The following is a 144179-nucleotide window of genomic DNA, read 5'->3' as shown; positions in this document are numbered from 1 at the left end:
GCCATAAAAGTGCTGAGAGATGAGCCGAGTGGGTGATCCGCTTTTTAATAGAGAGATATAGATTGTAAAAAATGTTAAACTTTTATTGTGAACACATTAAAAAATTAAAAATGAGGATAAAAAATGAAAGATTAAAAATATATATAAAAGTATATAAAAATATGTAAAATATATATATAGAAGTACTCGATGGGAGGGACATATCGAGTATGCAAATTCCAGATAAATCCATAGAGGGTATAAAACCATACTATCTAAATGGGACTGAGCGCCCAACATCATGGCCTCAAGTTCCATTGGTGGAGGAGAGGAGTTAGGTAATATGTGTGGAGGAGGAGCCATAATGTTTGAATTGGAGGAGAAGAAATTACAGACTTATTATTGTGTTGGAGCAACTATTGCGGAGGGATAAAAAATCAGCATAAAATTAAAAAATAAATAAAAAGAAGAGAAAAAAACGGTGTATACGCATGAGTTCTGGTGCATCAACATACCTTAGACTGTGAAACCAATAAAAAAACCCAAATCTAAAAATTGTGGTGAAGATATAAGAATATAAAAATGCATGGGGTCACATGTCTAAGACTGCATAAAACTGCATAAAATGCATAAAAATGCATAAATTGCATGGGAACCATGTCCCTTCTAGAACTTTTAAAATTGTAAGATCACAAAAATCAGGAGGATCATAAAAGAAGTGCTGGATATTAGATGTTCTTAAAAGTACTAAAAAACATAAAAGGCCATGGTGTTAAAAGTCAGTGATAAAACAGTTTAGATCGATGTCTATATTAAGGCCTTCAGGCTGAAGTGATTGCAATAAATATATCCACTTTGTCTCATTGCGGGATACATTGATTTTCTTGTTGCTGCCCCTCCAGTCATTCTTGATTTTGTCAATTGCATAAAAGGTCATGACTGAGGGGTCTTTTGCATGGGCTATCTTAAAGTGACGTGACAAGCTATGTTTGTCGAAGCCCTTCTTTATATTTTTCACATGTTCCCTTATCCTTACAAACAATGGACGGGTGGTTCGACCCACATACTGCAATTTACACGGACATTCCACCACGTATGTCACATGCGTGCTAGTGCATGTGATGGTTTCATTAATTTTGTATTGCCTTCCTGTTGATGTGGACTGGAAAACGGTTTTCCTTCTTTCTTGCGCTCTGTTTGTTCTGCATGGTAAACATTTCCTACACCGAAAAAAGCCTTTTAGATTTGTTGGAAGTTGCACTTGTTTGGGGGGATAGCCATGAACTCCAACTATTTTTGGCACAAAGGAAAATACTATACATAAGTTAAAGGCGTGGCTATGGGGGCAAAATATGCACCGAGCGTGGCGAACATTTTCATGCAGAAATGGGAAGAAGAACAAATCTACAGTATACCAAGGCCTAATATTGGATACTACCGGAGGTACATAGATGACATTGTACTTATCTGGAAAGGGGATATGGAGTCTCTACAGAATTTTTTCAATGAAATTAACAACAATGCCTATGGTATTACCTTCTCGGGAAGTTGGCATGCACAAAAAATCGCATTTCTTGATATTGAGGTATTCAAACAGGATGGAATGTTGGCAAGCAAGACCTTTTTCAAAACGACAGACAGAAATGGATACATACCAAAAACAAGCTGTCACCATCCAAAATGGCTTGGCAACATTCCAAAGGGCCAACTAATGCGAATAAGAAGGAACTGTAGCAACCCCGAGGATTTCAACATACAAGCAGACATGCTTATTGAAAGATTTATGGAAAAGGGGTACAAGAAAAAAGAACTGCTTAACATAAAGAAAAAAGTAATGAGCATGAAGAGAGAGGAAATGATACAAGAGAATGGTCCAAAAAGAGACAAATATAAGAACATGGAATTTGCTTTTTTTACAGGATACAACAGGCAACATAAGGCACTAGAGAAGATAATAAAAAAGCACTGGCCTATTTTGAAAGCAGACAAGACATTGAAGAAAATATTACCAAATCAGCCAAACTTCATATACAGAAGAGCACCCACACTCAGAAACAGACTGGTGCATAATGTGATAGACCCCCCCAAACAAGTGCAACTTCCAACAAATCTAAAAGGCTTTTTTCGGTGTAGGAAATGTTTACCATGCAGAACAAACAGAGCGCAAGAAAGAAGGAAAACCGTTTTCCAGTCCACATCAACAGGAAGGCAATACAAAATGAATGAAACCATCACATGCACTAGCACGCATGTGACATACGTGGTGGAATGTCCGTGTAAATTGCAGTATGTGGGTCGAACCACCCGTCCATTGTTTGTAAGGATAAGGGAACATGTGAAAAATATAAAGAAGGGCTTCGACAAACATAGCTTGTCATGTCACTTTAAGATAGCCCATGCAAAAGACCCCTCAGTCATGACCTTTTATGCAATTGACAAAATCAAGAATGACTGGAGGGGCAGCAACAAGAAAATCAATGTATCCCGCAATGAGACAAAGTGGATATATTTATTGCAATCACTTCAGCCTGAAGGCCTTAATATAGACATCGATCTAAACTGTTTTATCACTGACTTTTAACACCATGGCCTTTTATGTTTTTTAGTACTTTTAAGAACATCTAATATCCAGCACTTCTTTTATGATCCTCCTGATTTTTGTGATCTTACAATTTTAAAAGTTCTAGAAGGGACATGGTTCCCATGCAATTTATGCATTTTTATGCATTTTATGCAGTTTTATGCAGTCTTAGACATGTGACCCCATGCATTTTTATATTCTTATATCTTCACCACAATTTTTAGATTTGGGTTTTTTTATGGGTTTCACAGTCTAAGGTATGTTGATGCACCAGAACTCATGCATATACACCGGTTTTTTCTCTTCTTTTTATTTATTTTTTAATTTTATGCTGATTTTTTATCCCTCCGCAATAGTTGCTCCAACACAATAATAAGTCTGTAATTTCTTCTCCTCCAATTCAAACATTATGGCTCCTCCTCCACACATATTACCTAACTCCTCTCCTCCACCAATGGAACTTGAGGCCATGATGTTGGGCGCTCAGTCCCATTTAGATAGTATGGTTTTATACCCTCTATGGATTTATCTGGAATTTGCATACTCGATATGTCCCTCCCATCGAGTACTTCTATATATATATTTTACATATTTTTATATACTTTTATATATATTTTTAATCTTTCATTTTTTATCCTCATTTTTAATTTTTTAATGTGTTCACAATAAAAGTTTAACATTTTTTACAATCTATATCTCTCTATTAAAAAGCGGATCACCCACTCGGCTCATCTCTCAGCACTTTTATGGCACGTTTTTTCACTAATTACTGTCACTTTATGTTTATGAGATGTATGCATTAATATGTGGGGACCGCTGTATAAGGAAGTTCACGTGATGTAAACAAATAACCTGGTATCCGGTATTTGCGGACCATTATATCCAAAGATACCAAGATGGCCGCCGGTATGACTCGCGTGAGGGTACCAAGATGGCGGAGGTACACATAATGGTCGCTAGGATACGCAGGCCTATATAAGCTCCGGGAGTACGTGGCCTAGTACCGCCCCAGATGACGTCGCAGTGACGAAACGCGTAGAGCGGCAAAGCAGCGTCAACATCACTTCCGGTTAGGTGGCTCCGGCCGGTGGAACGCGGAAGTACCGCGCGGCCGAACACTGGAGACACACCAAACAAGCTGACGGTGAACTTCCTAACAGTGAGTCGATGCTAATTTCTTCCCTCAATTATGTACTATACTACGCAATGGAAGCTCTCTTGGTCTTTTGTATACTGACTCCCTAGATGCAAGCGCAACTGTATGCACGGAACAACCAGCTCTCACAGGCATCAGGAGAAGGGAGACACAGTATATTAGAGTGAGAAGGGAGAGGATTTTTGGTAAGTGCTTTACCCACGGTATTAGCACTTCTCACTCCTAACACGCGCAACAGGCGTTTTTACTTTCTCACTTTACACTGCATAGTGTTCTGTAATATTCACCACGGATGTCAGTTTCCTCTTTCAAAGGAGGCCACAATAAAGTATCTATTTGATCACCTATTGCACTTAGCACTTTTTTGCACTGGTCACTATATGATTGTTTACATCCGATGAGTGATACATACACGGTACAATCCAATTGATACACGATTACTACCGTTTTATAATTTTAATTTAATTTTAAATCTGCACTATATTGCACATTTAATATTTGCACAACACCTGTTCACCAACAAGCACTGTGCACTTTCATTTTTTTGGATCATATACAACGAAGTAATTCGCTGTGCAAGGTGGTAGCGCCCCATACCAACACCTCCCAAAAAAAACCCCACACTACACCACTGTGCCTCCCTTAAGTTTGGCCCGGGGGCGTGTTTCTAACTGTATGGGGGTTGGGCTTGTGAAATGAGCATAGAGACCTGTGATCCTATATAGAAGGATCACAGGCGCCCTGTGATCATTTCAGAGAGAAGAACGGTCAGCTGTGTTTACAACAGCTGCCTGTCCTTCTCTCTCAGCGGGGTGGGATCGCGGGTACCCGGCGGCAATCGCGGGTGCCCGGCGGCAATCACGGCCGCCAGCCTCAAAGGATCGGCATCTCTGCTGCCTAGTGGGAGCAGGAGCATGCCGCCGCCGGTGCACGCTCGCCCGCCAGCACCACGCGTGCGACCAACGTAGGGCTACGTCAGTTCGCGCAGGAGAGCCAGCCTGCCGCAGTAAATGTGCAACACTGTCAAACTCATTATTTTAAAATAATTTCCATGATGTAAAGCACTTTGTGAGGTTTTCACTGTATGAGTGCTCTGTTATAATGTGATTTTCTATCCACATAGATATTCCATTTAATGTTGGTATGCAGCTGCCTGTATGAAGTAGAACTAACAGACACTGAGGACTCAATTCTAGAGTCTTAGGGGCTTATCTTTAGGGTCTTCTGTAAATTTCTTCTCATATAATTGTGCTGGGTATTAATGCTTGTAAAGTGATGACAGCTAAATAATGTAGCATAGGAAAATATCTGTAACTTTTTCTGTTCCTAACACATTTTTTAGGACTTTGGAAGGATTGCCTTTCTTCTTGCTTGATGTGGCACATTCTTTCTGATACACAACACCCTCTTCAGGTCAATGAGTTGCATTAAAGAGAAAGCAGTGCATTTTACACGAGCATTTATTTTCAGTTACATTTTGTTAATTAATTAAACAAGGAGATTTCTAGATTAGCCGCCAGAGGGAGCTCACAATAGAAGGAGTGCTAAAGAACTAAAGAATCCTATACTTTACAACCAAGGAAGCTGCCATCTTAGCCTCTGTTTGATCCGTAGTTGCCATGGTGTTGCACATGCGATCAGTTATGACACCAGCCATTTGATGGCTTGACAGTTCGGTTGGAAGCACAAGCAATTGTGACAACTAAAATTCACAGCATGCCTTAAAGGTAACTGTTTTGGGGAACAGTTAAAGTCGTTGTAAAGTTAAAGTAAAAAAAAAAAAAAAAACATGGTATACTTAACTGCTCTGTGCAATGGTTTTTGCACAGAACAGCGCTGTTGCTCTTCTTCTGGGGGTCCCCAGTTGGCGCTCATGGCTCCTCCCCCCCCTGCTTAGGGCCCCCATAGCATGCTGCTTGCTATGGGGTCACTCATGCAGGCTTGCTCCCGAGCCACGCCCCACCCTCTGCTCCCCCCTCACTAGCTGTGACTGATAGCAACAGGAGTCAGTAGCTCCTGCTGCTGCCTCTGAGCCAGTGAGGAGAGAGAGAGCAGCAATGGTGCTGTCCTGTACAGAGCTGGATCGACATTGGGCTCAGGTAATGCATGCATTAAGGTAAAAAAACCTTCCGCCCTAATCAATGGATTAAGGTCTACTTTATTTGGAAGGGTAATTGAACACTATGAGGATCACTTTTAGGGGATACACTTGTGCTTTTGTTTTCTACTGAGAACAGTGCAAAGCTTCTGAATAGAACACCTTTCTACTGAGGTGGTTCACATTACATGCAGCAAGAGAGCCAAGCCCAACTCTACTTATTGGTAAAGCTGTTGATAGGACCTATTGAACCCTAAGGCCTCATTCAAATGGCCAGTCAAAGCCATACACTGCCAAGAAGTGGAAGACAGTTTCCTACCAGGTTTGCTCATCTATCCCTAATCACAGATAATGCCTTGGATGTCCCCTTACATGTGAACAGCCGCTGTGTCTACTAGCCTGTCATTGATTTAAAGTTGTTCTTCCATATATATATATGTACTATTAATTACTTTGAAAGTACAACTAAAATCTTCTATATGACAATCTAAACATGTACCAAATCCAGTTACTATGCAATGCACAAGCATCATATAATAAGCAAAAACTCCTTTACGTTCCCTGACTAAACGGAATCCTCTTTCATTTGTGTCTCACATGCTCCCACTACCAGACACTGCAGCTCGCAGTGGGAGGATTTCAGTAGCAGAGGCAGTGCTATCAAAACAGAAAGTAGCGGGCAGCACTAGGTGTGGCAAGGTACTGATTGATAACCTACGGGCTTGTAAATCAGCTGTGACAATGCTAATAGCCATGCCCCCGGTAACTCCTCCCATAATAGAGTAAGCAGGCACAGCCTACATTAGGGCAGACTGGCAACTTTCAGCCCAGGGGGCAAGTACAAACCAGACGCCCATGACGCAGCGACTCGGCCCCCCTCCCACTCTGACCAGCAGGGGGAGGTTGGGAGAGCTGGGACAGCTCGGTTGGGGCTGGCCGGGGCAGAAGAGTCTCCAGTGGGGCATGGAACCGGCCTCTGCTCAGACACAGTTTATACCATCCATGCTGGGGGGGGGGGGGGGCTGCGCTTTGTCCTTGTCTTCAACCCGCACTCAGTAGGTCAGCGGCAGGGACTTTTTACTTCTCTTCACCAGGAATCCTTTAGGAATGTCTGTGGCAGAAGCGGTGCAGCCTTTTTATGGGGCTTTAGAGTGGCCCAGGGGGCAATCGCCCCCCTGCCCCAGTCCTCCCCTGAGCCTACATAAGGGTGACAACTCTGCTCTGAATTCAGAAGCAGAGCAGCATCATTGCCACACCATCACAGAAAGCTGCAATAAATGAACTTCACCGTCAAGATCAATAGGTATCAGTTAGCCTTTGCAGATGGACTAAGAGAAAACTGTAAGTGTAGACTGCCTTTCTTAATAACAACTGTTGAGATAAGATATTATATCAGTCATACTTGGAGTGCATTGTTTCAGTGAGTTGGCCAAGCCATAGGCATGCATCGTGAGAAGTAGCAGAACACAGAACATGCACATAATGAGAATATGGCCCCCCAATATACCTATATAATTAGAAATGATATAAAGGAACCGTTTTGAATTTACATACATACTGTAGATTATATTATTGTTATTACATTAACATCTTTAACACATATATCTAAAAAAATCTTTTTACAAGACTATAAAACTCCCTTTAATGTAGCCACTTTAGGCCCCAGACCAAGCAAGACCTCAAATATGAAATAATTTTGTCTCTGTCATCGGTTAGAGTTATTAGTTGTCATTGATTGGAGAATAAAAAGTTTTAGTTGATTTGTTGTGCTTTCCACTATGATGTACACCAGTGTAACCTTCCCTGTAGCGGGAATGGTCCAATAGGGAAAATAGGATTACCTGTGATGTAGACTTTATTTGCTTTGGCATCCATCTTTGAACATCACATTAACCGCCTACAATTCCTTCCAAAAAAGTGCAAAAAAGTAGAATTTTAAAACAGAGGTGTTAAAATGTGTATTTTTGGTCTGAAAAGTACTTAAAGTGGAGTTCCACCCATTTTTGGAACTTTAGATCTATGTAATCCCCTTTAAAATGGCTTTTACCAATGGAAACTTTTTTTTTTGCTAGTAAATACCTTAATTTCTGCTTTATTCCTCCTCTCCTCACTTCCGGGTCCGATCGGCAATGACGTCATTCGGCGATTCGCAGTGTCTGCTGGGATGTATTCTATTCCAGAAATCTTGCAGTAGCTGAGCTGTACTGAGCCGTGCCTGCCCCGCCTCCGCCCCGCCTCCTCTCATTGAGTTGTATTGTATGAATGTATTAAGGCCGTTCTCTGCCCCGCCTCCGCCCCGCCTCCTCTCATTGAGTTGTATTGTATGCAATGTATTAAGGCCTCCTCCGCCACGCCCCCCTCGAGGCGGGGCGGAGGCGGGGCAGAGAACGGCCTTAATACATTGCATACAATACAACTCAATGAGAGGAGGCGGGGAGGAGGCGGGGCAGAGAACGGCCTTAATACATTCATACAATACAACTCAAGGAGAGGAGGCGGGGCGGAGGCGGGGCAGAGAACGGCCTTAATACATTCATACAATACAACTCAATGAGAGGAGGCGGGGCGGAGGCGGGGCAGGCACGGCTCAATACAGCTCAGCTACTTCGAGATTTCTGGAATAGAATACATCCCAGCAGACACTGCGAATCGCCGAATGACGTCATCGCCGATCGGACCCGGAAGTGAGGAGAGGAGGAATAAAGCAGAAATTAAGGTATTTACTAGCAAAAAAAATTAAAAAAAGTTTCCATTGGTAAAAGCCGTTTTAAAGGGGATTACATAGATCTATGTATTCCAACCTATTAAAAATGGGTGGAACTCCGCTTTAAAACCCAAAACCTGATATAGTTCCAGAAACTAAAGAACCTGTAGAATATAGAAATGGCAGTTGGTATTGTAGGATATTTGCGCAACTCTTTTTCAAATCTTTATTTACACTAAAAAAGTACACTGTAGCTATTTTTAGTGCACATATGCACAATGTTGTTTATTCATTTTCACAAAATTTGAAAGACAAGCCTGTGTCGGGTATAGAAATAGCAAATGCGTAAGGCCTAAAATAGTGTGGGCCTGCAAAATCAGATCAATTTAGAGTTAGCCATATAAAAATGGCCCTAGAATTATTCAGCTCACGCCAGCGTGTATGGACCTACCCGGTATGTGTTATGCATTATTGTTGTTTATGTAGGCATGTGTGTCCTAAGGGAAAGCATAGTCCTATATGTGCATGGGGCATAGGTCTCTTCATTTTTTTGTTTTTTTTCTTTGTCTTTTTTTACATTTTTTCATTACTCTTGTTTTTTTGTTTTTTTTCTCTATCACAAGGGTGCCCTAAAGATGGCTTCACACTGCCCCACTGTGCTTTAACCAGAATTAAGTCAGAACTCCTAATCTGCATACTTGTTCCAGTTCAGAAATGCAGAAAATATTGAAACCATCAGAATAGCATGACAGCCAGGCAAGTAGTATTTTGCAGCTTAGAATAAAAAGATGTGGTATTTGGGTTATTTGAGCCTGGTCCCAGGCCATACCTAAGTAACAGTTCACTTGTTAAAAGCAGTATAATAAATATAAAAATACATGGAAATTATTTGTCATTGCACAATTCTCAAACACAGACCTCTTAGTGCCGCCTATTCTATTAATAAAAATTGTGTGTGATCTGGGGCTGAGCTCAGGGAACCCATAAAAAGTGTCAGTTTTTTTACACTTTGCTAAAAGCTAGTGTAAGAGTCAGCACACATGAGGGACCCTTGGCACGGGTGGTGAGCTTGCATATTTTGGCCAAAATACAAACTAATACCTCATGAGTTTTGTTTGTTTTGGTCTTTTGGGGAGCATTTTAAGGCTGAATTCCAAGCATATAGCTAAATACAGAAATTAAATGCATATCACAGAGCTGTTTTATCTCTCAAAGAATTTTTATTTTTTTTCATCCAATCCTGAGATTTAATAAGAAATATCGCACAGCGCTAAAAAAATATACTCAATAAAGATGTATATTGAATCAAATACAGTGAATATTGTGAATAAAATTATCAAAAAGTCCCAAGTGAAAAAACAGAATTAATAAGATTCCAGGGTGATTTGTGCGATCCACAGAGGACATCAGATCCCAACATCAACAGGAAAGAAAAATAATTGCGCTCACCGGAACAAATGGACCCAACTTTTCATATGACAAAAGGGTCAGATAGGCTCATACAATGTCCTGCGGATATTCAGGCTGCAATACCAGATGTTCAAGTTTGCAGTCAGAGGGTCAGACGAGATGAGTCTCCTCTCTCCCCAGATTACATGGAAAGGATAATCCCAGACAAAGCAAACATAGTGTAATTCCACTTTAAATAAATGTATTAAAAGTAAAAGGGTACACTTACAAACATTGAGCAGTGAGTGAAAGATAAATAGATCAAACAGTCTTTGGCATGGTCCTGGCTGCATAAGGCAAAGTGCTGACGCGTTTCATCAAAAATGATTTTATCAAAGGTAAATGCCAACTGAAGTGTAGAGCCATGAAGTTATTTATAAGGTAATAAATCAGATAAACTCGTATCCCACCTGAATTAGGCTGCCAGGCACTGCTATACCGGCTATACCAAGCCTCGTTCTTGCAAGGAGCCAGCGCCATAACGTCACTTCTGGGACAAACCGGAAGTTTCCGGAAATTACGTTGCCACGCTTGCTCTATGCGAGAACGAGGCTTGGACCACACGCCAGCGCCATTTTGGCTGGTATAGCAGTGCCTGGCAGCCTAATTCAGGTGGGATACTAGTTTATCATACTGTACTGATTAAACGATTGTCGTTCACTAGGCTATCGTGCGACAAAAGTTTTTATGTTTGTCCTTACGGAGTTTATTGGACGAAATGTCATGATCGGCTGTCGAAAGCTGTGTACTAACGATCAGATTGTCGTGCGATCAATTAGAAAGGGATTTTTTCCGTTCCATTATCTGATCCTGTGTACGAGGCATAAGACTGAACAGTGAAGGTGCAGGAGCAACAGATTGATGAAGTCATTCTGTACTCACTCTGTGTACGCTCCTATCAGCATGTTCATTAGCAACACATTTGCATACAGCATGCCTGATTGGCTCCCAGCCTGGCCCTTTCCTCTCCTATTCTCAGTACTGTTGTATTGTTGTGCTGTACAAGGAATTGCAAAAGGCTGATCCCAAGCTAAATTAAGATATTTACAATGGTTGAATGTATACAGTTTTCCCCTTTGTGTCTGACATAAATTACTATAATTTTTAGTTCTTGAAAAAATGCCTTATCTCTCCCTTTCCAAATGCGGCCTACTAAAAAGACCTACATGATGTGAAATGTGTCTCTTTGCATTTAATGATATATTAATAAATACAGAGCTGCATTCATTTCACAAGTTAATAGTGTGTCATATATAACTGCCTAGATTTTAGCTTAAAAGTTTGCACTTAGCATACTTCCCAGCTGTACTACTTCATGAAATGTATTGGTGATGCTAAAAGGCTTTGTTTGAGCATCATTCAACCAAAAATTAATTCCCCATTTGTATTTTAGCATGTTGCTCGGCAATGGCAGAATGTGTATTTTCTCAGCATGGGATACCTTTAAGCTGAACTTTAGGCAGATGAAAAGGACACAAAATAATGCAGCCCTGTAATCATTAATACATCATTAAAGCCACATTCCAGGAAAAAGCCAAAAAATACCATAGCAGTGGGGACTCCCTGCACTCCAGTGGTTAAATGCTCAATCCATCAAGAACTAAAAAAAATAAGCTGTAATACTTACATTTTTTCTCGCTCCCATAGGCTTCCACCACGCTATGCAACCAGTCCCCTGAGGTGCCATCTGTTTGCCACTCTGTCAGTTGCAGGCTTTCTGACGTCATCACGTACAATGCCTGTATTGTATGTGAGGCTGACAGAGGCCTACCCCCATTCCGGAGCATTAGAGAGAAGAGGAGAGGGTAGGTGGTTGGGGGGAATAAGGTAAGTATAAACAGCTCATTCCTATACCCCTAGACCTAATTTTCATTTAACACTTGCTGTGTATTTTTTTTTTTAATACCCTAGAGCAGGGATTCCCAAACTATGGCCCTCCGGTTCTTCAGGAACTACAATTCCCATCATGTATGTGAATGTCAGAGTTTTACAATGCCTCATGGGATGTGTAGTTCTGCAACAGCTGCAGAGCCGTAGTTTGGGAATCTCTGCCCTAGAGTTTGGCTTTAAATTTATTTTTTAAATGCAAGCAGTATAAGTACCTGAAGTTGACCTGGTATTAGTCTCTCATAGTCCCTGTACAGCAGAGCTTGAGTTTGAGAGGAAGAAGCAGAACAAGAGCCCACTCATGTTCATGTGCTCACCAGAAACTCGATGTTGGGAAGAGAAAACATAGAGACAGAGAAATAGGTAGCTAGTACTAATTAGTCACATTTAACTGCACTAAGAGCCATTTCACAGCAGAACATGGTGCGGAAAAGGCGTGTTCTATTTGCATTTTCTGCACCACTCTCAAAGCGCATTGCCTTTGTGATCTGCTGTGGGTACCAATGTATTTTAATGGCACTCCAAATGCAGATCACAAACACAGTGTGTTTGCATACATCACATTGCATTGTACCGCAATACCATGCGACTTGATGTGGTACCTTTTTGAAATGTAGCTCATGCACTACTTTTTCTGCATTCTGGTGTGATTTACAGAACATTCATTAGAATTGCATTGCACAGGAACGCTCAGGAATCGCACTGGAATGTTGACCACATTATGTGTGATTCAGATGTAAACCGGCTCTTATTCTGTTATTTGCTTATTTCTGATGAGTGTCAGAAAAATACCCCAGCTTTTATATCCACACAGGCAGCACAATCACCCTAATCTGATCACCAATGAATGTGTCAAAATAGATGTTGATTGGCCAAGAACAATCAACATTGACATAAATATAAGCTCATCACTATGCTGCTTCTCCTTTCACTGCCCAGTTACAAGCTTGGGGGGTGGGTCCAAGACAACGTGGGCTTGAAGGAAGCTGATTAACCACTTGCCGCCCGCCCTATAGCAGATTGACGGTGGCAAATTGGTTGTACTATCCTGACTAGCTGATCTGCGGCTCTCCTGACAGGGGGGGGTGGGTCTGTGCTGGTAAGCAGAGCATTGATTACCAGTGCAGACCCTTGGGGGGTTGCCACTAGAGCCGCCAGAGATTGCCCACCCATGGCCACCAGGGATGCCCATTCATGACCACCAGGGATGCCCACCCATGGCCACCAGGGATGGCAATCAGGGCTCAGGGACCCTTTCAGTGCCGTCCCCATCAGAGCTGCCAATGATTGCCATACAGTGCCCAGCATTGCAATCTATCAGTGTCGCCCATCAGTGCTTATTATTGCCCACCAGTGCCCATCAGTGCTGTCTATCAGTGCCCATTAGTGACACCTATCAGTGCCCATCAGTGCCGTCTCCCAGTGCCCATTAGTGCCGCATATCAGTGCCCACCAATTCTGCATATCAGTGCTACCTATCAGTGCCACATATCAGTGCCACATATTAGTGCTGCCTATCAGTGCCCATCAGTGCTGAATATTAGTGCCACCCCATCAGTGCCACCCCATCAGTGCCTGTCAGTGTGGCCTCATCAGTGCTCATCAGTGCAGGAAAAAACGTATCTATTTACAAAATTTTATAACATAAACAAAAAAACTTTTTTTTTTCTTCAAACTTGTATTTTTTTATTTGTGTAGCAAAAACGAAAAAACCTTACAGTGATTAAATAACACCAAAAGAAAGCTCTATTTGTGGGGGAAAAAATGACATAGATTTGGTTTAGGTACAGTGTTGCATGACCACGCAATTGTTATTCAAAATGCAACAGTGCTAAAAGCTGAAAATTGGCCTGGGCAGGAAGGGGGTGAAAGTGCCCGGTATTGAAGTGGTTAAATGATGCTCACCATCAGAATGAGGCTATCTAGTGGCAGAAAAAAAAGGGGAAAATCTCTGGATTGAAACAGAATATTGCAGCAGAAGCTGATTTTGTTGTTTTATTTTTAACTGGCTACTCACTTTTTGTTGTGTTATTTTAAGCTGGTGATCTACTTTAAAGAGGAAGTAAACTCCCCTGAACAACTTTACAGCATGCAAAACATTTTACAATCACTTACATGTAGGTGTCTTTAAAAGTAATACAAACTGTGCTGTTTAAGAGATATTACCGTTGTTTGTGTCCGTGACGTCACTCGCGCATGCGCGTTTTGTCCCTCATTTACGGCACACTCAGCAAGACGTCAGTCTGTGCAGCTATGTGCCGTGCCTCTGATTGCAAAGCTCCACGGCATTACAATCCCGCGAGATACCAGTGTTCTTGAAACACCCCATGTGACCAGCTACTGTACGTCACAGGGGGTGTGAACAGTAACATCCATGGTTAACAGAGGAAGGATATTTACATGTGTACTCCTATTGGTTTGTTGGGCTTTGTCGCCAAGGTAACAGTATACTAAAACGAGGCTTGGCTAGTTTTTACTGAGCATGCAAGGGATTCTGGCTGTGACAGAGAGGAAAGGGCGGAAGTACAGATAAGGCTTGAATCGGAAGGCAACCACAAACATGGCGCCGGCTTCAGCCAGAAAAGATAAAAAAGAAACCAAGCTGCACAATCAGTAAGAAAGATCCTGTAGGGCTAATTCATATCCTTGTGAGTTTTAGAAATGATATACATAGTGGCCATATGATTACTGGGAACATTTCTACAGAGTTTACTTCCTCTTTAAGCCATCATCATAGAACAAGTACACCTATCCTGCTTTAGGGTCTTTGGGAGTAAGGAGTCCAGTGATGGCGAACATTGGCACTCCAGATGTTTTGGAACTACATTTCCCATGATACTCATGCACTCTGCAGTGTAGTTGAGCATTGTGGGAAATGTAGTTCCAAAAAATCTGGGGTGCCAAGGTTCACCATCACTGGAGTAGCATAGTCTCTTCTACCCTATATCACAGGGAGCTATGATATGCTAAGGAGAGGAAGAGTCAATGCACAACATACAATGTTACTGGTCATGTCTGACTGCTGAAGGCAGGGAGACCCTACAGTCAAGAGTTTATTATCATCAGAAATCCAGCGATTTGGGTTGAGCTCTAGAAAACCGAATTTTAGAATAGTTTTTGTATATTATATTGGTGCCAACATCCCTAATTAGAACAAGTAGTAATTATTTGGTTCCTCAGACCAGTGGGTGGGACTTTGAGGCAAAAAAATGAAACAAGAGTAATATGCGTTTTAACGTTTATCATAAAACAGGGTTTATCATAAAACAATATTTCGCATGTACAAGACATGAAATGTAAGGTGCTGGATGGGTGAGAGGCCCATCCGTGATGGTGCACGAAAGAAAGAGAAGAGTGACACTGTGATAATTGGTGACTTTTTAGAGACGCTAGATCCTGCCATCCATTGATGTTGGATGTTTGCAGGATGCGTTTCCATCCAACGCGTTTCGGCTGTGCCTTTTTCAAGGATTTTCACCGTATCTATATAAAGATATTTAGTCTTTATTAGTGTCAATTGAAGATTTTTGAGCAATTTTGTTAGTATAGTTTTAAAGTCTTAGCTTACATTGAATTTTTTGTGTGTAGTTACTCGATCGGTTGTGGAGGAGCCCCCTCTTGTTTCCCAAAGCAACCACAAGATCCCAAAGGGGGGAGAGGAGTGGCGGTAACGTTTGATTCTGAAAGGTCAAACAATTGTAAATGGCATATAGTGTAAGTAAGTGTACAGCCCTTTAGGTTTGCAAAGTTATACTCACAGGGTCCAAATATTGCTGGTTTTCCACAGGTGAGTGCCCTGGTTATATAGGCTGTCCCTGGAATTATATAGATATTTGGATTAACTATATATGTCCAGAGGGTTTATGGGATTGTATTGGGCCGCTCCTACTTGGGTAGTGAAATACCTGGTGAGCGTCAAATTTTGTCAGATGGTCTCTCTGTGAGAAAGAACACCTGCGAGGTTTCTTTGTTGTCAGCCGTTCTGTGTATCTAAAAGGACAGGTACAAATTATGACAGAACCGTGGGATTCCAAGTGCCTGAGATTTGGTGTAAGGTATTGTACAGGAATTTACCTTGTGATGTGAAAAAGTTTTTTTGAACTGCAGAACGTAAGTCTGTAGCGAGGTAATCTTTCTGTTGCGGGATGGTCTCTCCTGCGGAGGGCTACATCGTTGTAGCAACAGAAAAAATTATATATGTAAAGGAGTCCTGTATGGTGCAGGGCTGTGTGGAATCTCAGAAGGCTGTATGTGGTACCTGTTGTCCAGTAGAGGGAGTCCTATCCCAAAAAGATGATGAGGGTGGTCCGCCGTCCTCCAGGAGGTGCTTTCACTCCACGGTCTGGATGTGAATGGCACACTACTGGGATCCCCGGCGCCTTAAATGTAGGCCGCGCATGCGCAGTACGGCGCCGCGCGGTCCTCTCCGTCAGGGCGGAAGTGCTTCACTCGTATCCACCGCGCATGCGCCTGGGCTTCTGCGCGGTCAGTGACGAGGGAGTCTCTCTGCTGCCTGGCAACTAAGGACGCCGCCGACACGGAGGAGGAGGGGCAACCAGGATGCCGTAGGTGACAGCAGCTGGTGTTTGCCCCGAACGTTGCCCCGCCAATGGCGGGGCTTTCCGTGCCGGGGGTTGTAATCGGGTATTGAGAAGGAGCAAATCCACTGATCGAGTCTGCATTACATTAATAGTATATCAAAGAACAATAGCTTTGGCAATATATGTATATATGCGGTTTTAACTTTTCATTCTTGGAATAACAGATTTGGTACATACATTTAAAGGGGAGAATGAAATGAGATGTTTTTGAGAGGGGAAAGAAAGACATGGGGGATATGTGCAGAACTGGGGGTTGTATGAGTCTCAAATGTCAGTATTTTAGGTCGCTCCGCTGTGGCAGAGGGAGAGATAGAGGTTATATCGAGGTATTTTGAGTTAGTCTGTTTTGCCAGATACAAAACCATCAAGAAATGGTTTGAAACTCTCTGCTTCGTTGAGGCCGGGAGGTGTAGTCGCTCTCAGGCGACTAATCCACCTCAATTCTCTTTGTAAGAGAGTCTTGTTCCAGTCGCCCCCCCTCCCTGGTATGTGAATCCTGTCCAGGGCCATAAATTTTACAGGGGGCATTTTGGATTGGTGCTTGTCTCTCACGTGTCTGCCAAGTGGGAGATAGAAGTTACACATTTCCATGGATGCCAAATGTTGGCCAACTCTTTTACGGAACTCTTGCCTGGTTTTTCCTACATAATATGCACCGCAGTCACACTCCATCAAGTAAACTACTGCCTGCGTTTTACAGTTCACGAAGTGGGCCGGTGTGAATAATTCCCCATTGGGTAGCAGTGTGGTAGTGCTTTTAACGATAACTTTACATTGGGCACAGCCCCCGCATGGATATGTTCCCTTGTCCTTGCATGGGTCCTTTCTTGGTCCCTCTTTAAATTCACTGTGGACCAGTGATTGTTGGAAAGAACCAGCTTTCCTGAATGTAATTTTTGGTTTTGCTGGGAGAAGGTGTCTTAGACTTGGGTCTGCAGAGAGGATGTGCCACTTTTGCTGAATAATTTTTCTGATTGAGTCATGTTGATTAGTATATCGCATGATCAATCGATTGGTGTTTTCTTGTGGTTTTTCCATGGGTTTTTTGAACAGGATTTGGTGTCGTTCCATATTGTTGGCTCGGTTGAAGGCTTTCCTGAGACTTGTTTTTGAATAACCTCGAGTCAGTAATCGTGCTGTTAGTTTGTCGGACTCGCTTTTAAAGTCTTTTTGAATAGTACAGTTCCTCTTTAGTCGTAAGAACTGACTGTAGGGAATTGACTGTTTAAGCACTGTAGGATGAAAGCTGTCCGCATGCAGAACAGTGTTGCCTGCAGTCTCTTTTCTATAGAGTGTAGTGTTGATATTTCCCTTGGAGTCTTTAAAAATCCAGGTGTCCAGGAAGCTGATTTTAGTTAGGCTGTATTGCATGGTGAAGTGCATATTGAAGGAATTTATGTTCATGTGGTCCAGGCACTCTCGTAGAAGGTCCTCGGGTCCATCCCACAGGATGAGAATGTCATCAATATATCTCTGCCATAGGGTAATATGGCGAGAGTATATCGAGTTTTTTTCGTCGTTGAGAAAATCCTGCTCCCATACGCCCAGATATATATTAGCGTAGGATGGGGCACAGCTCGTGCCCATGGCCACGCCACAGATCTGCAGGAAATGTAGACCATCAAAACAGAAGTAGTTATGTTGTAGAATAAACTGTAACATGGAAAGAATGAAATCATTGAATTTTTCATCGTGGCGGCTATGTTGGCTGAGTACATGTTTGACTGCCAGTATTCCTTTTTCATGTGGTATGTTGCTATACAATGATTCAACATCAATCGTGACGAGGTAGGTTGTTTCAGATGCCGTCATGCCTTCCAGTATTTGAAGGAGATGAATGGTGTCCTTAGTATATGATGGAAGGTTAGTCACATGTGGGCGGAGGTGGGCATTGATGACTCTGCTTATATTCTCCGAGATGTTGCCATTCCCGGATATGATGGGTCTGCCTGGAGGGTTATTGACATTTTTGTGTATCTTTGGCAAAGAATAGAACGTTGGTGTTCTGGGGTACTTTATTCTGATGTATTCCCATAGTGTTTTGGAAATGGCCCCTTCGTTGAGTGCCCTATCGACTTTTTTATAGAAGGTTTCGTTGTACGACTTAATCATGAGGGGCGATATTTGTTTATAGCATTTACGATTTTCCAGGATGTTCATACACATCTCCTTATATTTAACATTGTCCATCAGGACAATGTTGCCGCCCTTATCGGCCGGTTTAATAGTAATCGTATCATAGCTTTTTAAATCTTCGAATGCCTTCCTTTGTTCCTTGGTTAGGTTATCCTTTGTTTTTTTGAAATTCAGCCCTTCAATCTCTCTGGTTGTTTCTTTCACAAACAGGGCGACTGATGGGTTTTGGCTCAAGGGGGGGAATTTCTGGGATTTTTTCTGGAAACGGGCTGTTTCATGGTTCCCCTCTCCTACGTCATTATCACCTTCTTCTGGTGTCGCAGTAGGATCTTCCCAGTCGTCGTCAAGTCCTCCTTCTTCTAGTAGGATGTTGAGATCCCTTATTGCGCGGAATTCCGCTGCTGTGAGGCCCGGATCTTTTGCCTCGGGTGGGGGTTTGTTGTACATTGCTTGGAATATGATTTTACGTGCGAATAGGTTCACGTCCTTGATGATTTCAAATTTGTCGGCATTGTTCTTTGGACAAAAGGAGAGACAAAAGGGACAGCCTATATAACCAGGGCACTCACCTGTGGAAAACCAGCAATATTTGGACCCTGTGAGTATAACTTTGCAAACCTAAAGGGCTGTACACTTACTTACACTATATGCCATTTACAATTGTTTGACCTTTCAGAATCAAACGTTACCGCCACTCCTCTCCCCCCTTTGGGATCTTGTGGTTGCTTTGGGAAACAAGAGGGGGCTCCTCCACAACCGATCGAGTAACTACACACAAAAAATTCAATGTAAGCTAAGACTTTAAAACTATACTAACAAAATTGCTCAAAAATCTTCAATTGACACTAATAAAGACTAAATATCTTTATATAGATACGGTGAAAATCCTTGAAAAAGGCACAGCCGAAACGCGTTGGATGGAAACGCATCCTGCAAACATCCAACATCAATGGATGGCAGGATCTAGCGTCTCTAAAAAGTCACCAATTATCACAGTGTCACTCTTCTCTTTCTTTCGTGCACCATCACGGATGGGCCTCTCACCTATCCAGCACCTTACATTTCATGTCTTGTACATGCGAAATATTGTTTTATGATAAACCCTGTTTTATGATAAACGTTAAAACGCATATTACTCTTGTTTCATTTTTTTGCCTCAAAGTCCCACCCACTGGTCTGAGGAACCAAATAATTACTACTTATTATCATCAGAAATGTTTACCCTTTTACTGAAATTAGCCAAGGGTTATGTCAGATTACAGCATAGATGAAAATTTTAATTAATGGAGTTCTTCTTTAAACAGGCAATCTTATCCACTTGGGCACACAAATGAAACGGTGAACACTTTAGTGGCCAATTAACACTAAACATACAGAAATAAACATTTGTCATCAAGGTATTTTTATTGGCATCTAGTAAAATATTATATATATATATATATATATATATATATATATATATATATATATATATATATATATATATATATATACACACTGAATAAAATTATAAACACAACACTTTTGCTTTTGCCCCCATTTTTCATGAGCTGAACTCAAAGATCTAAGACTTTTTCTATGTACACAAAAGGCCTATTTCTCTCAAATATTGTTCACAAATCTGTCTAAATCTGTGTTAGTGAGCACTTCTCCTTTGCCGAGATAATCCATCCACCTCACAGGCATGGCATATCAAGATGCTGATTGGACAGCATGATTATTGCACCGTTGTGCCTTAAACCCTGTACACACGATCAGATTATCGAACAATCTGTCGTCCGTTTTTTGTGGCATGCTAGTCTGATGTGGAAAGCGAAGAGGTTATTTTCATACTAATTTTCCTATACGACAGAATTCTACTTCAGGAGTGATGTCATGTGTTGGATTGCTTTGTATGTGTTCTTTCCTCTCTGAGCATGCCTAGTCTTGCTCTTAAAATTTTTTCCCGTCAAAATCTGTACTAATGAGATGAAAATCGGACTTTGTATTACGGACGACAAAAATTATATAGCCTGCACATCAGGATTTTGTCAGCCGAAAAGTCGGAGTTGGCCGTCGAAAGCACCATACTAACAATCTGAAAATCGGCAGATCGATCGTCGGATGAATTTTCCCTACAGATTTTCTTATCGTGTGTACGGACCTTTAGGCTGCCCACAGTAAGGCCACTCTAAAATGTGCAGTTTTATCAAACAGCACAATGCCACAGATATCGCAAGTTTTGAGGGAGCGTACAATTGGCATGCTGACTGCAGGAATGTCCACCAGAGCTGTTGTCCGTGAATTGAAAGCTCATTTCTCTACCATAGGCCGTCTCCAAAGGCGTTTCAGAGAATTTGGCAGTACTTTCAACTGGCCTCACAACTGCAGACCACGTGTAACCACAATAGCCCAGAACCTTCACATCCAGCATCTTCACCTCCAAGATAGTCTGAGACCAGCCACCCGGACAGCTGTTGCAACAATCGGTTTGCATAACCAAAGAATTTCTTCACAAACTGTCTGAAACCGTCTCAAGGAAGATCATCTGCATTCTCGTTGTCTCCATCGGGGTCTCAACCTGATTGCAGTTTGTTCTCGTAACCGACTTGAGTGGGCCAAGTCTGGCACTTTGGAGAGCTGTTCTCCTCATGGATAAATCCCAGCTTTTTTAGATCTTCGAGTTCAGCTCATGAAAAATGGGGGAAAAACAAGTGTTGCATTTATATTTTGGTCAGTATATATAATACAATAATAATGCAGTAAAACACATGTTATGTATGAATGTAGAACGTATGGGTGGGTCATTACTTTGGGAGAACGAATATTTTTTTAGCTAACAAGGTTTTTTTTTTTTCTTTATGAACAACTGTTGGAGATTTCGGTTGTTTCCAGAATATTTAAATACTGCTTTTTTTTTTTTTTTTTTTTTTTTTTTTTTTTAGTTTCGAGCTGTGCACTGGTTCAAAGCTGAAAAAAAAGTTTTGTTCCCATTAATACACCCAGAACATTTTCGTGGTTAAGCAGTCTGTGTCACAGGTTTATGAATCAGAATGTCAGCGTACATTTCGGCATCCCATAAGTATGAGCCACAGATTGCAATGAAAACATCTGCTTTAGAGTTTGAACTTTCATTTTTTTTTCGTTTTTCTTTTAGGCTACATACATTATATTTTATTTCTAGGAGAATCCTGCCTACTTTTAGATTTAATAATATATTGTGTGCAGTATGCTTGTATGAAGCCATTTGCTTTTTCAGCTGTGATCACTTTTAATGTAGATGTGAGGTCTGTCTTCTAACAAAAACTCTGATGCTTATGTAGCACGACCCCCTCGGGGGCTGCTGAGTATGTTCACTTCCTCCGCACTCCCTGGACCCTGAGGTAGCTCCGATCTGTTAGACACTATTGGTTCCGACATATTAATTCAAAGATACCAATGACACTTAAGTATCAGTATATTAGTTTACTGAATTCAAATAGGAGATAAACAAATATACTTTCAACACAACTGGAATAACAACAAGAGATATAATAAGGTTTTGAATCTCCAAGTCCCAAATACAAATATAGACTCAAGGCCCAAAATCTAGCAACAACAATATGACAGACAATGAATAGATACGATAATATCTAATTAAGCGTACATATGAATATAATATGTAACTTGCTTAAAAGACTTGTTAGAGTGACTATCAGACAAACTTGTCTACACTAACTGTTTGTAGAATAGATGGATCTAATCAACTCAGCTGAAAATGTATGTATGTATCTATATATATATATATATATATATATATATATATAAATAATATATGTGTATTTGATTAAAATGCCTTTTAACCTTTAATCTAGCAACTAAAAGAATGCACTCTAACACCTATAGGGAGCCCCCTTTCGCAGTGAATTACTGGAGTCTCTGTCCTAGCAAGGCCTTGCAATTCTTTGCCGGCAGCTGGAGCTCTGGTCATTTAAATAAATGACGTTTGTAATCCACAGGGAAGGGGGTATTAATAAATCCAGGTTCTGCTTGAAATATGATCAGTGTGTATCACTTTAAATATACTTGCGGTCTACGTTTCACCATGCACTGCAGAGTTTCAGGAGTGTCCAATGGCAACCGTCTCAGCTATTCAGGACTCTTTCCTTTTCTGTGCTGTGTCACAGATTCTCTCTCTGTCTTCACTCAGAACAGTTAGGCCTCTCTCGCCCAATTCTCTGTCACTTCTGTCCAGCAGGTCTCCGCACCGAGCTAGTTACCTCACCGCAACCTCAGGTGCCTCTCCGATGCGCTCTATTAGGTCAGGCCTCAGTCTCCGATCACTCCGCTCTCGGCAGCGGCTCTGCTCCCCGCTCTGACCCTCAACTCTCCACAAGGTCCCCGAAGCAAGAGAACGTGCATCCGATTTCGCCCCCTATTTATCTTCTCCCCCACAATCCTCCGCGGATCCCTCTGCTCCCTTGGAGTGTAGTCCAGTAAAGTCCATCCTGCACAGTCTTTATCCTTCCTCTAACTACATCTCCCATAATCCAACTCACCACTCTTGCAGAAGAACCCACACTGATCACCAGTCTTAAAGGAACAATACTTCAGCCTAAATTATACCGTATACCATTTCTTCACCTGGCTACACTTAAAGAGGACCACCCATGAACAGGGAAAGTCCCCATCCCCAAATACAAATGGTTTAAATTTTTATTTACCAAATACTAACATTGGACTGGTTTCCTGGAAGGCCTAAATAAGCTGGAGCAGTTTTTTGCATAACTTTTTTATTTATGAATGTGTTGTTTTCAAGCAATTTGGATTTGGGGAGTGGGGCTGTAAGTAAAGCAGGTCATCGGTTTTAATGCAATGCCAGCTTTAGGATGTATCTAAAGCCAAAACTATTTTTTTTTTTTTGATTTAGTGAATAGCTGTGAGGTGTTAGCAGCCTGTGTCCTCACAGGGGATAGTCATCTTATAGAGTGGAAGTCTTCTAGTGGTGATCTGTGGTGCAGTGACAACTGTAAAAGGGGATTTCCTTCAATTTAGAGAGCTTTACTTTCACTCCTGTTGTGCCTTTAGGACATGAAGTGAAGAAAATGGTGTAACCTCTCCCTAAATAATAAAACATGATATTAAATATAGGTACTGCTGCTCCTTTTTATATAATCAAGCTTTTTTTGATTTTTAAGAGGATAAAATATGAAACCTGGTTGACTACTGTAGGCAATGCATTTCTCACATTTCTTATGTTCTTGTTTTTTTATAAACAGGCCCCCTAAAGTACATGTGAACACAATCAGCAAGCAAAAACCTTATATAAGCTTTGGCATGTTAATGTAGTTTCAGTAGTTGTTTGTTTTTCAGGTTCCTGTTATAGGGTGACCACTATCTCCCAACTGTGCTCTTGTGTTGTCACATGTGCATCTGATGGAAACTGCAGGCAAGCGATGGTGCTGACACAGATTTCAAAGGCTTGGTCCACTGTCATCACTATCAGGAAATGCTTTGTTGACTAAATGTAACCCAGTTAGGGTTAAATCTACTTTAAAGGTAAACAATAGCAACAAAATCTGATTTTGACTTTTATTAGGGCCCATTTACACTATTCCGTTTTAATGCAGGTATTGCAATGGGCTAAAATGCATGTGTCCAGCTTCCCTATAAAGAAAAAATAGTATCTGTTCTCATCTCAGCGCTTCAGTGTAGTACATTTTGTGTAATGTGTTGGCCCAACTGAAGCCAGTGGGAGCACATCAAAGCGCAAATAACATGGAAATTGGAATTTCTAAGCCTTGGTTAAGGGCTGGTAAAAGAGAAGTGCAGGATTTAAAAATTGACATGCATACTTATCTATGTGGCTGTAGCTTCAATCTGATGTTGCAGCTGTCCCCCCACTGGCTCTTATACGGAGAACTGAGAGATCACATGACTGCTGATCGCTCAGTTCTCCGTCATCACTGAGCAGAGAGTGGTGACTGTCAGTCACTGAGTCACTGCTCTGCCCCTCCAGTGCTCACTGGAGAGCCAGGCTGTGGGAAGGTGGGAGACGCTGGGTCACAGGAGAGCAGAACTAAGTGCACTCCTGTGACCCACAGGAGAAATATGGCTAAAAGAATTTTGGTCCTACTTCTCCTTTAACCCTATCCACTCTAAATTGTAAATTCAAAAGTGCATTGAGAATGTGCTTCAAGGGGGGGCAAAACCCATTACAACACACAAAGGAAATGCCCCTTCATGATGCTGTAAATAAACACATCTTTTTGCAAATGCATAGATCTAAATTGATCCTTGTAGTTAAGTCTAAATATTTAAAGTGACTAAACTCTAGTTTCAGTTATTATGAATTTAAGTATGTATTCTTTGTACCCTCCATTGCTCACAGCCTCCTCCAAATTCTTTATTTATTCTGCTTGGATCTGACTTTCTGTTAGAAGGTGGCTGTGTTCGTTCTCCCTGGTCCCATTGTATGAAGGAACATAGCCACCCACTCTTTGCTCACTCTTGAGATGGACTAATGACCATGGGATTTGTAATGTGCAGCACAGAACGAGAAAAGGAAAGATTTGAGAGCTCACTGAGGACATTACAAGGAGGCAGAAAAACAGCGTAAAAAACTATTTCATGAAATATAGATTACAGGGCCATCAAATAGTGGAAGTGTATAAATAATTTTTTTGGATTAAGGTAGGGTGACTAGATGTACCCGGTTTCAGGAACAGTCCCTGATTGTAGGGGGCTGTCTCTGGGAAAGTGTCCCCTATTAAAAGAAATGTGTCACTGATTTCTTTCTAGTTTTAATAATGGTGTCCATGGCCTGGGCGGTTGCAGGGTCAATCGAGTGGGTCTTCTCCAGGGTTACTGATGATGTCAGATGGTGATATTATGTGGCCTACTCGATCCTTCCCCTCTCAGCTTGTGAAGTCATTTGTGCGAGAGGTAAAGACATGGATTATTTGCCACCCTGCTCTTCTTTGTGCTGATAAACTTCAGTGCACATTTGGGCCTGGAACCAGTAAGTCAACACTACACAAGGGTAAAGGGCCGAAACAGGGGGGTGGGTGGGAGTCCAGGAGGAGCAGCTGCCCCATGCACATAGTTTTCATGTGGTGGAAGGGGACAGAATGCCTTGTGCTCTCTGCTGGCAGCTGCCTCTAAATACAGCCTGGAACATGGCCTGTCACATAAGCGTATAAGTGATTGTCTATGCAGAGTGACGTTGGGGTAGTGAAGCTGCTCCATCTGATGTCACAGTCTCCTCCCCATCCTGCAAGTATATAGTGCCTTCTGCAGCTTTAAATGTGTTACCACTGGAGATGAGGATAGAGAACTCACCAGCTGATGGTGGAGTGCAGGGGGTCACCAGCAATGGCATGCAAAGGTCCAGTGAGTGCAATTGGTTGGGGGGATGGAATTTGTGCTGGAGGTGGCAAGGCGGTATAGTTATGGGGTGATTGATGGTTGACCTCTATACTCTCTATGTTACGCATTCTTGACCCAGAGCAAGTAGACTTAGGTGTTATTAAACCATAACCCCTTTAAGCCACTCCCAGTGTTCACACACTTTGGACACACTCGACACTTGGTGTAGTGTAATGTACTGCTATTATCCCTGACCCCCCCCCCCCCCATCCCTGCCCCACTTCCAATAAATGTAAGCATGGTCAGTAGGGTCTCCCCGGGTTTCCTTTTGAAAATCTAACCACCTTGGAATTAGTGTTAATTTTAACATGAATTTTCAATTTAGTTTTATTCATAGTCTTTTGACTAAAATGCCATTTTAGTTTTAGTTGTATTTTAGTCATCTGAATTGTTTTAGTTTTAGTCTTATTTTAGTCAACTAAAATCTTATAGATTTTGATAAATTGTAAAGCATTTGAGCATTTCTCTAGAATTGCCAAACTCATTATAAACTCCTGGAGTAAAAATCTAATGACATGTTATTATTTATGGTATTAAGGTTTGAACATACACTACAGACACAGATTGACTGATTAGACATTATTTGTAAAGGCACACACCTGTCTATATAAGGTCCCACAGTTAACAGTGCATGTCAGAGCACAAACCAAGCTATGAAGTCCTATTAATTGTCTGTAGACCTCCGAAACAGAATCGTTATGAGACACAGATCTGGGGAAGGGTACAGAAAAATGTCTGCAGCATTGAAGGTTCCAGTGAGCACAGTGGCCTCCATCATCCATAAATGAAAGAAGTTAGGAACCACCAGGACTTTTCCTAGAGCGGGCCGCCTAGCCAAACTGAGTGATCAGGGGAGAAGGGCCTTAGTCAGGGAGGTGATCGAGAACCCAATGGTCACTCTGACAGAGCTCCAGCGTTCCTCTGTGGAGAGAGGAAAACCTTCAAGAAGAACAACCATCTCTGCAGTACTCCACCAATCAGGCCTGTATCGTAGAGTGGCCAGACGGAAGCCACTCCTCAGTAGAAGGCACATGAAAAGCCCACCTGTAGTTTGCCAAGACTCTCAGACTTGAGAAACAAAATTCTCTGGTCTGATGACATAAATATGTAACACTTTGGCCTGAATGGCAAGCATCATGTCTGTAGGAAACCAGGCACCTCTCATCATCAGGCCAATATCATCCCTACAGTTAAGCATGGTGGTGGCAGCATCATGCTGTGGGTATATTTTTTAGCGGCAGGAACTGGAAGACTAGTCACGATTAAGAGAAACATAAATGCAGCAATGTACAGAGACATCCTTGATGAAAACCTGCTCCAGAGCGCTCTGGATCTTAGACTGGGGTGAAGGTTCAGCTTTCAACTCGACAAGGACCCTAAGCACACTGCCAAGATAACAAAGGAGTGGCTACTGGACAACTCTGTAAATGTCCTTGAGTGGCCCAGCCAAAGCCCAGACTTGAACCAGATTAAAAATTTCTGGAGAGATCTGAAAATGGCTGTGCACCGACGCTCCCCATCCAATCTGATGAAACTTCAGAGGTCCTGCAAAGACAAATGGAGGAAACTACCAAAACATATGTGTGCCAAGCTTAGAGCATCATACTCAAAAAGACTTGGAGGCTGTATTCGGTGCAAAAGGTGCTTCAACAAAGTATTGAGCAAAGGGGATTTGTTTTTCATTTTTTATGTTTAATAAATTTGCAAAGATTTCAAACAAACTTCTTTCACATTGTCATTATGGTGTATTGTTTAGAATTGTGAGGAAAATAATTAATTTATTCCATTTTGGAATAGGGCTGTAACATAACAAAATGTGGAAAAAATGAAGCATTGTGAATACTTTCTAGATGCACTGTATTACCAATATTAAATATTAAGAAAAAAAAAAAAGTAGTAGATGTTCCCTACTTATTCTTATGTGGTAGTGCAATACATGTTTTAAATTTAAAATGATATTAAAAGCGTTCTTTTTAAATAACACATTTTATACCTACCTGCTCTGTGCAGTGGTTCTGCACAGGGGAGCCCTGATCATCCTCTTCTCTGGTCCCTCGTTGGCACTCTTGGCCCCTTCCTCCTGCCGAGAGCCCCCATAGCAAGCAGCTTGCATTGGGGGCATCCAAGCTATTGCTCTTCGTGTCTATTCACACACAGAGCTGCAGCATGGCCCCGCCCCATCTCTCTCTCCTCATTGGCTCACTGGATGTAATTGACAGCAGCAGGAGCCAATGGCCAAATTAGGAGGGAAAGTCCCCAGAGAGCCAAGGCTTTGGTGCACATTGCTGGATGAAAATTGGGTTCAGGTAAGTACTAGGGGGGCTGCTCTACAGAGGAGGTTTTTTTTTTACCTTCATGCATTGAATGCATGAAGATAAAAAATCTTACGCCTTTACAACTACTTTAATGTGTTGTTATTATAGGCTGGGGTTGGAATTGTGTTGCCAATTTAGAAAAGGCCAGCAGAGGGCGCCAAAGAGATAGTGTGAATGAGTGTAATGTGTGGAACTGCAAAGGAAAGGGAAAGGATTGATGAAAGCCTGTGTCTCTCAGCCAATACAGCCTGCCGATAGAGTCAGGAACAGGGACTTTATTACCACACAGGTGGAGCTCCAAGGAAAGTTCAGGTGGGTAAACATCCCTGCCTTACATTTTCATTCCGTTTTCATTAGTTGAAAATTAGAATTGATTTTCGTCACAGTTTTTTCAATTGGCTTTTATCATTGAAAACATGCAGCTGCCTAAAATTATGACCAAAATATTTTTGTCGATGAAAAAAACACTGTTTAGAATAAGGATATCAGTAATGTCACTTTAACAATTGCTGGTGGTTACTAAGGGCTACTGCACTTTGCATATTAACTTTTGCCCTCTTGAAAGTGGTTGTAAACTCTCTATTCTAACTTCAGCTCATTTTATTCCAAATGACTAAAGCTACTGATTGCTGCCTGTGTAATTCTCCTCCATGCGCTTCCTGTCCCTCGATTCACGGCACACTTTGTGTGCCGTTTCCCCTTCAAGATCATGCAGTGGCCGAGAGATCCGCTCTCTGTGGCACAGCTGAGAGGACATGCGAGACTTGGCAGATGATCATTCCCAGCTTCCTTGTTCTCCCCTTGGTAAGCACACGATCGCGCATTCGCAAGGTTTCAGCAAGAGAACCCAAGGAAGGGCGGAAATTACGTCTGCAGGGGACTCACCAAACAATACCTAAGATGGCGCTGCCAATTCCTGGAAGAAGCATTAATTAAAAAAGATTAAAAAGTATGTAACAAGCGTTTTTACATCCTTTACACTGGGCAATGATTGTAATTACTGTAGCAAATACATTATATAGAATGAATAAGCGATTTAGAATTCAGAGTTTACTTCCTCTTTAAGAAGCCTGGCATTTGGTTATACCTGAAAGGCAAAGTGGCACATGCAGTAACCAATCAGAATTCATCTTTCCTGATTTCAAACTCAATAAACCAAAACATTAGTAGTCACACATCATCAGTGATCTCTACATTGCCTTGTTATAATATCCAGATAGGCCTTCATTGTTCTGGTGTATATACGCTCAGAAAGGGAGGTAGCCAAGAGCTGTAAGAAAAATATTGGAAGTTTACCTCATACCCCATGGAATTCCCGAACATATTTTGGAACCTGCTTTGCACTCTACACACACCTGGAAAAACAAAGATTTATGTGACCCCATGTTCTTGGGCTAAGGTAATGTAAAGAATATAAAATTCTGAACCAACCCAATGGTTTACATTGGAACAAATACATGTGATGCATTCCTCTTACAACGTATAAATGGCGTTTTTTAAAAGCAACATATATTTCTTTAAAGGCCAGTACCACAATCCTACTGCCGTCAGTCCAGAAAATACTGAACACGTATTAAACAAAAAAAACATAAAGGACTGCACGTCTTTCAACATTTTGTTAGCTTTGGAAAAATGTATCAGATGTGGGATTGCTTCTGTGAAGAAAATTAGGGGCAACACCATTTTTTAGTGTTCTCCCCCCTTTCACCCTCCTCTCCATCCCCTTTCCTCTAGAGACTGTCTCTTGGCTTCAGACTAAACATATAATCGGCTGAGTCATATATTTACTCAGAGCTATGGCAGCAGCAATGGGGAGATGCTTTCACTTAAGTGTGTAGTTTGAGGTGACCTGATGGCCGCGGCTCTGATCAGTTCTGAGCTCCGGGCTCCCTCTGCTGACTTTTGTAGTAATTTCACTAACCGATTATGCTTCCTGAACTGTTTAGGTTGGCTCTTATTTTAATCCCAAAATATGAAGTAAATGAGTATAAAGGGGTATATTTGTGTACCATTCAGTGTTGCCATAGCAACAAAAATTGGGAATAAAAGCGCTGTCCCATAGCAGAAGAAACACGGAATTACACATTGAAAATGAACAATGTCAATTTTTATTAGGGATCGACCGATTATCGGCAATGCCCATATATCGGGGGCCGAAATGTACTTTCCCAGATATATCAGAATCGGCCCCTGAGGTTACCGATATTTCGGGAAAGTGCTTGTACCGGAGTGATGCCTGCAGCTAGAGGCATCGTAGCCGACGGTCGGCGTCCATAGCCGACGGTCGGCTGTCTTGTAATGACAACAGATGCGGCTGAGAAGCCACTCGGCTGTCATTACAAGGAGCGAGATGGGACATCTCCCGCCGCTCGCCCGGGTCTCCCGTCCCACCAGGAGACCAGGGCATCCTACCTGCACGGCCACCAAAGAGAAGACCCAATCAAAGCCGAATTCGGCTCTGATCGGGTCTCTATGTAAAAAACCCGGAAGTGATGTCATGACATTGTTTGCGGGTTTTTGGCGGCAAATTAAAAAAAATGAGAGCATTCAAAACAGCCAAACTTGGCGTTTTGAATGCTTTTAAGTGCAGAGGAGGGGTTTGGGGTCTTTTAGACCCCCAGATCCCTCCACAACAGTACCTGTGAAAAATAAAAATAATTTTTTTTTTAAATGTCCAAAAATATCGGCCGATACCGATATCCGATGACCAAAATATCGGTATCGGCACTAAAAAAAACGATATCGGTCGATGACTAATTTTTATTATATATCCCACCAAGGGGAGCAAGCCACTGTTGTACACTGTGATGAACCAACAGCAATGCAGGAGCCAACTCTCCATGTAGTGGACTCCACTCCACTCCACCAAGAGTTGGCTCCTGCATTGCTTGTCCCACATGCTGCCTCTCTTACAGATACTGTCATCATTGCTGTTCGCTCATCATAGTGTACAACAGGGGCTTGTTGCTCCCCTTCCTGGGATCTATAATAAAAATTGACATTCTTCATTTTCAATCTGCAATTCCGTGTTTATTCTGCTATGTATGGGACAGTGCTTTTATTCCCAATTTTGGTTGCTATTTCACTGATCTGATTGCTACTGAGTTTGGGTCAGCAGCGTCCCACCAGCAGTTGATTATCATTCCTCTAGCAGGGACAGTACCTCAGCGCCTGGTCTTTTTTCTATTATGCTTTCAGTGTTGCCAACCTACCTGATTGAAATTTACTGACACGAGCCATGTTTTTGCTGAAAGTTACAAAATTACAGTTTTAAGTGCAAATTTCAGTATTTAGTCTACAAACAAGTACAATATGTAATTAGCAATGTGACTTAAAGCGGTAGTATACCGCTTTTTTCCACTTTTAACTACAGGTAAGCCTATAATAAGGCTTACCTGTAGGTACAATTAATATCTCTGGCACGGTTTAGGAGATATTTGCACTGCATGCAGCCGCTCACGCGAGTGGCGTATGCGCTCTGAAGGTCCGGCGGACCTTCAGCTTTCCTTGCCGGGAGCTTGCCGGAAAATGATTCCCGCGCGCAAGCACGGGAGTGACGTCATCGCGGCTCCGGCCAATCACAGCGCCGGAGCCGCCGAACCCGGAAGAGACGCCGAGGGATCATGTTAGCTCCCACAGCGGTGTCCAAGGGTCCATGTCGGGGCTTCGTTCTAAGGTAAGTAATTCATAATGAGCTAGTATGCGATGCATACTAGCTCACTATGCCTTTGTCTTGCAGGGTTTTTTTTTTTTTTTCTAGGTTTACAACCGCTTTAAGCTGGATACACACTATACAATTTTCTTTCCATTTTTTTTCCTTTACATTTAACAAAACCATATAATATGAGGTCAAATCTAAACACGTTTAATTTGTATGCAATCAGACAGGCCCCCGCACTACATAGTTGAAGGTAAATTTAAAGGAAATCGAACAACAAAAGTTGTATAGTGTTTATCCAGCTTAAAGGTAGATATTAACCACTTCAGCCCCGGAAGGTTTTACCCCCTTAATGACCAGGCCATTTTTTGGAATATGGTACTGTGTTACTTTAACTGACAATTGCGCGGGTATACGATGCTGTACCCAAATAAAATGTCTATGTCTTTTCTTCCCACAAATAGAGCTTTCTTTTGCTGGTATTTGATCACATCTGCGGTTTTTATTTTTTGCCCTATAAACAATATCATAAGACCGACAGTTTTTAAAAAAAAAAACATATTTTTTACTTCATGCTATAAACCATATCCAATAAAAAATGTAAAAAATCAAATTTCTTCATCAATTTAAGCCAATATGTATTCTGCTATATATTTTTGGTAAAAAAAATCCCAATAGGTGTATATTGATTGGTTTGCACAAAAGTTATAGCATCTACAAACTATGGGATAGATTTATGGAATTTTCTTTTTTTTCTACTAGTAATGGCAGTGATCAGCGATTTTTAATGGGACTGCAACATTGCGGCGGACAAATCTGACAATAAGTGACACTTTTTAGGGACCAGTGACAACAATACAGTGATCGGTGTTAAAAAAAAGCACTGTCACTGTATAAATGACACTGGCAGAAAAAGGGTTAGCATCAGGGGTAAAGAAAGGGTTAGGTGTGTTCCTAGGGAGTGCTTTCTAACTGTGGGGGGGGGGAATGAATGCACTAGAGGAAAACAGAGATCCTTTTTCTGCTTAGCAGAACGATCGGCGGGTCTCAGCAGACATCACATCTAACATACCGCTGATTGGCTCCTGCTGTGTCCAATCACAGTGGGAGCGGGCTGCCAGTGGCATGCATGCGCGCCTTAGACTTGACGAGCTAACGTACAGGTATGTTGGTTTGCGCAGGAGGGCCGCCCTGCCGCAGTATATCTGCCAGGGGTGGTCCTCAAGTGGTTAAGGCAAAAAAACATATTTCCTATTTTTTTTTCGATATAGTAAGTAGCTCAGGGAAAGGACTCAGAAGGGCAATAAATGAGAATGGGCGGCACACACACATGAAATGGACTCTCACAGTCATCAGTGTGCAGCAGCACAGATGATGGTGACACCTTACCGACATGGCACATCCCCTCCTGAGTCACAGTGACAGCCTCTCTCCACGCCAGGTGATCCCCTCAGTCCCAACAGCAGTGACCGTCCTGCTCCCGGCCTCCCCGCATGCGAGGCTCCAGCCGCTCCCCTCGGCTCCCTTGATCCATGATATCACACAACATGCTCAGGTACCGCCTCCGCTAGGCCTGCCCCCCCACCAGCGATGCCCGAAACACACTGTAGCAGGAACTCGGATGGTCTGGGCCTGCTCTGGACTGAAACAGCACATGCGTAGCCGAGCGTCACAGCCATATTTTTTAGTGGCAAATTATTCCCGTCACTGGCATTTACTGGCAGGAAAAAAGTGCCCATTTTTTACTGACTGCCAGTAAAAATACTGACGGTTGGCAACACTGGTACCACTGCATGATACTTTGCTATTGTAAGGTATTTGGTAAACAGTAATTCCAGGGAGATTCTAAAGACCCAAATGAATGCAGTTCTGTATTCATTATTACATGTATTATTTGCAATTTTTGTATTTTAAATGCAAGCAGTGTTCTGGGATTTTACTTTGTAGAGCCTCCTGCAGTCTCTGTGTCACAGAGCTCAGAATGAGATAGAGAAAAAAAAAAAGTAAAGGGAGGGCAGAGATCACCACTGTCTAAGGAACAATTAAAATTAAACCACAGGGATAAGAAAAAAAAGGTAATACATTCACATAGGAATGATTAAAAATTGTTTATTTGCAGAAAATCTGTAGGATGTCCAGCAGGTGGCAGTCTCTCCAGTGGGCACAAAAAAAAAAAAGAGAGAGCACCACTCTTAGTGTAACATTTTTAAAAACTTTTTAGAAAATAGGAAACAATATTGCACTCAAATGTTATTAGATCGGGGCTGGAAGCGCAAAGGCTCCAAAAAAAATTGGGTGGGATGAAGTCTGTGTCTGGGCTTTGCTAATTGCCTATGTGAGTGCACAGGTGGTCTGGATAATTTTAAACCTGGTCTGAGCATAGTTCAAGGCAGTTGCTGCCATTTGGATTCAGACTCCTGTCAGGAGACCTGGTTGTTTCTGTCAGAGCCTGCATGCCTGGTGAGGGGGAATTTTTGCCTGAAGGTCTAAACCGCTAGTAACAAAAGTGAGTACACCTCTAAGTGAAAATGTCCGAATTGGGCCCAAAGTTTCAATAATGTGTGTGGCCACCATTATTTTCCAGCACAGCCTTATTCTTCTTGGGCATGGAGTTCACCAGAGCTTCACAGGTTGCCACTGTTCTCCTCCACCTTCCGTTTGAGGATGCCCCACAGATGCTCAATAGGGTTTAGGTCTGGAGACATGCTTGGCCAGTTCACCACCTTTACCCTCAGCTTCTTTAGCAAGGCAGTGGTCGTCTTTGAGTTGTGTTTGGGGTCATTATCATGTTGGAATACTACCCTGCGTCCCAGTCTCTGAAAGGAGGGGATCATGCTCTGCTTCAGTAAGTCACAGTACATGTTGGCATTCATGGTTCCCTCAATGAACTGTGGCTCCCCAGTGTCGGCAGCACTCATGCAGGCCCAGACCATGACACTCCCACCACCATGCTTGACTGAAGGAAAGACACACTTGTCTTTGTAATCCTCACCTGGTTGCGGCCACACACGCTTGACACCATCTGAACCAAATAAGTTTATCTTGGTGTCATCAGACCACAGGACATGGTTCCAGTAATCCATGTCCTTAATCTGCTTGTCTTCAGCAAACTGTTTGCGGGCTTTCTTGTGCATCATCTTTAGAAGAGGCTTCTTTCTGGGACGACAGCCATGCAGATCAATTTGATGTAGTGTGCACTGACAGGCTGACCCCCCAATCCCTTCAACCTCTGCAGCAATGCTGGCAGTACTCATACCTCTATTTCCCAAAGACAACCTCTGGATATAAGGGTGAGCACATGAACTCAACTTCTTTGGTCGACCATGGCGAGGCCTGTTCTGAGTGGAACCTGTCCTGTTAAACCGCTGTATGGTCTTGACTACCGTTCTGCAGCTCAGTTTCAGGGTCTTGGCATCCTTCTTATAGCCTAGACCATCTTTATGTAGAGCAACAATTCTTTTTTTTCAGATCCTCAGAGAGTTCTTTGCCATGGGGTGCCATGTTGAACTTCCAGTGACCAGTATGAGAGAGTGAGAGCGATAACACCAAATTTAACACACCTGAGACCTTGTAACCCTAACGAGTCACATGACACCGGGGAGGGAAAATGGCTAATTGGGCCCAATTTGGACATTTTCACTTAGGGATGTACTCACTTTTGTTGCCAGTGGTTTAGACATTAATGGCTGTGTGTTGAGTTATTTTAAGGGGACAGCAAATTTACACTGTTATACAAGCTGTACACTCACTACTTTACATTGTAGCAAAGTGTCATTTCTTCAGTGTTGTCACATGAAAAATTTGAATAAAATATTTACAAAAACATGAGGGGTGTACTGATTTTTGTGAGATACTGTATGTATATCCACATGTACATAGATGCAAAGATAGGTGAAAAACCTTATTTATCTTTACGCACACATGTGTAGGAGTTCCCACATATGTGTAAAGCAACACAGGAATGTTTCTTATTTTCTAAAAAGTTTTAATAAATGCTACACTGAATGTGGATCTCTCTCTCTCTCTCTCTCTCTGTCTCCTTTTTGTTTTTTATTCTGTGGCCACCTGCTGGACATCCTACAGAATATCTGAAGATATGCTGTTTTTAATCATTCCTATGTGAGTGCATTACCTTTTTTATCTCTATGTGGTTTAAAATATACTTGGACAGTGGTCCTCCCTCTCCTTTACTTTTTCTTTTTGTCTTTACATGGTGGCAGGTGGGAAGTACCCCAGTCCTGCCTCGACTGAAGACACTGTCAAAGTGTTTTTCCTATTTATCCCTTATGGACATTCCTTGTATGGACCTGTCATCTTACACCCTAAAGTGGTTCTAACGGCTGAAGGTTTTTTACCCTAATGCACTCTCTGCATTTAGGTATAAAAACCTTCCGTGTACAGCTCCAAATTCCCCCCACCCCCTCAAACTTACAAGAGCTCAATCTTGATCCATTGCTGTGCCCAAGAGCAGTGTCTATCTCTGCTCCATCTCTCCTCACAGGTTCAGAGACAGAAGGGGGAGCCATTGGCTCCTGCTATTGTCAATCGCATCCAGGGAGCAGAGAGCGGGAGGTGGGGTTTGTACTACTTGGTATCAAGTATTTGTTGCTCCCATATTAAGTGGCTTGGTATAGGGGCATCTGGCAGGGAGAAGAGCCAGGAGTGCTCATGGGGGCACCAGAAGAGGAAGATCAGGACTACTCTGTGCAATAGTTTTGCAGGTAAGTATAACATATATATTAAAAAAAAAAAAAAAAAGAATTGAACCTTTACAATCACATTTAGGCCTTTCTATTCATATGTACTTTCACCATCCACATAAAGGGTGCGGTATTAATTTTGCTCCTTTTGCAAATATACTATCAAATATATATCCATTTTGTGGGATTGTATTTGTATTTTGCTTTTATGGGATAGAAGGAAGCACAACAAAGTGTCATTCCTTTGTGTTGTGGTGCAAGGAGCATGCTGATAGGAAGAGAGAGCAGAGTAATAGATAAAGGATCTCATTAGTTTTGTTGCTTAATCATTCACTGCCCAGTGATGGACTGGGGAAAGGGCAAGACTTGTACATGTTACCAACTGTTCCAAAGAAAATGTAGGTCTTGTATCCTGCCAAAGAGGGCTTACTTTGGAATCTGGCAGAGCTTTGTAAATCTCAGAACTTAATGAACAGAAATACAAATCATCTCTGGTACTTTGCTGAGTAAATTATATTTTAACACAATTTTATAAAACCACATTCAGTTGAAATTTCTAGATTAGGGATGAGCTCCTGGTTTGGTCTGAACCTTTTTTCTTTTGAGCATTAGTCCAAATGCTGAGCTTTGGACTGGGCCAAGATTGTGGGCAACTTTGGGACAAGGTGCTTTTCCAAGGGTGTCCCCCTGGCAAGGTACCCTTCCCGCCATATTGAGGGAATGTGGAGTTAGGGAGCAAAATGAGAGCTGGAGGGACAACTAAAGTCCATAAGAGTCTGATTTTTCCTATTATATGATTAGATCCCCAGTGTACAGTCTTTATCTACAAAGTATGGGCTGTTTTGGGGGGCGGGGGGTTATCTTCCATCAGTCAAACACATAATAAATAAAAAGATTCCCATGTACCAGCAAGGGTGGTTGGAAATGTGTGCACAATAATGCTATCTCCATATACTAGGTGGTGCCCCTAAACATTTTTAATAAATAGATACTAGAAGAGGAGATCAGTTTTAGCAAAATATTACAGGAAGGAACAATGGCGATTAGATTACCTTTTACAACCTACCTGACCAGTTTTTCCATAGTTGTGGGTGGAACTTGGCAAGACAGGTCTATGGGTAGAGATGTATAGAACTGTTCGCCGGCGAACAGTTCCCGGCGAACTTAGCATGTTCGCGTTCGCCGCTGCCGGCGAACATATGCGATGTTCGGTCCGCCCCCCATAAGACATCATTGAGGCAAACTTTGACCCTGAACTTTACAGTCAGCAGACACATTTCCAGCCAATCAGCGTACCTCCCTCCCACACCCTCCCACCTCCTATAAATAAGCAAGGGCAGCATCCATCTTAGATCATTCTGAAGCAGTGTGTGTAGTGAGAATAGGGAGAGAGCTGCTGCTGCTGCTGCTGCTGTTAAGCTAGGGACAGTTAGTCAGTGTTCCTGGTCTTGCAGTGTTCTTGGTCCACTACTGCTGTAATATCAGCACCCCAAAAAGCCCTTCTAAGGGCTGGTATTTGTGTTTTTTTTTTTTTTTATATATATATATATATATATATACCTAGCGTCCCCAAAAGCCCTTTTAAGGGCTGGTAATTGAGTTGTTTCTTCATATATATATATATATCTATATCTATCTAGTGTCCCCAAAAGCCCTTTTAAGGGCTGGTAATTGAGGATTTTTTTATTTTTATATATATACATATATATATATATATAGTGTCCCCAAAAGCCCTTTCAAGGGCTGGTAAGGTAATAGATTTTTTTCTTTATATATATATATATATCTATTGTACACTGCAGTTGCCTGCCCGCTGTGTGTGAGAGGCCACAGACCTACCACAGACTGTACTGTGTGCACACCACACTCATTTCGGGTGGCACAGGCACAGTACCTGGCATTTTAAAAAATATTTTTTTTTTCTCTGTCATAATTGCAGTGAGTGCTGTGTCAGGTCCACAGAGTGCACTGTACCCACTGCAGTGCACTGCCCACCACTGATATATATACGTTGGCACAGCATCTTGTTGCAATAAATTGAAAAAAAAAATATTTTTTATTATTGCAGTTGCCTGGGCTGCCAGTGACTGTCAGGTCCACAGAGTGTACTGTGCCCACTGCAGTGCCACTGTGTGCCCACCCACCACTGATATATAAGGTGGCACAGCAGCTTGCAAAGTAAAAAAAAAATATATATTTTTTTAAATTGCAGTTGCCTGGGTGCCAGTGACTGCTGTCAGGTCCACAGAGAGTGTACTGTGCCACTGCCCACCCACCACTGATATATAAGGTGGCACAGCAGCTTGCAAAGTAAAAAAAATATATATATTTTTTTAAATTGCAGTTGCCTGGGTGCCAGTGACTGCTGTCAGGTCCACAGAGAGTGTACTGTGCCACTGCCCACCCACCCACCACTGATATATAAGGTGGCACAGCAGCTTGCAAAGTAAAAAATATATATATATTTTTTTAAATTGCAGTTGCCTGGGTGCCAGTGACTGCTGTCAGGTCCACAGAGAGTGTACTGTGCCACTGCCCACCCACCACTGATATATAAGGTGGCACAGCAGCTTGCAAAGTAAAAAAATATATATATATTTTTTAAATTGCAGTTGTCTGGGTGCCAGTGACTGCTGTCAGGTCCACAGAGAGTGTACTGTGCCACTGCCCACCCACCACTGATATATAAGGTGGCACAGCAGCTTGCAAAGTAAAAAAAAATATATATATTTTTTAAATTGCAGTTGCCTGGGTGCCAGTGACTGCTGTCAGGTCCACAGAGAGTGTACTGTGCCACTGCCCACCCACCACTGATATATAAGGTGGCACAGCAGCTTGCACTCATAGTACAACAGTAACAACACATTAAAAAAAAAATGACAGGCAGAGGCAGGCCACCCCGCAAGGGCCGTCGTGGTCGTGGTGCTGTGATTTCCTTAGGCTCTAGAATAATGCCCAGTGTTCAGAGGCCACCACAGCCCCTGAACTCAAAAAATTCTGAGGCCATAGTTGACTGGCTTACACAGGACACCCAATCGTCTACAGCTTCCGCTCGGAACCTTAATGCACCATCCTCCTCCAGCTCAGCTTCGGGCACCTCTCAATTTACCACTCGCCAGCCCGCCGGCACCACCACCAACACTAGCACCACAGCCGCTTCACTTGATCCGTCAGAGGAGTTATTTTCACATCAGTTTGAAGAAATAAGTGATGCGCAACTATTAGTGCCAGAGGATGTAGATAACGGGGATATGTCTCAGTCAGGCAGCATTATACACATGGACGTACATTGTGATGATGATGATGTTGTACCTGCTGCTGCTGCCTTTGCTGAGTTGTCAAGTGAAGCGGCTGATGATGACGATGTGTCTGTGGATGTCACCTGGGTGCCTGCTCGAAGAGCAGAAGAAGAGGGGGAAAGTTCAGATGGGGAGACAGAGAGGAGGAGGAGACGAGTTGGAAGCAGGGGGAGGAGGTCATCGCAAGGAGCTAGTGGCGCAGTCAGACAGCATGTAGATTCGGCACCCGGGGTCAGCCAGACAGCACGCCAATCAACGCAAGCTGTTGCCACCACCAGAATGCCGTCCTTGCAAAGCTCAGCAGTGTGGCATTTTTTTTGTGTGTCTGCCTCTGATATCAGCGATGCCATTTGTAACCTGTGCCAAAAGAAACTGAGTCGTGGGAAGTCCAACACCCACCTAGGTACAACTGCTTTGCGAAGGCACATGATCTCACATCACAAACGCCTATGGGATCAACACATGAGTAAAAGCAGCACACAAACTGAAAGCCACCATCCTCCTCCTGGTCCAGCATCTTCAGCCACTGCTGTCCTCCATGCCCCCTATCAACAACCCGCCCCTCCGCCTCTCACCTTCAGCAGTTCCTGCTCGTCACCTGCCCACAGTCAGGTGTCTGTGAAGGAAATGTTTGAGCGCAAAAAGCCAATCTCGCAGAGTCACCCCCTTGCCCGGCGTCTGACAGCTGGCTTGTCGGAACTCTTAGCCCGCCAGCTTTTACCATACAAGCTGGTGGAGTCTGAGGCCTTCAAAAAATTTGTCGCTATTGGGACACCGCAGTGGAAGGTACCCGGCCGAAATTATTTTTCACAAAAGGCAATCCCCAACCTGTACTCTATTGTGGAAAAAGAAATCATGTCACGTCTGGCACACAGTGTTGGGGCAAGGGTCCATCTGACCACTGATAGCTGGTCTGCAAAGCACGGTCAGGGCAGGTATATAACGTACACTGCGCATTGGGTAAACCTGCTGGCGGCTGCCAAGCATGGAATGCGTGGCTCTGCTGCAGAGGAGTTGGTGACACCGCCACGACTTGCAGGCAGGCCTGCTGCCACCTCCTCTACTCCTCCTACTCCATCCTCTTTGCTAACCTCCTCGGCTGAGTCCTCTTCTTCTGTTGCGTCTTGCTCCACACCAACTGCACCCCCCCAGCTCCCCAGGGGCTATTCCACATGCCGGATACGACAGTGTCACGCTGTCTTAGGGTTGACTTGCCTGAAAGCAGAGAGTCACACCGGACCAGCACTACTGTCCGCCCTGAATGCACAGGTGGATCAGTGGCTGACCCCGCACCAACTGGAGATCGGCAAAGTGGTGTGTGACAACGGGAGCAATTTGTTGGCGGCATTGAATTTGGGCAAGTTGACACATGTGCCGTGCATGGCACATGTGTTGAATCTGATTGTGCAACGTTTTGTGCAGAAGTACCCAGGCTTACAGGACGTCCTCAAGCAGGCCAGGAAGGTGTGTGGCCATTTCAGGCGTTCCTACACGGCCATGGCGCACTTTGCAGATATTCAGCGGCGAAACAACATGCCAGTGAGGCGCTTGATTTGCGACAGCCCGACACGTTGGAATTCAACACTGCTAATGTTCGACCGCCTGCTCCAACAAGAAAAAGCGGTCAACGAGTATTTGTATGACCGGGGTGCTAGGACAGCCTCTGCGGAGCTGGGTACTTTTTTGCCACGCTACTGGACGCTCATGCGCAATGCCTGTAGGCTCATGCGTCCTTTTGAGGAGGTGACAAACCTAGTGAGTCGCACTGAAGGCACCATCAGCGACATCATCCCATATGTTTTTTTCCTGGAGCGTGCCCTGCGAAGAGTGCTGGATCAGGCCGTAGATGAGCGTGAAGAGGAAGAGGAAGAGTTGTGGTCACCATCACCACCACCAGAAACAGCCTTACCATCGATTGCTGGACCTGCGGCAACACTGGAAGAGGAGTGTGAGGAAGAGGAGTCAGAGGAGGAATGTGGCTTTGAGGAGGAGGAACACCAACCACAGCAGGCATCCCAGGGTGCTCGTTGTCACCTATCTGGTACCCGTGGTGTTGTACGTGGCTGGGGGGAAGAACACACCTTCAATGACATCAGTGAGGACGAGGAATTGGACATGAGTAGCTCGGCATCCAACCTTGTCCAAATGGGGTCTTTCATGCTGTCATGCCTGTTGAGAGACCCTCGTATAAAAAGGCTGAAGGAGAACGACCTGTACTGGGTGGCCACGCTACTAGACCCCCGGTATAAGCAGAAAGTCTGTGACATGTTACCCAATTACCGGCAGTCGCAAAGGATGCAGCAGCTACAAAATAAGTTAAAAACTATGCTCTACACAGCGTATAAGGGTGATGTCACAGCACAACGGGAATCCAACAGGGGAAGAGGTGAAAGTAATCCTCCTCCTACCACCACAACCACGCCGGCAAGGACAGGACGCTTTACAGACGTCTTGTTGATGGAGGACATGCGGAGCTTTTTTAGTCCTATGCATCGCCACAGCCCTTCGGGGTCCACCCTCAGAGAACGACTCGACCGACAGGTAGCAGACTACCTTGCCTTAACTGCAGATATCGACACTCTGAGGAGCGATGAACCCCTTGACTACTGGGTGTGCAGGCTTGACCTGTGGCCTGAGCTATCCCAGTTTGCCATTGAACTTCTGGCCTGCCCCGCTTCAAGTGTGCTGTCAGAAAGGACCTTCAGCGCAGCAGGAGGTATTGTCACTGAGAAGAGAAGTCGCCTAGGTCAAAAAAGTCTTGATTACCTCACGTTTATTAAGATGAATGAGGCATGGATCCCGAAGGGACTGACAGTGGGGGATGCATTTGACTAAAAAAGGCCTGGTGATGACTGAGATGCCTTGGCCTAAAAATGGTCCACACGCTGCTGTATATAATCATTCTCTGCATGCCGGATGACTTACGTGACGTCTCCGCCACCAACTACGGTTCAAGCAGCAATGTTTTAGTGCACTTTCTGCCTTAAAACCTCAATTTTTCAGGCCGCTGCTACAGCAGCGGCTGCAACAATACCTACTTTTTCATGCATGTGTACATGCCTAATTTTTCTGGCCTCTGGTGCTACACTGTGGCTGCAAAAAAACAAAAAACAAAAAAAAAGGCACATACATGTGTCAATTCCCCTTCGTGATCGTTACCTTGTCGTGGTGAAGGGGCTTGCGTATCCAGACTTGTATAAAGTACTCGAAATTTCTACTTGAGTAAAAGTACAAGTGCTCGATCAAAAAATTACTTGAGTAGAAGTGGAAGTGCTCGCAGAAAAAGTTACTTAAGTAGAAGTACTAAAGTATTCAACATTTTTTTTACTTAAGTATTGCAAGTAGTTTTTTCAAAAAATTTGCTACTTAAGTACTAAAAGTAAAAAGTACCAGTAGTTTTGAAAAAAAAATTCTACTCAAGTACTGAAAGTAGAAGTACAAGTACTGTGTTATGTAGTTATTAAAGAAATAAGTCAAAAGTTTGAACATCATATTGTTTTTATTATTTCAAATGATTTATTCAAATGATTAACCTGTGTTTGTTAGTATTTTCTTGATGCACTTTAAGCGCTGTAGCACCATTTATTTGTTTGTTTCATATTTTCTTTTTATTGGAAAGATTTGGTATAGCAGCTTTTATTATACACAGCCTTTATTTTCGTATGCGCTGATTTATAAATGACATTATACACATTTTTTTGAGCTTTATGCAACCTGCCATCTACTGTTCTGGCAGTGGTAATTTTTTTAAAAGTAACTAGTAACTATGCAGCACAAAAAAAAAGTACTTGAGTAGAAGTATCGAAATCATCGAAAAAATGTAGTGAAGTAAAAGTAGAAGTAGGAGAAAAAAATTCTACTCTAGGAAAGTACAGATACCGCATTTCGGTACTTAAGTACAGTACTTAAGTAGTTCTACTTCGTTACTATACATCTCTGTGCGTATCACAATGAAGCGATCACCTCTAGGATTGTGTTGGCACACCCCAGATGATAAGGTCGTTGCTTCATTGTGTACAGACCAAAAGCGATCCGCAGGATAATTTTTCATAAAAAAAAACATTCATTTTCTTTCATTCTTTCTGCGGAGCTGGGTATTTTTTGGCCGCGTTACTGAATGCTCATGAACAATGGCTGTAGGCTCATGCGTCCTTTTGCGGAGATGACAACCCTGGTGGTCAGTCGAACCCAAGGCAACATCATCGACCTCATCCCATATGCGTTTTTTCTGGAGCGTGCCCTGCGAAGAGTACTGGATCAGGCTGTAGATGAGCATGAAGAGGAAGAGTTGTGGTCCTCATCACCACCAGAAGCAGCCTTGTCGTTGTCAATTGCTGGACCTGTGGCAACGCAGAGAGAGGAGTCTGAAGAAGAGAAGTCAGAGGAGGAAGGTGGCTTTGAGGAGGTGGAATACCAGCCACAGCAGGCGTCCCAGGGGGCTTGTTCTCACCTTTCGGGGACCCTTGGTGTTGTATGTGGCTGGGTGGAGGAAGAGACCTTCAATGATGTCAGTGAGGACAAGGAACGGGACATGGCTAGCTTGGTATCCAACCTTGTGCAAATTGGGAGTTTGCGGTTGTGCAAATGGACTGACTGACTGTTAAACGGGGAGTTTGGTCTGTCAGAGTTTGGTCTGTCACTGTGAAGCGGGCAACGGGCGTAACCCTTACACTACTTGACCGATAAAACATCATACCTGATCGTATTCACACACTGGATGTTTTAGTGCTGGTTTACACTGCCGCTACCACTAAAGTAGCGTCGCTTCCAGTGCGACTTTGGCGCGACTTAGCGCGACTTTGGCGCGACCTCATCGCGAGGTGACTTTTTATTTGGCCAATCACAATATCATGTTTTGTTACCGTCACCTAATTTCCTTTTCCTGTTTTTTGTTTTACATATTTCCCCATGTGTGCAGTGTTGTCTGTGTCATAGCTCAACTGATAGGCATGTTTGCCTTGGCATATCATATTTCAGCTTGCCAGAAAGAAAAAAAGACAGCTGGAAAGACACTGCATTAGTTTTCTACTAAAAATCATAAGAAAAATGCTGTTTTTTTTGGGTTGTGGACATACTACAGAGCTGAAACTTGACAGGTACACTTTTTAGACCCCCCAGACACTAAATACAAAAAATGACATGCCTGCCTAAAAAAATGCCCGATAAATGCCTGCAAGAGAAAAAGACAGCCGCAGAGAAGCCGTATTCCTGAAAATATAAGAAAAATGCTGTTTTTTAGGGGTTCTGGACATGCTACAGATCTGAAACTTGACAGGTACACTTTTGTGACCCCCCAGACACTAAATACAAAAAATGACATGCCTGCCTAAAAAAATGCCCGATAAATGCCTGCAAGAGAAAAAGACAGCCGCAGAGAAGCCGTATTCCTGAAAATATAAGAAAAATGCTGTTTTTTAGGGGTTCTGGACATGCTACAGATCTGAAACTTGACAGGTACACTTTTGTGACCCCCCCAGACACTAAATACAAAAAATGACATGCCTGCCTAAAAAAATGCCCGATAAATGCCTGCAAGAGAAAAAGACAGCCGCAGAGAAGCCGTATTCCTGAAAATATAAGAAAAATGCTGTTTTTTAGGGGTTCTGGACATGCTACAGAGCTGAAACTTGACAGGTACACTTTTGTGACCCCCCAGACACTAAATACAAAAAATGACATGCCTGCCTAAAAAAATGCCCGATAAATGCCTGCAAGAGAAAAAGCCAGCCGCAGAGAAGCCGTATTCCTGAAAATATAAGAAAAATGCTGTTTTTTAGGGGTTCTGGACATGCTACAGAGCTGAAACTTGACAGGTACACTTTTTAGACCCCCCAGACACTAAATACAAAAAATGACATGCCTGCCTAAAAAAATGCCCGATAAATGCCTGCAAGAGAAAAAGCCAGCCGCAGAGAAGCCGTATTCCTGAAAATATAAGAAAAATGCTGTTTTTTAGGGGTTCTGGACATGCTACAGAGCTGAAACTTGACAGGTACACTTTTGTGACCCCCCAGACACTAAATACAAAAAATGACATGCCTGCCTAAAAAAATGCCCGATAAATGCCTGCAAGAGAAAAAGACAGCCGCAGAGAAGCCGTATTCCTGAAAATATAAGAAAAATGCTGTTTTTTAGGGGTTCTGGACATGCTACAAAGCTGAAACTTGACAGGTACACTTTTGTGACCCCCCAGACACTAAATACAAAAAATGACATGCCTGCCTAAAAAAATGCCCGATAAATGCCTGCAAGAGAAAAAGCCAGCCGCAGAGAAGCCGTATTCCTGAAAATATAAGAAAAATGCTGTTTTTTAGGGGTTCTGGACATGCTACAGAGCTGAAACTTGACAGGTACACTTTTTAGACCCCCCAGACACTAAATACAAAAAATGACATGCCTGCCTAAAAAAATGCCCGATAAATGCCTGCAAGAGAAAAAGCCAGCCGCAGAGAAGCCGTATTCCTGAAAATATAAGAAAAATGCTGTTTTTTAGGGGTTCTGGACATGCTACAGAGCTGAAACTTGACAGGTACACTTTTGTGACCCCCCAGACACTAAATACAAAAAATGACATGCCTGCCTAAAAAAATGCCCGATAAATGCCTGCAAGAGAAAAAGCCAGCCGCAGAGAAGCCGTATTCCTGAAAATATAAGAAAAATGCTGTTTTTTAGGGGTTCTGGACATGCTACAGAGCTGAAACTTGACAGGTACACTTTTTAGACCCCCCAGACACTAAATACAAAAAATGACATGCCTGCCTAAAAAAATGCCCGATAAATGCCTGCAAGAGAAAAAGCCAGCCGCAGAGAAGCCGTATTCCTGAAAATATAAGAAAAATGCTGTTTTTTAGGGGTTCTGGACATGCTACAGAGCTGAAACTTGACAGGTACACTTTTTAGACCCCCCAGACACTAAATACAAAAAATGACATGCCTGCCTAAAAAAATGCCCGATAAATGCCTGCAAGAGAAAAAGACAGCCGCAGAGAAGCCGTATTCCTGAAAATATAAGAAAAATGCTGTTTTTTAGGGGTTCTGGACATGCTACAGAGCTGAAACTTGACAGGTACACTTTTTAGACCCCCCCAGACACTAAATACAAAAAATGACATGCCTGCCTAAAAAAATGCCCGCTAAATGCCTGCAAGAGAAAAAGCCAGCCGCAGAGAAGCCATATTCCTGAAAATATAAGAAAAATGCTGTTTTTTAGGGGTTCTGGACATGCTACAGAGCTGAAACTTCACAGGTACACTTTTTAGACCCCCCCAGATGCTAAATCCAAAGAAATTTTTTATTTTTATTTTTTTTTAATTTTTCCAATAATTGGCTCTCTATCAAAAAATTATAATTTTTAAGAACTTTTTTTTGCGTGATCCCTCTCCGGCATGCCACAGTCCAGGTGTTAGTCCCCTTGAAACAACTTTTCCATCACTATTGTGGCCAGAAAGAGTCCCTGTGTGTTTTAAAATTCGCCTGCCTATTGAAGTCTATGGCGGTTCGCCCGGTTCGCCGGTTCGCGAACATTTGCCGATGTTCGCGTTCGCCGTTCGCGAACCGCGAATTTTAGGTTCGCGACATCACTATCTATGGGTAGCTTAAAGGATATGACCTACACATGGCAAGTCAACTTATACAACTGTGGGTCCAGTGGCCATCCATAGAATATAATAGGCAACCTTCAGAGCAGAAACATACTGTGAATACTCACTGTCCCTGGGGGAGAGAAACAACCATTATCCAATTCAGGAGTTTATTATTTACATTGAACTTTTTGATAAGGAGATGAAGGGTGGGATTTGGGATTTGGTTAAACTGCACCTATCTTCTAAAATGTAGGCACAGATGCTATTTTTCTCTAGTGACTGTTTAAAAATCTAACCCTATGTTTTATCTCTTATTCTTTACAGTCGAAGACCTCATCCATCGCCCACACGTCCGGCTATCATTCGCCCAACAGACGCAGCCATGATAGAATAAGACAGACTGACCATCACTACTCGGCATAGGAATATCCAATGTTCCTCATGGCTATCTTCAAACTCTGATTTTATTATTATCATAGATGCTTGTATGGACATCTTAGAATTGAAACACTGCTACAACATTTGTTACTTGTCTTTGCTGGGCTGTCAGAATTCTCTATATTGTCAAAAGTATCAGGACACCTGCCTTTACATGCACATGAAATTTAATAGCGTCTTATTCCATAGGGTTCAATATTGAGTTGGCCCACCCTTTGCAGCTATAACAGCTTCAACTCTTCTAGGAAGGCTGTCCACACGGTTTAGGAGTGTGACTATGGGAATGTTTGACCATTCTTCTAGAAGTGCATTTGTGAGGTCAGACACTACTGTTCGACGAGAAGGCCTGGCTCGCAGTCTCCCCTCTAGTTCATCCCAAAGGTGTTCTATTGGGCTGAGGTCAAGCCAGGTCCTCCACCCCAAACTTGCTAATCCACACCATATTGCTGAAATCATTTGGTGGAGGGAGGATTATGGTGTGGGGTCGTTTTTTAGTGGTTGGCCCCTTAGTTATAAGATAGGGCCAGGGACTATTCATAGGATTCAGATATATTGGGCAGACTAGATGGGCCAAATGGTTCTTATCTGCCGACACATTCTATGTTTCTATGTTTCTAGTTCCAGTGAAGGGAACTCTTAAGGCGTCGGCATTCCAAGACATTTTGAAAATTGTCATGCTCCCAACTTTGTGGAATCCTACCTATTCCAATATGACTGCACACCAGTGCACAAAGCAAGTTCCATAAAGACATGGATGAGGGAGTTTGGGGTGGAGGAACTTGAATGGCCTGCACAGAGTCCTGACCTCAACCCGATTGAACACCTTTGGGATGAATTAGAGCGCAGACTGAGAGCCAGACCTTCTCATGCAAAATCAGTGCCTGACCTCACAAATGCACTTCTGGAAGAATGGTCAAACATTCCCATAGACACACTCCTAAACCTTGTGGACAGCCTTCCGAGAAGAGTTGAATCTGTTGTGGACAATATAGTGTACTGTATATTAAACATATTTCCTTATGCTGTCTTCTGTGTTAACATGTTATGCCTATTGCAGATTTTTTATTTATCTGATATTGTAAAACCACTTAAACCACTGAACACCTTAAAGCTGAACTCCAGGCAAACTGCTAAATACACAAATAAACTGCAGATATGGAAGCTGTTTTGCCTGCCAATAGATTTGTATTTTTCACAGTCCTGTTCTGACATTTCTACAGCCCTGCCAGGCAGCACAGCCAGCCAGGTGACCTAACTACTCTCTGCTGCTGGTAAGAAACATAGTAAATCTTCTCCCTGCCCCCAGCCTGTGTTTGGTCAGCTAAACGCCAGTAAAGACAGATAAAGACAGTAAAGACAGATAAGGTCATCTCTCTGTTCTTTCCTCCTATAAGCATGCTCTTTGTTAGCAAATGCAGCACCCAAAACTGGCATCAAGTACTGCTGAAGAGGGGATTAGAAGAGACTAAAATCAAGTCTAATTGACATATGTATGCTAGTTGCATTTACAATTCATTTACTGTGGGTTTTTTTTTTTTGTTTTTTGATTTTTAGTAAGTACATTAACAAGTACATTTTATTCATTGGTGTTTTTCTCTGCCTAGAATTCAGCTTTATTGCTACTGGATTTGAAAAATTTATTTTCTGTCTGCAATGCATGCCTATAGTGTCTATGTACAGATTCACGTTTTATGTACTGTAGTTTACAGTGTGTTTTTTAATGAAAAGTAGCTTCAGATGTAGTAACAAATTATAAATGCTCATATATAAAAAAAATGAAACCACTTTGACCACTTTGTTTTAAAGGGATTTTCTACTTTAAACCAATAATGACATGAACAGAGGGTTAACCACCACCACTGTCAGTCTTCAAGGATTGTTCAGCTCTTTAAACCTTTGGTGACCAGAGGCCATTCATGCCTGGATGCCCAGGCCAAATTTAAGAGCATCAGCAAGCCCTGGTGTCTTTAACCACTTGAACACCAGAAGGTTTTACCCACTTCATGACCAGTTGTTTGTTTTTCTATTTGGCATCGTGCCATTTTAACTGGTAATTGCGCAGTCATGCAACATTGTACCCAAACTAAATTGATATAATTTTTTCACACAATTTTTTTGGTGGTATTTGATTACCATTGGGTTTTTTTATTTTTTATTACGTAAACAAAGGGTCCTCAGTAGAAGTCCACGTGACGAAATGCGTCAGAACGCATGTACGTTGCTGCCTTGGAGACCGTGGGGGTTACTAGCTCGCGTTCCAGAACTTGCCGCAGCCGCGGTCTGTCACATCCCGTTTCAGCGCGAGGAGGTGATTCAGCTCGCGGACGGCGAGCAGCGGTATACCCGGTCCCAATTTGTTTTGAGCCAGTATAATTTCTTGCAGATGTAAGCAGATTGATTGAGGGGGGTTCGGGGAGATGTATATGTGACAAAATAAAGTTAAGCAATATTACACTATCCTCTGTCCCCATTTGTCTGCTTGCATTTATTGCTGCTACACGGTTCTTGACCCTGGCTTTGGAGGAAGCTGATGAGGTGTCCTGGCTTGTAAACCATTGAGATTGGCTGGATATCCGGGGACAAGGGCTCATGCAGCCGATGCATACAGGCTCATAGTGGATTGAAATTTGGTGAGTGTGCATTGCTAAGGGGAGCACAGAAGGTGTAGTGAAGGCTATTGAGCATCTGTTTGAGGAACACTGGTGACTTTTAGCTAGAGAGACTGCGTTTCCATACTATCACCGTTTATACATTTGACATTCTGGACAGTTGTTCATAATATTTGGACAGTATATTATTATATGGACTAATGTTATGCAATCTTACAGTTTGATTTAAGCGCTGCTGAATGTGATTTATGCTTTTAAATTGCGACTACGAAAATTGCACTTTGCATGTTTTACATTTATTTACGTAAACAAAAAAAAAACCAAAAATGTTTTTTTAAAAAAAAGCATATCTAATTTTAATAAAATGTATTTCTTCATAAATTTAGGAAAAAATGTATTCTGCTACATGTCTTTGGTTAAAAAAAAATCCCAGTATGTGTATAATAATTGGTTTGTGTGAAAGTGATAGTGTCTACAAACTATGGAATATATACTGGAATTGTTTTTTTTTTTTTTAATAGTAATGGCGGTGATCAGCAACTTATAGTGGGACTGTGCACGGCGGGCAATCTGACACTAACTAATGCTGGCTGGGACGTAAACTGACTACCTGACACTGACATCACCAGTGACACAAATACAGTGATCAGCATAATACTATACACTGTCACTGTACTAATGACACTGGCTGGGAAGGGGTTAACATCTTGAGGAAATTAGGGGTTAAGTGTTCGCCTAACAAGTGTTAATGTGAGTAATATGTGCTGCATTTTACTAAATATCTGTTTGTTCCTTCTTCCTGCCTAGAGGGGGGAAGAGACAAACAGGTTGTTCCCTCTGTACAGAGTGGTGGCTGTCACCGTGGTCACATGATCGGTAGCCAGTCCCATCGCCCCCTTGATCACTAGTAGAGACCGAGAGCTGTCTTAGAGAACTCTGTCACTGTGCTGAATACAGTAAGTTGCTAATAAAGTGGATCTTCACCCTCCCCCTATTTTTTTCACCTTTGCTTACCAGGTTGCGGGTTTTGCACAGTTTAAATACTCTCCCACTCAGCGCATTTAGCATTGTACAGCTGAGATCCTCTTCTGCCACCAATGAGGTCCCATGCTACCATGTTTTTTGTGATGTCATAGGGAGGTTGAGGGCTCTTCCTATGATGTGCCACTAGGCATGCCCCCCCCCCCATCCTTTTCTGAATGAAAGGCTATGTCTTCTGGGATATGTGATGTGCATATCCCAAGAGGAACAGAGAGAACAATGAGGAGTGAGTGACATGCTTGGGGGGGGGGGGGGGAGGCCAAAATCTAAAAAAAAAAAGGTAAACTCCATCCAAATGGCCATCCACAACTTGGCCCCCAGCTATGTCACTGACCTAGTCTCAAAATACCAACTAAACCGTTCTCTTTTCTTTATTCCTCCAAAGACCTCCTGCTCTCTAGTTCCCTTGTCATCTCCTCCCATGCTCACCTCCAGGACTTCTCCCAAGCATCTCCCATCCTTTGGAATTCCCTACCCCAATCTGTCCGACTATCTCCTTCCGTATTCACTCTTAGGCGATCCCAGAAAATGTTTCTCTTTAGAGAAGCCAATCCTGCCTCCAGCTAACAACTGCACTTCTATTTTCTCCAACAGCCCATCCCCCACTGTCATTACCTTTTGTATTGCTTGACCCTCCCTTTTAGATTGTAAGCTGTAGCGAACAGGACCTTCTGATTCCCTCTGATTCCTCCTGTATTGAATTGTATGGTAACTATTGGTTCTCAGTAATCAGTAGGAACCCCAGCTGTCACTGTCACAAAATGTTAGGGGCTGGCACTCAAAGGGCAAGACTTTTAACAAGGTATCACTGCTTTAGGACATTGTGCTGGGGAATAATAATAAACAGATTGCAGGCGGGAAGGGGTTAATAGACAGCCACAGACTTTGTTTCAAACAGTTTAGATAAGTGACTCAGAACATTGTGTGAGTAATTATCCATGTAAATACATAAAAAAAGATAAAGAAAATATGATGGAAGCCTGGTATCAAAAAATATATTTTATATGATAAGATAACTAAACATTTTTTTTTAATTGATGCTTTCATACAAAAAATGGAATATTAGTCAAATCCATACTTTTAAATAACCAGTTGGATGTATAACAATATGTTCTTTGTTTTTTTTTTTATCTGCTTCTAACATCTAGAATAAAAATTAGAGGTTTTCCTTGCATACATTTTTAAACTTACCGTAAATGAAGCCACACTGCTGTACCCAGTGCCCAACAAGATCATCAAGTGCCCAGGGCAAAGATGCCAAATTGCAGCCCCCTTCATTATGTGAGAGCTTATGAAGGGGGGGGGGGGGAGAGGGGGGGGAGAGAGGGGGGGAGAGAGGGGGGGGAGAGGGCACAGCCTGTACCTCCTCTCGGCTCTCTACTGCTCTCCTTTTTGTAAATATTTTATTATATCTTTTCATGTAACAACACTGAAGAAATGACACTTTGCTACAATGTAAAGTAGCGAGTGTACAGTTTGTATAATAGTGTGAATTTGCTGTCCACACAGCCATTAATGTGGAAACTGCTGGCAACAAAAGTGAGTACACCCCTAAGTAAAAATGTCTGGGGACATGCTTGGCCAGACCCATCACCTTTACCCTCAGCTTCTTTAGCAAGGCAATGGTCGTCTTGGAGGTGTGTTTGGGGTCGTTATTATGTTTGAATACTGCCCTGTGGCCCAGTCTCCGAAGGGAGGGGATCATGCTCTGCTTCAGTATGTCACAGTACATGTTGGTAATCATTGTTTCCCTCAATAAACTGTAGCTCCCCAGTTCCGGCAGCACTCATGCAGCCCCAGATCATGACGCTCCCACCAACTTTCTTGACTGTAGGTAAGACACACTTGTCTTTGTACTCCACACCTGGTTGCGGCCACACACGCTTGACACCATCTGAACCAAATAAGTTTATCTTGGTCTCATCAGACCACAGGACATGGTTCCAGTAATCCATGTCCTTAGTCTGCTTGTCTTTAGCAAACTGTTTGTGGGCTTTCTTGTGCATCATCTTTAGAAGAGGCTTCCTTCTGGGATGAGAGCCATGCAGACCAATTTGATCCAGTGTGCGGCGTATGGTCTAAGCACTGATAGGCTGACCCCCCACCCCATTCAACCTCTGCAGCAATACTGGCAACACTCATATGTCTATTTCCCAAAGACAACCTCTGGATATGACGCTGAGCACGTGCACTCAACTTCTTTGGTCGACCATGGGGAGGCCTGTTCTGAGTGGATCCTGGCCTGTTAAACGGCTGTATGGTCTTGGCCCCTGTTCTACAGCTCTGTTTCAGGGTGTTGGCAATCTTCCTTTAGCCTAGGTCATCTTTAAGTAGAGCAACAGTTCTTTTTTTTTTTCAGATCCTCGGAGAGTTCTTTGCCATGAGGTGCCATGTTTAGCTTTCAGTGACCATTATGAAATAGTCAGAGCGATAACACCAAAGTTACCACACCTGCTCCCCATTCCCACCTGAGACCCTGTAACACTAACGAGTCACATTACACGGAGGAGGGAAAATGCCTAATTGGGCCCAATTTGGACATTTTCACTTAGCGGTGTACTCGCTTTTGTTGCCAACGGTTTAGACATTAATGGCTGTGTGTTGAGTTATTTTGAGGGGGACAGCAAATTTACACTGTTATACAAGCTGTACACTCACTACTTTACATTGTAGCAAAGTGTCATTTCTTCAGTGTTGTCACATGAAAATATGTAATAAAATATTTACAAAAATGTGAGGGGTGGACTCACTTTTGTGAGATACTGTATCTGTGTATCTTGCTAATGTAAATTGAATAATACATGGCTGGAAGTGTAAGTGAGTGACTATACAGTATGTTATGTGCTTAAGGTTAAGGGGTTAAGGATGGGAGTAGCTTAAGGGTCACCTGGTCATTTAGGAGATAGAGGGGTTAACTTTAAAGAGTTATAGGCTAAAGGTGTTTTACCTTTCTCCAGCCTACTGTCAAGATGGAGGAACATCTGTTTATCTCCATGGACATTTGCCAGCAAACATATTCCCAACACTTGGGTCGGAAATGGGGGTTCCATGGGTTACAAGATAGAGTCTCACTATCTTTTCCAAAAATGTTTTTTTTTTATCTCAAATCTCCCTATTTATACCAAAATGTTATGGACATTTCTCAGGACATTCAACTGTTATGATTTTAGATCCATACCAGAAGAGTTTTAAAGGCTTGCTTTCCTACCTGTTCACAAAAACGGTGAAACTCAGCCCATTCTGTTCCCCGAGGCCATAAACTGGTCTGCACAGACTCAAAAGTCCAGATGGAAATGATTTACTTAGCTGTGGCCTCTCCGCTTAATTAAATCAAGTTGCTGCAAGGAATTCTCAACAGCCATCTCCTGCTATGGTATGTTGAACCATTCTGTCCCTGCCTAGGAGACCAAGGCCAAGGCAAAAAACAGGTCGAGCAGTGAAGCTGCTGTTGAGTAAAGTAATCTTGATAAAGATATCAGCATCTTGTCCATTTATGTCCTCAAAAAAATGTAACATGCATGACAGGAAACAGTCACCTTATTCTGGTAATTGACCAGTAGGCCTTCCAAGGATGGACTGGTCCATTTCCTAGTATGGTCCTCAGCAAAGGGATACAAATACACCACACACCTGGTAACACTAACAAGCAAAAGACAGTTTGGATCTCTTAATACCTTGGCGAGTAACGTAAGGATGAATCAGAAAAACCGTAACTGATTGCTTGGGCGTTTGAGATCTTAGTGAAACTGCCTTTCTCAAAGAGAGAGCAGAAAAATCAGCTAGCATAAGTCAAAGACAGCTTGGATGAAACTTGCCATAGTCTCCTTTAAACTAGTAGATACAGCTCCCCCAAAGACTGTTCAATAATAAAAGTAATCTGAAAGTCCAAACATAACTTATGAAATGAGAAGAATCCAACAAAGAATGCTGAATAACAGGCAGTTAGAAAGACAGTTCGGGAGACCACAGAACAGGGTACTCAGCTGATAGGTGTAAACACTCACTAAGGTTCCAAGCAGTTACGAGAAGCTAACAGCATTATGCAAAGAGCGATCTGTGCAGCAGAGAAACACACGTAGTGGCTCATAACCAGGGGAGCATGCCAGAGGTGATTCTAGGGTTGACACTTGTTGACTGAGGAAAAACTGAGGGAATGTAGGCTTTGTGGCTTGCCGTGGCAAAAAGTGCCCCGTAAAACTATCCAGTGGCAGGACAAGGTTTTGAACCAGACAGCAGCTTATAAAACTAGACTGCCCAGTTGTCAACCCTGGAAGAGTCCTACCAACTTCCTGTAAGGGTCCTAGTATCCAGGAGGAACAACGGAGCATGAAGGAATGGAAAAATGATCTTACCAAGATGGTGGCCGGAGAACATGCTGCAATTTGGCCTAGAGCTGCTGGACAGAAAAAAAGGGGCCTTAAAGTTTCACTAAACTAATTTTTTTACATCATTTGTTCTAAATAATCAAGTATACCTCTCTGTTTTTTTTTTTTTTCTCTTACCATTGTCTTCAAGCCTCTTTTTGTCCTGTGCATGCTCCCTATCCTCCACTCATGCACCTCATTGCTATTATTGCAAAACGAGCAATGCTGTTATTTCTGTTCACATGCTTTGCTCTATGTGCACTACTGTAACTTACCGAGTGATGGAGTCTGCAGCGCAGAGGTAGGCCTCTCTTACAGCTCTGGCTCAAGAGCCCTGGTAAGGCAACAGGGAATGCCAGAGCACAGAGTGGCACGAGTGCCTGTAAAGTCCTTTGCCAGCAGGTGCTGATGTGTGTTCGGGTGTGCGGAGATGACTGGCAAGATGTCCAGAGATGGAGGAAGGCACGGGTCAGCTGATGCAGGTGGGAGTAAGAGAGCCAAGCAAGGTCAGACAGTCCAGTTCAGCATCGTTCAGGCAGATCAAGGTACAGACAGCAGAATGGTCAGGAATAACATGACCACGGGCAGAGGCTCTTAGGCTTATGCGCCTGCGTGAATGTAAACGTCTTTCCTGACAACTGCAATTCCCATACAGCTAAATGTGTCTGCACGTGGATGTGTAGTCCCCATGGAGGTTAGCAGGAAAGGATTGCTACGTTTACCTACACAGGGGGGCATGGAGAACTAGCATAGCCACCTTAGAACAGGAGGTTTGAGAATAGTAAAAAAAAAAAAAAACTTGCTGTCAGAAAACTAATATTCATATAGCTAATGCTCATGCACACATTTGTACAGCCAATGTTCAAGCACAGCACACAGATGGACTCTGGCCAGTAACTGTTGTGCAATGACACATTGGTGCATCTGTGTACACCAGAGTGTATTGGCGTGCATGTCCGCATGCATTGGTGCACAGCTGCACGTGCCCAATCCCGAGAATGGCACCAAGCTGCCTATTTAAAGGAGGCCCTGATGTGTACTAATCTTTGCATGTTCCTTAGTTTCCCATGACCTGTGTTCCTGGATCCCTGCTCTTGTTGTCTGACCCCCCGTTGCTGACCTGGCATGCTCCTGACCTTGCTTTCTTCCTGGTATCAACCGGCTTGACTATGTTTACTCGGCTCCTCAAATATGACCTCAGCTTGGCTACTCACTACTTAACTTCACCAGAAGTTATATTGCACATGGTGACCAGTCAAACAATGGTCCAGTATCTTCTGCTGTGTCATTCAGTTGAATTTACTATCTGTCCTATTCTATAAATTGCGTCCTGTAAATAGCAACAGAGATGTTCATCGCAAGATGCAGGTATGACTGATGCGTTGCCTTAGATCACCAGCATGCAACTGTCCTGGTTGGCATGAGCCAACCAGCATCTGGATTCATGGTCTGCCATGCAGTGCCGTATGTTGGCCTAGGCCAACAAGGCCCAGGCCTAGGGCGGCAATTTGCAGGGGGGCAGCAAAAAGCCACCCCCCCTCCACCTGAGACTATATTGGCCACTGGTTGCTAGAACTGCCTCTCTCACCCCCTCTCTCTCCCCCCTCTCTCACTCTCCCACCGCTCCTCTCCCTCTCTCTCTGTCACCTCCCTCTCTCACCCCCTCTCTCTCTCGCTCTCACCCCCCTCTCTCATCCTCCTCTTTCACCTCCTCTCTCTCATCCCCCCTCTCTCTCTCTCTCATCCCCCCTCTCTCTCGCTCTCTCACTAATCCCCCCTCTCTCTCACCCCCCTCTCTCTCTCATCCACCCTCTCATCCCCCCTCTCTCTCTCATACCCCCTCTCTCTCTCACCTCCCTCTCTCTCTCTCACCCCCTCTCTCTCTCTCTCTTTCTCATCCCCCTCTCTCTCTCACCCCCCTCTCTCTTTCTCACCCCCCCTCTCTCTCTCATCCCCTCTCTCTCATCCCCCCCTCTCTCTCTCATCCCCTCTCTCTCATCCCCCCCCTCTCTCTCTCTCTCATCCCCCCTCTCTCACCCCCCCTCGCTCTCTCTCATCCTCTCTCTCGCTCGAATCCTCTCACTCTCTCACCCCCCTCTCTCTCTCTGATTCCCCCTCTCTCTCTCTTATCCCTCTCTCTCTCTCATCCCCCTCTCTCTCTCTCACCCCCTCCCTCACCCACCCACCCCCCCTCTCTCTCTCTCATCCCCCTCTCTCTCCCTCCCTCACCCACCCCCTCTCTCTCTCCCACCCCTATCACCCCCCTCTCGTCAGATCTCAGGGGTTCATGCTGGGACTTGTAGTCCTTCAATTTTGGAGGGAGTCACATCCATTAAAAAAGGAGTGGGGAAAGTGTACATGGGGGGGGGGGGGCAATTTTAGTCTTGCCTAGGGCAGCACAAAACCAAAATACACCACTGCTGCCATGCGCTCTCTTTTTATGAATAGGTACTTCTTGCTTCCACTAAAGTGCCTGGAACTTGTAATGACATGTAAGTACAGTGTGATAAGGTATGTTTGACTTACCGTATTCACATAACTGCTCCCAGTCTAATTTCTGGGGTGCAAAGAATTATGTTCTTGGAAACATAAATTGCACAAAATCATACCTGTGGCATTAATTATAGGGCTACCCATTTTTTTTAGAGATCAGAATAAAGGGAAAGCGATAGTGTGCATTGTGGTGTATGGAGCTGTACACAGTATTAAAATTCATTATTTTTACTTATAAAATTAAAATGAAAAAATAAAATAGAAATGCAAGTATTTTGTGCTGAGACTTGCTGTCCCACTAACAGCAGTGAAAAGTACAGTGCCCCAAAAAAGTATTCATACCCCTTGAAATTTTCCACATTTTGTCATGTTACAACCAAAAATGTAAATGTATTTTATTGGGATTTTATGTGAAAACCAACACAAAGTGGCACATAATTGTGAAGTGGAAGGAAAATGATAAATAATTTTTAACATTTTTTACAAATAAATATGTGAAAAGTGTGGCATGCATTTGTATTCAGCCCCCCCCAGTCAATACTTTTTAGAACAGCTTTTCGCTGCAATTACAGCTTAAAGTATTTTTGGGAATGTCTCTACCAGCTTTGCACATCTAGAGAGTGACATTTTTGCCCATTCCCTTTTGCAAAATAGCTCAAGCTCTGACCAATTGGATGGAGAGCGTCTGTGAATTCAGCCCCCTTTACTCTGATACTCCTAACTACCCCTAACTAAAATCTAGTGGAACCTGTTGCCTTCAGAAGTCACCTAGTTAGTAAATAGTGTCCACCTGTGTGTAATTTAATCTCAGTATAAATACAGTTGTTCTGTGAAGCCCTCAGAGGTGTGTTAGACAATATTAGTGAACAAAGAAAGCAAGGAACACACCAGACAGGTCAGAGATAAAGTTGTGGAAACATTTTAGGCAGGGTTAGGTTATAAAAAAATATCCCAAGCTTTGAACATCTCACTGTTCAATCCATCATCCAAAAATAGAAAGAGTATGGCACAACTGCAAACCTATCAAGACATTGCCGTCCACCTAAACTGACAGGCCAGGCAAGGAGAGCATTAATCAGAGAAGCAGCTAAGAGGCCCATGGTAACTCTGGAGGAGCTGCAGAGATCCAAAGCTCAGGTGGGAGAATCTGTCCACAGGACAACTATTAGTCGTGCAATCCACAAATCTGGCCTTTATGGAAGAGTGAGAAGAAGAAAGCTATACGAAGTCCCATTTGCAGATTTGCAAGCCATGTGGGGGACACAGCAAACATGTGAAAGAAGGTGCTGGTCAGATGAGACCAAAATTGAACTTTTTGGCCTAAAAGCAAAATGCTATGTGTGGCGGAAAACACTGCACATCTCACTGAATGCACCATCCCCACCATGAAACGTGGTGGCAGCATCATGCTGTGGGGATGCTTTTCTTCAGCAGGGATAAGGAAGCTGGTCAGAGTTGATGGGAAGAGGGATGGAGCCAAATACAGGGCAATCTTAGTAGAAAACCTTTTACAGTCTACAAAAGACTTGAGACTAGACTGGGGCGGAGGTTCACCTTCCCGTAGGGTAACAACCCTAAACATACAGCCAGAGCTACAATGGAATGGTTTAGATCAAAGCATATTCATGTGTTAGAATGGCGCAGTCAAAGTCCAGACCTAAATCCAATTGAGAATCTGGGACAAGACTTAAAAATTGCTGTTCACAGACGCTCTCCATCCAATCGGACAGAGCTTGAGCTATTTTGCAAAAGGGAATGGGCAAAAATGTCACTCTCTAGATGTGCAAAGCTGGCAGAGACATCCCCAAAAAGACTTGCAGCTGGAATTGCAGTGAAAGGTGGTTCTAAAAAGTATTGACTAAAGCCCTGTACACACGTACTGATTGTCGGCCGTAAATATTCGATTTACCGATAGCCGATTGTAGGCTTGTTAGTATGATGCTTCCGACAGCCGACAGCGCACTTTCGGCCGAACAGAATCTGTCGTGTAGGCATTAAAATTTTTGTTGCCCAACACCAGAACGGCCGATTGTTCGCCAGTCAGTACAGAATTTGGCCGACAGACAGCAGATTTGCAAGACTGGGCATGCTCAGAAAAGAAAAAACACACGCAAAGTTAACCATCACATGACATCACTTCTGCAGTCGGCTGCTGTTGGCCGACAAAATTCGTGTGCAGTCTTTTGCAGTTTTCAACAGACACGACAGCCCTGGACAAAAGACGGCCGATCGTTCGGCCGACGATCGGTACGCGTGTACGGGGTTTTAGGGGGCTGAATACAAATGCACGCCACACTTTTCACATATTTTTTGTAAAAAAATGTTAAAAACAATTTATCATTTTCCTTCAACTTCACAAATATGTGCCACTTTGTGTTGGTTTTTCACATAAAATCCCAATAAAATACATTTACGTTTTTGGTTGTAACATGACAAAATGTGGAAAATTTTAAGGGGTATGAATACTTTTTCAAGGCACTGTATATTGTCCTGGAACCTGTAGATCTACAGAAATGGGTTAATGTACTGTAAGTATAGTGTGCTGGGACTTTAAGTTCTTCAGACAGGAGAATGGAAATTTAGTGTGCTGAGACTTGTAGTTCCACAGAGATGGGAGAATGAAAGTATAGAGTGCTGGAACTTGTAGTTCTACAGCAAGAGGAGGATAAAAGTATAGCTTGAACCAATGTAATTATGCAATTGTCATACTTGATGGGTTGCTGGGTAAGCTGCCAATTACTGTAGTACTCAGCTCTACTACATTGATAGCTGCGATTTTCCAGATCTTGTAGCAAGCAGCATTCCCTCTGCACACTGACCAGAGGGTCACTCACTCTGCACTGCCACCATCCATAGAATACCTTAGATTTTATTTTTAACCACTTGACCTCCAGAAGATTTACCCCCCTTCATGACCAGGTCATTTTTTGTAATATGGCACTGCATTATTTTAACTAAAAATTGCACAGTCTGCGACGCTGTACCCAAATAAAATTGATATCCTTTTTTTCCCCACAAATAGAGCTTTCTTTTGGTGGTATTTGATCACCTCTGCGGTTTTTATTTTTTGTCCTATAAACAAAAAAAGACCGACAGAGTTGGAAAAAAAAATATATTTTTTACTTTCTGCTATAAAACATATCCAATAAAAAAAATGTTTCTTCATCAGTTTACGCCAATATGTATTCTGCTACATATTTTTGGTAAACAAATCCCAATAAGCGTATATTGATTGGTTTGCGCAAAAGTTAGTGTCTACAAACTATGGGATATTTTCATTTATTTATTTTATTTTTTTTAATAGTAATGGTTGGGATCAGCAACTTATAGTTGGACTGCAATATTGCAGCGGACAGTCAGGACACGAACTGACAATTCTGGCACTTTTTGGGGACCAGTGACACTAATACAGTGATTACTGCTAAAAATGTGCACGGTTACTGTACTGGCACTGGCTGGGAAAGGGTTAACATCAGGGGTGATCAAAGGGTTAAATGTGTGCCTTGCTGGTGTTTTACTAAACTGTGGGAGGTGCTTTTACTAGGGGAAGGCATAGATCTGTGTCCCTGCTTTGCAGGAACACAGGATCAATGCCTTCCCTACTGAAAGAACAACAATCTGCCTTGTTTACATAGGCAGACCACCATTCTGCCTGTGTAACGAACAATTAGCAGGTGCCGGCGGGCATCGAGTCCATGGTAGCCGCTGATCAGCTCCCGTTGTGAATAATCACAGAGGGGAGCAGGCCGCTGGTGGCGCGCCTGCGTGCCCCCAACCTGGAAGTGCTGGATCACGTGCTAGGTATGTAATCTAGCGCAGCAGAGCTGGCTTGCCACCGTATATCTAAGTGATACGGTCAACAAGCGCCTAAAACAAGGCATTCTCTGTATGGACAAGGAGAAGGGGAGGGGTGGTGATGTCACTATCTCCACCTCAGCCCATCAAAGAATATCTTGTATTCATTCAAAAAAATGACATCACATTCTGTGAATGGTGGCAGTACGGAGTGAGTGACCCCTTGTGGTCAATGTGCAGAGGGGAGACTGACTGTACAGGTCCCAGAAGATTGTGGCAATCACTGTAGTAGCACATGGCTTTGGACTGAACCCAAGCTCATCCCTAGAACTGACTACAACAGTAGTCAGCTTCCCCAACAGCCCATCACGTATGAGATATGCACATTTACATTGCTCCAACATAAGCATGCAATAAAGATCATACCTGGAGTTCAGCTTTAAATAGCAAATAATCAAGAGCATAATAAAAATGAAAGCATAGGAAAACTGTGTGTGAAAAGCGTAGATAACATCGTGGGAAGTTTCCCTCAGTATATATAGATATCACTGTGTTCCTAACCTGTCATTAACCTTGCTCCATTAGTTACTGTTTGTTGATGTGTGATATACAATCAGGAAGGACTTGCCCCAAGTACTACCGTATATTTCTTCCAATATCAGAGAATTCATCACCTAGGAGAAGTGTGTCGACCAAACACCAGCTGATCTCAGTTTTATTCCTAATCTTTCTCATGGAGGAGAACGTTGGCACTGCAAATACCAGAAAGGTAAGGAGAGCCAAGGGTTGGATGAGTTATAGACTAACAGAGCTGTCACTGGGCAAGGCGTGTCTATTCCTATGGTGACTATGTTTATTCTGAAGTTCTGCCAGACTTATTTTCTGACCATACCTATTATAATACAGTATGAAGGATTCTATATACAGGGGCTTTGGGATGATTTTGTACGCACAACCAGATTTTCCTTAGAAGTTTTACAGCTGATAATGAGATCAATGCTCTGCGCATGCTGGGAGAATGCTCCATAGGCAGTGACGTGGAAGCACAGCACAAAGGATACTTCTTCCAATCTGACCAAGGCTTTAGAGCTCTGAGATGTTGTACCATCATGTCCCCCAATCATGTCATAGGCTGACTGCATACCTATCCCAAAATGTATGTTGGGTGATCATTGCACTGTAAGGATACTTTTAAAGAGTGGTTGCATTGTTTTGTTCTAGCAATACAACTTTGAACATTGTTAGCAATAGGTTAGGTCATGCACTCTGTGGGTCACAACCCCAAGAGGAGACATAGGGGACATTTTGGGGGTCACTTATCTTTACCAATGCCAAATAAAAAAAGTTCAACATTGAGAAGAGTTTTCAGGGATCGCCTGAAGGCAGCGAGAGTAGGAGATAGCCGGACAGTTGGAATTAGAGAGTTCCAGAGGATGGGAGAGGCTCTGGAGAAATCCTGGAGATGAGCATGGGAGGAGGAGACAAAGGAGCTTGAGAGTAGGAGGTCTTAAGAGGAGCGGAGAGGATGGTTTGAGAGATATTTGGAGACAAGATTGGTGATGTAGCTCGGAGCAGATTTGTGAATGGCTTTGTATGTTGTGGTTAGTATTTTGAATTTATTGTTGGGTGATCGGGAGCTAGTGATGGAATTGGCAGGGGGGTTGGCAGACACTGAGCAGTTGGTAAGGTGGATAAGCCTGGCAGCAGCATTCATGATAGACTGAAGATGGGATAGTCTATGGAGAGTTAGGCCTATGAGAAGGGAGTTGTAATAGTCGAGGCGAGAGATAACAAGGGAGTGAATGTGTAGCTTGGTGGTTTCGCTTGTTAAAAAGGGGCAAATTTTAGAGATGTTACGAAGCTGAAGTCTACACGCTTTTGACAATGTTTGGATTTGGGGCTGAAAGAACAGGTCAGAGTCTAGGATTACACATAGTACTCTGGCTGGAGGGGAGGGATTGATGGTTGCATTACTGATTTTGATGGAAAGGTCGTGGAAGGGGGCATGGGTGGGAGGGAATATTACAAGCTCAGTTTTAGAGAAATTTACTTTAAGGAAGCGGTGTCACATCCATGCTGATATGTCAGTTAGTAATGTGTGAGGTGACTGAAGGAGGGAGGTGAGGAGTAGACAGATAGATTTGGGTGTCATCATTGTATAGATGATATTGAAAACCGTGGGCGGTTATCAAGCGACCAGGGGAGGAGGTGTAGATAGAGAAGAGAAGGGGTCCAAGAACAGAGCTCTGGGGGACCCACACAGAAAGAGGCAATGAAGAGGAGGAGACAGAGCTGTAGGTGACACTGAAAGAACGCTGTGATAGGTAGGAGGAGAACCAGGATAGAGCAGAATCTTGGAGGCCAAGGGAACTGAGTTTATTGAGAAGAAGAAGGTGGTCAACAGTATCAAAGGCCACAGAGAGGTCAAACAATAGGAGTATGGAGTAGTGGCCATTGGTTTTAGCAGTTAGTAAATCGTTAGTGAGTTAGTTAGTAAGGCAGTTTGTGTGGAGTGCTGCGAGCGAAAGCCAGACTGTAGGGTATCAAGAAGGTTATTTTTGCTGAGGAGCCAAGACTATGGCCGGCAAGCTGGTAAAAGTCATTAAATGACCGTCAACTCTTAAATGGATTGAACAACCATTACACGTCTATTACATCAGGAGACGACCCAGCTGACCCCACATGGAAAAGATGGAATAAACATGTTTAAAATATTTGTCTAATTGCTATAGCTTTCTATCAATGCCTCTCTTTTCCAATGTGTAACTGTGTATGCTCAACCTAGCTGCAGACAGCAGTCCTGCAAGAGAACTTTTGGATCATTTCTGCACTTGTAGGGGCACCTTATAGTGGAACACTAGACAGACTGCTAAATATAAAAGATAAATGTTTACTAGAAATGGAGGTCTGTACCTCGTACAAGCCATAATTTGCTTATGCTATGTGACAAGTACCACTTATAGTTTTACTTTCGTTTAAAAGCATCAGGGTGGTCATTATATACTGTAGCACCTCTACAATGCTGTTACCACCCACCCTTCAGCCCTGTGTAGGTGCTTTACTAAAAGGGCAAAAATTATTTAATTCTCTCTCAGACAACCATTCTGTCAGGGGCAAATTACATGTAAAGCCTTGACCTGGTTTGATCCATCAGTTTTAATAACTTTATGGCAGGTGCAGTTTGGAATTTCTCTTGCATTGCTAAGAATTTCAAAAGTTTGCATTAAGAGGAATATTTTTCTTTTACTGAATCCAAACCCCTGCCCATTATCGGAACAGACATAGCAATGTATGAAGGACAGTGTGCCCACGTTGACATGCTGTTAAAAATCTGTATGAAAGTCAGCACTGGGTGGCTGCGTCAATAGAGAGACTTATAAAAAGCACCTACTAAAATATTGGGACAGTACTTACATAAAAAGGAGGGTTTAGAACACCTGTAAGTAAAAAAGAAAACACAACCATACAATCCTATATACACAATCCTATACCCACAGTTATAGAAAAACCCCAGCAAAGCATAGTCCAATTTGCTACAGCAGGGCAAGAAATTCCTTCCTGATCCCCCAAGAGGCAATTGGATATTCCCCGGATCTACCTATAAATGTTAGTACCCAGTTATATTATGTACACCTAGGAAAGAATCCAGGCCTTTTTTTAAAGCAATCTACTGAGCTAGCCAGAACCACCTCTGGAGGGAGTCTATTCCACATTTTCACAGCTATTTTTGTGAAAAACCTTTCCATATTTGGAAACAAAATCTCTTTTCCTCTAGACGTAAAGAGTACCCCCTTGTCCTCTGTGTTGACCTTAAAGTGAACAACTCAACACCAAGTTTACTATATGGACCCCTTATGTATTTATACATGTTGATCATATTCCCCCTTAATCTCCTCTTCTCAAGAGAGAATAAATTCAGTTCCTCTAATCTTTCCTCATAGCTGAGCTCCTCCATGCCTCTTATCAGTTTGGTTGCCCTTCTCTGCACTTTCTCCAGTTCCCTGATATCCTTTTTGAGAACTGGTGCCCAAAACTGAACTGCATATTCCAGATGAAGTCTTACTAATGATTTGTACAGGGGCAAAATTATATCTCTCTCTGCAGTCCATGCCACTCTTAATACAAGATAGGACTTTCCTCGCTTTGGAAACAGCATCTTGGCATTGCATGCTATTATTAGGCTTATGTAAAGCATGCTTGTTATAATCACTGTGGAACCTAAGGGGTTAATCCTCTGCATTGTGTAAAAAGGTTGTTTGATCCTGTCTTCTCTGATCCTCCCCTTATTACAAAGTTTCCAAACCATCTCCGGATAGCACAGAGGCTTGGGGAACTGTGTATTGCTAGAGAGTTTTTTTTTCTTTTTCCCTTGGTAGTGCGTGTGATCAGCACAAGGCCAATCAGCACTGTCCAGACAGAGGGTCAGGGGTCCTGCATTCTCATAGAACAATCAGGGGACAATAAAAACTTCTCCCAAAAGCTTTAACCAGACACCGATAAGTCACAAATCTGCTATATACTGTCGATGAGAAAAGGTATTTAGCAGTTTATACTAAAAGGATTGCATTTCCATGTTCTGTGTACTGTGGGAGACCAGGTATAGTGAATGCAGGTTCCTGGGTTTAGTGACACTTTAATGTCCAGCCAAAACTTTTTTTTTTAAATTTTGGCTACAGTTGGAAAAGATTTTTTCTGCTACCCTGGGCTTCGTTAGAGAGATTTTCTCTCATTTAGTGTCCTTAACCACTTTACCACCGGAGGATTTTGCGGTCTTACGTCCAGGCCACTTTTTGCGATTCGGCACTGTGCAACTTTAACTGACAATTGTGCCGTCGTGTGACGCCGTACCCAAACAAAATTTACGTCCTTTTTTTCCCACAAACTGAGCTATCTTTTGGTGGTATTTGATCACCTGTGCAATTTTCATTTTATGCGATTTTAATTAAAAAAGTGACAATTTTGAAAAAATAACAATATTTTTCTACTTTGACAGTTAAAAAATATCCAATATATTCAATTTTTGTCATATATTTAGGCCAAAATGTATTTAGCTACATGTCTTTGACAAAAAAATTCTCAATGAGCGTATTTTTAATTTTTAACCGCTTGATGACCGGAAGGTTTTTACCCCATTCCTGACCAGGCCATATTTTGCGAATCGGCACTGCGTTACTTTAACGGACAATTGCGCGGTCGTGCAACGCTGTACCCAAATTTATGTCCTTTTTTTTCCCCACAAATAGAGCTTTCTTTTGGTGGTATTTGATCACCTGTGCAATTTTTACTTTTTGCGCTATAAACAAAAAAAGAGCGACAATTTTGAAAAAATAACAATATTTTTCACATTTTTTTATATGAAATTCCCCCCAAAAAAATGTAAAAATCAAAATTTTTATCATTTTAGGCCAATTTGTTTTCTGCTACATATTTTTGGTAAAAAAAAATCGCAATAAGCGTATTTTGATTGGTTTGCGCAAAAGTTATTGCGTTTACTAACTAAGGGAAAGATTTCTGTTGTTTTTGGTGTTTTTTTTTTTAACGAGTAATGGCGGCGATCTGCGAATTTTTTTTTGCAGGACTGCGACATTGCGGCGGACAGATGGAACCCTTGACTGACATTTTTGACACTTTTGGGGTTACCAGTGACATTTCTACAGTGATCAGTGCTATAAATATGCACTGTTACTGTAAAAATGACACTGGCAGGGAAGGGGTTAATTTTATTGGAGAGGGAGGGGTTAATGTATGCCTGGTGCTTACTGACATGTGTGGGGGGAGGTGACTGAGTAACACAGGGACAGATCTCAGGTTCAGCTATGCTGAACCCTGCAATCTGACCCTGCCTGTCACTTCGGAGATCCGCCCGCTCTGTTTACACAAGTGGGCGGATCTCCAGACTTGATTCCCCGACGATCGGGGAAGAGCAGCGGTGATCGCCTCTGCTCCTCCCCTGGCCCAACTCTCGCTGTGATTGAAAACAGCGGGAGCGAGCCTCCGGCGGCGCGCTCGCGCTGCCGAGAAGGGGGAGTGTCTGCCGACGTAGGTCTACGTCGTCAGACCTACAAGAGCCACTTTGCCGCAGTAGAGCTCTCAGCGGCAAAGTGGTTAAGAGGAATACTTTTCTTTTACTGAATCCAAACCCCTGCCCATTATTGGAACAGACATAGCAATGTATGAAGGACAGTGTGCCCACGTTGACATGCTGTTAAAATCTGTATGAAAGTCAGCACTGGGTGGCTGCTTCAATAAAGAGACATAAAAAGCACCTACTAAAATATTGGGACAGTACTTACAGGTGTTCTAAACCCTCATTTTTATGTAAGTAAAAAAGAAAACACAACCATACAATCCCATATACACAATCCTATACCCACAGTTTATCCAGAGGAAGGCGAAAACCCCAGCAAAGCATAATCCAATTTGCTACAGCAGGGCAAAAAATTCCTTCCTGATCCCCCAAGAGGCAATTGGATATTCCCCGGATCTACCTATAAATGTTAGTACCCAATTATTATATGTACACCTAGGAAAGAATCCAGGCCTTTTTTTAAAGCAATCTACTGAGCTGGCCAGAACCACCTCTGGAGGGAGTCTATTCCACATTTTCACAGCTTTTTTTGTGAAAAACCTTTCCATATTTGGAAACAAAATCTCTTTTCCTCTAGACTTAAAGAGTGCCCCCTTGTCCTCTGTGTTGACCTTAAAGTGAACAACTCAACACCAAGTTCACTATATGGACCCCTTATGTATTAATACATGTTGATCATATTCCCCATTAATCTCCTCTTCTCAAGAGAGAATACATTTAGTTCCTCAAATCTTTCCTCATAGCTGAGCTCCTCCATGCCTCTTATCAGTTTGGTTCCCCTTTTCTGCACTTTCTCCAGTTCCCTGATATCCTTTTTTAGAATTGGTGCCCAATACTGAACTGCATATTCCAGATGAGGTCTTACTAATGATTTGTACAGGGGCAAAATTATATCTCTCTCTCTGCAGTCCATGCCACTCTTAATACAAAATTAGGACTTTCCTCGCTTTGGAAACAGCAGCTTGGCATTGCATGCTATTATTAGGCTTATGAAAAGCATGCTTGTTATACTCACTGTGGAACCTAAGGGGTCAATCCTCTGCATTGTGTAAAAAGGTTGTTTGATCCTGTCTTCTCTGATCCTCCCCTTCTTGTTTCCAAACCATCTCCAGATAGTACAGAGGCTTGGGGAACAAGCTGTACATGCTCACTTTAGTGTGTATTGCTAGAGAGTTTTTTTTCTTTTTGCCTTGGTAGTGCATGTGATCAGCACAAGGCCAATCAGCACGGTCCAGATAGAGGGTCAGGGGTCCTGCATTCTCATAGAACAATCAGGGGAGAATAAAAACTTCTCCTACAAGCTTTAACCAGACACTGATAAAAGTCACAAGACTGCTATATACTGTCGATGAGAAAAGGTATTTAGCAGTTTATACTAAAAGGATTGCATTTCCATGTTCTGTGTACTGTGAGAGACCAGGTATAAAGAATGCAGGTTCCAGGGTTTAGTGACACTTTAATGTCCAGCCAAAACTTTATTTTTTAATTTTGGCTACAGTTGGAAAAGATTAGGACCCTTCTCAGGTTTTTTTCTGTTATCCTGGGCTTCGTTAGAGAGATTTTCTCTCATTTAGTGTCCCTGGGAAAACAGTTTCACCAGGCATGCAATAAGGAAAAACAAAAACAATTCCTGTCTGGTAAAACCATTGTCAATGAGGGAATAAAGCTGGCCATACACTAGTAAAATTTTGTTTAAAACATTTTTGTTTTTGAAACATTTGTTTAAATTTCTAATGGTTAGTGGGGTCCAGCCGACGATCATTTTTGACTGTAGTACTGAAAAAGCTTGAATTTTTTCTTGAACTATTTAATTCTAACTGTGAATGTGGTTTTTGTTTGGGTATAGTTGTACATCTTGTAATAAAAACCTGGTTAATACATCTAGGATTCAGTTTAAGTATTAGGGCTGATCAAAGGCTTTTGAACAAAATAAGTTGACAAAAGCCGCCTATAGATGGAGTGATTTTCTTTCCTGCTACGACAGTATTGATGGGGGAGGCTCTCCCCACTAGCAATAATCGCATGTAAAATCCGACAGGCTGGTTGATTTGAGCGATCAACTTGGGTACATTCAACCTGCCCATACATGGTTCGAATCTTGGCCAGTCGCTACTGAACCAGCCGAGATTCCAACCGTCTATGGCCGGCTTCAGTAATGGCAAGATCCGATCCTCTGATAAACGTTTTTTTCACAGTTTCCGTATGGAGGTTTGAACGAAATTCTGCAGGTATATGGCCAACTTTAGTTGGGGGAAATCTTACCAATTGAGTCCCAAATAGCAGAGGATTTAATCCTTCCCTGCTCTTTCCAAAACTAAAAGAAAAAAAAAAAAAGTTTCTGCTGGACGTGTATTTTAAATCTATCCACATAAATCTATAAAAAAAGTTTGGAAAACAAATCCTGCTGTGATAGTTATATGGTATTAAAAAAACAATTACATTCTGTGGAAATCAAGTTATTGCAGTTAAAATAAAAAGGCAAAATAAGTGAAACAAAAAAAAAACTGAAAAAAACACAAAAGTTTGATTTTTGATTTATAAAAAAGTTAATAAGGGATGCTTTGTTCACTATAATGTATTAAAATTGATTCCGCGTACTGTGCAGGAAATAGTACTCACACTGACTACATAACCACCTTTATTTATTTTCATTGTCGTGAATAAAATAAAAAATGAAGTGTGCAAATGGTGCCCTCTAGTGGTGATATTTAGGTACTGAATATCAGCAGTGGGTAATAAAGACCAATGAGATTTTATTACTCTTCTGATGTAGTAAGTTTACATTTGTTACTTTAAAACATAATTTAACATTAAAATAAAAAAAGTTACATGTTAAAATATTTTAGTCAAGAAAGCGGGAAAGGTCTTCCTTGATTTCTGCTTCATCCCAAGGTCCGTGGATGTTATCTTTGAACAGCTGTAGTCGGATGAGGATGTAGGGGCACAGGAATGTCACAGATGCAAGCAGCAAGAAGAACAGCAGGGCTCCCACACTAGATATACTTAGCAGCCCTGCCACAGAAAACACAGCAAAGAGAAATGTGACACACATGTAAGTCCGTGGAGTGTAAGCTCTTAGCTTTCTCTGCAAGCTTGGCCAAAGGGCAAAAATCTGGATGGCAAAAGTCACCATAGTAAACGCATGCAGGGAGCGAGGAAGGCGTGAAGCCAAACAAACGGAAGCAAAGATGGCCATATTAATGGATAATGTGTTAGAGACAACTGCTGCATTGGCTCCATAATCAAAGAAGACAAGATGTCCTATGAGCATGAGCACAGACATGGCATAGATAGTATCTGTGCTGATGGACTCTGTCAATGTTTTCAGTACTGGAGAGAAACCATAAGTGAAGGCTATAAAAACCAAGGAACTCTTCAGATCATACCAGCGAGTCCGTCCATTGTCCTTCCGCCCAGCTCCCTTGTCTACTGCATCAAATATGAGGTAGCCAAGGAGTGTGAAGGCCAACCCAACCCCACATAGCTTCTGAGGGGACAACAAGTCCTGGTCCATATACCACCAAATCACTGAAAAAGCACAGACACTACATAGCTGATGGATTACAACCACAGATTCAAACACCACAGCCCAGTAGCTGTAACGTCGAACATAGATATTTTTCCTTAGCTCTTCCAGGAAACTTTTATCAACATAATTGTCAGGGAATGGCTGTCTTTCATAGAGAACCTTCCTCCAAGGAGGGTGGACATCTGCCAGAGCTGGTGAAGAAGAGCTCCCTCTCCATGTTACATCTGTATAGGCACGAGAATTAGAGCTTTGCCGAACTGGGCTCATATCTTCCTACTTGCTTGTATGATTAGCTTCTAAATCCAAACGTCATTGCCTGTAATAAGAACACAATACAATGTAAAGAACTCATGTTCATGTAAAAAAAAAGTTCAGCGTTGTGAAAAAAAAAAACATTTTACAGTATATTGAAAATAACAAATTATATTGAAAAAAAATTGTAGATTTAGATCACTTTTATCTATTTACTAATCAGTTGTTTCATGTGCATGAATCTACCCAGACAACAGATGAAGCCCAACTTTTTTTAAAGCTATGGATAGAGAGGGAAAGAGTTAGAACTTGTATCAGTTTTTGCTGTCTTGAGAGACTTCCTTACACCTTCTGTCTTGTGAAATCAGGAAAAGAAAAGAGGTGAAAAGGTTCACTGGGACAAGAAGACACAGACAGCAATAGTAACCGGACAGAGCTTCTGAACCTTCCACTTTTCACTGAAAAATGTTTTTATTGTTGCCATCTATGTCGCCATTTATAAGATTGCCAGACCAAAAGATAAAAGAATCCAAAATTAATTTATTGATATGGTGTTAAAAGACAGCCAACGTGTTTTGGGTGTCAAAGGAGCTCCCCCTTCATCAGGGCTTCAGGTAAAAATTAGAACCTTGAGTGGACTCAAGGTAAATACCAAACCAGAGTCTCCTGTGCTACCATGCAGATTCAATAAATAATTGCTGCGGCTGTTGTCATGTTGTCAGGACTAGTTGGAGTTTGACAAGCAAGTCTGCCATAATGTACTTATATGCAGTGCATAGTAGCACATTCTGGCATAAACCTCCTGGGGGTCCATTACAAAAAAACAAAATTAGCAGTTTAATTGCACTTTAAAATTAATTAAGTCTCCGTAATGTCAAACATTATAAATGTCATGTCTCTGTTGGTTGAAAAGTATCAAGCGATACTAGTGAAGCATTAACCCGGAACTTCAGGCAAGCAGCTATATACATATAGTGTATAAAAAAAAAGTCTAAACACCCCAGTTATAATGTCAGGTTTCTGTGACGTAAAAAAATGAGACAAAGATAATTCATTTCAGAACTTTTTTGTCTTTAATGTGACCTATAAACTGTACAACTCAATTGAAAAACAAACAAAAATCTTTTAGAAGTAGTAAAAATAAAAAACTAAAATGATGTGTTTGCATAAGTGTGCACATCCTCTTATAACTGGGGATGTACCTGTGTTTAGAATTAGGCAATCACATTCAAACTCGATTCTAGGACAATATCCCCCCAGACAATATCCCCCCAGACAATATCCCCCCCGGACAATATCCCCCCTGGACAACATCCCCCCGGACAATATCCCCCCTGGACAACATCCCCCCGGACAATATCCTCCCTTGACAATATCCCCCCTCTAACCCTAACACTAACCCTCTAACCCTAACCCTCTAACCCTATGTCCAGGGGGATGTTTTCCGGGGGGGGGGATGTTGTCCCGGGGGGATATTATCCAGGGGGATGTTGTCCCAGGGGGATTATGTCCAGGGGGATGTTTTCCGGGGGGATATTGCCTGGGGGATATTTTCCGGGGGGATATTGCCTGGGGGATATTTTCCGGGGGGATATTGCCTGGGGGGATAATGTCCGGGGGGATATTGTCCAGGGGGGATATTGTCCTGATACCTCAAACTCATGTTAAAAAAGGAGTCAGTACACACCTGCCATTATTTAAACTGCCTCTGATTAACCCCAAATAAAGTTCAGCTGTTCTAGTAGGTCTTTCCTGACATTTCCTTAGTTGCATCCTACAGCAAAAGCCTTGGTCCACAGAGAGCTTCCAAAGAATTAGCGGGATCTCATTGTTAAAAGCTATCAGTCAGGAGAAGTGTATAAAATAATTTCCAAGGCATTAAATATACCATGGAACACAGTGAAAACAATCATCATCAAGTGGAGAAAATATGGCACAACAGTGACATTACCAAGAACTGGACGTCCCTCCAAAATTGATGAAAAGACGAGAATACAACTGGTCAGGGAGGCTGCCAAGAGGCCTACAGCAACATTGCAGGAGCTTTAGGAATATCTGGTAAGTACTGGGTGACAACAATCTCCCGTACTCTTCATATGTCTGGGCTATGGGGTAGAGTGGCAAGACGGAAGCCTTTTCTTATGAAGAAAAATATCCAAGCCCGGCTAAATTTTGCAAAAACACATCTGAAGTCTCCCAAAAGCACATGGGAAAATGTGTTATGGTTTGATTAAACCAAGGTTGAACTTTTTGGCTATAATTCCAAAAGATATGTTTGGTGCAAAAACAACATTGCACATCACCAAAAGAACGTCATACCCACAGTGAAGCATGGCGGTGGCATCATCATGCTTTGGGGTGTTTTTCTTCAGCTGGAACAGGAGACTTAGTCAAGGTAGAGGGAATTATGAACAGTTCCAAATACCAGTCAATATTGGCACAAAACCTTCAGACTTCTGCTAGAAAGCTGAACATGAAGAGGAACTTCATCTTTCAACATAACAACGGCCAAAGCATACATCCAAATCAACAAAAGGAATGGCTTCACCAGAAGATGATTAAAGTTTTGGAATGGCCCAGCCAGAGCCCAGACCTAAATCTGATTCAAAACCTGTGGGGTGATCTGAAGAGGGCTGTGCACAGGAGATGCCCTCGCAATCTGACAGATATGGAGTGTTTTTGCAAAAATAAGTGGGCAAATATTGCCAAGTCAAGATGTGCCATGCAAATAGACTCATACCCAAAAAGACTGAGTGCTGTAATAAAAATCAAAACGTGCTTCAACAAAATATTAGTTTAAGGGAGTGCACACTTATGCAACCATATTATTATTTTTTTTTTTTTTTTTAAACATTTTATTGAGGTAAAATGGTATGACATAACAAGTGAACATCCTTTTTAAGCAATACATAGTGCATCAAAAAGAAAAGCTAGGTAAACAGCAACAGTATGCACCGTGAATAAGGTTGAGTAAACAGACCTCGTCATAATCATACAGTGAAGTACAGGAATGTACAAGATCAGCACAAGTCAGGCAATGTAGACCGGTCAGTAAAGTGAGGACAATCTTGGTCCCCATACTCTTGGTGCCGGGCCATGGGGATAACACATAAACAAAAACAACAACAGAAGAAAAACCCATGGCGACCTCCACCATGACTGGGCGTGCGACGGATAAGGCTCCTCCAAGGGCAGTGGTGGTTGCCCCCACGTGTCCGGACACCCCCAAGGGGGAACATGCTGTATCCGGGCATAGGGGGCACCCATCAAAAGCGTATATGCCGTCTCGGGGTGGGTAATTCCGAAGAAACCCACATAAGGGGCCAGTGGAGGTGAGTGTTCCGGCCCGTGGGCGGAGTCGGGTCTGCGGCTTGGGGGGAGCAGAGGAGCATCCGGGTGTGGGGGGGGGGAGGGAGAGGAAGGAGTGGGTAGGAGGGTCGAGGGAAAGACATGAGGAGAAGACGTTAGACAGGAAGAAAGAGAGTAAAGGGAGAATAAGGAGAGAAATAAACAGATGGGGGGCATGAGGCCCGTGGTATTCGTGAGAGGGACTCGATCAACTAAATGTAATCAGTGGCCGACGGGAGAAGATGTCCGAAGCATCCCACGTCCGGTAGAATTTAGCTAGCATCTAGGATGTAGTGGTCAGTCTCTGGAATTCAGGAAGAGTTGTAAAGTGTGTCTAGGAAGCCCAGGTCGTGTAATATTTGTGGTGGGTATCCTTAGCCTGCGCAATAGTGTCTTCCATTTCTGCTACCCTCTGAACCCTCTTCAGCCATTCCGCAACTGTGGGGGGGGAAGTAGAGCGCCAATGACAGGGCACGCACATCCTAGCTGCATTGATGAGGTGTAGTGTGAGGGACTTTTTGTAACTGGAATAGGGTATGGACGTGTGATGGAGCAAGTATTGTGCCGGAGTAAAGTCGGGAATGTAGGTGGTGATTCGGGGAATCAGAGAGTGTACCTCTCTCCAGAACGGCTGGACGACAGGGCAATCCCACCAGACATGCAAAAGAGAGCCCGGGTGTAGGCCGCATCTCCAACATGTGGGAGAGTTAGCTGCTGAGAACTTGTGCAATAATTCAGGAGTTCTGTACCACTTAGCATAGAGTTTGTAGCCAGTTTCTTGGGCAAGAACATTCAGAGAACCCTTGTGCATGTGGCAATAGACAACCATATTATTTAAGTTTTTTTTTTTTTATTTCCATCCACTTTAAAATATTTCAGTTTGTTGTTAAGCAGAGTTGTTCAGTTTATAGGTCACATTAAAGGTGGAAAAAGTTCTGAAATGATTTATCTGTGTCTCATCTAATAAGGTGATCACTCTGCTCCCTTCTATCAGCACACTTCCAGTGTTAAATTGATTGCAATGGTTTCTTTCTCAGTCTGGGTGCTGCTGTGCAAGGGATCACAGGGAATTAAGAATACAAAAGGTTTGGGTAGTTGCATTAGGTCATTTTAAAACTGTAATGTTTTACCTAATACATAACAGGATTCAGAGTTCTTTTACACCTGCCAGAAATTCAGCTTTAAAACAGAGACCAGATACAAAAAAATTAAATAATTGTATCTCGTTATAGAAAAGATGGGAAATGTGGAAACATCTTGCAGTGGGAACTAATGAAAAGTTGATACATAGAAAGTCATAAAATATATAGAAATTAGAGGTTCTTATCTCAACCAAGGATCCCATACAGTACTGAAGGTTTCTAATCTGTGTTCTATCCAGGATTATAACATTTCCAATAAGCACATTGTATGCAGCTTTGAGCCACAAAAAAAGATATTTCTGGATCCCATAATTATTTGAGTAACATTGGTTAAATGTGTAACAGTATCGTGTTACTGATTTAAACTTAAAGTGAGTGTAATGTCTTGGGGTTTTTTCGGTTAAAAAAAACAAACTTGCTATACTTACCTGCCCTGTTCAGTTTGGTTTACACAGAGAAGCCCGGATCTCTTCTCGAGTCCCTCTTCGGTGCTCCTGGCCCCTCCCACCTGTTGAGTGCCCCCACAGCAAGCAGCTTGATATGGGGGGCACCTGAGCCGCAGCTCCCTGTGTCCATTCAGACACAAAGCCGTGACCTGGCCCTGCCCCCTCTCTCTTCTCATTGGCTCACTTAATTTGTTTGACAGCAGCGGGAGCCAATGGCGCTCAGGTAAGTATTAGAGGGGCTGAGTGGGGATGTTGCACACAGAAGGCCTTTTTTATCTTAATACATAGAATGCTTTAAGATTAAAAAACAAAACAAAAAAAAGCCTTCGGACTTTACAACCACTTTAAAGTGTTACTTAACCCAGGACCCTGCATTTGCAATATCTGGTCTCCCACAGAACATGAAAATGCAATTATTTTAGTAAATATAAACTGATAAATACTTGTTCTCATCAGCAGTATATAGCAGTCCTATGACTTCTATCAGTGTCTGGTTAAAGCTTGTAGGAGAAGTTTTCATTCTACTCTGACTGTCCTATGAGACTGCAATGACCCCTGCCCTCTGTCTGGACAGTGCTGATTGGCCCTGTGCTGATTCACCCTTACAAGAAAAAAAACCTCTCTTGCAATACATACCAAACTGAGCATGTGCAGAGTGACACCAAAGGCTCTGTTTTATCAGGAGATGGATTGGGAACAGTGGAAGGGGAGGATCAGAGAAGACAGGATCAAATGGCCTTTTTACACAATGCAGAGGATTGACCCCTTAGGTTCCACAGTGAGTATAACAAGCATGCTTTACTGCATATACGGATTAGTTTTAATGTTTAAATTTTACACTTTAAAGTGATACTAAACATACACTGTTTCATTTACATTTGCTCTTCAATTTCTGTATGTAGTTGATGGCACTAAAGTTACCTAAATAAAAAAACATCTAAGTACCTTTTTCCTAATCGATATACAGCTGTCACGTGAGCCAGATCTTTCCCAGCCTGCAGGGAAACATAAGCATGAGGAGCTTTTAGTCCACTGCTACTGGCCACATGTTCAAAATAAAAAACAGCCTTTGTAATACAGACATATATTTGAAATCAAAACCTTTATTATTATTTGGCAATAACATAGTTTGGGCAGATTTCTGCCAGTCACAGCCTGTGTCACGCCCCCTCCAGCCTGTGTCTTAGTATAACAGGGAGGTGAAGCCACCATTAATCTACATGTAATATTCCAAACCTATTGTGTTTAGATGGTTAGTGGGCATGGAGGAGGAGGAGGGAGGGAGTGGGCTGTCATTTACCACTGTGTATACGCCCACATGTGTGACTATAGTCACATGGGCTGCTCAGATGTGATAGGGAGGAAATGCTCACCATAGAAACTCACTAAACGGAGTTGGGGACATGAACAGAATTTCTGGTGGAGACAGAACAGCAGGATCAACCAGGTTTTTTGGCGGAATACTGAAAACAAATACCATAGTGACCAAGTGAGTATGAACAGCGTGTAATATACCATTTAATGATAGCTTTTTATCATTTGAGTTTAGTAACACTTTAAAATGACAAGCCAGCGAGAATGTATTGAACCCTTTTATCTTTCTTCTAGGTGTCAGTACTAAATATTGACAGGGTACCCAGACCAGATGGGTTTTATCCGCACACAAGATGCAGCACAGTGCCCATCACTGCACAGCACAAGAAGAGGTGAGTCCATTCAGAACAATTCTTCTTATAAAAAAAAAAAAGAAAACTGGAATATGCAGTAACTCACAAAAACCAAAAAACACACATTTTAGGTCTCATTTACACCACAAGGTTTATTAAAACGCACAGAAAAAACATGAATATTAATGCGCATTGACATTTATTTTTAAAGTGTTGTATTACATTTTACTATGCATTGAACTGTCTTTTTACATGCACAAAATTCTCACCCTTCTTTAAAATTGTTATGCACATTGCAATGACTCAAGTTACCATGCATGTTTGTGCATTGTGTTATGTAACGATGCAGACATTCTCCTCTATATTGTGAACAAGGCACATAGATAACAATTATTTTCTATGTATCCTTGTTGCTGACCCTCTGTTGATCAGTGCAGATGAATGAACATGGTGTGGCTGAGCCTCGCTGTTCACATTGCACTAAACAACCACTTTCCCAAGAAAACTGTATTCTGATAGCTGTATGCAGTAATGATAGTGTTCAGTATATTGATTCTACTTTTTATTCCCCATAACTATTTATATTGATCCTCATGTTTACCTGCAGGCCACAGTGTCCTGCTAAAGTGACAATGGCAGAAGTGGGAACAAACTAGAACAATTTGATCCTGATCATGTGATACCATGATAATAAAACAGTAATCACATACATGGGCGTACGCAGAACTTTTTTGCAGGGGGGGGGGGGCATCATTTTAAGGTCACCCATGCTCCGCCCCTTTTTTTAAATGTCATGAAGGGGAGAGGCTTAGTCATTATATTTTGAGGGTTTATTTTTAAAGGGGAAACGGCAGAATTTGTTTTTAAAGCGTTTGTTAACCTAAAAAAATAAAAAAAATATTGATCCTGTTCCCTTAAAGCATGTTATACAGCACAGTGTTTGTTTTGTGTTACTTTGGCCCCTTCTATCACATAAAATACCTGGCTGATCCTGCCTGGCTATACCCTCCCCTTTGTATTCGGACTACGGTATACCATGGCTGCTTAGCCTCTGTCCTCCGCAGCCCTCCTGTCTTCTCTCCCCCTTCTCCCTGCCTGTCTGCTCCTGTGTCAGTGCCCCCTCTCCCCTCCTGCTGCTGTAGTTTCATTTAAAGTTTCATATCCTGTCTACAGTCTGTTTAAAAATCCTGTGTGCCCCTGTGTCTGTGTTTTATAAAAATAAGCCTTTCTTTACTAGTTTTCAGAGCGCCGATCGCCGCTCACGTGACCTGCCGACTCTCTCCTCCTCCTCTCTCCCGACTGATGTCAGCAAAGAATCCCCAGCCCCGCCTGCTGCAGGCAGCTGTCAGACGGGGGGAGAGGAGAAAGCCGGTGGGTCACGTGAGCGGCGATCGGCGCTCTGAAAACTGGTAAAGAATGGCTTATTTATTTAAAACACAGACACAAAGGTACGGGTTTACAGGATTATTAAACAGACCAGACAGGATGGTATAAAGTGGTTTAACAACCACTCTAAAGGGGAAGTAGAGATTCCAGGGGAGGGGGGGGGGGGTTGCCAGCCCATGAGGACACCCATGATCACATGGATTTGTTCATAAGAAAACCTGCTGGCTCTAGCTGTCACTGTGTCTTGTACAGAGAGAGGCACAATGATAGCTGTCACAGTGAAATATAGGGAATTAAAAATAGATAGCAATGTTAAAAGTTTTTTTTTTTTAAATGGTTAAAATCGGTTAGGAAAAACAAAATAAAAAAATGAAACTTTTCTTTTTCTTTTATCCTGCAGGCTGTGTGATCTATTTTCAGTTGCTTGTAAATGCAGAGCTCTGATTGATCTTTTACTACTATTAATAAACAGGCAGTGCTACAGGGCTGTGTCTTACATGGCCCCAATAGTGCTGATTGTTCATTCATAAAAGTGAAACACCGTTGGGTGTTGTGTAATCTATATGCTGGGGCTTTGAATGTTTACAAGCAGCCACAGATGTGCAGAGCTGAATGATCATTTACTATAATGAATAAATAAGCAGCGCACTCGGGGCTGTGTGATAAAGCTGCCAGCTAGTATACGGAAGCAGCACCAGCAGCTCTATCACACAGCCTTGGATTGTTCCTTCATAAAACTTTAACCACTTAAGAGGATTTGGCTGCTCAATGACCAGGCCCTATTTTGCGATTCGGCACTGTGTGACTTTAACGGACAATTGCGATGTCATGCGACGCTGTACCCAAATGAAATTGATGTCCTTTTTTCCCACAAACAGAGCTTTCTTTTGGTGGTATTTGATCACCTGTGCGATTTTTATTTTTTGCGCTATAAACAAAAAAATGAGCGACAATTAAAAAAAAAATAACAATATTCTTCACATTTTTTATATGAAATTCTCAAAAAAAAAGTAAAAATCAAAATTCTTTAACATTTTAGGCCAATTTATTTTCTGCTACATATTTTTGGTAAAAAAAAAAAAATCGCAATAAGCATATTTTGATTGGTTTGCGCAAAAGTTATTGCGTTTACTAACTACGGGAAAGATTTATGTCATTTTTTTTGTTTTTTTTTACTAGTAATGGCGGCGATCTGTGGTTTTTTTTGCGGGCCTGCAACATTGCGGCGGACAGATCAGACCCCTGACTGACATTTTGACACTTTGGGAGTACCAGTGACATTACTAAAGTAATTAGTGCTATAAATATGCACTGTTACTGTAAAAATGACACTGGCAGGAAAGGGGTTAACTTCATTGGTGATCAAGGGGTTAAGTGTGTCCCTAGGGGCGTGATTATAACTGTCAAGGGGCGTGACTAGTGAAGTAACCACAGAGACATGTGATCCTATATAGCAGGATCGCATAGCCTCTGTGCTTACTTCAGGGAGAATGACAGAGGACTGCGTTTACATCAGCCGTCTGTCTTTCTCCCTCTCCTGCAGGAGATTGCGAGTGGCCGGCGGCCATCGGAGCCGCCGGTCACACGAGCTGGCTCCCCAAGGAACGAGTCCAGGCACACATGGAAAAGTCACCAGGTGCAATCCTGTACTGAAATGGTATGATACAGTGTAATCCGTTAGGATCACAACTTTGTATCATGTAATTTAGTGTATTTACATTTTTTTAATTGCTGCCAGTTCCACCCCCCTGCGTCGCAACGCTCGCAGACTAGGGAACCGGAAGACAGGTCCCGGCATCGGCCGAGCACACAGTGGAGGACAGCGGGAGGACGGCGGGGGATCGCAGGGGAAGGTGAGTTTTAAAATATAAAACAACAGATTTCCATGCAAAACAATGTACCGCTTTTAGCACAGAAATCTGGACATAATCAAACCGCTAGGGAGGTTAAAGGAAATTATCTGGAAAGTTGTTACTTGTCACAACTGCGCTTGACACTAAGGGCTGAAGGTGCTAGATGTGCTCCATTGCTAGATTAGCTGCATTTTTGGAAGTCAGGCAATGGCAACCTCAAGCACTGAATTGGAGCCCTGACCCTGACAATCTTCAACCATATAAATGGATTCCATTAAATCATCTAAATTTTTATATAGACTTTTGTCTTCAGTGTCAAACTAAAAATATTTACATGTACAGATAGCATAAGACAGTACACTCTTAACCAAATTTTCTCAATCAGGGTTCTGTGGACCCCTGGGGTTCCTCCAAAGTTTGGTAAGGGTTCCTTAAGCAAATTTCTGTCTTTCATATAAACAAGCACTAACACTAATGACTTTTATAACCATGTATAAGGGAGACATACTTCCCACTGACCACCAACGTAGGGGGCCCCGCCATTACATTGACCACCAATGTAAGGAGGTCTTCATTTACTGACCATCAATATAAGAGGGTCCTTGTTCACCTACCACCAATATAGGAGGTTCTTTCTGGTCTGACCACCAGCGTAAGGCAAGGGCATCTCTCCCACTGACTGCCAATCTAATAAACTCCTATCCACTGACCACCAGTGTGGGACAGCACTTTTCCACCCACCATCAATTATTCAACTGACCACTATGTCAGGGAAAACTATCATTTTCAATATAAGTTTATTTTCTTGCCATTAATAATTTCATTCCATTATTTTTATTAAAGCGGAGTTCCGGCCTATTTTGCAACTTTAGTGATTCCTGGAGTGCTCGCTATGCTGATCAACAATTTGGCATTTTCACTGCGGCTTCAAATGCCCACGTCTAAGATGGCCGCGCCCAGACAGCGTTTTTAAAAGATTTTGACTAAAATCCAATACTGTACACCTTGTAAGTATGAGAATAGCGGTTCTGTAAAGGGCGATGGATTAGTATTATAGGGGTATTTTTAGATAAAAAAAGGTATTTGAGGCCGGAACTCCGCTTTAGGGTAGGTTTGTCATATAGAACAGTTAAGTACAGGAAGCATGCCACGTTTGTTATTCTTATCTACAACTTTCTGTTAATGGTAGATGGTAGTGTACCATGAGGTGTACAGTAAATATAATAATTAAGAGCAAGAGACTTGAAAGTTATTGAGAAGTGTTCCTCCATGTTAATAAAAAAAAGTTGAGAAAGGCCACTCTAAAGGAATTCCCTTTCTTGCCAATATATACAGGATATGGTACATGCCAAAACTGTACACTATTATATAAATACATTGCTTTCTATCATAACTGGATGGATTCCATCATAAATATATAATTGCAGCTTTTTTATATTGCAATAAAATGTTACAGTTAGAACCGGACACGTGTGTCCTTAACACTTATACTAAACGTAACGTTGACAATAATAATGATGTGCTTGTATTTCGGAAGCGCTCCAAGATTACGCCGGCCACTCCAAGACTTGGCTCACAGTGATCAGCTCTCGGGAAGCCTGCAATCCAACTCCCAGCATGATCTCAGATTCTTAGTGACGTGTCCATTCAACCACAGCCAAGTAGAGCAGGTATGCAGGGTACCTAATATCCCTCTCTACAAGTAATCCTAATGCTACTACTACATTAAAATGTGATCTACTAGTGCGAGGCTCCTTGAGGGAATTGCAGTGAATAACAAATGGAGACAAGGTAGAAATCAATGTTGATGCTGCCAATACTGACCAATGAGCAGCTTTGATACCTTTTGTTTGAAGTGGACTTTTAACCAATTTTTGCACTTTCCCCTCCATACACTTTCCACTTATATACTTTTTTTTCTACATACAGTGAATACCTTCTTTTCTGGTGCACCTTTCAATTTCAATATTCCTTGTCTAGGCCAGGATGACATAACTGCTGCTGCACATGCATAGGATCTGTAGACAGTCTTTAAGCCTCCTGGGACGCAGAACATGTATATCCCAGAAGGCCTCAGAACAATGCTCTGATCTTACGGATACTCAGCTGTACGTCTGCAGGAGGCTGGCTGTGAAAAATCAGTGAGTTACAGCCAGCCACAGGGTGAATAAATTTGATAAAAAAAAAAAAAAAAAGAAAAATGTTTTATTTAAAGCGGTTGTAAACCTAAAAAAAAAAAAAAAAACCCTGCAAGACAAAGTCATAATGAGCTAGTATGCATCGCATACTAGCTAATTATGAATTACTTACCTTAGAATGAAGCCCCGACACGGACCCCCAGACATAGCTGTGGGAGCTGACATGATCCCTCAGCGTTTCTTCCGGGTTCGGCGGCTCCGGCGCTGTGATTGGCCGGAGCCAAGATGACGTCACTCCCGCGCATGCGCGTGGGAGTCATTTTCCGGCAAGCTCCCGGCAAGGAAAGCTGAAGGTCCGCCTGGACCTTCAGAGCGCATGCGCCGCTCGCGTGAGCGGCTGCATGCAGTGCAAATATCTCCTAAACCGTGCCGGTATTAATTGTACCTACAGGTAAGCCTTATTATAGGCTTACCTGTAGTTAAAAGTGGAAAAAAGCAGTATACTACCGCTTTAACCACTTCTGGACCAGAAGGTTTTACCCCCTTCCTGACCAGGCCATTTTTTGAGATACAGCACTGCCTTACTTTAACTAACAGTTGCACTGACGTGCGACGCTGTACCCAAATAAAATTGATGTCCATTTTTTTCCATAAATAGAGCTTTTTTCTGGTGGTATTTGATCACCGCTGCGGTTTTTATTTTTTTGCACTATGAACAAAAAAGAGTGATAATTCTTAAAGAAAAAAAAAAACAATGTTTTTTACCTTCTGCTATAAAACAGAGGCAATAAAGAACAGGCCGGGGTCAGAAATGTCATTACAGACATATGATTAATCACATTTTCATGTGAAACGTGTTAACTATTCTCTGTCCTCATTTTGGAGCTGTGATGTTTGCATTTCATATGCTTTGAAGATTCAAATAAACTTATCTGCTACATCACTGGAGTGCAGTCAGCTTTTTGTCCTGGTCTTCCTATTAATGTAATCACATGCTGATTTGTGGAGGGGCTGTTGGTCTATGGACCCGCCTGGGGCGGTGATTTATTTCATGCTGCAATATATTACATTTTTATTATTTTTTTTTTTTTTTTACCGCTTTACAGAAGTGACATTCACATATTACTGAAGTGAAATAAAATGTTGTATTCACAAGACATAGGTAGAAGTCTATGGGGTTGAAATTATTGATCGACCGATATCATTTTTTTTTTTTTAATGTCTACAGGTACTGTGGTGGAGGCATCTGGGGGTCCAAAAGACCCAAAACCCCTCCTCTGCACTTAAAAGCTTTCGAAACGCCAAGTTTGGCTGTTTTGAATGCTGTACGTTTTTTTAAATCGGCGCCGCCAGTACCCGGAAGTGATGTCATGTCGTGACATCACTTTCGGGTACTCGGCGGTACCGTATTCAAAGAAATGGAGACCCGGTCAGACGGTGGCGGTGAAGGTAGGATGCCCGGGTCTCCCGGTGGGACAGGAGACCGGGGCGAGCTGCGGAAGGCGGCGGGAGGGGGACGTCCCCTCCCGCTCCTTTGAATGACAGTCGAGCGGTTTCTCAGCCGCATCGGTTGTCATTACAAGACAGCCGACCGTCTGCTATGGACACCGGTAGGTACCGGGGTGATGCCTCTAGCTGCAGGCATCACCCCGGTACAAGCACTTTCCCGAAATATCGGTAAATCAAAAGGCCGATTCCGATATATCGGGCAAAGTGCATATCGGCCCTCGATATATCGGCTTTGCCGATAATCGGTCGATCACTAGTTGAAATGCAGCGCCTGTGCAGGCAGAGCGAGGACTTGCAGTGTGGGATGTAAATATACAACAGAGGCCATGGCAGTCAGATCTCGGTAGGTAAACATCTCTATAGGGGGTGGGTGTGATCGTTTAGCTCAGGGCAAAGGTGCAAAAAGAATAAGTGCAATTTGTTTTAAAGTGCATCTATCCATTAAAGGGCATGCTAGCCAGGGAACAACTCTGTGGAACCGCATTCCCTTGGTGTTTAATTCAGTCCTGGTCACACCACTTGCATCTATCAGGCCATGTATGGACAGTTGTTATACTCAACATGCATCCTAAATACTATGATTCACAAGGAAAATATACAGAATTAGCTGACATCTTCTAAGTATGTGATACATTTAGCAGATCTGGTGTTTATTATAAAACACAATGCCTAACAATAATTATAGGATAAGACGTCTCACCTGCCCTATGAATGTGTTTTCTTTCACATACTTGTACAGGTCTGCCAAATACAGAATTGCTTTGTTGACGCAATACACATAACTGGTCAGCAGGTGGAGACAGTGGATCTTATACAAAGTCATGTACACATTGATTTTGCAGGTATATTGCAGCTTTTAAAAAATTTGGTTCTATTTTTTCATTAAAAACATTTGTATTTTGCAGGAATATGTAACTGAGCAGTCTGAAGACCCCAGGGATGTGACGCATCACTGCCAGGGGCGTCTGCTCAAGGCTCGGTAGGTTTAACTACGCATTACATACTGCAGTTTAGTCATATAAAAAATAGCACACAAGATAACCAAACCAATTTCTGATGATAAAAGCCTAAAATATTAGATCATGGATTTAGTAAAATGTTTGAGTATAAAAATAACTTTTAGGTCACTTTATAACAACTCAAAAACTAAAAATACTCCATACCTACAAATTGAGATCAGTGAAGCAGGATGAGTATGACAGTGATGCCTACATACTATGGGGTGATTAACTACAAAAAAAACTCTGTACTTTGCACAATGCAATTGCTCCAGAGCTTAGTAAATGAGGTGAAGCTTAACTTCACAAAGAATACCCACTGCAAGGAAAATGTAAAATAAAACCAGCATTTTTGCTTGCACATGATTGGAGGATGGAAGTCAGCAGAGCGTCCCCTCATTTACTAAGCTCTTGGGCAACTGCAGAGTGCACAGTCTATTGGCCTTTAGTAAATCAACCTATATGAAACAGAACTTTTCTTTGTGCCAGTCAGAGCTTATATAGTAGAGGTAAGAAAGCAAATAAGTCAAGTAAGCAAAAATATGCATTGAGGAAAAAGCAATACCATGAGCAGTGAATAGGTAGAAGCAATGGCTCATGGTGCTGGACTGGACGGTGCTGGACTGGACGGTGCTCACGGTGCTGGACTGGACGGTGCTCACGGTGCTCGACTGGACGGTGCTCACGGTGCTCGACTGGACGGTGCTTACGGTGCTGGACTAGACGGTGCTCACAGTACTGGACTGGCTGGTGCTCACGGTGCTGGACTGGCCGGTGCTCACGGTGCTGGACTGGACGGTGCTCACGGTCCTGGACTGGACGGTGCTCACGGTGCTGGACTGGACGGTGCTCACGGTGCTGGACTGGACGATGCTCACGGTGCTGGACTGGACGGTGCTCACGGTGATGGACTGGACGGTGCTCACGGTGATGGACTGGACGGTGCTCACGGTGCTGGACTCTTTCCTTATTTTAGACCCATTCTCTGATGCAACCACAAAAGTCCTATTCCTGTGTTTCTGGAGCAGTGGAAGAGTGGTGGTGGTCATGTTTAATTTGTAAGGCTGGGTTCACACAAGTGCGAATTAGATGCGGGTTTCCCCACATCTAATTCACATGACAGAAGAGTGTGCCTGGCTCTCAATGGAGGCGGTTCACACATCTCCGTGATGGCCGCAGGGCAGATTGCACAGGGGTCCTGTGCGTCTTTGGCTCAGTTTCAGGGCCGATTTTAGGCAAAAATTCAGGCCTGATTAATCCCTGAAATGGAGAAAAATTACGTATCAGTATCCTTGCTGTGAGCTGCATCGGTAATAGTGAACCAAGCCTAAAAGACGGTTTCTCTATGTCTCTCTGCGAATCACTGCCCCACACAAGTTCTGGCTTTGACCATTGAAATTATAGCACTCAGCCCATTCATATACAGGGTAGAGCTCTGATCTGAGCAGCTGACATTTTTTGCTTTGTTGGATTTGGTAGAGAAACACACTGGAGGTCCACTGCCATTGAGTGAGTCTAAGCTTCTGGTGTGTTGCTGTTCCACCTCCAAGATATGGCCTCTCAAATGTGTGCAACAGGAACCTCAGTTTTATCCAATATGTTAAAGCAGACTATAAATGTTTGTGTGTTGAGGGACTTTGCGTATGAGTCTGCATTTGTGAATGGCAATGCAACCTTGAAATTAAGAGAGCTGCTGGTTCTCCGAAAGATCGTAAAATTACATTTTTCAGCACGGTAACCATTCCTGAAAGTATTAACCTACAGACTATTGTCAAAAAAAGGCTAACCTCAACCTGAACATAAATCAGTGATCACATACAGCCCTGGCTTGAATTTCAGCCAATACCTGCTGAATCAGCCATAATAAGAGTTGCAAGTGGCCTTGTCCACACCATCTGGTTTGCAAAAGTAAATTTAAAAGAGATGCATGCAAATTAGATTTTTCTCGAATCACACTTACCTAGGTGGATACAGAATCAGCCCCCCCCCCCCGATGCCTAGAACACTGAGAATCAAGTGATCTAACACTGCAGATCGCCCGGTTCTCACAGTTCCCCTAGCAGAGAGCTGCTGACTGTCAGTCACAGCTCTCTGCTCTGCCCCCTCCTGCGCTCACTGGAGCGATGGGCTGTGGAGGGGGAGGCTCAGGCTCTCAACGGCTCGCTAAGAGGCTGAGCCAGGTGCCCATCCAGGCATGTGGGTGGATCCCAACTTCATTGTCGTGATCTTGCCTGAGCCTGGACCGGCTCTGTGAAGTCAGCAGACAATGGACTTCAGCCCGCTGTCTGCTGAAAACTGGTCACAGGAGTGCAGAATGAACAGCACTCCTGTGATCCACAGTACAAGTGCAGCCAAATGAGCTTTGGCTGTATGTCACCTTTAAAACTGTGTGAGCAGAATAGAAAATTAACAGCCGAACAGTGACTATACCCTATCAGATGCAGTCGCTGTTTGGGTATTCAGGCTTGTGCTTTAATACAATACCCAGTGGGGAAGATTTCTCCATCTATGCAGTGTATGGCTAGGTTTAAAGCAGAATTCCAGGGTAACATTTTTTGTATATATAAGTAAAGGTGCTTCCATACCAGTCAATAACTTCTCAGCGGTTTTGTGTATAGTCCTGTTGCTATTGAGAAATCCAGCACTCTTTCATGCACTCTTATATGTTTACACTGGTGGCTAATATGCCCATTTTACCCCCAACCACCGGTCTTGTACATTCTCCTCTTTAAGTCCTTTAAAAGCAAGCGTGATGTCACTATGTTGTTGCCCGCTTCAGTGGGTGGACATGGGAAGACTAGTCTGATCTGCCCACTGTGCTTCAAAGTTACATTGTTGGGCCAGGAGACTCCTTGTCCGTCCCGCTTCCCATGACAAAAGAGTGGGCAGTGTCAGGGCTCTGTAGGTACCAGAAATCAGAGTGATCTTTTCCTGGCAGCTAAACTTACCTCCTTTCATAAAAAGATATGTGAACAATTACTAATAAAAGGAAACCTGTTCACAAGTGCACCATGTTTGTGTCAGGAATGATTATAGGCTGAACTTGGTGTTGCATTTCTATATTTAGTGTACTGTTGCTGTAAGGGCATGAGTAGATTGATTGACGGATATACAATATCAATCAGTACTTTCCAACCAGATACAGGAAAATAAACTCTACTTAATGGAAAAGCACACAGATGATTACAGTGAGCATGACAGGCACATGAGTGGAAACAAATATACTCCATCATTGCCACGTCGCTTATTTCTAGAACCTACAGCAGCAGCAAAGCTAATGTGAGGAGAATAAATTGCAAAACATGTTCTGTCTACACAAAATCCAGTTTACTGTCTCTTACATATTCGCTATTTGCAACTTGTGTTACACAAATTCACAAAAGTAATAAGAGCAGCTGATCAATAGGTTTACCCAATAAAGAAATACAGATAGTGCCGATATGGAAAGTGAAGAGACCTTTCATTATTTTATTTCAATATAATGAACTCCACCCTTCTCCTCCCATCCAATGCTTTCATTCCACTTCAATTGATGTCCGATCAGTGAAAGGTGACTTCTTATTGAAGGGTACAGGCTACTAGACTTTCAGTAGGCCTCATGTACACTACAGCTGCTAACCTGAAGTTTAGGTGGAGATGGGCGTTTTTTTCAGCAGCCCCCAAACTCTCCTGTATGTTATGTTATGTGTACATGTACACCCCCTCATTTATAGTAGTTTAGAGGCAGTTGAGGTTACCGGCATTTTTTTGAAAGCAGAAAAATCGCGTACGGGACTGTAGATAAATGGCATTTCAAACGCCAAATACCTGTACACGCGGTAACCAGTTTTTTTGGGCGTTTACGTTTATGAGCGTTTTTAAAGGGGAAAATATTTCTGATAATTTTTGAACATATAAAAATGTTGCCTGCATCAATGGAAGAGTCCAGTAATGAGGAACTCTGGTCCTCTCACAAAATTTTCTATGTCTTCGGAGCCTCAGCAACATCAATGCCAGGAGCATTTCCTCACACATGCTCATGATGGGATCCAAAGGGAAAACACAAAAACCCAGACAGCTATCTACTAACACACTGCTCTCTCTGCTGTTGCTCTCTTCTCTCACAGAATGGTTAATAATTGACCTTATTATTTGGGACGGTCTCCTGAGGTTATCTTTAATCACTTCCCGATGCACTCTCGTTCTGATGGAGCCCCAAAACCGCCACTCTCTAGGACACGGCGTGACCCCGATCTCGGTAAAAAGACGATTACGTTTGACCCTACTGACAGAGAGTGTGGTGAGGAGAGCCGATCAGCAGCATCTCCTCATAGGGGAGACCTGTACAGGTAATCAGGGTACTGATCATCAGTGCCCTGATTACAGTATAGCCCCAGCAGTGCCCATCAGTGACACCAATCAGTGAACCATTGGTGGCACCAATCAGTGCCCATTAGTGATGCCAGTCAGTGCTGCCCACCAGTGCTGCCCATCATTGCCCACCAGTGCCGCCAATAAGTGCCTAATAGTGCCGCCTATCTGTGCCACCTATCAGTACCACCTATCAGTGCTGCATATTAGTGCCTCCTCATAGTGACGCCTCATCAGCACACATCAGTGAAGAAGAAAAAATACTTATTTACAATATTTACTGACAGAAACGAAGAAAAACATTTTTTTTTCAACATTATCAGTCTTTTTTTCATTTTTTTAACAAAAAATAAAAAAAAACCTCAGCAGTGATATGATGCCACCAAAAGAAAGCTCTGTGTGAAAAAAATTGATAAAAATTTCATTTGGGTACAGTGTTGCATGACTGCCCAAAGGTCATTCAAAGTGTGACAACGCAGAAAGCTATAAATTGGCCTGGGCAGGAAGGGGGTAAAAGTGCACAGTAGGTAAGTGATTAAAAACGCTTCTAACCTCAAATGCTCAATTTCCTGCTTTCAGATGAGGTTTTCAACTTCCCTGTGTACATGAGCCCTCATTGAAGGGTACAGTCTACTAGAATTTCTTTCGTTTTTTCAGCACTCTCCCAGCTCATTTAATCACTTACTGCAGATTCTTAATGTTTTAATTCTTGCTGATGTTCCATTTTCAGTTAGTGCCATGATCACTGCCCCATGTTTCCTGTTTCTCTAGCGGCATCCTATGGAGCCAACCTCGCATGGTGGGACTAGAGTTGTGTCTCCCTACACTGTGTGCATCAATAAAAACACACAGCCCCAACACTTAGCATGGCAAGACAAGCTCCTCACCTCCTCCTGGCTAACAGACAGCATTACCCACTGTAAGGGCGTGTTTAGAGTTGCGGTTTGAGGGTGTTAAAAACGCTTTTTACCAGGTTAAGACAGGCAATGAGGAGGCACTACATTGTCTCCCACCACCTGTCAATCACCTCTAAAAAGTGTTCTGAATACAGGACGCATTTCAGAGACGGGACAGTTTAGTTGCATGTCTAAACCTAGCTTTAGCTCTTCCCTGTGAAGACTGGAAATTCAGGGAAGTGGCACAGAGAGAGGAGAGCAAGTAGCATTGAAATGTGTAAACTACAAGTGCTGGGATAAGAATTTTATCAAATACTTTACCATGGAATATTTCTTTTGTTGTGCTCAATATGTAAAATTAAAATAAGCGAAGGCCAGCCATATATAGTTCGAATCTCAACTGGTTCAGCAGTAAAAGGCTGAGATTCAGACCATGTGTGGGCAGGCTAAATGAACCAAGTTGATAGACTTATTAACTTGGGTACAACCAGCCTGCCGGTTTCACTTGCGATTATCACTAGCAATAATCACTGTCTTCTCCCAGCGGGGATGGCTCCCCCTCCCGCCAGCAGCGGACAATTACTCAGCAGGGGTAATTCCCCTATCAGCACTGTCTGTGTTGATGGGGGAATCGTGCAAATTTCTTTCCTGCAAAAATTTGCACCGTCTATGGCCTGCCTAAGAGTTTAATACTACTTTAATGCTTTGCCTCCCACTGACAAGCTGCAATCAATCAAATCTTGTAAACTGAAAATGGACAAATATAGTTTACGAATTGCTGTACTCAATATGACTGCTACATGATGTTTATGCAAATTTCTGTAATAAGATGAGCTAGAGCCAGCAACATCAGGTAGTTCATCCCCCTCCGTCCTACACAGTCACAAACATGCATGCTCAACCAAACCAAACATACTTGTTAATGGAAAGATCTACTGCACAAAAGAGATTGGCAGTAGGCTTGTGTTTGGGACGTTATGCACTATAATAATCACAGCACACAGTATTACATCAAGTTCTAATACAGTTTTCTCTCTTGTAAAGGATGAAGCCTCTATGGCCAGTCCATATCAGTGGTCCCACTGCAGCATCATGTCAGGGTATGGTACCTGGTAAGTTAAAGAAGACTTCCTCAATCCAAAATCCATGCAACTGTAACTTATGTTGAAAAAAACTGTTCTGAATCTTGAAGACTATCTGTTCTGTACTGTACTAAAGTGGAAGAAGGGCCTAATACTATCTGTTCTTAAAAATGTTCCCTCCCTTCCAACTCCTACCCACCCAGTCTAACCTGTATAAAAGAATATGCGTGTATTTATATACTTTTTTCCTCTGGTCTTGTCACATGATCCCACAGCTTTGGCTTCCCTGTGTCAGTGAGCGGCTGCTGTAGGGGAGAGGAAGGAATGCCGACAACTGCTGGGCTATGGAAGCCTATGGCCATTCTTGAGCACTCCTCAAGCTGGAACTACAAGATCATGTGACTGGACCGGATTACAAATAGGCAAGGATATAATATACCCTATAAATAAGTTATATTCAAATAAATTGCTCCCAAGCAGAAATCATAGTCGGGACATATTGCACAAGGCAATGCTTCCAATCATTTTCTGAAAGAGATGGGAGATCAGAGTGCCACTTGTCATAAAGAGAGACAATTCTGACCACTATCAACGCAGTCAGTAATATGACCATACCAGTGAACCCTTTCATTTTGTTACTGGGTCCCATTGGTCTAGTGGAGACCACTAAACACACCAAGTTGTTTATTTTTTTTCTTCTTACACTGCGAGACGGGAAATTTTGCTTAAATGGACATCACCAGCCCTTTCCATGGTATCTAGCTGGAAGGCAGCTATTAAAGGGGTGTCTTCCGCTCTACAAAATCACTTATGGGAGCAGGAACTGGCCTGCAAAATTCGACGAAATATGGAGCAGCTGGATTGATGCTCAAGGTATAACAGTCTAAAGCAATGATGTCGAACCTTGGCACCCCAGATGTTTTGGAACTTCATTTCCCATGATGCTCAACTACACTGCAGAGTGCATAAGCATTATGGGAAATGTAGTTCCAAAACATCTGGGGTGCCAAGGTTTTCGCCATCACTGGTCTAAAGCACGCACCCCCTTCCCCCACTCTTTTCCCTCCCCCCATTTTTTCTTTTCCTTTTACCCTTCCCGGTTTCTCTCTCCGGTTCATCCTACCCCCCACCTGAGGCACTTTTTTCTATTGTCTAACGCTGTAAAGTGATTGTAAAGGCAGAATGTTTTTTATCTTAATGCATTCTGTGCATTAAGTTAAAAAAAACCCTTCTGTGTGCAGCAGCCCCCCTCAGCTCCGCTAATACTTACCTGAGCCCATCTTGATCCATCCATGTTGCGGGAGAGACTCGGCTGCCCCAGACTCCCCTCCTCATTGGCTGAGACAAAAGTGCAGCGCCATTGGATCCTGCTGCTGTCAAAGTCAGTGAGATAATGAGGAGAGAGATGGGCGGGGCTTAGCTGCGGCTCCGTGTCTGAATGGAAATGCGGAGCTGTGGATCGGCTGCCCCCATAGCAAGCTGCTTGCTGTGGGGGCACTCATCAGGAAGGAGGGCTGAAGAGGAACCTGGGAAGAGGAGGACTGTGCAAAACCCCTGCACAGAGCAGGTAAGTATAACACGTTTGTTATTTTTAAGCAAAAAAACAAAAATGAGACTTTAATATCATTTTATGATTTCCTTGTACTGTTATTGCCATAAACCATGCATACGTTTGTTCCACGGACTATTCTGTTCTTGATCACCTGTTTGGCTTGTATTGTTCCTCTGTTTTTGTGTACTATTGTACTAATTTATTAAACACGCTACTGTTAAAAAAAAAAATAGGCAAGGATTTACACACACACTGTAGTTTTGCAATAAAATCAATAATTCTTGGGACGACAACTGTCTGAATGGCTTGAAGCTAACATGAGCAGTCACTGTGAAGCATTTTGTCATGTACGCTGGAGGATTTTACAAACACATTGTAGGAGTGTCCTGAAAAACTTGCAGGTCTAGATAGATTTACAGGTCTCAACTGATATATGGTTACAAAACTGTAACCTAAGTCAATGCAATACAGGAAACTGCTCACAAGCTGCTTAAATATCCAGGATATCCTTAAGATTTAATTTAAATAGATAAATAAATAGACAGACAGGGTGTTATACCTGCTCTAAGATCACACACACAAGGCCCTTTATTTAGAAGTTACACCGACCATCCAAGCATCTGTTGTGATTATGAGGCATTATAGGGGTTAATAACAAAATGAAAACAAATGTTTCAGCATCAGGATTGATGAAAAATGCTTTAGATTGTAAGCTCCTTAAGTCCCGGTTCACACTTCTGCGATGCGGGAACGCTGCGAATATGCAGCGTTCCCGCATCGCATCCGCACCCCTGGCAGTTCACACTGCCATATGCTATACGCAGGGGGTATCAATTAGAAGGTAACGACACCCCCAGGTCAGATCGCATATCGCAGTGCGATCTGAAAGTTCGCACAGAATCGGATCGCACTAGTGTGAACCACCATGCGATCCGATTCTGCTGCGGACCAAAAAAGGGTCAGGTGCGTGTTTAGTGCGATTGCGGTGCGAATTCAGCTATACAAACTGTATGGCTGAGATTTGCACCGCACAGAGATCGCATGTAATTTAGGAGCAGTGCGCTCCGAATTACATGCGATCTCTTTGATCGCACTAATGTGAACCAGCACTCAAGAGTAGCAACTGATGTGAATGTAGAATATATATGTAAAGCGCTGTGTAAATTGATGGTGCTATATAAGTACATGAAATGAAATAAATAAATAGATAAATTTGCAACCAATTTAGGACCCATCCACACTACTGCAGTCTCGTGCAATGGGTTGACGTGCGTTTTATTGTATCATAGCGAGCATTGCGTTAAGGCTGCTTAAAGTGCTACTAAAGTCCCAATTTTCTTAAGAAAAGGAGTTGTAAAGGCAGAAGATTTTTTATCCTAATACGGAGTTTCTCAACCAGGGTTCCTCCTAAAGTTGCTAGGGGTTCCTTGAGCAATGGACAATTTCTGCCTCTCAGATAAGTTTCCAATGACACCATTGTCCCTTTTAGCTATCTGTAAGGGGATAGTTCTTCCCAATGATGACAAGACTAAGGAGCATTCTTCCCACTGACTGTCACACTAATGTCTCATGAGTTGTAGTTGTATTTTAAGGGTTCCTCTGTGTTGAAAAGAATGAGAAAGGCTGTCCTAATGCATTCTGTGCATTAACCACTTTAAGACCGGAAGGATTTACCCCATAATGACCAGGCCCTATTTTGCGATTCGGCACTGCGTTACTTGAACAGACAATTGCGCGGTCGTGCGACGCTGTACCCAAAAAAATTGGCGTCCTTTTTTTCCCACAAATAGAGCGTTTTTTTGGTGATATTTGATCACCTGTGCGATTTGTATTTTTTGCACTATAAACAAAAAAGAGCGACAATTTTGAAAAAAAAAAAAAAAAACATTTTTCACATTTTGCTATATGACATTCTGAAAAAAAAATTTAAAAATCAAAATGTTTTAACATTTTAGGCCATTTGTTTTTTGCTACATATTTTTGGTAAAAAAAAAAAAAAAAAAATCGCAATACCCGTATTTTGATTGGTTTGTGCAAACGTTATCGTGTCTACTAACTAAGGGAAATATTTGTGTAATTTTTATTGTTTACTAGTAATGGCGGCGATTTTTTGTGAGACTGCGACATTGTGGCAGACAGATCGGACCCCTAACTGACATTTTTGACACTTTTGGGGGTACCAGTGACATTACTACAGTAATCAGTGCTAAAAATATGCACTGTTACTGTAATAATGCCATTGGCAGGGAAGGGGTTAACCCTATGGGTGATCAATGGGTTAAATGTGAGCCTAGGGGAGTGATTCTAACTGTGGGGGGGGGTGTGGCTTATGAAATTACCATAGAGACATGTGATCCTATATAGAAGGATCACATGAGCTCTGTGATCATTTCAGGGAGAAGAGCGGTCGGCTGTGTTTACAACAGCTGCCCGTCCTTCTCTCTCAGCGGGGAGAAATCGCGGGTGTCAGGCGGCAATCGAAGCCGCCTGACCCGTGCATCAGCCTCCCCAGCTTCCTGCGCGCGACCGACATAGACCTACGGCAGTTTGCGCAGGAGAGCCACCCCGCCGCAGTAAAAAGGCGGCGGGTGGTCGGGAAGTGGTTAAGATAAAAAGCCTTCTGTGCGTAGCAGCCGCCCCAGCACCCCATACTTACCTGAGCCCCGTCTTTATCCAGTGATGTCCACGAGTCCCTCAGCCGTCCAGGATTCTCCCTCCTGTTTGGCTGAGACACAGCAGCAGTGCCATTGGCGCCAACTGCTGACAAAGTCAGTTAGCCAATCAGGAGAGAGAGGGGCGGGGCCGAGCAGAAGCTCCGTGTCTGAATAGAGACAGGGAGCCCCAGCTTGACTCGGGTGCCCCTATAGCAAGCTGCTTGCTGTGAGGGGCACTGGACAGGAGGGAGGGGACAGAAGCACAGAAGAGGGACCCGAGAAGAAGAGGATCCGGTCTGCCCTGTGCAAAACCGTTACACAGAGCAGGTAAATAGAACATATTTGTTATTTAAAACAAAAAAAACATGAAACTTTACAATCACTTTAAAAACGATGTTTACCTGTCTGTGCAATAGTACTGCACTGGGTGATCCCTTACCTCTTCGGTGATACCCTGCTGGTGCCATCCACTGCCTCTTCTTCCAAGTGACCAGATAGCAAGCCCCGTGCTATAGGGGCACTTATGTGGGCGCTCTCTCAAACCGGCTTGTGTGCGTCCTTAGACACACTCAACACAGCTTGGCCTCGCCCTCCTATTATTTAAAAGAATTAAAAAAAAAACATTCAATTCTAATATTCAGTTTTGGAGTGAATGGACATTCCCAAACAAACACCACAAAAAAAAGGAATGTTGATTTAACCCCATTAGTGATTAGAAAATCGTTATTAAAATTAGTATTTTTTAATGAAATTCTATAGTATATGAACAGGCTAACTTGTGTTACAAAAAAGTTCAGCTTTTATTGAAGGTAATGTAGTAGTATTAAACAAGCAAAAAGTTGGAGGAGCAAACCCTGAACATGTATTTCTAAAGCTGGTACAGCTATGAACCAAGTGACATGCATATTAAAAAAGAATAGCGCACACATGCAAAAGAAATGACTATCAAATATGAAGACAATCCATTAATAAAAATGGGGATTTGGTCCCACCATATGGCCTATATGTGCCTAAATGTAGTAGTATTACTATCTTCTGGACCAGTGGTCTCCAAACTGCGGCCCTTTGCTTGCCTTTATCCAGCCCGTGAGGCATAATTCCTGCTGCTGACACCAACAATGGAGCGCTATTTCTTCCACTGACACCAACTATTTCTCTCCCTAATACCAAAGATTGGGCATTGTTGAGTCCTGCTGGGCACAGTCAGGCCCCCTAAAGCCTGAAGTACAGTAAACTGGCTGTTTCTTTAGAAAGTTTGGAGACCCCCTGTTCTAAACAATACAGGCCCTAGTCATCTAAATGCAGTATTCAGCTGTATACCCCCATTTATCCCTGACATGGAGCATCAGAAATGTGTGTTGGGTATTTTAAAATCGTGTGTGGGCTCTTCCCTGCTGCATAGAGAATGCTGAATGTTTGTTGTAGGGTAATATAATGCATATCGTGATTTTTTGTTGGAAATCTGAACCTAATGCCTTGTACACATGATCAGATAATCGTACAGAAAAAAAATTGCTTTCGAATTGATCGCACGATAATCTGATCGTTAGTACACAGCTTTTGACAGCCGATCACGACATTTCGTCCAACAAAACCGAAGGGACAAAAACTAAAAGTTTTGTCGTACGATAGCCTATCGAACAACAATCGTTTAATCGTTTAATCGGTACAGTATGCATCTGATAAACAAAGATCACGCATGATCAGAAAGATGAAAATAACCCGGAAAAAGCCTGGCTGCCATTGTTTTTGTTTTACACTATCCGATACGTAGCTACGCAACCAGGAAGTTTTTCCGGAATCGTATGAAAAAAAAACATACGTTTAGTACGCATTGTTGAATTTGATATTAGTATTATGCAACAAAATGCAAACGATAAGTCGTCCGATTATCGTGTGTATGAGGCACAAACACAGTACAACCTTGCAATACTGATAAATAGACATGATCATAAACAAACAACTGACTGTAAAAACTGGGCTTTCAATGTAAATTAGAGGTAGGTCAAGTCTTTTCTTCCCATTATAGAATGAAGACTCCCCATTGTTTTACAGAATGACAAGTAGGTGTGTTGTAGATATTGAAGATAAGTTACGCCTATGTTGTCCTCAGGGGGTACTGGGTGAGGTTCATTAGTGGGAATGAACAAAACAATTTTGATCAGTTAGAATAATCTTGGAACAAAACACAAGCAAACTACACTATGTACAGTATATATTTACAAAAGATTAACAGTGTGTGCTTCTGTCATTTGTAGAAAGGATGCAAGGGAGCCCAACCCAGCCAGGTCTAATGAGACTTCAACATGAGCTATCAGGGAGGACAACGCTTCAACTCCAAGAGCCTTCTGATTCAATTCATTACACATCCCTCGCCTCTCTGCCTGGGCGAAGAGCCAAGTAAAGACTTGTCACAAAAATGCTATCAGTCTGGATCCGGTTCATTTGAACAGGAGGAATTATTCCCACCGGTAGTGTAACGACACAGCTGTGCACAACAAACAGCGGCAGTCTGATGGACATAAATCAAGGTCTGGATCTGGGTACTACATGGACCTAAATTGAAGAAAAGTCATTTTTCTTCCATTAGTAATTCAATACAAAATGCAGGCACATCCTTACGGCCTCTTGAATAGAACCAAAGTTCAACACTAAAAATAAAATCTATCACTATGTGGTCATAAAACAATGAAAAAAAAAAAGAGGAATGCAGTTTAGGTTAACATTAACAAGAGCTTAACTGCACCTACATTTCCTTTATCTTTGGTCTGACAGCTAACTCCAACCTGCTAATATGGAGAGTCCTAAGTGACAGACTATTCAGAGGGCCCACATAAGTGCTAAAAAATGATACAGGCAATGACTTTTGGATATTTGTGCAATGCCTACCAAACTCCAGGGTGAGAGGGTGTGATGAACTGAATGATCAGGGCACTCTATGGTTAAGGCTCCGTTTCCACTATTGCGACTTGTCAAAAGCCATTCATTTCAATTTGGCAAGTCAAAGCCATTCAAGAGCAAGTCAAAAGCCATTAATTTCAATTTGGCCCGTTCTAACTGCTGCGACTTGAGTCGCAGCGACTTGAAAAATAGTTTTTGCACTACTTTTGAGCCGACTTCAGTGCGACTTCCTTCTGTAATGAGGGACAAGTCGCACTGAAGTCCCCAGAAGTAGCCACAAACAAGTCTCACTACAAAGTCGCGCTAGAAGTAGCGCGACTTTGTAGCCACAATAGTGGAAACGGAGCCTTACTCAGTGGACAGGAGTTTTCAGCATCCAGCTGGCAGTGACTTTTATTTTAATGGCTATCCTGCTGGGGCCCTGCTACTTGAAGGTGCAACAGTAGCTTGTCTGGCTAGGGAATGTCAAATTGATAGACACTGGCTGCACTGTAACCTAGCTCTTAGGTCTCTTTTGCACGAGCAGATCGATAGGTTTCCACCTCTCGGTTTTTTATTTTTAGGGGGACCCAATTGGGCCCTCCATTTTCCTCTATGGAGCAGGGGGCATAAATTAACATGTGTCCATTTACATCCACTGAATCCAATCCAATCAGCTAAAAACATTCCCCTTCCATCTAGTGGATAGGATTGGATGGCAGTCGAGTGTAAACAGACAGGTGATCTGTTTATTTCCAACTGCCCCATAGAGGAGAGTGGGCTGTGTTGGGTCTGCATAAGCAGAGCACACACGGACCAGTCATCCACCTGATCAGCAGGGATCACTGGCTGGTTTTCCAGCTCTCTGAGCCAGTCCCGTGTGGAATGGGCCTTAAACAGATGGACACTGCATACTATGTACTCGAATTCCTCGTACACATGCGTCGATAGTTGGCCGTGAATTTTCGGCCAACGTCTGATCGGCCGATTTTCGGCTTGTTAGTATGATGCTTTCGACAACCGACTCCGACTTTTCAGCCGAATAAAATCTGGTGTGCAGACTATAAAATTTTTGTTGGCCGTCAACACAACGGCCGATTTTCCGTCAGTCAGTAAAGATTTCGGCAGACAAAAATCTGATGAGCAAGACTGGGCATGCTCAGAGAAGAAAAAACCCTCGGAAAGTAAACCAGCACATGACATCACTTCTAAAGTAGAATTTTGTTGGCCGAGAAAATTTGTGTGCAGTCTAGGCACATTCCAACCAACAAAACACAACTCTGGACAAAAGACGGCCGATCGGTCGGCCGATAATCGTTGTGTGTGTACGAGGCATAAAGCTGGTTATACACTATAACAGCCTTTCTCTTGTTTAGGAACTCTTGAATTTATATTCAAGTTTTGGGGAACTACCTTCTTAAAAAGGATTATACCTATAGCTCATGGTACATAATCAGCATGTTCAATAAGCTGAAGTAAGTAGCCAAACCCCTGTAAAGGTTTTTTTATTAATATTTCCTAAATTACTAACAATTGCAGAAAAGAAAGGCAGACCGTAAAATTGTGGTGTCCTAGAACATTAGTGATGATTGTAGATGCGACCTCTAACATTGGTAATTAAAAGGAAAACTGCCCTCTTGCATTGGCAGTCAATGTAGGTAGATAATCAATCCACCACTGCTCATTGCTCAATGAACTCCTAGCAATCTCAGGAGGTAACCTGTATGAGAAACTGTGCACCATACAGTCTTGTACAATCTGTGTACAATCTCCTTGAGTCCCGGTTCACATTTCTGCGATGCAGGAACGCTGCGAATATACAGCGTGTTCCCGCATCGCATCCGCACCCCTGGCAGTTCACACTGCCATATGCGATACGCAGGGGATGTCAATTAAAAGTTAACGACACCCTTAGTTGAGATCACATATTGCAGTGCGATCTGCAAGTTCGCACAAATTTGGATCGCACTAGTGTGAACCACCATGCAATCCGATTCTGCTGCGGATTAAAAAAAGGGTCATGTGCGTGTTTAGTGCGATTGCGGTGCAAATTCAGCCATACAAACTGTATGGCAGAAATTTGCACCGCACAGAGATCACATGTAATTTAGGAGCAGTGCGTTCCGAATTACATGCGATCTCTGTGATCGCACTAATGTGAACCGACACTTAGATATACCAAAGCCATGTAATATGAGGACAAATCCATTCAATTAGCATCAAAGCAGGCAGGCACTTGCACTTCATAGTTGATAACAGATCTAAAGGAGATTGCACAATCCGTATGTGTGGTTCTAAAAGCAGGACTTTTTTTTACCTTAAAGTGGAATTTCAGCCAAAAACGAACTGACTCTAAATCTACCGGCAGCCACATTCTAAAATGAATCTATCTAACCCTGTAAAGCAAAAGTTTCAGATAGACACAAATATTAGATCAGTGTTTCTCAACCTTTTTTAAGTCAAGGCACCCTTTAAAATGTATGGCTTTTGGTCTCGAGGCACCCCATTCTAAAATGTAAAAACTATTCTAATAGTTTTACATAATGCAGAAACATTCACACACCTAGGACGCTCAACTTTAGAGGTGATTTATTCTTCCAAAGAAAATACACTTTTGCAAACTGGTACCGACTAGTATTCTACAGTTTCTTTTCCTCCTCAGTTTGTCTCCATCACAGCTAATGTGACCCCAAAGCTAAAGGAGAGAGGCAGGGGAGGGTCAAACAAGGATGCCGTGCAAGTGACTGACATCCTCCTTATCAACTAATTATGCCAATGTTAAAGCAATGTGACAAAGGACAAACAAAAACGAAAACGAAACAACCAAAAAACGAAGACAGTTGGGACTTTGAGCGAGGCGGTGCCCATCCCGGGCTAGCCACCTCCATCCCTAATCAAGTATATAAAAGAAAGGGGGAGGGAAATAAAATGGATAATGAGATATTATGGGATCGGCATATTGGGTAAGATGTATAAAAATATATATAAGGTAACAAGTATGTTGATAACATAATATTGGTATTAATCTTGAAAAAGGCCGATACCCAATACTATAATAAGGTAGGACGGGAAAGGGGGAAAACAAATGGGACTTTGAGTGAGGTGTGTGGAGTCGGTGGTCACAGTAAAATAGTACAGTCATCTAGTAAAAAATATTAAAGATTTAATAATTTGAATATGTGTCATATATAGGATAACATACATAATATATACAGATTTATACAGGGTACATCAAAATTGCATATGTATGATGATACAATCAAAGGGCAATTAAGAACATCCTGAACACAAGATCATAACAAAATTGATGGGATGTACACTGGGAAAATTAGGTCATTAATGGGGAACAGTGTTAAAAAAGGTAACATGTTGGTATTTAATATTTAATAGGGATGGAGGTGTGTGGTTCGTTTGCGGTTGGCCCTCATGCAGACCTTTTCGTTTTGGCTTGCATTTACCATTTTTATATTTATATCATTATACATTTATTCCTATGATGCTCTTTTCCAACATGGGTATTACTGCACTGGGAACATTTAGATTGTCATTATATGTCTGGACAGTTCCCATGGTCTGTTGTACAGTTCCGGGAGCTGCGAGGCGCTTCGGGGGCCTCCCTCCTCCCCTTCCGCCCGTCCTTCGATCGGGCGCGGGAGTGTGGGCGACTTCCCCTTTGCGCCTCGGTGCCACGTCATCTATGCCGTGCGTGTGACGTCACTTGATAGCGTCCTCACATCGTCATGTAATCTCAATCTCGCGCCCATACATAAGGGAGGTCATTTGTGTCACGATCCAGGACGGTATCTGGCCCTGGACTGGACAATGTTTCCTCCACTTTTTTGAGCGCGGACGTGACGCTAGGAGCCCCTCCTGTGGCCGCTACTAGGTATTTCCCTCGGCATTCCATTCTCTTTATACCTTTCTCACCCAATTTCCCTTCACGTGTGTTCACTTGAGCACTCCTTTGTCACCATCACACTTCCCATCACTCTAGCAACCAAACAATATTTATCCACTTCTCACCAACCGATTCCCTCTTTTTTCTCTTTTTCTCCATCACTTCAATTTATCGGATTTCCATTCCAAACCGGGTAATTTTCTTTAGTATTCCCCTTTCCTCACATCCTTATTCACTCGATCACTTTTGATTCTTTCCCACTTGAGCACTTTATTCATTTTGTCACTATTGCACTTTTTATCACCTTTTTTGGTGGTTTGGTCTGGAACCATCCCCTTTTTACTTATTCCTCACTAACCAGTCCCTTTTTTCACTATTTTTTAGATTTTTCAGATCACTTTGTCCATCTCCCTTGATCAACTCAAATTATTAATTCATCTAGGTATATTATTTACCTTCCTATTGATTCTACTAATTTATATCTGTTACTACTAGTGTATATTTTTTATATCGATGTAATTTCTTTATCCATGTAGAAATCTTTGGAGACTAATATCTGTGGTATCATTTTTCAATACTTCAGTCACCCTTATGTATTATGGAATGCCTATGTGGTATCCCTTGGCCGCGGGTTGGGCCCCTACAGCTCCCGGGGCAGACCTCTTTGACCTTTCGGATCACTGTCCACAACGCTCCCCTTATATTGATCCCCCCTTGACAATGATGATTTGGGGTACATTGGCTCCTGATGAGTGGAATTTATCCACGAAACGCGTCGAGCCTAATATGGATGTACTCCCCACCAATACCAACATGTTACCTTTTTTAACACTGTTCCCCATTAATGACCTAATTTTCCCAGTGTACATCCCATCAATTTTGTTATGATCTTGTGTTCAGGATGTTCTTAATTGCCCTTTGATTGTATCATCATACATATGCAATTTTGATGTACCCTGTATAAACCTGTATATATTATGTATGTTATCCTATATATGACACATACTCAAATTATTAAATCTTTAATATTTTTTACTAGATGACTGTACTATTTTACTGTGACCACCGACTCCACACACCTCACTCAAAGTCCCGTTTGTTTTCTCCCTTTCCCGTCCTACCTTATTATAGTATTGGGTATCGGCCTTTTTCAAGATCAATACCAATATTATGTTATCAACATACTTGTTACCTTATATATATTTTTATACATCTTACCCAATATGCCGATCCCATAATATCTCATTATCCATTTTATTTCCCTCCCCCCTTCTTTTTTATAATTATGCCAATGGTCGTTAGAACGCTGGCAACTAGAAGTTTGTAATGGTGCACAATGAAAACCGGTGGCTTTGTGTAACTAAAAGGTAGGCTTCATCCACACGCTGGCTTGTGTACAATTTTTAAGCAATTTTTAGGCATTTTGCCAAGTCACCCCTGAAAAAACCTCAAGGCACCCTGGTTGAAAAAGGCTGTATTAGATCAACGTTGACTAATTGGGGCAGTTTGTCTGGATCTACATAGGGCCTATGCCAGCGTTCAGACACACATGATTGAGCTCAGGAGATAAGATGAGGGCCTTTGCTAAATTTTTCCATCTGATCTATTACAAGATAAGATGGCGCCTTGACTGCTCAATGAATAGTTAGTTATCTTGCCTGCTAAAATAGTATTCAAAAATGATACAAGCACAACTCACACTTTGGTAAATGATACAGGTGGATGCTATAGTACACACTACTGCACCTATTTAGGCAAACACTTGCAGATAGCTTTGGAATGTCAGCCTGTAGCAGGTAAAAGCCTGAAATCAATATATCATTGCCTTTATATAATGTGTGTTAAAGTGTTAGTTGATCTTTACAGAAAAAAATGTAAAGGTGAACTAACAAAGTGCACCCTCCCGCCCCAGGTCCCCACTGTAAATACCCTTGGGAATGCGGAGCTGTCAGAGCTCACACAGCTGGTCCAGCAGTCCTGGGATTTGAAATCCCTGTCCTTCTCCCTCTTCTCCGTACAGAACAAACCAGATCGATTCTGACTGATCAACCCCGTCACAGTGAGTCTCTCTGGTATGTCTTGGAAGCGCTGCATGGAAAAGAGGGAGAAAAGCGGGGATTTCACACCCCCAGAACTGGCTGCATGGGCGCTCACAGCTCAGCATCCCTTGAGGTACGTAGAGCGAGGACCGGGAGGTGGGGTACTTGTTAGTTCACCTTTGTATTTTTTTTTTTTCTGTAAAAAAAAAAGTGAACTAACCCTTTAACACATGGGTGTCCAACCTTTAGGCTTCTCTGGGCCACGTTGAGTGTAGAGAAATTTTCTTGGGCCGCATATAAAATATATACTATAGTTAAGGTATACAAGTAATAAAACGCCGCCACGTCCTTCCTGCGCCACCCCCCCCCCTTCCCTCCCGCACTAATTTAACACAACTAAAGGATGATCAAATGAAATGGAATCAGTATACAGAGGTTTACTTCTTCTGAGAGATATTAAAGAAACACTCTGACCACCATGACCACTTCAGTGATTTGAAGTGGTCATGGTGGTAGTAGTCAATAACACTGCACATGCTGGGATATTTACAGTTATGTGCTGGGGGATAGTTGCACCCCTAGCACATATGATTTAGGCAGCCAGAAAATGTAATGTCCTTATTCATACATGTATGAACAAGGACATGACATATTATGACAAAACACAATTGGTTATTAAAAAACATATTACAACAATTTACACACGCTAAGCGCCGGTTCACACTGCAGCGACGCTACTTCGCAGCGCGCCGCGACCTCGGAGCGGCCGCCACAGACTTCATAACATTGAAGTCTATGGCGGTCGCCTCCGGGTCGCCCCAAAGAAGCTCCGGACCCTTTTTCTAGGTCGGAGCGATTTGTGTCGCTCCTATTAGAACGGGTCTGCAGCTTCCCTATGTGAGGCGACCTGCGGCGACCTGTGAGGCGACCAGGTCGCCTCACAGGTCGCCCTAGTGTGAACCGGCACTAATGCACATACCTTTTCTACTTATTTTGCAGACTGCTGCCGGTTACTGCTGGCGGGTACTTCTGGTGAGGTTACTGCTGGCGGTTACTGCTGGTGGGTAATGCTGGTAATGGGGGTACTGCTGGTCATGATATTGGGTATTGCTGGAGGAAGCAGCGGCTGCAGTAGAGAGCAGAGTCGCTGCTTCCTGTATGGGCTCCTGTCACAGGCGGAGTGCATTTCATATCACTCCGCCTGTGACAGAGCTGGAACTATACAGGAAGCAGCGGCTCTGTCACTGACTGCTGGGGGATCGCACGGCACTTGCAGCCTAGTGCGTGCCTATCCAATGCAGCCCAAACAGTGCCATCCAATGCAGCTTCACCAGTGCGTGCCCATTCAATGCAGCCTGATCAGTGCCCATCCAATGCAGCCTCACAAGTGCATGCCTATTCAATGCAGCCTGATCAGTGTCCATTCAATGCAGCCTGATCAGTGCTGATCCAATGCAGCCTCACAAGCGCATGCCCATCCAATGCAGCCTGATCAGTGTCCATCCAATGTAACCTACCAGTGCATGCCCATCCAATGCAGTCTGCAATGAAGAGAGAGGTGAGTCGCTGGATTACACAGAGCAGGGATCTCCCGCTTACCCGGCGACCGCTGTCATACGAAGTCCTGCCTCCTGGACCGGCTCCTTGGATAGTAGTACAAGTCTCCAATGTGCTGTCTATCATAGGAGCCGGTCCAGGAAGCAGGACTTCGTATGACAGCGGTCGCTAGGTAAGCAGGAGATCCCCCATCTGCTTTTAATCCGGCAGCGCTCTCCCTCCCCTCCCCTCCGAGGCAGCCTCTGCCTACAGTTAGTTGGAAGCCGCTGTGGCTGTGCCCCCGACTAAACTTCTTTCCTCCCCAGCAAAAAAATAAAACTTGTCAGCGGGCAGTGGGCCGCATTGCCTGCGGTTCCAGGCCGCAGGTTAGACATGCCTGCCTTAAAAGTAAAACTTCAGCAACAATTGTTCTTTGTCTAAGACAGGTTTAGGGACAGGATAGCCCTTGGGAAGATTTAGAAATGTATGGAAAATGTATCCAACAGGAACCTCCCTTCTCAGTCAAGTGGCGATTTCCAAGGGACTACAGGAGGCTAATATCAACACAGATTCATGTACTTCTGTTTTTCTTTTCAGACTTTTAATAAATATAATAAAGGAATTAAATTGTGTTTCTTTATGCCTGCCTAAAGTTTAGCTTTAAAATCATTATTTCCCCTGAATACCCTATAGTATTTCTTTTTTTATTTGAGTACACAGGTACATGTTTCAAGCAAATGGAACCTAAGACATTGCCTACAGACATTACATGGCAGCTTGCCATGAATGCATGAACTAAACGACAAACAATTCTTCTCATGAGAGATTATTCTGCAAACACGAATGTTTACATCCAGCAAATCCATGTGACAATGAAGTCTGACAAACTCCAAACTGTTTGAGGGGAATGGGGAAGTCATACTGAACTTTGTACCACCCTCATTTTTCCAAAAATCACAAGTCATGACAAAAATTATCAGATTTAAATCCCAGGTCTGTGCTAGGCAGCTTTATAAGGTGAGACTATTGACAAATAGATGGGCTTTAAGCACCTTTGACAGGACTCAGGCCAGATAAGAAGGAATGCAGCAGTGTCATTAACCACTTGCCGACCGCCGCACGACTATTTACAGCGGCGATCAGCCCCTCACAGGCAAAGTGTCATAGGTCTATGTCGCTAGCCTGTGAGGCTCTAGGGAGCGAGGGCGAGCCGCCGGAGGCGTGCTCCCGCTTCAGCTCACTCACGCCCCTCCCCCCTCGTCCGTTACACCGGTAGAAAGGCAGGCGGCTAATGTAAACAAAGCCGCCTGTCATTCTTCCCTGTGTAAGAATGGAGATCATACGGTTCTACTATGTAGGAACGTTGATCTCTGTTCTTACACATCAAGCCAAATCCAATCACAGTAAGAAACACGCCCCTAGGGACACACTTAACCCTTCCCTCTCAAAAAAAAAATTAACCCCTTCACTGCCAGTGTCATTTTTACAGTAACAGTGCATATGTATAGCACTGATTACTGTAGTAATGTCACTGGTCAAAAATGTCAGTCAAGGGTCCGATCTGTACACCGCAATGTCGCAGTCCCGCAAAAAAAAATAAAAAGAAAAAAAAATCGCAGATCGCCGCCATTACTCGTTTAAAAAAAAACAAAAATGACAAAGATCTTTCCCTTAGTTAGTAAAAGCAATAACTTTTGCGCAAACCAATCAAAATACGCTTTTTGCAATTTTTTTTTACCAAATATATGTAGCATAAAACAATTTGGCCTAAAATGTTAAAAAATTTTGATTTTTACATTTTTTTTTGCGGAATTTCATATAATAAAATGTGAAAAATATTGTTATTTTTGCAAAATTGAAGCTCTTTTTTTGTTTATAGCGCATGATCAAAAAAATCGCACAGGTGATCAAATACCACCAAAAGAAAGCTCTGTTTGTGGGGAAAAAAAGACGTCAAATTCGTTTAGGTACAGCGTCGCACGACTGCGCAATTGTCCGTTAAAGTCACGCAGTGCCGAATCGCAAAATAGGCCCGGGTCAGGAAGGGGGTAAAATCTTCCGGGGCTTAAGTGGTTAGCAGAGTCCTCAAAAGGTTCTTAATGCAGCCTGTCATAAATAGCCATGTCATAAAACAGTCTGGACAATGGTTTAAGCAATGCATATTTCTAAGTCCATCTCTAATCAGATGCCATTATTCCTACTCTAATTAGAGTACTTTCATAAAAGTTGGTCACGTGAATGTATGGGAACATGCAAATCAGTTAAGACACCAAACACTAACTTTACACCCATACTACAAGGTCCAGACAGCTAATGGGACACAGTAGATCTCCTAAATGAAACAGGCATAGGATCCATATCATATTCCGTCTCTAAAAAATCGTGAAGTTCTTCAGTTCAACAATATGTTGGTTGTCAGATTGTGAAACTTTGTTAGATGGAAGTAAAGATGTATTTAGAATAATTAGCAATAAGGGTGTGTCCACTTAGACTTAGCCGCCTGACAAGTCGCGCTCCATTCAGTGCAATGGAACCGTAGCAACTCAAGTCACTCCGACTTAGAAAAAGGTTCCTGCACTACTTTGGGGGCGACTTGCATTAAGACCCGGTTCACACTTCTGCGTGTGCCGGGTTCGCATGTCATGTCGGAGCGCACTGCTCCGACATGACATGCGATCAGCTGTGCCGTGCGAGTTTAGCCATACAGTTTGTATGGCTAAATTCGCACCGCACCCGCAGCAAAGACGCACAGGAGGCATTTTTGCTGCCGCATCAGGATCGGATCACACAGCGGTTCACACTTGTGCGATCCGATCCTGTGCGAACTGCACGATCGCACTGCGATATGCGATCAAACTGGGGGTGTCGTTAAGATTACATTGACACCCCCAGCGGATCGCATATGGCAGTGTGAACTGCCGGGGGTGCGTGTGCGATGCGGGAACAGGCTGCGAATTCGCAGCCTTCCCGCATCGCAATAGTGTGAACCGAGCCTAAATTCTATTAGAGAAGTCATTTGCAAGCCACACTGAGGTCGCGCTGCATGGGGCGGCTTCAGAGTCGGGCAACTTTGAAGCCGCCCCTGTGTGAACAGAGCCTTACTGTTGCTTATTTTTTTGTTTTGTATTATTTTTTCTGTAAATATTTTCTTGCATCCTTGTTTTTTTTTTTTTTTTTACTTTTTTCATTAGGATGTAAACTCTATTCATTAAATCTGACCTATGCACATATATCTGTAGTGTTTAATTATCTCTCTCCAAAGCCCTAAGTCCCGTGTCTTTCTGCTGCTCCGCTCCTCTGTTATCAGCATAATAACTTCTGACAAGTTCTCCAACACAGGAAATAAAAGCAGCTGGAAATTTGTGTCGGGGTGGGTGCATAGAGATAGATTAGCAGAGAGCTGGTCTATTCACAGCACAGCTCTGCCTTCGCGTATGTGGAGGGGGGGGGGTGCCTTTCCTCCAATCCGCTGTCACACAGTGTATGCCAAGACTCCACACCCAGTGCTGGAACAGGTAGATAAAAATTCTAACACCATGATCACTTTCTAAACAGTGTATAAAGCTGAAGACAGCAGATAAACAAATGCAACTTAGGTAAGGAAATTTGATTAATCTCCGTTTATCGTCTGAGGCTGTTCACTTCACTGGGTATATGTGAAAGTTTACATCCACTTTAAAAAAATATTTCAAAATCATTGAATCTCTAAGTGCTCTTTTTGAAAAAACGATGCCTCTGTGGGGAGCTACCGTATTGTAAACATTTTTGTCTGGGCGTGACAGCAAGTGATACAGACATTTCTTTTAAGTGATTAGGGATTGCTACAGCAGGTGCTGCGAACGAAGCATGGTTGCATTAAGTCCCGGTTCACATTTCTGCGATGCGTGCGGGAATGCTGCGAATATACAGCGTGTTCCCGCATCGCATCCGCACCCCTGGCAGTTTACATTGCCATATGCAATACGCTGGGGGTGTCAATTACAAGTTAACGACACCCCCAGATCAGATCGCATATCGCAGTGCGATCTGAAAGTTCGCACAGAATCGTATCGCACTGGTGTGAACCACCATGCGATCCGATTCTGCTGCAGACCAAAAAAAGGGTCATGTGCGAATTAGGTGCAATTGCAGTGCAAATTCAGCCAAACTGTATGGCTGAATTTGCACCGCACAGTAATTTTAGGAGCAGTGCGCTTCAAATTACATGCGATCTTCTCTGTGATCGCAGAAATGTGAACCAGCACTTAAACACATGGTGGCAGCTACTGTGTGTGAGTAGAGTTAACAGTGAAGTTAACATACACCAGTTACAATTACTCTCAATCTGATGCTGCTTAGATTTTTGTTCCAGAGCAGGAAATATTCTGCACAGAGTGAGATCTGAGTGCAATCATCACAAGAGGGGGTGGGCAGTGCAATCAACCCTTTTTTTTGGGTAGTAAGTATCTTCTCCAGCAAGTACTTTCTTCCACTTCCTCTTTCCTCGGCTAAGTGAGGATGACTTTTCCTCGGTCACCCCCCACCATCTGCACCAGTCTTCCTGCAGGCCATGTCTTCCGCATACACAGTTAAAGTGTTACTAAACCCAGGACCCTGCATTCACTATATCCGGTCTCCCACAGTACTAAGACTATGGAAATGCAATTATTTTAGTAAATATAAACTGCTCCTTTTCTCATCAGCAGTATATAACAGTCTTGTGACTTCTATCAGTTCCTGGTGAAGCTTGTAGGATGAGTTTTCATACTGCACTGAGCTGTCCTTTGAGGCTGCAGGGCTCCAAACCCTCTGTCTGGACAGTGCTGATTGGCCCTGTAATGATCACATGCACTCTCTCAAGAAAAAAAAAAAACAATCTTTCTAGCAATACACACCAAACTGAATACACACCAAACTGAGCATGTGCAGCCTGACTCCAAAGGATCTGTCTTATCCGGATATATTTTGGAGCCAGTGGAAGAGGAGGATCTGTGTATACAGGATCAAACAGCCTTTTTACACAATGCAGAGGATTATCCCCTTAGGTTCCACAGTGAGTATAACAAGCACGCCTTACTGCATTTACAGACTGATTTTACTGTTGTGGGTTTAGTAACACTTTAGGAATTGCTGTGAGTCATCAGGAAGTCACAGCTGGTTCCCGAATTTCAAATGGCAGCATAGGATGAGCTGCAAAGATTTGGGTTCTTGTAAGACAGTGCTGGATCTCTTTGCCTGGTAAGTATGTGATTTTTTTTTTTTAACCACATCTCGCCCGCCCTATAGCAGATTGACGGCGGGATTGTGGTTGTATTATCCCAACCGGACGTCATATGACATAGGCAGGATAATGCGGGGGGCGCGCAGAGCGGCGATCGGTGATGCGAGGTGTCACACGGACTCCCTGCATCTCCGATCTTGGTAAAGAGACTACTGACGTAGGCTCTTTACCATGTGACCAGCCGTGTCCAATCACAGCTGGTCACATAGTAAACAGGAAGAGCCGTTGATCGGCTTTCCTCAGTACGTGCCTGACAGGCACGAGTAAAGGAGCGCCGATCGGCGGCTCCGCCGGATGGGGGGGGGGGCGTCACTGGTGATGAGATCATTGATTACCAGTGCAGACCCTCCAGGGGGGTGCCACTAGAACCACCAGGGATGCCCACCCATGACCCCAGGGATGCCCACTATGGCCACCAGGGATGGCATTCAGGCTCCCCAGTGCCCTCCACATCAGTGCTGCCCACCAGTGCCCCCCCCATCAGTGCTACCCACCAGTGCCCATCTTTGCATCTATCAGTGCCGCCCACCAGTTCCCATTATTGCCCACCAGTGCCGCCTATCAGTGCCCATTAGTGCCCATCAGTGCTGTCCATCAGTGCCAATCAGTGCCGCCTATCAGTGCCCATCAGTGCCCACCAGTGCCGCCTATCAGTGCCCATCAGTGCCGCCTATCAGTGCCCATCAGTGCCACCTATCAGTGCCCATCAATGCCGCCTATCAGTGCCCACCAATGCTGCATATCAGTGCTACATATCAGTGCCACATATCAGTGCCCATCAGTTCCGCCTATCAGTGCCGCCTATCAGTGCTGCATATCAGTGCCACCCCATCAGTGCCTCCTCATCAGTGCCTGTCAGTGCAGCCTCATCAGTGCAGGAAAAAACGTATTTATTTGCAAAATTGTATAACATAAACAAAAAAACTTGTTTTTTTTCAAACTTTTCGGTCTTTTTTTAATTTGTTTAGCAAAAAAGGAAAAACCTTGCGGTGATCAAATACCACCAAAAGAAAGCTCTATTTGTGGGGGGAAATGACATAAATTTGGTTTCGGTACAGTGTTGCATGACCGCGCAATTGTCATTCAAAATGCAACAGTGCTAAAAGCTGAAAATTGGCCTGGGCAGGAAGGGGGTGAAAGTGCCCGGTATTGAAGTGGTTAAGGCAGCTGCTCCAGTAATCGTAGTTGATGACTACCTTTTTTTTAAAGCAGGTGAAAATCCTCTTTAAAAACCTCTGCACTAACCCTTCTGTGCTCTAGCCAAAATAAAAAAATTACAGGGTGGAGTTGCACTTAAAAATGTTAAAGGACAATGACTCTCTGATAGTAAGGGAAGAATAAACAGCTTACAGTGGCTCCAATCTCTTTATTCTCTACTGATAAGGAAACACTGCTTAGTATTTGTTTTTACTGAGATTTGCAAAATTCACAGCCCCTGATTCATTTTCTTATCACAAGTGGACTTGCTCCCTACGTGGCCAGGTCATGTTTAATATGAAGGTGCTAAATCTCTGATCAAAGGCTACTCATACAAAATTACATCATCACCATGTCCTGGACGAAGAGCAAGTAGCAGTCAGAGTATTGGATTACATATCTATCACTGTAGGATATAATTAGATGATTTAATAGGCAGCCACGCTGCACTGAGCCTCCAGTGTCTTATTTAAGTTACAGGCAATTTATGTTACCCAGGAACACATTTCATCATGTTACTCACACTAATATTTAAAGGTGTCTTTATTATTTATGACATTTAAAAAAAAAAATTAAAAAGAAAAAAAAAAAAAAATATATATATATAAAAACATATATTACATAGATAGATAGATAGATAGATAGATAGATAGATAGATAGATAGATAGATAGATAGACACACACACAGTATCTCACAAAAGTGAGTACACCCCTCACATTTTTGTAAATATTTTATTATATCTTTTCATGTGACAACAATGAAGAAATGACACTTTGCTACAATGTAAATTAGTGACAGCCCATTCACACTGATCCGACTAGTCGCGGTCCGTCGCGTCCCATAGTGTAGTACAGGAACGGTTCTAATAGGAGCGACACAAGGGAAAAAGGGTCCTGTACTACTTCGGGGCGACCTGGAGCGACTTGCATGGACATAGAGTTAAAGTGGAACTTTAGGGCAAAATTAAAAATAGGTCAACAGGTGACCAGGTCGCCTCACAGGTCGCCTTAGTGTGAACGGGGGCTAAATGTGCAGAATAGCGACACCTAATATCGGCCTGAAGGGTGGCCAGAAAATTGGTATGGGTCGATCCCTACTTTGGAGGAGTCCTGGATGGGAGCATAGGAAAACTAGACTAAGGAGCTATGGAGCAGGAGGTGTTGGGAGGAACAGAGAGGACGGTTTGGGTGATATTTTGAGACAAGATTGGTGGCGTAGCTCGGGGCACATTTGTGAATTGCTTTGTATTTTAAAAGCATACTATCAAAGAGTTTTAATAATTTCACTCTTATTGGCTGTGTTCCTACATCCGCAGTATGGTAATGTATGTGAATAAGTATTACACTGTATGTTAACATGTGTTGCGTTAGGGCAGCTAATTTATTTTGAACGGAGTGCCAATGCACCCTAGTGCAAATAAAATCACACCTGAACCTTTTTCAGGGGATACGCATGGCCACACAGCGAGACAGTGATCAGGACCTATCCTTTAAGCTCCTCCCACTCTTAGAGCACAAGTTTGTTCAGGTTAGCCCTCCCCTTTCTCTTTCCCCCTTTTACAGGTATGCAAATACTGTGATCTCTTTGGGAGGTAATATACACCTGCAAATGTTACATTTAAGCATTAGTCTGTATGCATATGAAAATATTTATCACTATTTTATAACATTTAATATCAAAATCAATAATAAAAAAAGAAAATTCAACACATATAAGTTTTCTGATGCAATAAGTTGCAACTCTAATTAAATAATTGCTAGGCAATCTATCTAACTTTAAAGTTCATTGTACAGATCATAAATCATAGAAAAAATGAATGTTAATAAGCCAAAAGGAGAAAGATCTCTCTGTATATCAAATGACTTTCACATTGATACTCTGGAAGAGGAGGGGTTCGGATTTAGGGAGCTAGAAAGATTCTATTTTCAGAACAGAGTGACGTGTCTTTCAATCCCTGTCCTGATAATATCAAAGCCAAGAAGTCGAGTGAGCTTATGACTACACTTAGAGGTTGTTAGGATTTAAACAAGTCATCTCCCTTCAAACTGCCACTTCTCAAAACGATCTATTACGTTCCTAAGATGAACATCTTATAAAACAGGTGTAATTGCATGCCATTAAGAATAGAATTACCCAATTTAATCAACTATCTTGGAGGGGGCCTTGTTATGTTGTTTTCCTAAACTTGAAGAGACATCCCAGAAAACTATTACTCTGAAAAAAGTCAATCTCAATATTCAGCCTTAGTGGACCTTTCTATTGTCCATGCGGTGCAAAGTGGTTAAAAAGGCAGAAGGTTTTCATAACTCATTCTATGCATTGAGGTAAAATACTTCTGCATGTAGCACCCCCCCCCCCCCTTCAGCACCCCTAAATACTTACCTGAGCACAATCTCGAATCAATATGGTGATGTCCCTCTTCATCAACATAACAAAACTAAAAAAGTGCACTTTTTTTCTGCTTTGATTAGGATAAGTTTAGTGTTACAGTACAAAAATGTATATATATATATTAATCCATTAGTTGTCTCATTTATAATCACACTAAAATGATGGTTCTGGTATAAAGCATTACAAAGATACTATACTATACCGTCTTGGAAAATGCAAGTTTGAGGTCTGTCATTCTTCTGCACTCATTCTTATACCAGTCACAGAATGCCAACTGACCTGGAACAAGCAGGTGTCAGGATGCCTTACGTGTGCACTTGTTCCGGAGCTCCCAATATGACAATGTGGAACGGACAGGCTGTAGGAGAAATAAAATGTGAACGGTTCAACTGTCATTTAGTATTTTAGAATTTGAAAATGACAACTTGTCTGGATAAAATACGAAATTGTCACTAATAAAATCACAGGGTCTAATTTCACCTAAAGTCTGACAGTCTTTTTGTTGTTTGACCTTATATGCCATTTGCCTGCACAGGGATGCACACATGTGCCGTGCATCCCCACGCAGGCAGTCCCATTCATGTTGATTGGGATACATTGGGGCTGCATACACACAGCAGCTGTTCCCAATTTGTTAGCCGTGCAAGTGTGGGTGCGATTGGGTAGGTGGGTTGGGACTACAGTGTCGGCTTCCTGACAGGATTGGACAGGTTGGTTGGGACTACAGTGTTGGCTTCCTGGCAGGATTGGGCAGGTGGGCTGGGACTACAGTGTCGGCTTCCTGTCAGGATTGGGCAGGTGGGCTGGGACTACAGTGTCGGCTTAATGGCAGAATTGGGCAGGTGGGCTGGGACTAGAGTGTCGGCTTCCTGGCAGGATTGGGCAGGTGGGTTGGGACTACAGTGTCAGCTTCCTGGCAGGACTGGGCAGGTGGGCTGGGACTACAGTTCCGGCTTCCTGGCAGGATTGGACAGGTTGGTTGGGACTACAGTGTCGGCTCCCTGGCGGGATTGGACATGTGGGTTGGGACTACAGTGTCCGCTTCCTGGCGGGATTGGACATGTGGGTTGGGACTACAGTGTCTGCTTCCTGGCGGGATTGGGCATGTGGGTTGGGACTACAGTGTCTGCTTCCTGGCGGGATTGGACATGTGGGTTGGGACTACAGTGTCTGCTTCCTGGCGGGATTGGACATGTGGGTTGGGACTACAGTGTCGGCTTCCTGGCAGGATTGGGCAGGTGGGTTGGGACTACGATCTAGAACACGCCAGAGCATCTCTACTTGTGAGCAGATCTTGGTGCATCGCACTGTTCACTTTTTTTTCTTTAACAAACTTTATTCAAATTGCTTTGCACTGTGCTGAAAAAAAAATATAGCCTGTCATACCTTCTTTTCAGAGAACACCACCCGCACACCAACACAACGCATCCCCATGCAGGAAGTCCCATTCATGTTGATTGGGATACAGTGGCTGCATGGACACAGCAGCTGTTTCCAATTTGTTAGCTGTGATAGTGTGGGTGCGAGACCCTGAACGCATTGTGCCTTCAGGGCCATGCTTCCACACAGCTGTCAAATTGGATGCAGTGCCCATGTCTATGTAGCTGCTATGTCCCAACTGACATAAACAGGACTGCCTGCACAAGGATGCACGGAACACTTGTGTATCCCCGTGAGGGCAAACACAGCCCACCTGTGGGCGTACACTATAGTTCACCCATGTGAACAAGGCTTAACTGTATTGCCAACTGAATGATATAAATAACCCCGCACTGTGGTATATTAGTGTGGTAATTACTAAACAGATTGCTGCTAGGTAAAAGGTGTGTGTTCCTTTAAAATGAATGGTGAAACCCTGCACTGTCTGTGTTCAATATATTATTAGTGACCAAAAAGTGTGAAAGTAATTAAACCTAAAAATTGCAAAAAAAATTGTATTGCCAACTGGCTTGATAAATATTCCCCTATGTATCTTGCCAGCACTGCACCCAGTTAGTATGACATGGGCCCTGCGTTGTCAACAACAAGATGAGCGACTTTCAGATTCCAGCTGATCTCTCACCTCTAGGGCCTCATGCACACCGAACGTTTTTACAGCTGCTGTTTTTGGTTTCAGACGTTTTTTTCTGCCGCCAGTAAACTCCCCAGCATGTTATCTTATGTGTCCATGCACACATATGCTGTTATCAGCAGTCTTTGGCAGGGGCATTTTCTGGCTGGAAAAAATAAAAACCAGAACTAGTGGGTTTTAAGAGCGGTTTTCAGCTGCAAAAACGCTCTAACTCTGATAAAAGTCTAAAAATGGCAAAAAAATGACGCTATTCTGCGTTTATCAACGTTTTTGAGCCATAAGCTTTTGTGGGAGTATAGTTTTGCTAAAAAAAAGCTAAAAAATGCTTGTCACGATTGGCAACGACCACGGCAACTAGCTAACCGAGACGTGGTTCCGTGACTGCGGAGTATAAGGGAATAAGGGAAACTCCTACTGAGTAATAAGACTGGCTGTGACACTTTCACAGCCCACACTGCCTTTGGTCACCACTAGAGGGAGACTCCACTCCAATCCAGCTGGCTGACTACACACAGGCAGATACAAATCTTACATACAATCTGGTGCACTGTAAGGGTTGGGGAGCAGTCTAGCAATTATCACACACTACTAGGATTCCTCCAGCTATCCTACAAGCTAGAACCCCGGGGGTTAATCACTCTTCCCCCTGTCCACACACCCACACACCACAAACGATAGCCTGCCCCCACCCAACAGTTTGTCCGCAGACTGGTCTGCTGGGCCACCGCACACACACAGATCTCCGTCTAGTTTACAATCTGCATGCAATCTGCCAACACGCAGTGCAATTGCATATAGATTGGCATGTAGCTTAGACCAAGCAATTAGGCACTAAAATGCAACAATTTCTCAAGAGATATGAGTCCTAGCTTAGTACACAGAAGTCACTAATTCATTTTATAATTTAATATCCCAAAAGTGGGCAGTGCATAAGAAATATATACAAAGCAAAAGGAGTTACAAAAAAATACACAAAAAGATAAAAAGACACACATTTGGCAATTTGCTATGAGAATAAAAAGGAATAAAAACAGAAATAAACTTTACCGAAGCTTATCCCTTGGTAGAAGCATACCGGAAACCGTGTGGGGACTCCCCAGTTCAGAACTGGCTTCATGGAAGAACAATGTCTATATCTCAGGTTCCCCAATTTATTGGAATATGGATGTGGGCTGGATTTTAGCCCTTGGCCAATCAACCCCAGGGGGTTGTCCCCGGCTCAGCCCACAGGAGGTTTCGTGTTCTGAACTGACCAGAGTTGAATTGACCCAGAACGGCGCTGACCGCTGAGTCAGGGATAGGAATTCTGACACCAGCGCATCGGTCTGATCGTGACAGTACCAAACACTGCCTGCCTGCCGTAATCAGGCGCCATATAACGGTTTTGTGCGTTTCTCTAGGATTCTATACATGTTACAATTACAGATTTACATGTACTTGTAGCCCAACACGTGAGCCATAAGAAGGAATTATTTTCATCTCTCTGCCACTAATATTTTAACTTTTATGAGATAAAATACATTCCTTAGATCGGATGATACCAATCAAAGCTTGCAGACCATTTGGAGCCTATCGTCACCCCCTGCGGATCCCAGCAGCCAAGATGACCAGCAGCTCTCTTTGAGGCTTCAGGAAGGTGACAACCTTTGTTCACTTGCATGGGAGACTTTAATTGGCATCCAGGTGTCACCTCCATCCCAGAGACCAGTTCTGTCCTTTTCAAATGCTGAGTACTACTGACTATGACTGAGTACTGAATACTACAATTCTTAATAACCCAAAATGACACTACATCTACAATTATACTATTTCTACAGATCACTTCATATCTCACTAAGGTAAAGCTACCCTACTCTTACATTTATGTTACAATGCTACAGCAAAAAAGCTGAAAAACTCCTTCTACAGCAACAGCTTTCTACTGACGTTTTGATAACATCCAGTGTGCATGAGGCCTTACTCCCAAAGCCTATACTCAGTCTCAGACAAGGGAAGTTACACTAAATAAGAGCTTAATCTACATCTATTATAGGTCATTTTGGTCATTTAGGAGAATTTAGGTTAAGTTTTTTAATTTTTGGGGATAAAGCACAAACCTGTCAGTTTTGTGTAATGCTGTATATCTCATCACCTGCAGGCTGCTGCTTCTGGTAAAAATCCCAACTGCAGTGCCTTCCTCAAAGTTGCTGGATACTGCCGTAAGCAGCTGTCTTCTGGTGCTGTGGAAGTTAACAGCAAACTCTGCTACTGGCAAAGTTGCACTGCTTACCTGCGCTACTCCCAGCCAAGCAATAAAAACTGACTGACGTGAGAAATAATAAAGTCTATAGTTTATTGACCGAAAAAAACTTCACAGTGAATGATCCCAAACATACAGGATGCTGGCCCCCATGGCTGGTAACACGAATGGATGAAGACAGTACCTTGTCTAATGCCTTGAAAGGAGCCAGTGCAGATGGTGACAGCTCCAAGAGCCAATCGTTGATGTAATGGTGAACACACCGCTGGGCGCGGAATGATGTGGACCCGGGTGGAAAGGCTCCGCAATGAGAGGAGGGGGGAATGCCAGGAACCGGTCCCACACGCTGGAGAGGAAGCACCGGTCACGTCGAAGGGAGTGAAGGCGGCAGCCACAGGGCAGAAGGGGCAGGCTAGTTGTGCGACTATACTCAGTAACAGAGAGTGCTGTTGTTAAAGTGATTGTAATGTTACATTTTTTTTTTTTTTTTTAATAAAATAGAGGTGCACGATTAATCGTTAAAAAAATCGCGATCTCGATTCACCCCCCCCCCCCCATGATCTTAAAACGGCATGTCCTCGATTCTTACAGGGCTGTTCTCTGCTCACTCACAGCTGTCAAAAAAAACATTGTTAAGGCTGCTAGATGACTATAAACATAATGTTTTACAATGTAAATGTATGAATGAACTTCTGTCTGTAAGTGAGGGCATTTTAACCTCTTAAAGATGAAGCCTTTTTCTGACACTTGTTGCTTACAAGTTAGTATTTTTCTTTTTCCAACCTCCTTTTGTATTCCTTCTCCAATCTTCCCCACCTGCCTCATGAGTGTTAAGCCCCGTACACACGATCAGATTATCGAACGATCTGTCGTCCATTTTTTGTGGCATGCTAGTCTCATGTGGAAAGTGAAGAGGTTATTTTCATACGAATTTTCCCGTACGACAGAATTCTACTTCAGAAGTGATGTCACGTGTTGGATTGCTTTGTATGTGTTCTTTCGTCTCTGAGCATGCCTAGTCTTGCTCATGCGATTTTTTCCGGTCGAAATCTGTACTAATGAGATGAAAATCGGACGTGTGTTGACGGAGGACAAAAATTTTATAGCCTGCACATCAGCATTTTGTCAGCCGAAAAGTCGGAGTCGGCTGTCAAAAGATCCATACTAACAATCCGAAAATCGGCAGATCGGTCGTCGGACAAATTTTCCCTTCCGAATTTCTTATCGTGTGTACGGGCCTTAAGACTCCAATTTTTGACTAGTGTACTTCCTCTGTGTGAAGTCCATGGCGACAGTTAATCTGATATCCCTCAATGTTAGAGGCCTATATGCACCCGGGAAACGGCATCAGCTGTATAGAGAAATTAAGCATCTTTGAGGTGATGTTTTCTTCCAGGAAACTCACCTTACGCATACCTCCACAGTTAAATTGTATTCACCATCTTTCCCATCGTGGTATTATAGTCTCTCTGATGTGCATAAAGCGAAGGGTGTCGCCATTGGCTTTCACAAGGACACAGCTTTTAGAATTGAGTCATCCTTGATAGATATATACGGTAGATATATTTTTCTGCAAGGTATTTTAGGTAATTTTCCATGTACATTGGTGAATATCTATGCACCCAACCAGGATCAGGCAAGCTTTATTTCCACAGTTTTATCCAACTTAAGAGATTTTGCGAAGGGATGTATTATCCTCTCTGGGGATCTGAATACCCCACTCGAACCAAAGTTGGACACCTTCAAAGGCTTCTCTCCTACCCCTAGCAAACGTCTAGTGTTATTTCGTAAATGCCTCTTAGACAAACAACTCATGGACACATGAATAATTATACATCCAAACGAGAGGGACTACTCCCATTTTTCCCACCTACATCACTCATAATCTAGGATTGATTACATATTCATTGATCACCATCACCTAGAACTTATCCATAGCTCCAAAATTGAGGTCTCTACTATTTCTGATCAAGCTCCGATATGCCTTAGCCTTACCATCCCTTCTTTACCTCTTAAAACCACTAATTGGAAGCTTAATGACTCTCTTCTAACAGATCCCGTTGACAGGTCTCAGATTAATGAGGAACTGTCCTGGGCTCTAGAAAGAAGAAGGAGCGAGAAAACCTCAAATCTTTGCTATTACATGATATTAAAAAATTGGAGAAGAGTAATAAAGCTTTACAATCCCTGCCCCTATTGCACTCCCTTACTCAAAAGAGGGAGGAGTTGAAAGCCCTTCTTCACTCCGAACAAAAGAATTCATTTTGCCTGGTCGCCCAACGCAGATACGAATTTGGCGACAAACCCAGTCATCTTTTATCGTGGTCACTATAGCAAAACAGCCTCTTTTATATAAAAAATGAAAACGTCTTCTGACTCGTTGGTGTACGATACTAACGCTATAGCTAAAGAATTCCATCAGTTCTATCAACAGTTATATCACATGCATAGCACATACGTCGACCCAAACCTTCATCGCACCAAAATCCAAGAATACCTTTCACAGGCTCCATTGCCCACAATCCCCTCTTCAGCCCTTAGGGCGATGGAGGATGACCTTACAGTTGAAGCTTCTCGGTTAGCTACTATCATACCTTTCAAGATATTTTACTACCTAGATTGATGACTTATGCAAATACACCTTTCACTGGCAACACCCTGAGACCCGAAACACTTCCTGCACACATTACAGTTATTCCCAAACCGGGGAAGGACCTCAGTTCATGTGGTATTTACCGTCCTATTTCCCTCTTAAACATAGATGCTAAATGATATGCTAAAGTCCTGGCAACCAGGCTACTCCCCTTGATCCCTCAATGGATTTTGAGTGATCAGAAGGGTTTCATTCCTGGTAGGGAGGCGCGGGACAATGCCCTTCGCACTCTTTCCCTGATCTCACACGTTCTAGGGACTTCCCAGCCCACTTTATTACTCTCTACAGATGCTAAAAAAGCTTTTGATAGAGTGGACTGGGTATACCTGATGTCGACCTTGTCCTCCTTCGGTTTGGGTCCCAGTATAGTATGCTAAACAGGATTTCTGCATTCTTTAACTCCCTGACAGCTTAACTTAGAATTAACGGTATCTTGAGTGAGCCCTTTTCCCTGCACAACAGCACCAGGCAAGGCTGTCCCCTCTCTCCAATTTTGTTTGCCCTTTCCCTGGAACCCTTTCTAGAATCTATTCGCCAGAATATGAACATTCACGGGGTCAAGGTTGGATCATATGAACATAAATATGCAGCCTACGCTGATTACATATTTTTTTGTGTTCAGCAGCCTAATATCACCTTGTCAGCGTTTGAGGCCTTTGGACCAATATCCAATTTTAAAATTAATCCATCAAAGTCAGAAATTCTGAATATTTCGGTCCCATCTAAAACGGTTGCTCTTTTGAAACCTTCTTTCTTCTTCTCCTGGTAAAAACTGAACCTGAAGTAAGGCTTTTCTTTACCTCTAATCCCACACTATTATTTCACGAAAACTATATTCCTTGCTGAATTCTATTCGTAAGGACCTTCATAATTGGTTCCAGTTTGCTCATTCCTAGTTGGGTATAATCAATGCCATAAAGATGAATATTTTACCTAAACTCTTATTTCTGTTTCAAATGATTCCCTACAAGGTGCCTCCAGGCTTTTTCACAACTTTGTCCCCATTAATATCCAAATATGTTTGGCATCGGAAACGCCCACGTATCTCGAGGGCCCAACTCAGTAGGCCGAAAAATGAAGGAGGCCTGGCCCTACCAGATTTTTAAAAATACTTTACCGAAACTGTACTCCTAAGACTCTTGGACTGGAAGCATCATAGAGATACCAAACTCTGGGTTCAACTGGAACATGGTCTTAGTAAATCGTAATGGTTTTAGTTGATCTGGATACCTAGGATCTACAGTTATTTGGCTGATGACACCTCTCCCTAAACGGTCTCTATTTTCGCGGTCTGGGATGATATATGCAAGACTAATAATTGGGGTTATAGCTAACCCCTGATGCCATTGACGGGCCACTCGTTCTTCCCTCCCAGTCAATTAGATCAGTTTCTTACTAAATGGTTTACCTCGCCCACTGTCTTACTGCATCAAGTCACTTCAACAAGCAGAATCTTGCCATTGCACTCCCTCTTAAAAGCTTCTACAGCTTCAATCCTTGACCAATGGAGATATCACCAATTATCTAAGTTCATCAAATCCTTGAAAACACCACTACGTTCCTTATCTCATCTCAATCCATTGGAGAATACCCTGTCTACAACACAGCCACCAAGATTTGGATTATCATTACTATATAAAGCTCTTTTGGCATTGGATACTGATTCTTGCTCTAATTTTATTTCTTGATGGGAAGCAGATTTGAACATCCCCCTAACAGACCAACAACGCTCCATTGTTATTAGACTGGCCCATGTCTCCTCCATATCTTCAAAAATCTCTGAATCCAATAAAAAACTCCTGACCAGGTGGCACTACACTCCTGCTCTCCTTAATACTTTCTTTTCAGACTCCTCGGATCTATGCTGGAGAGGTTGCAGTGAAACTGCTACACACGCACATCTATGGTGGTTCTGCCCATATTGGGAGTCTGTCCTATATTGGATTAAATCATTCAAGGTTTTGCAGTACCGAATGATCCATGGTCTGTATTGTTTCACTGAACGGGCAAACCAGTAGGATGATACAAGAAATCCATCAACCCTCATCTCCTAAACGCTGCAAAATCACTGATTCCTACATTTTGGAAGCAATCCACTGTCCCATCATTGCGACAATGGCTACAAATGGTAGACCACACATACCATATGGAGGATCTCACATACTAATTCAGAAAGAAATCCCACATTTCTCAGAAAATATGGTCCTGCTGGTTCACCTTCACGTTCTCTTCGGCCTATGCAGAAATTATTGCCCAATCTCAACGTCAGCCTTAGGGGAAGAACTAACAAATGTCTTGGGTACTATTGGGTAGTATTCATTCACCTTTGCTTTTCTTTTCCTTAAATTAGGGAACTGGTATCTTTCTCATACTCATGAGGCGGCCTCCCCCCTTCCTCTGGATCTGGTCTTTTCCTCATTCTTTCCACTTCCCCTCTTTCCCTGATCTCCCCCTTCTCTCACTCCTTTTTTCTCTTCTTTTTCTTTTTCCTTTCTTATTTTGGTATAAGAGACATGCGCCCCTCTCTAAGCATTTGTTACGGGCCATGTCAACCTTACTTTAGTGATGTATGGTAGTTTGTCACTTTGGATCACAACTTGACTTATTTGACATGTCTCAGTGTAATAATTTGTTACTGGTCATTACCATTGTTTGTTTTGTAATGGCACATTTGTCTTGCCATTCTTTGCTGTTTTACTTTTTTGTTTTTACCTGTATTTTCTACAAAACAATGAACATTTATTGAACAAAAAAAATCTATATTTTTTGCTAGAAAATTACTTAGAACCCCCAAAGATTAAATATATATTTTTTAGCAGAGACCCTAGAGAATAAAATGGCAATTGCTGCAATATTTTATGTCTCACTGTATTTGCGCCGAAGTCTTTCAAACGCAGTTTTTTGGGAAAAAATACACTTTAATAAATATTAAAGAAAAATAAACAGTAAAGTTAGCCCAATTTTTTGTATAATGTGAAAGATGATGTTACGCCGAGAATCGTGAGAGAATCTTGATCTTTATTCTAAACAAAAAAATTGTGATTCTCATTTTATCCAGAATTGCGCAGCTCTAAAATAAAAGTATAACTAATGCCTCGTACACACGCAGCGATTATCGGCCGACTGATCGGCCGTCTTTTGTCCAGTGTTGTTGTGTTGGTTGAAATGTGCTCTAGACTTGCACTGGACTTTTGTTGGCCAACAAAAACCAACTTCAGAAGTGATGTCATGTGATGGTTTACTTTCCGTGTGTTTTTTCTTCTCTGAGCATGCCCAGTCTTGCTCATCAGATTTTTGTCTGCCAAAATCTGTACTGACTGACGAAAAATCGGCCGCTGTGGTGACGGCCAACAAAAATTTTATAGCATGCACACCAGATTTTATTCGGCCGAAAAGTCGCAGTCGGTTGTCAGAAGCATCATACTAACAAGCCAAAAATCGGCTGATAGGACGTTGGCCGAAAATTCACGGCCAACAATCATTGCATGTGTATGAGGCAAAAGGCTCCATTCACATTAGCGCATATCCCAAGTTGCACAATTTCCAGAGCGCCTTTCAAACGACTTTTGGTTCGATTTTGATCTGACATTACACTCTATGGATCAAAGTCGAAGCAAAGTAGTGCAGACACTTTTTCAAGTCGCACCAATTTGAATAGGTGCCATTGAAAAAAATGGAGTGCGATTTCTTATGTGACTATAAAGTCTTAAGTCCCATGACAAATTGCACAAGTGTGAATGGAGGCTAAAGTTAATTTTTTTTTTGTTGTTAATAGAGAGGAGATGGATTACAACAGGTTTTTACTGCTGTCTGTGTCCCCATTAGGGAGATTCATGTTTACCGTTATCATCAAAAGTGAAAGAAAATCTAAAATTTTGGGTTGTCCCCAGAAAAGTATTAGAAGGAAAATCTTCCAATCAATGGGGACACTAGTTCTGGAGACCTGGGAGGGGGGGTTTCATAATTTGCAGTGACTTCCTCTCACTTCCTGTTTGGCTATGGGACAGGAAATGAAGGTAAATCTCCTCAATGAGATGGCAAAAATAAATGACAGGGGTTATAATCCTCCCTTACAAAACTTTTTTTTTTTTTCATTTTAAATAGAGTATGTTCTACTTTAAAGTTAAGTACTTGTTACACCATGTTTGGAGGAAGAAAAATGCTGACTATGAGCCTTAGAACCCCCTCCCTACAGTCAAGCACGGAGGTGGAAACATTTTGCTTTGGGGCTGTTTCTATGTTAAAGGTACAGACCGACTTTGCTGCATTGTGGGGCCAATGGTCAGGACAATGTATTGTAAAATCTCGGAGGAGAACCTTCTTCCCTCAGCCAGAACACTGAAGATTGTCATGCTAAAAGACTCATCTATGACCAATCAGCCAAAACATACTGCCAAAGCAAAAAAGGAGTGGCTCAATATGAAGCACATTAACCTTCCTAGCGGCATTCCCGAGCGTGGCTCTGGGTTAAATTTCAGTGCCAAAAGCGGTAACCCCGAGCCACACTCGGGGTACCGCTAGGAAGATCGCTGGATCCTGGTAGAGGGGTTACTTACCTTGTCACCGGGATCCAGCAATGTATCTCGGCGGTGAGCAGCGGCGGAGCTTCCTCCCGATCCTCTGTGAGCCCTGGCTTCTGTCTCATGCGACACGACGTTCGCAGGGGGGGTGGAACCAGCGGCAAATTCAAATGTAAAACACACCAAACACACTGATATATTGCAAAATAAAATATAGTCACATTAGTTTGTCCCCCAGTGCCCTTTCCTGCAGTTTTACTGTAATATATATATATATATATATATATATATATATATACACATACACACACGTATATTATATATATATATATATACACACACACACACACATACATACATACTTTAGTTTAACTTTAACTTATTTATAGTTTTTTATTATATTATAATTTATGATTTTTTGTTTCAAACTTTATTATACCCGAGATGTTATAAAGAAGAACGCACAGTAAAAAAAAAAATCATATGTAAATAGTTGGTTTGGGCTGCTCATTCTTAAGAATTACATGCAAAATAATGGTACCGCTTTCAGCACCTAAAATCCGAAAGAATCATAACGCCAGGGAGGTTAAGGTCATGGAGTGGCCTAGCCAATCTCCAGGCCTTAATCCTGTAGAAAATTTATGGAGGGAACTAAAACTTCAAGTTGCCAAGCGACAGCCAAGAAACCTTAAGGATTTCGAGAAGATCTGTAAAGAAGAGTGGACATAAAACCCCTCCAGAGATGTATGCAAACCTGGTCACCAACTACAAGAAACGTCTTACCTCTGTGCTTGCCAACAAGGGTTTCTCCACCAAGTCATGTTTTGCTTGGGGATCAAATACTTATTTTACTCACTGAACTGCAGCTTAATTTATAACCTCTGTATCACATGTTTTTCTGGATTTTTGGTTGATAACCTCTCTCTATCATTTAAAATACACCTATGATAAAAATGATAAACCCTTCATTTCTTTGTAAGTGGGCAAACTTACAAAATGTGCAAGGGATCAAATAATTATTTCCCCCACTCAAAACATGTAGTCTGCTAAAGTTTTTTTTTCGCACATGAAAGCCCCACAATGAAGTAAACTTGGCTCACTGAAATATATTCATTTTTCTTGAATATGCTTTGTACTGCGTCTGCTATAAACAAGCCCTAACGGTGGCCCAAATACACTTTGATAAATGATGGATTTAATTTCCAATTAATCTCTTTGGTAGGAATAATTGATTGATTGATAGTTGACCACTCATTCAATTGATATGCCACATGCATAGAACTTGACTTTGCTCAATAGTTAGGAGATATGATTCCAAGTTATCAATTGCATCTTTGTTGTCACCATGCAATCTCATGTTCCTATCCAGCAAATTCATGAAGAAAGCTTCTTAGTGCTGCTAAGCAAGATAACACAAATCAATAATTATCTACTCCAATCGACTCAGTCGGACTGAATCTGATCTAAATCAAGTCTACACCAAGCAGAAGAGAAATGACACCTATTTGATTGAATCACAAATTGGTCTGATAATGAAATCAAAGTGTGTGTGGCATCCATAAAGGTGCAGCCTGAGGGTCTATTTGTTACAAAGCATCCTGCAGGGTCACTGATGTAGAGATGGGCCCTGGCGTGTTTGGGATCAAAGTCCCAACTCACCTGGCCGATCCTGCCAGGAAGCCGACACTGCACACAGCTAATAACAGGCAGCGAGACATTTTCTGGTGTGTGCAGTTGCAGACCGGGAAATGTCTCACTGCCTGTTATTAGCGGTGTGCAGTGTCGTCTTCCTGGTGGGATTGGGCAGGTGGTTTGGGACTACAGTGTTGGCTTCCTGGCGGGACTGGGCAGGTGGGTTGGGACTACAGTGGCAGCTTCCTGGAAGGATTGGGCAGGTGGGTTGAGACTGAGGTTCTGAGGAAGAGGCATGGCCCTCGAAACGCGTCAGCCCTCCGCTTTTACAAGATATTGGACTCCTGTAAAGATGCTGCTTTATGGAATTGAAATGCTTGACTTTCACGTATGTTTGTGAGTAGCTGACTTTTACCTTTTTTTTATTAATGAACTCGCTGAGGATAATGCGCTAGGCTGGTGCGCCCTTCTTTTGTTTTGTATTCACAGGGTTGGGACTACAGTGTTGGCTTCCTGGTGGGATTGGGCAGGTGGGTTGGGACTACAGTAGCAGCTTCCTGGCAGGATTGGGCAGGTGGGTTGGGACTACAGTGTTGGCTTCCTGGTGGGATTGGGCAGGTGGGATGGGACTACAGTGGCAGCTTCCTGGTGGGATTGGGCAGGGGGGTTGGGACTACAGTGTTGGCTTCCTGGTGGGATTTGGCAGGTGGGATGGGACTACAGTGGCAGCTTCCTGGTGGAATTGGGCAGGTGGGTTGGGACTAAAGTGTCGGCTTCCTGGTGGGATTGGGCAGGTGGGTTGGGACAACGATCCAGAACACGCCAGAGCTCATCTCTACTGATGAGCTGATCTTGATGCATTGCACTGTTAATTTTTATTTTTTTAACAAACTTTATTGAAATATCACATTTCATTACATTCAATTGGCTGCTGTATGGTACAATACGGTGCATTGCTTTGCACTGTGCTGAAAATAGTACAGCCTGCCGTACCTTTTTTCAGAGAACACCACCCGCACCCCAAAGCAACGCAGTGCTGTGATCCAGGTGTTCCATTAGAATAGGCAATGGAAGTGATGTTCTGTCAGCTAAATACTTACTGCGCATGCATAGCAGGTTTGCTAATGTGACAGAACACCTGCAGTCAGAAGGCGGTAGCGGACATCTTACTACACCCAGCTACACCTTGAATTTCACAGTTATTTTAGCAATAAACTGAACAGGAAATGTAACATGAAAACAGTATGACAGATCCCAATATACTATATTGATTTACAGTATCTCACAAAAGTGAGTACACCCCTGACATTTTTGTAAACATTTTATTATATCTTTTCATGTGACAACACTGAAGAAATTACACTTTGCTACATTGTGTACAGCTTGTATAAGAGTATAAATTTGCTGTCCCCTCAAAATAACTCAACACACAGCCATTAATGTCTAAACCGCTGGCAACAAAAGTGAGTACACCCTTAAGTGAACATGTCCAAATTGGGTCAAATTAGCCATTTTCCCTCCCCGGTGTCATGTGATTTCTTACCGTTACAAGGTCTAAGGTGTGAATGGGGAGCAGGTGTGTTAAATTTGGTGTTATGTGACATACTGCAGCAGAGCATGATCCCCTCCCTTCAGAGACTGGGCCGCAGGGCAGTATTCTAACGTAATAAAAAAAACCCAAACACAACTCCACAACCACTGCCTTGCTAAAGAAGCTGAGGGTAAAGGTGGTGGATTGGCCAAGCATGTCTCCAGTCCTAAACCCTATTGAGCATCTGTGGGACATCCTCAAATGGAAGGTGGAGGAACGCAAAGTCTCTAACATCCACCAGCTCCGTGATGTCATCATGGAGGAGTGGAAGAGAACTCCAGTGCCAACCTGTGAAGCTCAGGTGATCTCCATGCCCAAGATGGTTAAGGCAGTGCTGGGAAATAATGGTGGCCACACAAAATATTGACACTTTGGGCCCAATTTGGACATTGTCACTTAGGGGTGTTCTCACTTTTGTTGCCAGCGGTTTAGCCATTAATGGCTGTGTGTTGAGTTATTTTGAGGGGACAGCAAATTTACATTGTTATACAAGCTGTACCCTCACTACTTTACATTGTAGCAAAATGTAATTTCTTCAGTGTTGTCACATAAAAAGATATAATAAAATGTGAGGGGTGTACTCACTTTTGTGAGATACTGTAGCTGCGTGTAGTAAGATGTCCACTGGTGCCTTCTCACTGCAGGTGTTCTGTCAGATTAGCAAACCTGTGCATGCGCAGTATGTATTCAGCTGACAGCACATCACTTCTTTTACCTAATCTGATGTTCCAGTAATGGTGAACCTTGGCACCCCAGATGTTTTGAAACTACATTTCCCATGATGCTAAATTACACTGCGGAGTGCATGAGCATCATGGGAAATGTAGTTCTAAAACATCTGAGATGCCAAGGTTCTCCATCACTGGATTCTGACAGAACACAGCACATAGGAGATGAGGCATATTGCCTTGCCATGGAATAGACACCTGACACAGTCCCACCACACCTGCTGTGAAAGGAGACAGAGCATGGAAAGAGCTGGCTGGGAATCCAGCAGCCATGGAGAAGAAGGATACATGACAGCACAGTACATGGAAATAAGGAGAACAGACACAGAGCTGGAGGTTGCCAGGCAACCAGAAGCCCAGCAATAGGGGGCGTGACTATGAGGACCCCTCGAGACTGTCCTTACCATTGCCTGCACTTTTTAGCTGTCAGTGTGCCAATTCTCATGGAATGACAGCTTTGCTAATCCCTTCGTTAGCGATAAAACGTGGCTGGCTAATAACCCCATACCGGTACATACTTTACACTGCACCTATTATCGGCATGTGTGACAGCCAGCCCCTCCAATACTCCCACACCAGAGGAAGCACCCACACTGACAGGAGTGCTGTACGTCTATAGTTCAGTATTAGAATCCTTCCTCCGTCTTACCTGCACTGTATGTACAAATCTCAGGGTTCCCTGTAATCACCTTCTACCCGCAACACAGTCCTCAGCGGAAGACTACCAATCCCAGCATACACCGCGCTCACTTCCGGGCTGTATCACGTGACAGGGCACACAGGGAGATGGGCCAACTGTACTGTCTGTGTGTACTGTACATCTACTGTACAGCTCTATGAGTGGTGACAGGGACTGGCTGGAAGGGATATATACAGGGCATGTGATTGCTGGATGATATAAGGCCACTATATGGGGGGGGCAGGATATGGGGACACTATAGAGAGATGCAGGACATAGGGGAAATATCTATAGGAGCAAGATATGGGGACACTATACACTGGGGTTGCCACCTCATCCCTTAAATCCAGGACATATATTTATTACACAGGTTCTGAGGCTAATATAAGTCACTAAGGCCCCTTTACGGTCTGTTTTTCATCCATCTGTTGACGGATGAAAAACGGACATCAATGCATCTCTATGTAAAAACGGATGATCATCCGTTTTCATCCGCTTCCGTCAATGTCCGTTTTTTGGAACAGATGAATGCCCTATTTTTCATCCGACAAAAAAACGGATCGGACGAAAAACGGATGTAAACGGACAAACGGTCAGTTTTTCATCCGTTTTTGCATTGGTAGTGGATGTAAAAAAAAAAAAACGGATACATTTTGACGTGACTGAACTGATGAACTAAGGCCTCTTTCACACGGCCGCTCCGGTTTTTTGCTCCACTGCGGGACTTTTTTTTTTTTTTTTTTACGGAGCGGATGACACTTGTGTCATCCGCTCCGTATGTCCGCATATCATCCCATCCGTTTGTGGATGATATACGGACATAATGTAAGTCTATGGGCATTGCGGATGTCAGCGGGGGACACCGCTGACATCCGATTTTGCTTCCTTTCCGATTTTTGAACGGAGGAAAAATAGGGTTCTGTTCCGTTCCAAAAAACGGAACAGAACTGAAAGGAAGAAAATCGGATGTCAGCAGATGGTATTCCGCTGACATCCGCAATGCCATTGACTTACATTATGTCCACAAATCATCCGCAAAAAAATAGGATGATTTGCGGACATACGGAGCGCCCATGTGAAAGGGCCCTTAGGGCCCCTTTCACACTATCCGTCCGTTGGACGGGCTCTGTTTTTCTCAGCGGGGGATCGAGCCGCCGATCCCCCGCTGAGCAGGAGGATGACAGCTGTGTCTCCGCGCTGTGTGCGGAGACACAGCTGTCAGTTCCCCATGCATCTCTATGGGGGAAATCGGATGGGAACGGACTGTCTGTCCGTTCTCATCTGATCCGCTGGACGGATGGAAAATGGGGTTTCCATCCATCCAGATTTGACGGATCGGATCGGGTGTCAGCGGACATGTCTCCGCTGACATCCGATCCCCCATAGAGATGCATGGGGGGACCGTTCAGATCCACCAAAAAAATGGACAGGCGGATCTGAACGGTCTGCCTGTGTGAAAGGGGCCTAAGAGAGTTTAATTACCACCTTAATCAGCCACAGAACCTGTGTAATTAATGTGTGTCCTGGTTAAGGCCCCTTTCACACAGCCTCTCCGTCGGACGGATTCCGTTTATCTCAGCGGGGGATCGATCCGCTGATCCCCCGCTGAGCTGGAGGATGACAGCTGTTCTCCGTGCTGTGTGCGGAGACACAGCTGTCAGTTCCCCATACATCTCTATGGGGGAATCGGATGGGAACAGCCCGCCGGTCCGTTCTCATCCGATCCGATCCGCTGGACAGATGTAAAATAGGGTTTCCATCCGACATCCGATGCCCTATAGGGATGCATGGGGGGAGCGTTCAGATCTGCCAAAAAAACAGACAGGCGGATCTGAACCTGTGTGAAAGAGCCCTCTAAGGGATGAGATGGCAACTCTACTCTACACTCACCGGCCACTTTATTAGGTACATCTGTTCACTTGCTTGGTAAGGGTCCTTTCACATGGGCTTTCCGCCCAGCGGTCTCCGTTTTGCTCAGCGGGGATCGATCGCCGATCCCCACTGAGCAGGCGGATGACAGCTCCATCTCCGTTCTGTGTGCAGAGACGGAGCTGTCAGAGCCCCACTCTCCTCTATGGGGGACCACCTGTCTGTTTTTATCTGATCTTATCAGATCCATTCCTACAGACGGATGGAAAATAGGGTTTCCAGCCATCTGGATTTCATGGACAGGATCGGATCGGATAGCAGCGGGTGTGAGCGGAGATGTCACCGATGACATCCGCTGCTCCATAGGGCTGCATGGAGCATCCGATCCGGTCTGCCTAAAAAACAGACAGGCTGATCGCATCAGAAAGCCTGTGTGAAAGGGACCTTACAGAAATTGCTAATCAGTCAATATCATGGCAGCAACTCAATGCAGGCATCTAGATGTGGTGAAGATGACTTGCTGAAGTTCAAATCAAGCATCAGATCAGGGATTAAAGCAGAGTTCCAGCCTGTTTTTGTGTTTATTAAAAGTCAGCAGCTACAAAAAGTGTAGCTGCCGACTTTTTAATAAACACACACTCACCTGTCCCAGGATCCAGCGATGCCGCCGGCGGGAGCCTCAGTTCTCTCCCTCTTCTCCCTGCAGTGCCGGCATCACAAGTGTGGGCATCCGGCTGTGACAGCTTGCGGCTTCACAGCTGGGTGCACACTGCGCATGCACGAGTCACACTGCGCTTCCCTAGTGGCCGAGCAATCTTCTGGGACCTGTGACGTGTCCCAGAAGATTGCAGGGAGGGTGAGAGGAGAACTTCCGCTTAGGCCGCCTAGGGCGGGCTGGTACATGGCTGGGTTTACACTTTGTGTGGAGCGGCTCGCAGCAGGGGTTGTCCTTGTTCACCAATTCAGGCCCGAATTTGTAGCTGAATCCAGAGCTGAAACGGACCAAAGACACACAGGACCCTTCTACAAACTGCTCTTCAGTCGTCCCCAGGCTGTGCATACTGGCTCCATTGAGAGCCGGTCACAGTCTCCTGACATACAAATTGGATGCAGGGAAACCCACATCCAATTCGCACCAGTGTGGACCCAACCTTAAGTGACTTTGAACTCGGCACGGTTGTTGGTGCCAGACGAGCTGGTCTGAGTTTTCTAAAACTGCTGATCTACTGGCAATTTCACACACAACCATCTCTCGGGTTTACAGAGAATGGTCCGAAAAAGAGAAAATATCTAGTGAGCGGAAGTTGTGTGGAGGAAAATGCCTGGTTGATGTCAGAGGAGAATGAGCAGACTGGTTCAAGATGATAGAAATTCAACAGTAACTGAAATAACCACTCTTTACAACCAAGGTATGCAGAATACCATCTCTGAACGCACAACACATTGAACCTTGAAGCAGATGGGCTACAGCAGCAGAAGACCACACCGGGTGCCACTCCTGTCAGGTAAGAACAGGAAACTGAGGCTACAATTCACACAGGCTCACCAAAATTGGACAGTAGTAGATTGGAAAAATGTTGCCTGGTCTGATGAGTCTCAATTTCAGCTGTGACATTCAGATGGTAGTGTCAGAATTTGGTATAAACAACATGAAAACATGGATCCATCCTGCTTTGTATCAATGGTTCAGGCTGGTGGTGGTGTAATGGTGTGGGGGATATTTTCTTGGCACACTTTGGGCCCCTTAGTACCTATTGAGCATCATTTAAACACCACAGCCTACCTGAGTATTGTTGCTGACCATTTCCATCCCTTTATGACTACAGTGTACTCATCTTCTGATGGCTCCTTCCAGCAGGATAATGCACCATGTCACAAAGATCAAATCATCTCACCACTGGTTTCATGAACATGACAATGAGTTCTTTGTACTCCAATGGCCTTCACAGTTACCAGATCTCAATCCAGTAGAGCACCTTTGGGATGTGGTGAAACGGGAGATTCGTATCATGGATACGGGCATGGGTTTACAAAAGGGCGTTCTTGTCAAACCAATCTGTTAACATTCAATGAGGAGGTGAGCTGTGAGCTATATAGGGGCAGACCAGTGGATGTGGTGTACCTGGATTTTGCTAAGGCATTTGATACAGTTCCCCACAAACACTTCATTTATAAAATAAGGTCTGCCGGCATCGACCACAAGGTTTGCTCTTGGATACGGAACTGGTTAAAGGGGCGTGTCCAAAGGGTGGTAATAAATAACGCATACTCAGACTGGTCTGGGGTGATAAGTGGGGTCCCCCAAGGCTCAGTCCTGGGACCAATTTTGTTCAATTTATTCATAAATAGCATTGAGGACGGGGTCAGTAGCTCGATATTATTTTTGCAGATGACACAAAATTGGGCAGGGCAATAACTGCACAGCATGAAGCAGATATCCTACAGAATGACCTGGACAAAATAACAGAGTGGGCATCTACATGGCAAATGAGGTTTAATGTGGAGAAGTGTAAGGTTTTGCACTTGGGGACTAAAAACATAAAAGCACAATACACATTTGGGGGAATCAAAAATGGAGAAAGATCTGGGAGTCTCAGTAGAAGATATACTTAGCAATAGCATGCAATGTCAAGCGGCAGCTGCCAAAGCCGGCAGAATATTAGCATGCATAAGGAAGGGGATGTATTCCAGAGATAAAACTATAATCCTACCACTTTATAAAAACATTGGTCCGACCACATCTGGAGTATTCTGTCCAGTTCTGGTCGCCAGTCCTCAGGAGGGATGTGTTGGAGCTGGAGAGAGTCCAGAGAAGGGCAACTAAACTGATTAGGGGATTGGAGGACCTTAATTATTAAGAGCGCTTACAATCACTTGATTAATTCTCCCTGGAGAAGAGACACCTGAGAGGGGACATGATAGCAATTTACAAATACCTCAACGGTGATCTCAACATAGAAAAAAAACTATTCAGTCACAAGGATTGCATGAGGACGCGAGGCCATACAATGCGATTAGAGGAGAAACGTTTTAACCTCAGGCTATGCAGGGGGTTCTTTACTGTTAGGGCTACAAGACTGTGGAATTCTCTACCACAAGAGGTGGTTTCTGCTGGGAGTATGGCTACAATTTAAAAGACTCTTGGACATACATCTCATGGATCAAAACATTCAGAGGTGTAAGAAATGATTACGGCCACACACACCTACACAGGTTGAACTGGGTGGACTATTGTCTTTATTCAACCTCAATTACTATGTAACTATATGCAGCCAACAAATCTGCAGCAGCTGCGTGATGCTATCATGTCAATTTGGACCAAAATCTCTGAGGAATGTTTCCAACACAAATTGATGCTACAAAGAATTACGGCAGTTCTGAATGCAAATGGGGGTCCAACCCAGTACTAGGAGGTGTACCTAATAAAGTGGCCATTGAGTGCATAGAGATGCAGGGTATGGGGAAACTATATAGGGGTACAGGATATGGGGACACTATTCAAAGATGCAGGACATAGGGGCGATATCTACGGGTGCAAGATATGGGGACACTATATAAGGGTGCGGGATGTGGAGATGCGTATAGGGTTACATGATATGAATATTCTATATGGGGGCACTATTAAGGGTGTAGGTTATGGGAACAGTGCATGAGGACACTATATAGGGGTATAGAATATGGAAACAGTATATGGGCGTGCAAGATATGAGACAGGTTATAGGAACTTTTTGTGGGGGTGCAGGATATAGAAACACAGGGGGGTGTACTGCTTGGTCTTGTTATATATGTGGGGACAATTAATAGCAGCACTTTTCCTGTTCTATACAGTTGTGCTCAAAAGTTTTCATCCCCCTACAGAAATCGTGACATTTTGGCATTAATATTGAAAATATGACTGATTATGCCAAAAAAATATATTTTTATTTAGGAATATAAAAGAATTTGAAAAGAATAGTGATCATATGAAGCCATTTAGTGTCACAGAGTTGCTTGGCTCCTTTTTAAGAGAACAAGCATGTTTGACACGTGTGAAACAATTCTACCTGTATCCCCTGTATCCCCTCTATCCTGTTTGGCTTATGCAATAAAGGATTTCACTTCATTCAAGCTTCTGGTGGTGTGCGGCCAACCTTTCTTCTATATCTACGACGGTGGTGGGTCGGGTTCGGCACCCACATTGGATAGCTGTTTGTTTACTCATCTGAGCAGTGTATACATTCTCTGATCCTTTTTAAATTACAGTAATAGAAATCACCTAAATGACCCTGATCAAAAGTTTTCACACCCTGGAATGTTTGTCCTTGGTACAGAAACACACGGGTTAAAATGGCAATGAAAGAGTTATTTCCCACATCTCTGGCTTTTTAAATTGCAATTGGTGTCTGTGTATAAATAGTCAATGAGTTTGTTAGCTCTCACACGGATGCACTGAGCAGGCTAGATACTGAGCCAAAGGGAGCATAAAAGTACTGTCAAAAGACCTGCGTAACAAGGTAATGGAACTTTGTAAAGCTGTTCCATTACGTGAGTTTGTTAGCTCTCACATGGATGCACTGAGCAGGCCAGATGCTGAGCCATGGGGAGCAGAAAATAATCATCAAATGACCTGCTTAACAAGGTAATGGGACTTTATAAAGCTGGGGAAAAGGATATAAAAAGATATCCAAAGCCTTAACTATATCAGTCAGCTCTGTTCATTCACTTAAAGAAGAGTTCCACCCAATAATGGAAGCTCTGCTTATCTGCTTCATCCCCTTTCTGGTGCCACATTTGGCACCTTTCGGGGGGGGGGGGAGGGGGGAATGGGTACCTGTTTTTGACAGGTACCCCGTCCCCACTTCCGGGTTACCTGGCTGCGGTGAGTTCCCCCGGAAGTTCGGCCCCCCTCTGGGCCATTCACAAACCACAGAACGCTTGGCGCATGCACAGTAGGGAACCAGCTGTGTATAAATTGAAGGGACTTTTCACCTTTTAATTTATGCAGTAGAAGTAACATTCTTATCCCGTTGTTCTTGCCTTCCCTTACTGGGATAAAACCAGTCTTGTTGGTTTGGATTCAAATGGGCATCAGCTCTCTTAGTCTTGTGGCCAAGACTTTAGCATACAGTTTTGTATCAGCATTTAACAGCGCTATTGGTCCATAACTGGAACACAGAGTGGCGACTTTTCCCTCTATAGGTATTACTGTGACATAGGCCTGCAGTGATTCCCTCCTCATATGCTCCCCCTCTCCCAGTCCATTCATATATGAGCATCATTTTGGTATTAACTGTTCTTTTAATTTTCTGTAATATTGAATCCTGAACCCGTCAGGCCCTGGGCTCTTCCCTGTCACTGTATTTTTATTGCTGTACTAATTTCCCCTTGTGCTATTGGTTCTTCTAGGACTTGCAATTTTTCTGCTGATACTTTAGGTGTGTTCGCTTCCCTTAGGTATGCTTTTACTTTTTGTTTTCTTTTTGACTCTGCCTGTGACCCCTTTTGCCTCACAGAATAAAATGCACTTTAGTAACTTTGGAAGACCCTAGCAACTTCTGATGTTGTATATAGTATCACTCCTTTATTATTTTTCATCTTTTCTATATAGTTTTTACATTTTTTATTTTTTAATATTCTTGCTAGGTGTTTTCCTGGTTTATTACCCCATTGATATCTTTCCTTGCCCGCTCTATAGAACTGTCTTGTCTCTTGTTCCATTAGGTCTTTCAGTTTGTTTATTTTTATTACTAGGGCGTGTTGTATTTCCATGTCCACTTTCTTTTTATGTATCTGTTCCAACTCATGGATTTCTTTTATTACCTTTTCATGTTACTTGTCCTTTCTTTTTTTTTCTGGCACCTATGGAGATCAGTACCCCTCTGACAGGGGCTGTATGGGCTTCCCATATCGTAGCCTCTGGTATCTCTGGGGTTCCTTTTAACAGAAAGTAGAATTCTAGTTCTTTTTTTATCTTCTACTTCTTTATCTTGTATCAGTTCCTTAAGAGGTTGTAAACTCTTTTTTTATTTTCTTTTTTACTTACCCTGCAAGAGAAACACATAATGAGCTAGTATGCGATGCATACTAGCTCATTATGAAATACTTACCTTAGAACGAGCCCCCGCCGTGCCGTCCGCTTAGCTGGATGACGGGCGACATGTCTAGTCGCCCGTCTTCCGGGATCGCGGCATCCGGCCATCTGATTGGCCGGAGCCGCGGTGACGTCACTCCCGCGCACGCGCGCGGGAGCCGACAGTCACGGCACGGAGTTCTGAAGGAACGGTGTTCCGTGAGAATTACCTACCCGTGAGAAAAACCTACCCCTCGTCACTTCCGGTACTCGGCACTGTATGTAATGCAGCGGGTACATTAAAACAGCTGTGCTGAAATACGAGTCATCTCCGCTCCTGTCCCGGTCACTTCCCTGCTCTCGGATAGTAAATATAAAAGCGGCGGCGGCTGTATGAAAACATGAATCACTGAGCCGAAAGCCGCTTTTATATTTACTTGCCGAGAGCAGGGAAGTGACCGGGACAGGTGCGGGGATGACTCGTATGTCAGCACAGCTGTTTTAGGTAAGTGCCGCGTCGGTAGGTTTTTTTCACGGTACACCGTGATCGTTTTATACTAGTGCGCATGCGCACTAGTAAGCTCCTCTGTTCTGCCATTAGGTATCCGGCGCTCTGAGCATGCGCACTGCTGCGCTGCTCAGATGCTTCTGGCCGGAAGTGACGAGGGGTAGGTAATTCTCACAGGGTAGGTAATTCTCACAGGGTAGGTAATTCTCACGGAACAACGGCACGAGCGGCCGTTCCTTCAGTGCGCCTGCGCCAGTGACGTCACTGGATGCTTCTAAGGTAAATATCTCCTAAACGGTACATGTTTAGGAGATATTTACAGTACCTATAGGTAAGCCTTATTATAGGCTTACCTATAGGTACAAGTTGTAGAGGAGGGTTTACTTCCTCTTTAGTTCCTCATTTAGTCTCCAGGTACTTTTCCTATCTTGGGCTCCTGTAAACTTCAGCTTCATTGTTACTGGGGCAAGATCTGATAATGACATTAATTCTTTAGATGATTTTACTACTTTTTCTAACAATCTGTGCTCTACCATAATATAGTCTAGCCTTGAATACGTCCTGTGATTTGGGGAGTGAAAGGAGTAGTGCTTTACCCAAGGGTGTTGTGCTCTCCATACGTCCACTAGTTGACATTGATACAGTTTCTTCTTTACCATCCTTACCCACTTGCCGTCGCTGCACTGCCTTTTTAGGTCGGCAGGGTGGCTCTCCCAGGCAAAATCACGTTAATAGGCATTATCTGCCTGGGAGGCCACTAGGGGGCGAGTGCTCGCCGCTGGAGGCGCACTCTCGCCCCAGATCATCAGCGGGGAAGCCAGTGCGGGTGCCAGGCGGCTCCGATGGCCACCTGACACCAGCGATCCCCCCCCCCTGACAGAGAAGGACGGATGGCTGATGTAAACACAGCAGTCTGTCTTTCTCCCTGACATGATCACAGAGACCATGCGATCCTGCTATATAGGATCGCATGTCTCTGTGATCATTTCAAAAGCCCAACCCCCCCACAGTTAGAATCACTCCCCTAAGCTTACATTTAACCCCTTGATCACCTACAGGGTTAACCCCTTCCCTGCCAATGGCATTATTACAGTAACAGTGCATATTTTAAGCACTGATTACTGTAGTAATGTCACTGGTACCCCCAAAAGTGTCAAAAATGTCAGTTAGGGGTCTGATCTGTCCGCCGCAATGTCGCAGTCCCGCAAAAAATCGCAGATCGCTGCCATTACTAGTAAAAAAAAACAATAAAAATGACATTAATCTTTCCCGTAGTTAGTAAACGCAATAACCTTTGCGTAAACCAATCAAAATACGCTTATTGTGATATTTTTTTTTACCAAAAATATGTAGCAGAAAACAAATTGGCCGAAAATGTTAAAACATTTTGATTTTTATTTTTTTTTTTTTTTTTGGTAATGTTATATAGCAGAATGTGAAAAATATTGTTTTTTTTTTTTTTTTTCAAACTTGTCGCTTTTTTTTGTTTATAGCGCAAAAAATAAAAATTGCACGGGTGATCAAATACCAACAAAAGAAAGCTCTATTTGTGGGGAAAAAAGGACGTCAATATCGTTTGGGTACAGTGTTGCATGACTGCACAATTGTCCGTTAAAGTAACGCAGTGCCGAATCGCAAAATAGGGCCTGGTCATTAAGCAGCAAAATCTTCCGGTCTTAAAGTGGTTTAATTGGTGATTTCCAGTCCCCAGTGCACTTGACGTACTATCTACTCGAGGATCCATGCAGAAATTCAGGTCTCCTGGCAGGATTAATTTACTCTTCTTAAAATCCGTTTCCCAGGAGTTCTTTCAAATAGCCTTTCGGATTTCTGTTAGGGCAAAATATATTGGCCAGTGTACATTCCATTCCCTGTAACTTTCCTTTCAAAAATATAAATCTTCCTTCAGGGTCCACCTTCCTTTCTTCTAATGAGAACCTTACTTCTTTTTGCATTCCTATTGCTACTCCATTTGCTCTTTTAGTTGATGAGTCCTCATAATTCCATGTTGGGTGATGCTTGAGTATAATATTATATTTGTATCTTGTGCTAGGTGTTTCTCCTGTAAAAAGATTATACTTGCAGAGTATAGTTTGATTTATTTTAAGACCTTATGCCTTTTGTTTCTGGGGTATTTAGCCCTCTTACATTATAGGTTAAAAAAATGTAATATTATCATATTGTCTTTCCCTCTTCTCGCTCGCCCAACTCCCCATTCCTCCCCCCCTCTACTCCTGTCCTCGAACGAGCACGGCAGTCGGGAGGGTTTTTTACGGGCCGGGTGCCGGGGCTCAAAACCAGATATAAGAAGGAGTGACAAGAAAAAAGGAGGGTGCCAGATGTTTGGCACAATACATTCTTTCCCCTTACCCCCCCCCCCCCCCCCGATACTATTGAACCTATCGATTGGAGCTTTAGGCTGCATTCACATGTCAGCGTTTGGATCGCGGGCAGAACCGCCGCGGTTCCGCCCGCGATCCGGAGATTATTGCAAATCGCGGGACGCCTAGCGTTGCCCGTTGATTTGCAAAAGCCCCCAAAACGCCGAGCGATGTTGCCGCGATTTCCGCCTGCGGAATCGCGGCAACATCGCGCAAACAAAATCGCGGGACGCAATACGCTCCAAAGAAGTACAAGAGCTTCTTTGGAGCGTATTGCGTCCCGCGATTTTGTTTGCGCGATGTTGCCGCGATTCAGCAGGCGGAAATCGCGGCAACATCGCTCGGCGTTTGGGGGGCTATTGCAAATCAACGGGCAACGCTAGGCGTCCCGCGATTTGCAATAATCTCCAGATCGCGGGCGGAACCGCGGCGGTTCTGCCCGCGATCCAAACGCTGACATGTGAACGGAGCCTTAGACCTAAACCTGGTCTTTGAGTAGACCCCTACTTTCTCCATTTGGATCTTCTCTACCCGTCTACTCTTTTATTATGGGGTGGTGCTCTGTCTGAAGCGCTTGCTGGGCCCCCCTCCCTTAACGCAATCTATTTGTGATCTGCAGTGGGTGTCAGTATTAAGTTAATGACACCCCTAACACAGGTTGCAAACACAGTGCTTTTGCCTGCACTGGACTGCATGGTAGAAAACTATCATGCGATCCAGATGCAGTGTGTGTTTCCAAACGTAGTGCAAGTGCTACTTTTGGTGCAATTTGAATGGGCTGAATCCCACTGCACAGAACTGCATGTGAACTACACAGCATTCCTGTGTAATGTGCATGAAGTTCCTAGTGTGCACCAGCTCTTAAATTTTAAGTTTTAAAGCGGAGTTCCGCCC

The 144179-nt window shown here is 43.0% G+C and overlaps 2 protein-coding genes and 1 long non-coding RNA gene across 4 annotated transcripts in view; 2 read left to right on the top strand and 1 right to left on the bottom strand.

Annotated features, from left to right (window-relative positions):
* DNM3 (dynamin 3) overlaps positions 1–48142 on the top strand; it is a 483071-nt gene extending 434929 nt beyond the window's left edge. The window contains exon 22 of the mRNA XM_082266577.1: positions 47857–48142. Coding sequence (XP_082122703.1) covers positions 47857–47926 — 70 coding nt within the window. The 3' untranslated portion in view covers positions 47927–48142. The remainder of the gene's footprint in view (positions 1–47856) is intronic.
* A 23035-nt stretch (positions 48143–71177) lies between these two features.
* PIGC (phosphatidylinositol glycan anchor biosynthesis class C) lies at positions 71178–132555 on the bottom strand. 2 transcript variants are annotated; one of them, XM_082266058.1, is made up of 3 exons: positions 132449–132531; positions 116645–116723; positions 71178–72205 (listed from the first exon to the last, which is right to left on the bottom strand). In XM_082266058.1, exon 3 carries the CDS (start codon positions 72154–72156, stop codon positions 71203–71205), a length of 954 nt encoding a protein of 317 aa, XP_082122184.1. In that variant the 5' UTR covers positions 72157–72205; positions 116645–116723; positions 132449–132531; the 3' UTR covers positions 71178–71202. The 2 variants fall into 2 exon arrangements, with proteins under 2 accessions (XP_082122184.1, XP_082122185.1); XM_082266059.1 differs by lacking the exon at positions 116645–116723 and having other exon boundaries at positions 132449–132555.
* LOC309561906 lies at positions 86544–99709 on the top strand. Its single transcript, XR_014225604.1, has 3 exons — positions 86544–86609; positions 92919–92986; positions 99421–99709. It is a non-coding gene; the product is annotated as an uncharacterized lncRNA (long non-coding RNA).
* Positions 132556–144179: the final 11624 nt, after the last annotated feature.

The sequence above is a fragment of the Pelophylax lessonae genome (genome assembly GCF_965119305.1).
Source record: "Pelophylax lessonae genome assembly, chromosome: 8".
In the NCBI taxonomy this organism is placed as follows: Eukaryota; Metazoa; Chordata; class Amphibia; order Anura; family Ranidae; genus Pelophylax; species Pelophylax lessonae.
The sequence above is the reverse complement of the archived record's forward strand: the minus strand, read 5'-3'. Positions and strand labels throughout refer to the sequence as shown.

Bases quoted from the DNA above. Each gene is read 5' to 3' on its own strand.
- PIGC (XM_082266059.1), bottom strand. From the start codon at position 72,156: ATGAGCCCAGTTCGGCAAAGCTCTAATTCTCGTGCCTATACAGATGTA.